At 37.1% G+C, this 144,179-nt stretch overlaps 1 protein-coding gene across 1 annotated transcript; it reads left to right on the forward strand.

Moving 5' to 3' along the window:
• Positions 1-4,325: 4,325 nt before the first annotated feature.
• Positions 4,326-120,532, forward strand: DTWD2 (DTW motif tRNA-uridine aminocarboxypropyltransferase 2). Its single transcript, XM_060636314.3, has 6 exons — positions 4,326-5,158; positions 30,073-30,163; positions 37,440-37,534; positions 39,677-39,869; positions 106,366-106,494; positions 112,156-120,532. Exons 1-6 carry the CDS (start codon positions 4,941-4,943, stop codon positions 112,324-112,326), a joined length of 897 nt encoding a protein of 298 aa, XP_060492297.1. The 5' UTR covers positions 4,326-4,940; the 3' UTR covers positions 112,327-120,532.
• The last annotated feature ends 23,647 nt before the right edge of the window (positions 120,533-144,179 follow it).

A 144,179-nucleotide genomic window follows, 5' to 3' on the forward strand; every position in this document is an offset into this window, starting at 1 on the left:
GGACAGAAACAAGGGCTGGGGCTTAGAACTTACTGGGGACTGTCTGAGAGAAGGCACAGAGCACACCACTAGCAATTTCCAGCAAGGACTATACCAGCAGACTCCACTAATGGACACTACTGACTGGAAATGGGGAGAGGGATAAACCAGCAAACCCCAGTAAATCGGGACAGTCGATTGGAACTGGGGAAGGGATTCCAATGTGGAACTGCAGGCTGAACCAGGTGGTCAGGACTGGTGTTCTAGGATAGCCTCCTGTTAGCCTAAGCTGACCCAGTAACGGATGCTGCACTGGAAAACCAACCAGGAGCTCAAACACAGAGTGAAACTCCAGTCAAGAGGGACCAAGAGGGACTTACCAAGGGCCCTTAGAAATAGCAAGAAAGACAGTGAACTCAAAGGTTCACAGGCATCATGCCTGTCTCTTGTTTCCCTGAATGCCGTCCAAAGTTCACTTCAGACTCCAAGTCTGCTGCTGCGTCTGTTAAATAACAAAAATGTACTGAGTAAATTTGAAGATATAATTGTCTTTATTGATTGATTCATGGATCACTCAGCACCCCATGTAGCAAGTCGAGTGGAACTCTAAAGGGCTGCAGAGAAGGAAAGGTTCTTAACGGCAGGATCAGGAAATCATAAACAGAAAAAAGGATTATTTCAGGGGACGTCATCTTCATTTGGGGACAAATGGGTTCTTTTATGTGGATGGGTGGACAGGTTACTTCATTGGTGCAGATCAGAAAATTCCTGACTGACCAGGTAGGACTACATTTCTGGGGGAGGCTATAACAGCAATGTAATACTGTTAGGTATTACACCCCAGTTTGGTTGACCTGGCTTCAGTGACACCATTTGGGCCTGTGGTTTTCTTTTTAACGCTACGGAAGAAAAGAGCTGGAGAGATTTGAATTAGAACAGCGACAACATGCCATTACAGTCTTAGAAATTCAGTACATGCCACCCCAAAACATATTGAACTTTGGCATATTGACTATTTTGAGTGAAAGGCACTTGAAAGACAGCAAATACGAGAAAAACACTGACTTTTCTTTCTTTAAAGATGAAATTCCTATGTGAACTATGTCCTTTCTACACCAGAAAGTAAACACATTCTAATCATCAAGGGCAGGAAGTTTAGATCAAGAGAATTCTGTACAAACAGATCTTGTTAAAATAATTCTGATCTTGCCTTAGTCTGCCCACATAGTTGAGTCAATTTTCCACCATTGCCCCTCTTTGTTCAACCTAACATAAAAGCAAATTGGTTTCAGAACTTCTTTGGATCCTCATCCCTTATGAAGGCTCCCAGGTCAAGAAAAACTTCCATTAAATAAATCTGTGTGCTTTCTGTTGCATCCACACGACTCCTGAAACAGAATGCTACGGGCACCAGTGACAGTCACGACAAAATTTATTGCAATGAGAGGCAAGGCCAACCGATCGGGACCGACACTCTTGACCAGAGTGCGGTCCCGAACAGCCGGGGTACAGAGTTTTTATAGCCGACCATATCATCTTATCATCACCTGGGAACAGAGCAAAGAAACAGTTCCCAGATGGGGATGGAAACAGTTCAGACATGCTCTTGCCCCAATCCAATCAAACACTAATCCAGTTGATTTTCCTTGAACTTTTGTTCCCTTGATTGATAAGACAAGGCTGTTATCTCTTAATCTGTTATTTCCTAAGGCTACAGGTTAGCCCTACACTACAATTTAACCCTTACACTTTTCTCCTGTTAATCTGTTTTATGTCAATTTCATTCTAGGGCCAAAAAGAACCCTAAGAGATTTAGTAAAGGTAACAGTTTGCTTCTACAAGTCAAAGGACATCAGTGACCTCTAGAAGCTGGGAATAGCCCTCAGCTGATAGCCAGGAAGAAAATGACAACCACAAGGAACTGAATTCTGCCAAGAACCTGAATGATGAGCAAAGAAAGGGATTCTTCTTTAGGGCTTCCAAAGGATTGCAGCCTGCCACCACTTAGATTTTAGCTCTATGACATCTATGGCAGATTTCTAACACACAAGTATAAGATAATACATGTGTGTTGTTTTAAGCCACAAAATTTGTGATAATTTTCTTACAACATCGATAGAAAGTGAATACAGCAGGAAATGTTGTATCTTTATTTCATTTAAATCAAAGTTTATCCAATTTTGAATCTTCATTCTGCTGAGCTGACAGGGTGTTCAATCCCAGACATTATTGAGGACATTTTCCTTACCAGTGACATTCAGGGTCTCAAGGATCTAACCAGGTGTTGAAACCTCAGGGAGGCTCCTGGAACTGTCTGTCATCATTTGCCACAGTCAGATGCCATTGTCTTTGACTATCTGGTCCCATGGATTCTGGTGGTAGTATTAGGATCTTTACAAGGCTGGAATCGGTTCATCCCCTCTATAGAGGCACATGAAATCATTCCCTCATTTGTCCTATTTGGATGTTAAATCATCTCTGGGGAACATGGTGGGAGTGGGGATGTGACTTTGGTTGCTTTCTGTCCCACTCCCAGTTAGGACAAATCTTTCCCATAGGAGTTTTTGCTTTTACCCAAGGGCACTTACCCATCGGCACCCTAACACACACATACAGACATACACCCACACAGTGGCCTGATATTGTGATGTCTCTAATCAGTTTTTACCATTCACACTCTCCTGAGGCAAAGAAGACAGGTTACCTACTAGGATTTGGGAGATAAAACAAATTAGCATTTTAATAGATTATCTTGCAACATTCCTGCACTCATAAATTGATAGTGTTGCTTAAAGGAACTTTCGCGCTCCTTCTTGGTGTCTAGGCATTTCCCAGATATTGGGTCACTGATGGTCTTCATTCTGACATGAGTCTATTCCAGGAGGGCAACCTCACATAAAGTAGCAGCTGCTGGGTAGGTGATACATATCCTTGGGCTTCTCAAGGCCAGGGTTAACGAACTTGAATATTGGGCGAATTTCTTGCTTTCCAGAGGGCTGAATGACTCTTTTCTCCTAACTGTGGCTGCATCCCTGCTGCATGGGAGTTTTCTTTGATTCTGGTTAACCTCTGGGAGAACAGATTTATAGAGAAGCAAGGGTGGAGCAAGAGACCATTTATGTACCTATGACAATATTCTAAGCAAGAGATGATGGGGGCTTGAACCAGGGCAGAAGTAATACAAGAGGTAAATGACTGGATTTTGGTTACTTTGAAAGGTAAAGCCAGACATCTGATTGGGTTAAAGGGAAAGCCAAATAGAAGTAGGCTTGTCAGGACTGATTTGCCCTCACATATCTCACAGCTGGGAGGAATTTTAAATGACTTAAGAGAACATTTCACATCTTGAAACCAGAGAAAAGTTGTCTAAAGGTTGTCACACAAGAATTTAGTTTTGGCAGTTAAAGAATTGGTTTTCCAACCTAAATCTGCAGCCAATATTTCATTATTTTCTGATTCACCTCTCTTTCTACAGTCTCTGGGTTTTCATTATCTCACAATTTTGGATGGCATTAAGCGTCAGTTCTTTCTCCCTTCCTACATCCATCACCAGGTGAGTCTGTCAGCTTTTTTCTCTTTCTTAGAGTACTCCAAAAAGAGATGAGAGGTACTGTTTCCAGGGGGAAAGAATGCAGAATAATTAAAAATAATAGCCCTGTATTCCATTCATCAGCTTGGTTTTAAGATGACTGAAAACCTCACACTGAAATAAACACCCTAAGAAATACACAATACTCCTCTATTACTGTTAGTGGTAAATCTACTTTGTTTTATATTTAATTCCTTCATAGCTCTAGAATCAAATAATTGTGATTGCAAAACTTGAAGAACTGATGAAAACTAAGTTTAATTTTTAATTTTTTTTTTAATGTTTAGTTTTTGAGACACAGAGAGAGACAGAGAGACAGAAACAGAGACACAGAAAGAGACAGTGCAAGCGGGAAAGGGGCAGAGAGAGAGGCAGACACAGAATCTGAAGCAGGCTCCAGGCTCTGAGCTGTGACACAGAGCTGGAGGCAGGCCGGAACCCACTAACTGTGAGATCATGACCTGAGCCAAAGTCCCACGCTTAACTGACTGAGCCACCCAGGTGCCCCTAATTTTTTGTTTAAACGTTGAATACTGGTAGAAGTCACATAAAATTTTAATAAATCAGCACCCATTTTGGGCAAGTAGTACTTCTGCTTTCATTCTATGGTGGACTTCATTTTTGCTTTTAACAAACTGCAGGCTACATTGCTGTTATTCAGAAGCTGTAAATAACTTGGGAAAGGTAGTTATCATTCTATGGTTTTTTCCCCCCTCATCCAGAAAATCTCAGCCCTCTGTTTCCTATTTTAGGGGCCCCAGATAACTTAAAAGCCTCATTGAACATTTGGTGTCTAGTGCAAAATAGTATGCTTGATGCCGAGGAGGAATACCAAGATGTACATGACACAGAGCCCTGCCCTTCTAGAGCAAGAATTTGGATGAAGCGGACCAGCGGAAAAACCAACCGTCAGTCGGCACAACCTCTCCTTTTTTGGCCTTTCGCTATCAAGTACATCCAATGTGTATCAAGTGTGGTGTGCACTCAACTAGTTTAGTTCCCAAACTGCCATCCTAAGGTGGGAAATGCAGAATTCTATTTAATTTTCACTTTTAAAGGAGTGATTATGGGTTTGCAGTCTTAGGTGTTTGCGAAGGGATTTCCTTTTTCCTGGAGAGGCGTACCTAATTCCCACCTGCTTCCTAAGACAACCCACACTCCCCTTCCTGGTCTAAGAGCTCACTGAGCACTGACCAATAGGTTCGGCCCGATTTCTCTGAGGGGCGGGACCTCGTGCCTGGGCTTCGGAGACCCGCCCCCCGTACGTGGCCTGCGTGCGTGACGCCGTGCGGCGCGAGGCGGTTTCTCCAGAGTGTGGCGCCCCCCGGCGGCAGCGAGAACTCAATGTGACAACCGGACCTGAGCGCCTGCCATGGAGCCGCAGAAACAGGCGCGAACACCCGGGGACCCCGTCGCGTGGCCGCGTGGGCCCTCGAGGTCTCAGACGCCGGACGACGAGGAGGGGCCGGAGGGCAACACAGCGCCCGCGGCGGCTTTTCTGGGCGCGGAGGCGGACGACGCCTGTGCGGACGCGCTGTGGGAGCTGCCGGTGGAGCCCGCCGAGCGGAGGCCCGAGTGCAGCCGCTGCAGGTGACCGCAGAGCGGGGGGGGGGGCGGGGACCGTGGCCGGCGGCGGCTTTCGGGGGAGGCTGCAGCGCCCCCTGCCGGGAAGGCGGCTACTCAGGCTCCACCCAGGGGGGCGCTGCCTCTGGCATCTCCGCGCGTGTGTCCGCTGGTGACCTTGGAATCACTCTGTGAAATTGCCCTTAGTAAGAAGCCGTTTACTCAGGTTCATGAGCGTTTAGCCTCACTTCCTGCAGGACACTGAACGTGTCATGGAATGAGAGTTCTGCTGTTGACAAACAAGAGTATGATACGGGAAGTGAGAGGTAATGACAGTAATGCTTACATTAATGAACACTTTCCTGCTCGAGTGACATAGTCATCTCACGGTAAAAAAAGCAAAAGTAATTAGAGGAGACAGTCAAGGTGGCTAGGAGAATAGTTAAGATTGTTTTTTCTGAATTCTGAATTCATTTATTGAGCACCTGTTGTGTGCCAGGCACTGTGCTAGATCTGGGGAATTCAGGCGCGGAGAACACAGACATGGTCTCTGCCCTGATTGGGGCACTTACAGGCTAATGAAGAGACAATTTATTAAACAGGTAACGATAACTAGCCCTGAATGCTCACAGTATGCCCAGTTGTTTCAGTGATACCTCATTGTGGTGGTGTCCTTCAGGATTGCTTTCCCTGCTTGTTTGCGTTTCATGCTGTTCAGATACACGATTCTCTTTAACTTGTGGGTGTTCAGGATCTTTTCGCTTGGTTACTGAAGGTCTCCATCTATCACCTGTCTTTCTGTTGCCTTCCACAATCTTAACGGTTAGATGGTGCCTCTGCTTCCTCACCTGGGAATGAATAGCTCAGCAGTTTGTCATCACGTCCTGCACAGCCCTGACAAGGCTCTCGTTAAAGTCACCAGTAATCTCCCTCAGATGAAATCCACTGTATCTTTTTCTCTTTTATACTAGATCTCTTGGTGGCATTCTGAAGTTGAATGCCGACTTCTTGAAACACTATTTCTTTGGTTTCCCTGTGGTTTATCTGCTTTGTCTGCCCTCGTCGTCTTTGCCTATTCTGAAAATCTAAATGTTGGGCTTCCTCAGCTCTTGATTCTAGATTCTCTTATCTTATAACCCCACACATTTTCTGCAGGTGATCTTACCAGTTTTCATGGTAAGATCGATACCCAAATACTTCTAGCTCAGACTTTTGTCCTGAGCTCCAGACCTATGCATTCATTTAACCAGTGTTGACGGAATGCTTTGCAGATTCTTGGTAATATGGTGCATTCTGTGCCCTCATGGGTTGTTCAGACTGTTATTGGATACAGATAAGAAACCAGCAACCAAATATGTAATTATGGAACAGAAAAGCAAAAGCAAACAAACAATGAAGCAAAGGAATGGGATGCTGTGACATAAAATAGGATGGTATCAGGAAATACTTCTGAGGAAATAGCATTTATACTAAAATTTGAAAGATGAGAAGAATCCAGGGAAGAGAAAAGAATTCAAAGAAGGAGAACAGAAAGCCAGACTGTTTTCATGTCTTTACTACTTGATTGCTTGGAGTATCTTATGGTGGACTTTTTGGGCTTTTCCCAGGATTGGGTTGTAAGACCCCAGAGGAAGGGATCTTGAGTGTAGGGATCTGTTTATATCTCCTAAATGTACTATCGAGAGTAAGACATTCAATATAGACTTTTGAGGAGGATGAATAATTTGTGTCTAGAAGGGACTGCATGTTTGATTGGAAGGGGTGTATGAATACAATTTATTTAAACAAGCTCCCTAAAGGTGTTAGGAGATAACACTTAACAGTGCTGCAAAGGGGTCACTAGGATGCTAAAAGACAAGTATTACAGATATAAACCCAAGGCTAAATTATCATGCTAGCTTTATCATCTAGTTTTTGCTCTATTTAGAACTGCTGATTATAAATGCTATAGTTTTTTTTGTTTTTTTTTTTTAAGAAAATTAGTCTCCTACATTTAGCAAAGATTTATAGTTTTTCCAGTCCACTCCCTGCTCCACTTAATAGATTTTATTTTTTAGGGAAGTCTTAGATTCACAACAAAATTGAGTGGAAGGAGTAGAGACCTATCTTCTGCCTCCACCCTGGTATCTTCCCTCATTAGCAGCGTCCCCTGCCAGAGCAGTACATTTGTTAAAATGGATGAACATCATCATAATTCAATGTGCATAGTTTTACATTGGGGTCCACTCTTGGAGTTGTACATATTTTGATTTTGGAAAAGTTCATAATAATATGTATCCACTATTATAGTATACTATAGAGTATTTTTACTGTCCTAAAATTTTCTTTGCTCTGCCTTTTCATCCATCCCTACACCCTAACGTAATCTCCTTTTTAGAAAATAAGAATGACTTTGATTTTAGTTTATTTCCAGTTACATTTAGTTAATATTTTAGGATTATGATTCATTCCAACATTTGTGCACTTTGCTTCTCCTACTGAAATTTTGTACCTTTTAAAAGTTCTTCTCCCCTTTGGCACAGTATGCATTTTATTTTAATTGGCTTAACTAATTTTATTATTATTATTTTTTTACATTTTTTAAAATGTTTGTTGTTTTGAGAGCGACAGAGAGACAGAACATGAGCACAGGATGGGGAGGGGCAGAGAGAGAGGGAGACACAGAATCCGAAGCAGGCTCCAGGATCTGAGCTGTCAGCACAGACTCTGATGCAGTGCTTGAACTCACAAACTGCGAGATCACGACCTGAGCCAAAGTCAGACACTTAACTGACTGAGCCACCCAGTGCCCTGTTCAACTAATTTTAATTGGTTAGATTATCATTCTAGAAGTCTGGAGAATATTTAGGTGTTATCAGGAGAATATAAGCTAATTGATGGCTCTTTATATTTTATTTTATTAAGCTGTTAGGGTTATACTAGTTTCCTGAATGAACTTACCTACATTTATGCTTATAATAGTTCTTAAAACCAAAATGCATTCTTAGATTTGAGTGATCAGCAAGTCACAATTATTTGGCCATTTACTTTAAGCAGTATTCATTTCTCTAAACGTATTACTGTAATTGTCATAGTCTTGGAGTTCCAAAAATTGGTTTTATTCAGAAAGTACAAACTCATTTTAACTTCACAGCAGAATCTTGCTAATTGGAAATACAAGTTCTCTGAAACATGAATGGGATATTCTTTCAAAGATCCCAAACTAATTTGTTATTGCTGGATACATATTAAGAGTGTGTTCCTCTTGAGGGAACAGGATGTACAGGAGTACAGTGTATGGAGAATAGTGTATTTGGACAGCTTGGTGGAAAGGAGGGAGTGGAAAGAGGCAAACCTGTAGAGATTAGCAGTGGTTGCTCTCGGAAGGACCAGGTAAGCAGTTAGGGAGGTTAAGAAAAATTGTGCTGAATGTACTAGGAACCAACAAACCAAGCACTGGAGTATTTTTTATTTTTTAATTTTTTAAATGTTTATTTATATTTAAGAGGGAGAGAGAGACAGAGTGCAAGTGGCAGAGGGACAGAGAGAAAGGGAGACAGAATCCGAAGCAGGCTCCAGGCTCCAGGCTCCAGGTTGTCAGCATAGAGCCTGACGTGGGGCTCGCACACACCAGCTGTGAAATCATGACCTGAGCCGAAGTTGGACGTTTAACCAACTGAGTCACCCAGGTGCCCCTGGAGTATTTTTATATTTAGATGATTGTCACAAGTTCAACTTCATTAAGTGGCTTTTAGCTGTTATAATTTATATTCTATTTTATTAAAAAAATGCAAACTGGTTGGTAATATGGTGGTAAAAGTCTTGACTGGGAAGAGTTAAGTCCTCATTCTAGTAAAGATGCTAGGCATCTTAATTATACTTATACATCTTCTATAGATAAGGCCATGGGTATGAGGATAAGACTTAGAAACCACTTGCAAATCATTGGTCCTAAGAATAATGGAATAATGTCAAAATATGCAGTATTTTTTAATTTGTCTGAGGGAGGGAAACAGTGGCAAGGGCATGCACACAGAGTGACACAGGCCCTGAGGCAGAAATTTTTCTTTCTCCAGTGCTTTCTTCCCCCAAAAGTAAAAAATTATAACGATTATAATATACCACACAAGTATATTTAGTATGTATGTATGTATTTATTTAGTGCCCATATGTGTGCATGAGCAGGGTAGAGGGGCAGAGGGAAAGAGAATATTAAGCAGGCTCCACAGGACTGTGAGATCATGACCTGAGCCAAAATCAAGAGTCAGATGCTTAACAGACTGAGCTACCCAGGTGCCCCTAGCACACATTATTTGAGCACTGACCACATGAAGGTTACCTATCAGGCCTAGGTATTTTACATGCAATATTTTATTTATTTCTCATAACAGCATTCTAGAGTTGGTGATATTGTTAGCTTTTAAATAACGAGAAGGTACAACACCAAAAAAATAAATAATTGGATTAAAAATGGGCAGAGAACCTAAACACATATTTTTCCACAGAAGACATACAGTTGGCCAACAGACACATGACAAGATGATCAACATCACCCATCATCGGGGAAATATGAATCAAAAACCGCAATGAGATATCACTTTACACCCAACAGAATAGCTAGAATCAAAAATTCAAGAAATAACAATTATTGATGAGGATGTCGAGAAAAGGGGACTCTTGTGCATGCTGGTGGCAGTGTAAATTGGTGAAGCCACTGTAGAAAACAGGATGGAGTTTCCTCAAAAAGTTGAAAATAGAACTACCATATGATCCATTAATTCCACTACTGGGTGTTTACCCAAAGGAAATGAAAACACTAATTTGAAAAGATACATGCACCCCTGTGTGTTTTGCAGCTTTATTTTTAATAGCCAATATATGGAAACAACCCAAGGTTCTATCTATAAATAGATAGATAACGGATATGTTATGTGTGTATACATATATGTGTGTGTGTGTGTGTATTATTTGTAATATTATAACGTGATATATTTTTTGTACATATGTAAAATGGAATATTTCTCTGCCAAAAAAAGAGAGATCTTGTCATTTGCAACTACATGCATGGACCTAGAGGGTGAAATAAATCAGACACAAATATCATCTGATTTCACTTATATGTGGAATCTAAAAAAAACCAAATGGAAAAGAGACAAACAAAAAACCCCCTAGACTCTTAAATACGGAAAATAAACTGGTGGTTGCCAGAGGGGAGGTGAAGGGTGGGTGGTGGTGAAATAGGTGAAGGGGATTAAGAGGTGCAGACTTGCAGTTATAAAATAAATAAGTCATAGAGTTGAAAAGTGCAGCATATATTGAAATATATAGTCAATAACATTTTAATAACATCGCACGGTGACAGATATGACTACACTTCTCATAGTGAGCCCTTAGTAATGCGTAGAATTGTCAAATCATTATGTTGTAGTCCTGAAGCCAGGATAACACTGTAGGCTATTTATAATTCAGTAAAATTTAAAGATAAATGATGAGGAGAAAGGAGTAATAATTAGGTAACAGAATTCAGTCTCTGCTCCAGTCCATCTGGCTCCTGAGCTCAGCCAGCACTTGACCTGGCTCTTTGTTTGCTGAAGAAGCCTTATGATTTTGTTGGTAGAGTAGGTGTAGTCACTAGTTGAAGTGGAGCCACCAAGGCTGCAAGATTTTCATATTTTTTATTTATTTATTTATTTATTTATTATTTATTTATTTATTTTTAAATGTCAGTGGGGGAGAAGCAGAGAGAGAGGGAAAGAGACAAGCAAGCTCCTTGCTGTCATCACAGAACCTCACATGGGGCTCGATCTAATGAATCTGGGAGATCATGACCTGATCTGCAACCAGGAGTCAGATGCTTAACTGACTGAGCCACCCAGGTGCCCCTTATTTATTTATCTTTAGAGTAGGCTTCACACCCAATGTGAGGCTTAAACTCATGGCCCTGAGGACTAAAGTGTCATGCACTATGGACAAAGCCAGCCAGGCATCCCTGATTTTCTTATTTTTTAAATTGAAGTGTGTTCAGAGGTGCCTGGGTGGCTCAGTGGGTTAAGCGTCCGACTTTGGCTCAGGTCATGATCTGGCAGTTGAGTTTGAGCCCCGTGTTGGACTCTGTGCTGACAGCTCAGAGCCTGGAGCCTGCCTCTGATTCTGTCTCCCTGTCTCTCTGCCCCTCCCCCACTTGTGCTCTGTCTGTCTCTGTCTCTCTCAAAAATGAATAAAAACATTAAAAAAACTTTAAACTGAAGTATTTTTACTTCAAGCTTAGTAAAAAGATGCCTGTGCTTTAGTATTCTCTAACTCCTTTTTTTTAAATTGAGATATTATTGACATAACATTATGTAAGATTTGATACATTTATATAATGCAGTATGATTAGCACTGGTAGTGTTAGCTTTGATTACATAATTATTATATCTTTTTTTTCTGGTGAGAAAAAAGAAGATTTAAGATCTAGTCTCAGAAAATTTGAAGTATAGTCCCTGACTTATGATGGTTCAACATAGGATTTTTCAACTTGTCAATGGTCTGGGAGCAATACGCATTTAGTAGAATCTGTACTTTGAATTCTTAATTTTTACTTTTTCCTGGTCTGACGATATGTGGTACGATATTCTCATGATGCTGGATGGCAGCAGGGAGCTGTAGCTCCCAATCAGCTGTGTGGTCATGAGAGTAACAACCAATGCATTTGCAACCATTCTGTGCCCATATAGCCATTCTGTCTTTCGCTTTCAGTACAGTAATCCATAAATTATGTGAGATATTCAACATTACTAAAAATAGTCTTTGTTAGATGATTTTGCCCAACAGTAGATAAGTGTTCTAAGCACATTTAAGGTTGGCCTGGCTAAGCTATGGTATTTGGTAGGTTGGGTGTATTAAATGCATTTTGACTCAGGTTATTTTCAGCTTTGATGTGTTTATGAGAATGTAACCCTGTTGTAAGTTGAGGGAGATCTGCATATCGTACATTACTGTTGACTCTAATCACTATACTGTGTATTTGATTTGTAGAACTTCATCTTCTAGTTCCAAGTTTATACCTTTTAACAACATCTAGCTCCTTTATTGAAATTTTTAACCTTTCCTTATTCTTTAGGTTTGGATATTCTGGAGAAAAAAAGTGGTGGGGATAAAATCATGAGAGAGGGATGGAGGGGAGACTGCAGGTGTTTAAGAAGAATGCAAGAACCACACATTGGCAGCCAACAGATGTTTTGCTTCGAATTGGTATTTTACCAGCTTTTAAATTAGTTCTAACAGTTAAAAATCAAGATGGTTTATCTCAAAAATCCAGATTTCTGGCTTCCTTGAGAATACAAAGATCTAGCAGTTCAGGGAGTACCTTTCTGAGCAGTATTGGTTGAGCTGAGTATTGGTCATGACCTCGGGTTGGGCGAGATCTGTCCAGGGCACCATAGCTCCTTAGCTATTACTGCTTGATTTATTTTATTAACTAGTAGGGATTTGCTTTTTGATTCTGGGTCTCATGTACACTATTGTGACTGGTCTGCTTAAGCAGTGGGGTGAATCAGACTGCAAGTTTGGTAGGTACAAGTGAAAAATGGTGATTCCTAAGGGAATTATTTTAGAATATACTAAGAGTATTGAATTGGTATCAGCACTTAGGTTTAGAAAACAAACTATTTTGGTAAATTTAAAATCAACTAGATTAAAAAAATTTTTTTTAATGTTTTTTTTTTAATTAAAAAAATTTTTAATGTTTATTTATTATTGAGAGACAGAGAGACACAGAGTGTGAGCGGGGGAGGGGTAGAGACAGGGGGAGACACAGAATCTCAAGTAGCTCCAGGCTCTGAGCTGTCAGCACAGAGCCCGACGCGGGGCTTGAACTCATGGTCTGTGAGATCATGACCTGAGCCGAAGTCGGTCGCCTAATCAACTAAGCCACCCAGGAGTCCTTTAATGTTTATTCTTGAGAGAGAGAGAGACAAAGACAGAGACAGACAGAGAGAGACAGAGTATGAATGGGGGAGGGACAGAGAGAGAGAGACACACACACATACACAGAGTCCGAAGCAGGCTCCAGTCTCTGAGCTGTCAGCACAGAGCCCGACGTGGGGCTTGAACTCACGAGCTGTGAGATCATAACCTGAGCCGAAGTTAGACGCTTAACCAACTGAGCCACCCAGGAGTCCCTAAAATCAACTAGATTCTTGATGATGATTTTTAGAGTAAAAAATTAGATAATTTCAAAATTTAATTCTTTGTTCATATCAAAAGTATCATATTCCTAAGAGAAAAGTATGAAGTTAATTTGTTCTTTCCTATTGGTATAGAAAATATGTTTATTCTTTGAAGTAGTTCATTTGTAATATATGTGGAAAGCTAACTGATTCACAAATTACTGTGCAAACTAATCATATGTTCAAAGTTGAGCAAAGATGATATATGTTAAGAGGGAATTTTTTTTCTTAATCTTAATTAAGTCTCCAAAGAGGAGTGACCAATTTTAAAAACCACGTTAGAGCTTTCTAAATGTTTGATTTATTTTCCCCAAGAAAAATAAGAATTCTATCATTACCCTCTGATGGATAGAAGTTTTCTTCAAAGAACATCAAAGCACATTAATTTTTAAAGTACATTTGCCCAAAATTAATAATTCATCATTCTGTTCGTGCTTATATAGTGAGAAAAAATATTCAGAAGTAGTCTAGTCGAAAATTTGGTATCATTTAAAAAGGGTTCACAGGTTACAAAGTGCTTTACCTGTGCATTTTAATTTAATACATAAGACAACTTTGATTTAAAGTTATTCCTTTTTAGACTCTCAGGGTCAGGTGACTAGTGAGGGGCTTTCATACTTTTATTCCTACACCATATAGTAAAAGATTATATTGAAGCGAGCAGTATGACTACTCTTGTTTTCCTGCTGCATATAATAAATATTTCCAGTGAGCTGTTTCTTCGTGGTCTTTGAATCTGTAGATTCTTTTCCTGTTCCCTGGCTGTTTTTAGTTATTTTGGAATGAGAGCTTTTTAATTACTGTCTTTTTTAAGATTGAGCCTTTATTTCTTGAATCCTTTACCTGCCTAAGGTCAGTTTCTTATTTGTCAGTAGGTCCTCATTTTTCAGTCAGAAAGGCAAATTAGAAGATATTACTGATTAGGAATTTATTTTGTTTTCCCCTGTTCACTTATTTGCTTGCTTCTCTCTGTCTCTCTCCTCTCTCTCTCTCTTTTTTTTTTTTTTTTTTTTTTTTTTTTTTTTTTTTTTGGCTTTCTCTACTGGAAGCCTCATGAGAAGGCTGTGGGAAAAAAGATAGCAGTGAAATGAAGTAAGTAGAAGTCTTCCAGAGTTCCGTGGAGGAAAAAAATGAAGCTATAGAATGAGTCTCTGGACTTTGCAAAGGGCGAGAGGGGTTAACCTCTTGGAGAAATACCTGACTCTTTGCCTATGTAGACGTGTTACCTGGCAGGCTACTTTTTTTTTTTTTAAATTGTGCTAAAATGTACATGTATAATACTTATCATTTTAACTATTTTTTTAAAAAAATTTTAACGTTTATTTATTATTGAGAGACAGAGCATGAGCAGGGGAGGGGGGAGACACAGAATCTGAAGCGTCAGCACAGAGCTTGACGCGGGGCTCGAACTCACAAACTGCGAGATCATGACCTGAGCCGACGTTGGATGCTTAACTGACTGAGCCACCCAGGCACCCCTCATTTTAATTATTTTTAACTGTATAACTCAGTGTCATTGATACATTCGTAATATTCTGTAACCATCACTAGTATCTGTACGCAACACTTTTTTCATCATCGTCAATGTTGACTCCGTACCCATCAAATAATCACTTCCCATACCTTCCCCCCACCCGGCTCAGCCAGTGGTAACTTCTATTTTATTTTGTATTTCTATGAATTTGCTTATTCTAGATTCTTCATGTAACATACAATACTTATCCTTCTGTGTCTGACATTTCACTTAGAATGTTTTCAAGTTCTCTCCATGTTGTAGCATATCAAAATTTCTTTCCTTTTTATGGCTAAATTATATGTATATACCACTTTTGTTTATCCATCATTCATTTTTTTTTCTTATTTGTTAAAATAACAATGGTTTGTTGATGAACACTTGGTTTGTTTCTACCTTTTGGCTATTGTGAATAGTGCTGCTGTGAACCTTGGCACACAAATATCTGTTTTTGTTCCAATAATTTTGGGTATATACCTAGGAATGGAATTGCGGGGTCATGTGGTAGTTCTGTGTTTGACTTTCTGAGGAGTCGCCAAACTGTTTTCCAGTTCCGTTTCAAACAGAGGTCATTAGATTAAAAAAAATGTTTATTGATTTATTTTGAGAGACAGGGTGTGTGTGCGCACACGTGTGTGAGCCAGGAGGAGGGGCAGAGAGAGAATCCCAAGCAGGCTACGCACTGTCAGCACAGAGCCTGATGCAGGGCTCAATTTGCAGACGGTGAGATCATGACCTGAGCTGAAATGAACAGTCAGACCCTTAACCAACTGAGCCACCCAGGTGCCCCGAGGTCATTAGATTTTTAACATCTGGGTCTGCTCATTTTATTCCTTTCCTGGAGACCTTCCATGCTTGTATTTCAGGTACACAGTGGAGTCGAGGCTCTAGTGTGTCATCCAAAGCCTTTGCATCTCTTCCTCCACCGTACCCTTCCCATACCCTCTCTTCTAACCACCTGGAACGCGTCCCTCGAACAGGTGTTTTTCATGTTCTGCTTTATGCCTTTGTTCTCTTATTTCCTCTGTACCAAATGCTCTTCTCTCATCCCTTCTTTCTGAAATGCTACACTGTTTCAATGTCCAGCTCAAGTACCCTGTCTTGCCAGGACCCATTTCCATAAGTTTTGCTGCCTTCTAAGTTTGAATCGTTTGTTCTTTTGACTTCTGTTTTCTCCATGACACCAGTAGCTGTCTGTGGCTTCCTTCTTGGTCGTCTCTTTCAGACTCAGGTTTATTTACCACCAAATGTTTTAATGCTAGCATTAGGCCTTCTGAGGCCTAGGGAAGCGAGGTACAATTACATGGTAAAACTTTTCACTGATTGTTAAATGCTCATATACATAATCCACAAAATGGATTGCTTCAATGGTGTGCGTTTTGGAATCAGAACTGAGTTCTAGCCCCAGCTCTCCTTTCTTGAGAAAGCTACTTAACCTCTCTAAGCCTTGCTTTCTTCATCTGTAAGTTAGGACAGTAATACTACCTGTCTTTGACAGTTTTTTTGAGATTAAATGAAGGGGAAGTATTTATGATAGTGCCTGTAACATAAAAGTGTATGGCTAGCATTAAACTCTTCCTCTTGACCTTTTCCTCCTCGTTCTTTTCTTTCTTTTTCTTTCTCCTTACCCCCTTTCCCTCTTCTTCCCGTTTTCTCCCTCTTTTTTTGCCTCTTCCCTGAAATATCAGAATTGTTATTTATGAAATTGGTCTATTTTACATTTAGTTAGCTTTTTCTATGTTAGAGTAGCTCTTTTTCTAGGTTCAGAGATTAAGGGCAAGTAAATAATTTTGCATGTGTTGAGCTATAGGTCACCACAAATAAATTGCCTCTTGATAGAGATTTTGTCATTCTTGGGCTTTCAAAAGTACTCACTTTGCAGCTACAAATAAATGTTATATTGATGACAAACACTTTCTTAGGGCATCAAAATCAGTGTTTTATCTTGTAGTATTACTATATTCTCTTTTTTTAATGATTTAAGTACTTATAAGTCCTTTTTATTTTTTTATTTTTGTTTTTTATTATATATATAATTTATTGTCAAATTGGTTTCCGTACAACACCCAGTGCTCATCCCAACAGGTGTCCTCCTCAATGCCCATCACCCACTTTCCCCCTCCCCCACCCCCATCAACCCTCAGTTTGTTCTCAGTATTTAAGAGTCTCTTATGGTTTGCCTCCTTCCCTCTCTGTAACTTCTTTTTTCCCCCTCCCCCTCTCCCATGGTCTTCTGTTAAGTTTCTCAGGATCCACATATGAGTGAAAACGTATGGTATGTGTCTTTCTCTGCCTGACTTATTTCACTTAGCATAATACTCTCCAGTTCCATCCATGTTGCTACAAATGGCCAGATTTCATTCTTTCTTATTGCCAGTAGTATTCCATTGTATATATAAACCACATCCTCTTTATCCATTTGTCAGTTGATGGACATTTAGGCTCTTTCCATAATTTGGCTATTGTTGAAAGTGCTGCTATAAACATTGGGGTACAAGTGCCCCTATGCATCAGCACTCCTGTATGCCTTGGGTAAATTCCTAGCAATGCTATTGTTGGATCTATTATATTCTCTCAAAGTACTTAAGTAACACATTTTCTCTCTTCTATCAAAGAAACTTCTCAGTTCTGTTTTGAGAATTTATGCAAAATTACATATAAATTAAAATTAGGAAGAATACTTCCTTAATGAAGCAGGTATATAAAATCTGTACTTTAAATAATATTTATTTATTTATTTATTTATTTTAACGTTTATTCATTTTTGAGAGACAGAGTGAGAGTGTGCGAGTGGGGCAGGGGCTGAGAGAAAGGGAGAGACAGAATCCAAAGCAGGCTTCACTCTCTGAGCTGTCAACACAGAACCTGATGCAGGGCTCAAACCTGTGAACTGTGAGATCATGAGCTGAGCTGAAGTCGTATGCTCAACCAACTGAGCCATCCAGGCTCCCCTAAAGGTTTTTTTTTTAAAGTTTGTTTATTTTTGAGAGAGATTCCCAAGCAGGCTCCATGCCATCAGCACAGAGCCCAACGTAGGGCTCGATCCAGTGAACCATAAGATCATGACCTGAGCTAAAAGAAATCAAGAGTCAGATGCCTAACCCACTGAGCTACCTAGATGCCCCTAAAGTCTGTACTATTCTTTGTAAGATATCTCTAATGAAGATAGCTGGTCCTTGGGACCACTTTAGTGTGAATTCTTGCTTGTCAGAATGGACATTCATGCAGTTCCCTTTCCTTCGCCAGTGGATAAGAAACAAAATTCTATTACACACGGACCTGGAAACTCAGTTTTAGATGTTCTTTATTCATTCAGTCATTATTTATTCAATATCCAGTGTCCAATAAATGCGTAGCTTAGGTCATAGAAAATGATTGAGAGATTGTTTCCTCTAAAATTGGTAGTGAACTGAGTGCAAGAGAAAATATGTCTAAATAATATTTAAGACAAATTATGAAAGTATACAATAAAAGCTTACAGAGGAAAGAGTGATTGACTTAATTTGCTAAGAAAGATGTTTTGCTATTTTTTTTTATAACTGTTCATTTCTACAGAAGAGGATAAAGTATAAAATAAATAATAGGATAACTGAATGTAGGTGATTTTTATGGTAAGAGTCTTCAGTGTTAGTTGATCTGTCACTTTGGCATTGCAGTTTTAGTAGGGGCTTTATATGTCTGCCCTGTATAGTCATTTCTCTGGACACATGGCTTTGTTTTCCAGGGATCTGCCTCCTCATAAGTCTTCTTTAATTGTAATAAAAGTTACTGAAAATTTTCTTAATTGTAAAACCTATAGTTGGAACAAGCTTATTTCTAGGCCAGTGATTCTTAAATTATTTTGATTATATACCACAGTTAGTTAAAACACGTAGGGTGAAATTCTAATAGGTATATATATTTATCTATGATTATGTATATTTATTATATACTAACGTATGATGTGTCCCATAAAACATACACACACACGAAAAGATTTTCAAAAGGAAGAGGCAATGGTGAAATAAACCATTTAAAAATGTCTTGTTTATTGTGATGGAGTCACGCCAGCATTATTATTTATTTTGAAGCATAATATACACGTATGGTGAGGTTCATTGTTAAAGACAGTATGATGTGAGTCTACAGATCAAGTACTTTTTATATTGCTTTTTAAAGTTACTGGCATAAACCATCATAACAGTAGAACAGATCAATGAAACCAGGAGCCGATTTGTTGTAGACTCTGGGTCTGGAGTTCTTTCTTGTCCAACAAGACAGCAGATGCAGATTTAAATGTGAGAGAGGCTAATGTGCAGAAGACAAAAGCCCCAAGTAAGGGTCCTTGCTTCTTTTTTATTAGGATCAGAAGGCTTACAAACATGGTGATGGACGTGCACAAAGAGACAATAAATCTGTGAACATTAACTCATGGACGTGAGGAAAAATGGGTCTTGAAAATATGGGGGGTTAGGCCTTTGGGTTAATACGAAACAAAATCCTGGCGCTGGGCAGCTGGGCGGAAGGTTGTTTACAGTGGACATGAGGCATCACCTCTGTTTGTCTTAGCTAGCCCGGGGATGAGACAGAGCAAATAACCTCAGGGTTAACAAGGTACCTTTTCTGATTAGAGCCCTAATCAGCTCTGCTCTGGGCAGCTTCACCTGCAGCAGTGGTCTACAGTCCAATTCACCTGTTTAGCTAACTTGGTCCTTTCCTCCTGTTAAAGCAGCTTTCTGCTATGGTACTAAATTGGGGGGGCACTTCCGCCCTGAATACCTAATCTTGGTTATTTCATATACATATGTTCTTTATTGGGGACTTTCCTCCGCTCTCTCTATACTGGGGCTTTGGCCCCACCTTCTCTATACTTATTTATCTAATCTTGTTTACCCAAACTTGGGTGTGAACATCCTATGGCTTTCTAATTCTTTATGCCTTGTTAACCCATTGGTGTAAGTCCAGGGAATTTCTAAGCTTATTCCCCACACTGGTTCTTTGAAAAGATCAACAAAGTTGAGAGATCTGTAGCCAAACTCACCAAAAAAAAAAAGAGAGAGAGAGGACTTAAAATCACAAATGATAGAGGAGAAGTAACTGGTAACACCACAGAAATACAAATAATTGTAAGAGAATGTTATGAAAAATTATATGCCAACAAACTGGACAACCTAGAAGTAATGGATAAATTCCTAGAAACATAAAATCTACCAAAAGCTGAAGCAAGAAGAAATAGAAAATTTGAACAGATTGATAACCAGCAATGAAATTGAATCAGTAATCAAAAACCTCCCAATAAATAGAAGTCCAGGACCAGATGGATTCAAAGGCAAATTCTACCAGATATTTAAAGAAGAGTTAATCCTTATTCTCAAACAATTCCAAAAACTAGAAGAGGAGGGAAAACTTCCATATTTGTTTTATGAGGTCAGTGTTACCTAGATACCAAAACCAGGTAAAGACACTACAAAAAAAAAAAAAAAAAAAAAACAAACAAACAAAAAAACAACAACAACGAGCCGGTATCTCTGATGCATTTAGATGCAAAAATCCTCAACAAAATACTTGCAAACTGAATCTAATAATACATTAAAAAAATTGTTCACCATGATCAAGTGGAAAATATTCCCAGGATGCAAGAGTGGTTCAGTATTTGCAAACCAATCAATGTGATACATCCCATCAATAAGAGATCATCTCAATATATGTAGAAAAAGCATTGGACAAAGTAAAACAACATCCATTCATGATAAAACCCCTTGGGACACATGGGTGGCTCAGTTGGTTATGTGTCGACTCTTGATTTTGGCTCAGGTCATGATCTCACAGTTCATGAGATCAAGGTCCGTGTTAGGCTCTGGTACTGACATCATGAGCCTTCTTGGGATTCTCTCTTCCCTCTCTCTTTCTGCCTGTCCCCAGTCAGGTGCATGTGTGCACGCTATCGAAAACAACCCCCAAAAACAAAACAAAACAAAAAATCCCCAAAACCTCAACAAAGTAGATTTAGAGGTAAAATACCTAAACATAACAAAGACCTTACATGAAAAACCCACAGCTAGCATACTCAGTTGGGGAAAACTCAGAGTTTTTCCCCTAAAGTCAGGAACAGGACAAGGGTGTCCATTCTCACCGCTGTTACTAAGCGTAGTAATAGAAGTCCTAGCCACAACAGTTAGACAAGAGAAAGGAATTAAAGGCATCCACACTGGGAAGGAAGAAGTACAATTTTTACTCTTTGCAGATGACATAGTATTATATATAGAAAACTCTAAAGGCTCCACCAGAAATCTGCTAGAAATGGTAAGAAGTGTATTCAGTAAAGTCACATGACACGAACTCAGTGTACAGAAATCTCTTGCATTTATGTGCACTAATAATGAAGCAGCAGAAAGAGAAATTAAGAAAACAATCCCATTTACAGCTGTACCAAAGATAATAAAATACCTAGGAATAAACTTAACTAAAGAGGTGAAAGACCTTTACTCTGAAAACTGTACATCATTGATAAAAGAAATTGAAGACAGCACAAAGAAATGGAAAGACATTCCATTTAACAAATATGTAACAAACATTGTTAAAATGTCTGTACTACCCAAAGCAGTCTATAGATTTAATGAATCCCTATCAAAATACCAACGGCATTTTTTTGCAGAAGTAGAACAAACAATCCTAGAATGTGTATGGAACCACAAAAGACCCTAAATAGGTAAAGCAATCTTAAAAAAGAAAGACAAAACTGGAGGTAGCACAATTCCAGACTTAGAGTTATATTACAAAGCTGTAGTAATCAAAACACTATGGTATGGGCACAGAAATAGACACATAGATCAGTGGAGCAGAGTAGAAAACCCAGAAATAAACCCACAATTATATGGTCAATTAATCTTCAACAAAGTAGGAATGAATATCCAATCAGAAAAAAGACAGGTTCTTCAACAATTGGTGTGGGGGAAAACTGGACAGTTACAAGCATATGAATGAAACTTGACCACTTTCTTATACTATACACAAAAGTAAGCTCAAAAAGGATTAAAAACCTAAATGTGAGACCTGAAACCATAAAGATCCTAGAGGAGAGCACAGGCAGTAATGTCTTGACACTGGCCACTATAGTATTTTTCTGAATGTCTCCTGAGGCAAGGTAAATAAAAGGAAAAATAAACTATTGGGACTACATCAAAATAAAAAGCTCCTGCACAGTGAAGGAAATAATAAAACTAAAAGGCAACCTATGGAATGGGAGAAGATAATTGCAAATGACATATCTGATACAAGGTTAGTATCCAAATATAAAGAACTGTTACAACTCAACACCCAAAAACAATCCAATTAAAGCATAGGCAGAAAACATGAACAAACATTTCTCCAAAGAAGACCTATACTATAGATGGCCAATAGACCCATGAGAAGATGCCCAACGTCAGTCATCATCAGGGAAATGCAAATCAAAACTACAAAGAGATAGCGCTTCACACCTATCAGAATGGCTGAAATCAGAACAACAAATCAGAAAATACAAATCAGAAACAACAAATGTTGGTGAGGGTATGGAGAAAAAGAAACCCTCTCGCACTGTTGGTGGGAATGCAAACTGGTGCAGCCATTGTGGAAAACAGTATGGAGGTTCCTCAAAACATTAAAAATAGAACTACTCTACCATCCAGTAATTGCACTAATGGTATTTACCCCCCTCCCCCCAAAACAAAAACACTTAATTAAAGAGATACCTGTGTTTATTGCAGCATTATCTACAATAGCCAAATTATATAAAGAAGATGTGTGTGTATGTGTACATGCACACACGTACATACAATGGAATATTATTCAGCCATAAAAAGAATGAAAGCTTGCCATTTGCAACAACATGGGTGGAGCTAGAGAGTATTATGCTAAACAAAAGAAGTCAGAGAAAGACAAATACCATATGATTTCACTCATATGTGGAATTTAAGAAACAGAACAAATGAGCAAAGGGAAAAAGAAAGAGAGGCAAACCGAGAAACAGACCCTTATCTATAGAGAACAAGTTGATAGTTACCAGATGGGAGGTGGCTGGAGGGTTAGAAATAGATGAAGGGGATTAAAGAGTATACTTATCATAATGAACACTGAGTAATGTGTAGAGTTGTTGAATCACTATCTTGTACACCTGAAACTAATATAATACTGTATGTTAACAACAGTGGAATTACAATAAAAAACTTAATTAAAAAGATAGTTATTGTCCTGTCAGATTCAATTTTGTACCTCTAATGAAGCATTTGAACTAGGAATAGGTAAGAAACAGCTCTGCCATAAACTTATTCATTTGTGATTTTGTAACTAGAACAGTATAGATTCAGTATGGATTCTTCAGTATAGATTCTTTACAAGTGTGTATGATTTCTTTGTGGGTGCCATTGTGAACCCTACCTGTTATGGAATGCCTCTTTTTATTTCAGGATACCACTTATCCTAACATATTACCGTATGACATAGCACCTAAGGAGGGAATGTTATTCTATATGCTAAATACTAGTAATGTTTAATTCAAAGTGAAAGTGGTAATGTTTTCTTTTGGCATTCCTTTGGGTCATTTTACTTAATCTGCTTTGGAAACCACTGCTCTAGACATGCCGTCTGGGGCACAGGTCTCTGAAAGTCTCATCTAAAGATATTCTCTTCATGGCGTTACTTCCTCTATCAGTGTTTTTCTTTTCTTTCTACACCTATCCTTCCTCTACTCCTAGAAGAAGTTATAAAATAATGTAGTGATGAAAACAACTTTGGTGGGTATGAGAATATTATTGTTATTTATACTGGAAGCAGAGCATCTTAACAACTGATAAGATGTTACATGTTTTTATTACCTTTATGACATGAAAATTTATTTAATACTGTATTTATTATACTAAATTTTTATTATAATATGTTAATAATGAAAATGTGTTTCTTCTTTCATTGGTTATGCTGAATATTGTTTTCAGAAATTTAAAAAGTATTTTATAGATTATTTAAGTTTCTTTAAAGGGACGGTAGAGGGCACTGTGGTATTTACTTTTTCAAAACCTATTTTAACATTAGAAAGTTTGGCATTTTTATGTGTAATGCAGTGTATCTCTTCAGCTAATCTATTGAAAAGCTATAAAACTCTTTGTTCTTTGCCTTTTCAGTCCGTTGGGACGATAAAAATTTTGTTGAGTACTGGAAACTTTGAGGTGCACTATTTTTCTGGGTTCTACATTTGCTTTTGTTTAGTAGATAAAAGAAATCCTTTAAAAATAATAATTCTTGTAAATCTATTCACTAATTTTTAAAGTTTGCCTTTGTGAGATTTTCTTGATTAAAATCAGTCCTATGAGAAAAATAGCTTTCAGTGAATATTATATAAGAATTTAATTAAACTTTGGAAAGATGTTTTTTCTAAGTCCTAGCATCGCTAGTCATATGTCAGATACGATTTTATTTGCCTACAGCCTGTCAGAGATACCACGCCCGGAGTGACAGAGTACCCTTGTATTATAGCATGCACTGAGGAAGCCAGTCAATCTTAGTCTGACAGGAAACCTACATATTTATTCCTACATCTTTAATGAGAAAAGAAGAAAAAGCTTATTTCATAAAATTTCCTCAGGGAAATTATTTGAAAATTTCATTTATATTTTAAGAATGTAATAAACCTTAATTGGGTTGTATAGATTTTAAAGAAGATGAATCTTAATGATGGAAAACAGTATTTATAATACATTGCAATGCATTGTAAAATTTTCTCTCTTCTGCTTTTACAAGGCATTGAAAATGTAGAAGAAAGAAAAATCTCAACTCCTCCTTTGGTCATTCTATTATAAATTAGCTGAAAAATACTAGTCATAAATGATTATGTTTTTTATAAGCTTTGCCTGCGATTTGGGAGTTATTCCCCAGAACTTCCTTGGTGTGTGACCAGCTTTGTGAAGGAGGACACTGAAAACCTCTGATGTACTTAAGATCACCTAGCAAGATAATGAATGACCTTGTCAGTGACATATCTTAATAGTTATTCCCCAAACCTGTACCCATTTGGCCAGTTGATATTTCTTCAGACATTAACATTTCTTCTCCAGATTTACAAAAATTCTGGAAGTAGCTTGATTTTTATTTTAAAATGAATGTTTACTATTATAAATAATCACTTTTGATGTGTAGTTATTTGGTATTTATTTTCCTGTCAACTGTAATAGTTCATAGGAAGCGAGGAACTTGTAAAAAATTCCTTCTGGCATAGATAGATAGAATAGGCTCCATGAGGGCAGGAATCTTTGTCTGTTACATTGACCCAAGTGCCTAATTCTGTCACAGAGTTAGGTATACAATAAATATTTGAATAAAAATTTGTTGAATTTATATTTAATCCATTATCAACTTGAAATATTTAAACCTTCAGGAGTTAAGTTTGGATGTAGGGAAGCTTGTTTGTTCTTCAGAGAAGGTTTTAGAATGAGGAGAACAATTTCTCTGCTACTTATCCAGTAGTTTGGTAAGAGATGGTTTAGCACTTGAGCAGCTAGTCACCAGCGCAGTGCATGCAAACCACTGTGGAGGAGGAAATTATGAGCGAACTTGCTGTTAAAGTAACAAGCAAGCCCAAATTTATATTGTAAAGTAACTTGCTAAACATAAACTTGATCAGTTGGAATGCAAAATGTTTTAAAGAACTATAGTTTTATTAGAGCTTATTAGAACTAGAATTAGGTTAATAGAGGGGACATGCTTTAAAATAAATAGGTAATGATGTTTTATGAGCCTGTCAAAGTAGAAACCAAAAGAATTAATTTTAGCTTAAATCATCATTATGGTTTTTACACATAAAATGGTGTTTTTCTTTTTTGCTTTTGGTAAGTATTTCCTTCGGTAAATCTTTTTGTCTCAGGTGTTATTGCTTACCAGGATGGTCACAAATTACAGCAAAGGGAGATCTGAGACTCTGAATTTCATTTGTAATACAAACTAATTGCTTAAATATTAGAGAGGAAAGGAAGGAGAGATCAATATGTGATATGTTAGCAAAGGGAGGGGTAGGATGAGGAATTGTGTAGGAGGAGAATGGTGTCCCAAGGTGGAGGCAGGAGGGAATGCAGAGGGATCCCATCATGTATTCTGCAGTATTCATTGGTAGCTTGTTATGCTAGGTGATGGGGTGAAAAGTGGAAAGGCCACGTCTTTGCCCTCCTGCAGCCTACATTGTAGGAAAGGAAGCCCCCCCTTCACGTAACATAATGCCGTCTAGTAGCAAAATGCCTGTCTCTTACTTAATTTAGGTTGAACATTATTTTTCCACCACATTTTCACATTTTTAAAAACAACAGCCTTATTAAGATATGATTCACATATCGTGGCATTCATTCTTTTAAGGTATACAACGCAGAGGTTTTTATTAAAGAAGGCCACTATCGCAGTAGTTTTACCAGGGTTCTCTTTGAAGGTCTCTTTTCTAGATCTTTCCCTTAAGATGCCTTCTTCTTTTGGTAAAACATCCTGCTTGTTAGGCTCCACTAATTACCGGCTGATTGTCCTATCCTTTCTATCCATTGCCCTAGGCTATACATATCTCAACGGTCTGATCCACTTACATGCAGGCAGGGGTAGTTTTTGAGGCCACTCTTTGAGGTTTGCTCGGGACTGCAGGTGGGTTCTTCTTAAGCTGTCTCTTTCCATGGTTCTTTCTGATCCCCTGTCTGGCTTATGATACAGCTTGTTGGTCTCTATTAAGAGGAGTTATTGTCTTTGAGAGCACCCTTAGGCTTGAACTTGCTCACACTCTGTTTCAAATGAAGTCAGTCCCTTTGGGGAGAGCTTCAGAGCTCTCTTTTCTTACAGTCTGCCTCTCCTGGGCAGACTCTCCTAGCCAGTGTTCTGGGTGCAGGGCTGAGCAAGCCTGTGGCTTGCTGCTTCTGGTGTCAAACTTAAGTTCTGTGAGCAGACTAGGTTGAGGGCGCTTGGAGCTCTAGCATCGCCAGCATCCTGCACTACGGTAAAGCTTGTTTTATAGGAGGAAGGCTGTGTGGAGGAAGGCAGCCTCTGCTCTCTTGACCACACTTGCCAGGAATTTAGCCTGCTTGGAGTGAAGGGGGTGAGAAATGCTGGTGGCCTGCCTTGTTTGTGACATAAGGGATAAGCCTTGATTAAGAACTGGGAGGGAGTGGGGCGCCTGCGTGGCTCAACCAGTTAAGCGTCCTAATTGTCCCATCTTGGCTCGGGTCATGATCTCACGGTTCATAAGTTCAAGCCCCACGTTGGGCTCTGTGCTGACAGCTCAGAGCCTGGAGCCTGCTTTGAAGTCTATGTCTCCCTCTCTCTCAAAAATAAATAAATATTAAAAAAAAAAAAAAAAGAACTGAGAGGGAGGTTGGTTCTCTTGGTCACACCTACATGGAGTGGAGTTTGTCAGCTTGACCTGGGGCAGGGTAGGAAATTGGTTATGGCTCAGATGCCACAAATGGTCCCAATACCAAGTTTTAGTAGATTTTCTTGAGTAATGTTTCTTTGTTTGAATATGCCCTAGAAAATTGCAAGGGACTTACAGTGATTGTTTTTTGTTCTTAACTTTATATTTTAATTCCACTTAAGTTAGCATAGTGTTATATTAGTTTCAGGTGTACGATAAGGTGATCCAAACATCCATGCATGACCCAATGCTCATCACGACAAGTGCACTCCTTAATCCCCATCATCTATTTCATCCATCCCTCCACCCATCTCCCCTCTGGTAACCATCAGTTTTCTAAAGTTAAGAGTCTGTTTTTTACTTTGTCTCTTACTCCTTTTTTCCCCCTTTGCCTGTTTGTTTCTTAAATTCCCCGTATGAGTGAAATCATACGGCATTTGTCTTTCCTGACTGACTTATTTTGCTTAGCGTTTTATTCTTTAGCTCCATCCATGTTGTTGCAAATGGCAACATTTAATTCTTTTTTATGGCTGAATAATGTTCCACTATATGTATGGATATACACACCCCACACCTTCCATCATTCGATGGACACTTGGGTTGTGTCCATATGTTGGCTACTGTAAATAATTCTTCTATGAACATAGTACATGTGTTCCTTTGAATTAGTGTTTTTGTATTCTTTGGATAAATACCCAGTATGCTGGGTTATAGGGTGTTTCTATTTTTCAGTGATCGTTTTTTAAAATAGTTTTGGTCAGCTTTGCTTATTTCACTGGACTTTTGGTCTGTGAAGCAGCTTTTCCTGTCCTCCTGGAAGTGGAACTCTCCAAACTACTTAATTCTAAATCCTCCTAAAGTTCAAAGATGTGTTCCTAGGAAGGAAACTACCATTTCAAGTAACTGAATTTTTTTTTTCTTTTTCTTTTATGAACAAAGGTTTTGGTCAGACATGAAAAGCAGAGCAGTTCTCTGCAGTGTCTCAAGTGTCATGCTGAGGACTTTTATAATCACTATATGTGTGATAAGCTAAAGATGTTATTTTCAGGGTTTATTTTACCTAGTGTTGTAATGCCCACAGAAATCTATAGCTTCTACCCAGGTTGTTTACTTGACTGGATTTTTCAATTTTTTGAGTTTACTGATACGTGAATGTTTCCTATATAGGATATTTGATTTTTTTTGTTTTTGTTTTTGTTTTTGTTTTGCATTCTTTCATAGTCTAAGTGTCAAACAGCTTACAGGTATTTAAGGTGATATCCATTTAAATTCTGAATTTTTAAATTGCTTTCGTTTGATATTAAATTACATTTTACAAAAGAATTTTAGTGACATCGGATTGTGCATTTTACTTATGTAGAGTTTCATATAAAAAGTCAGCAACTTAAAATTTTAGAATTTGGATGTATTTCATCCTCCTGCTCAGTGAGGAGTCTTTTCTAATTGCAGCCTTTGACCTCTTTGTCAATATACCTAGTTCTGTCAACCATCTTTGCTCCTCTCTGTATTTACTTGGTTTACTCTTCTTATGACCACTGAAAGATGCTCTCCATCCCTATAACTCTGCTCCCATTCTTAACAGGGAATCCATTGTAGGGCAGAGTAATCATACTGAATCATGTCAGCTATCACTGGAAAGTGGATTATGATGGTTTTCCTTGGATTGACCATCCATTCCAGGTTCCTTGGTGGAGAGGGGAGGCGTGGTCATGTTGTGCAATATGTTTCTCCATTTAAGATATCATCTAGATAATTTCTTCAGCAGGAGCATAGGTTTGACACTTTCTTACAGAATGAGGTGGTAGATTTAATTGAACCAATTTACTCACACTCTGGTTTATTAATGTAATCATTTCTTACTTCAGGCTGTAATTCTACATAAGTTAAACTGAAGAAGGAATTGATAACAGTTTTGTAGTAGTAATAGTATGCTGTTGGGAATTTCTTTTAAGATTCACTGTGTACTGTTGTAATGGCATGTAACATTTGCCTGTAAGAGTGACCTGTCATGAAAATGTACTCCCATGATATACTGTATCTGGCTGTTTGATGAATTTTATATTGGAAACACACACATCAAATATAGGTTTTAATGGTAAAAGATCCATGTATATTCCTATAATACATTTGGAAGGACACACAAGAAACTGATCCCCTAGGTTGGAGGACCGAGATGGAAATGTATACTTTTATCTCATTTGAATTTTGTCATGAGTATAAGTGTTACTAAAACAATAGTACATCACTAAGAGGTAAGTAAAACAAAAATGACAAACAATAACAAAAGGGAAAATAAATGGATAAGGCAGACATTCTGTGGATATAATTCTAGCTAAATGTAATCTGGTGGCCCATTTGGGTTTCTTCTTACAATTGGTAAGCTCTTTGTGTCGATTGATGGCAAGTTTGATTAGAACTCTTTTCGAGGTGGTAATTGTATTCCTATTTTTTATCATCATATTGTTCCCTCCAATATCAGATGATTTAGAAGAGTTGCCGAATTTCTCTTTGACATCAGATCTTTTCTTGATTTGGAATGCAAGTTAGAAGTGTTGCCTCAGGAATAGAAAGACCATGTTGATGGCTTATGAGTATTCTTCGCTAATAACTCAGGCCAGATTTTTTTGAGTTACTTTGATCTATATAGATGGTAAAGAATTTACTTGAATCTTTTTCCAAATGCTCATATCTAAAGTCTAATTGATTGAATCACTCTTGGTGTTTCATTTTAAAAGAATGCAGCTTTGGCAAATGTCTTTACATAGAGAAGAGGGATTATGTTCAAGTTTTGGGTTATTGTTCTTTCATTGTATTTTAAGCATTTACAGGTTTTCTTTTTCTTTCTGCCCTTTAGCCGGCCTCAGAAAGTATGTTTGTGTCCATTTCTACCATTGCATCCTCTGCATATCTCTACTCATTTGTACATAATTCAGCATCCAGCAGAGGTAAGATTTTATAAAATACATAATTGCAAATAGAATATTAATACATAAGAGAAAACACACCAATGAATATCCTCATACTTCCCAGCTCTTTAACATTTCTGAAAATAAATTGATGACAAATGCTTTGTCTTTGGGAAAAAATAGTTTCTTTTGTATGTTATATCATAGTATAGTGTCATATGCTTTAGAGACAGATAAAAATGGTTATTTCATAAAACATTATTGTTTCACAAAAAACTGTAATTGAATAGTATAGAAATTGAGAACCCCAACCATTTTGCATGAAGAAAAAATGAGATTTTTGTGATTGAAGAACTAAGAAACTCGTTGCTTTTTAAATTTTGATCATAGTTTATATTTCTTAATGTTTCTTGATAAGTAGAAATAATGTCAGCATTTTAGTGTTAGAAAATGAATATATAAAGTTTTATTTCTTTAAATGACTAGAACAAATATGTATATATTATAGCATATGTGTTGTATATAAAGACTTTTTAATTAATATTTTCTTAGAAGCATTTTTTTTTTTTTTAACGTTTATTTATTTTTGAGACAGAGAGAGACAGAGCATGAACAGGGGAGGGTCAGAGAGAGGGAGACACAGAATCTGAAACAGGCTCCAGGCTCTGAGCTGTAAGCACAGAGCCTGACGCGGGGTTCGAACTCACGGGCTGCGAGATCATGACCTGAGCCAAAGTCGGCCGCTTAACCGACTGAGCCACCCAGGCGCCCCTTAATTAATATTTTCTTATATACGTGAGAATTATGCATGTGCTGGTGTTTGTAACTCTTGATTAGCTGCAGTAATGAAGAATGGAGGGAAGGATTTGATTGATAACCATAAAAGAGAATCATTATAAAATTAGTTGATGCATGGTACAAAATGGGTTTAGATTAACTGAAGTTAAAATTCTTCTAACATTTGGGAACTCAGGATATCATCTATTGAATTAGGCTTTTGAAGAAGGGATTTTTTTTTTTCTTAAATTTCTGAAGTATATGCTATTTTAAATCTTTAACAAAGTCTTTAAAGATATCAGTCTTTTTCCTTTTCCAAATGATGAAAACACTTATTCTTTTATTGTAAATTATTAAATATTCCATTTATTGAGCAGCCCTTTTTTCAGTGTTAACAACATGCTTTTGTTAGGATTTGAACAGTTTGGTCACTATAATTATTTATGCTGTAATTATTTATTTATTTATTTATTTTTATAAAAAGTTTTTATTTTTTATTTTGAGAGAGAGAGAATCCGAGGCAGGCTTTGAGCTATCACTATAGAGCCTGCTGTGGGGCTCGATTTCACGAATGTGAGATCAGGACCTGATCTGGAATCAAGAGTTGGACACTTCACTGACTGAGCAAGGTGCCCCATTTTGCTGCATTTAAACTTGCAACACTCTGCAACTCAAATTTATAACAAAAATGAGTTTATCAGCAGTAATGGTTTTGGATAAAACTTCACTTTTGATGGTGAATGCTTTTTTCATTTTGCAGTGTACGTAGTATCATGTCGTTTCATTATTTTGTGGTTCCGGACATAATATGGCATTTAAAATATAGGTGTTTTCATTGATGTGTGGCAATTTTAATGTTTTCAAAGCCTTCCACATTGGTAAGAAAGAAGTGAAACTGTCATTATTTGAGATTACATTGTACTACAGAAAACCCTAAAGACTCCACCAAAAAATTACAAGAACTAATAAATGAATTCAGTAAAGTTGCATGATACGCTAGTATATAGAAATCTGTTATGTTTCTGTACATTAACAATGAAGTATCAGAAAGATAAACAAAGAAATCAATTTCAATTATAATTGTACCAAAAAGAATAGAATACTTAGCAACAAATTTAACCAAGGAGGTGAAAGACCTTTAGCATGAAAACTAACTATTAAGATGTTGATGAATGAAATTGATGAGGACACAAACAAATGAAAGGTATATCATGCTCATGGATTGGAAGAATTAACATTTTTAAAATGTCTGTAATGCCCATAGCGTTCTACTGATTCAGCGCAATACCTTTTAAAATACCAGTAGGGGTACCTGGGTGGCTCAGTTGGTTAAGTGTCTGACTCTTGATTTTGGTTCAGGTTATGATATCACAGTGGTGAGAATGAGCCTTGCATCAGGCTCTGTGCTGGGTGTGTAGTCTGTTTAAGATTCTCTCTCTCCCTCTCCCTCTGCCCCTCCCCTGCTCTTGTTCACATTCTCTCTCTCTCTCTAAAGTAAAGTAAAGTAAAGTAAAGTAAATAAAATAAAAAAAGAGACACATATATCAATAGAACAGGATAGAGAGCCCAGAAGGAAACCCACACTTCCATGGTTAGTTAATCTACAAACAAATGAGGCAAGAATATGCAATGGGGAAAAGATAGTTTCTTCTACAAATGGTGTTAGAAAAACTGGACAGCTACATTCAAAACAGTGAAATTGGACCACTTTCTTATGCCATACACAGAAATAAATCCCAAATGTTTAAAGTCCTAAATGTGAGACCTGAAACCATGAAACTCCAGAAAGAACACATTGACAGTAAAGTCTTGGACGTTGGCCTTAACAGCATTTTTATGGATATGTCTCCTCAAGCAAGGGAAACAAAATAAAAAATATAGTGTAAAAAATAGTGCTGGTAATGCACCAAAATTAAAGGTTTCTGCGCAGTGAAGGAAACAATAAACAAAATGAATATGGGAAGGTGTTTGAAAATGATAAATCTGATAAAGGGTTAATATCCAAAATACATAGAGAATTTATTCAACTTAACATCCAAAAACAAATAATCCAATTAAAAATGGGTATAGAACCTGAATAGAAATTTCTCCAATAAAGAAATACAGATGTCCAACAGACACACAAAAAGATGCTCAACATCACTTATCAGGGAAATGCAGAGCAAAACCACAATGAGATATTACCCCATACACCTGTCAGAATGACTGGTATCAAGAAGACAAGAAATAACATGTTGAGAATATGAAGAAAAAGGATGCCTTGTGCACTTTTGGTGGGAATGTAAATTGGTACATCCAGTATGAAAAGTATGGAGGTTCATCAAAAAATTAAGAATAGAGGGGCATCTGGGTGGCTCAGTCGGTTAAGTGGTTGACTCTTGATCTCAGCTCAAGTCATGATCTCATGGTTTGTGGGATTGAACCCCACATCGGGCTCTATGCTGACAGCACGGAGCCTGCTTGGGATTTTCTCTCTCCCTCTCTCTTTTTCCCTGCCCATCTTGTGTGCACTGTCTCTGTCTCATTCTCAAAAATAAATAAACATTAAAAAAATTAAAATGGAAATACCATGTGACCAGTAATTCCATCTGTGAGTATTTACCCACAGAAAATGAAAACACTAATTTGAGTAGATATATGCACCTCTATGTTTATTGGAGCATCATTTACAATAGCCAAGATATGGAGGCAACCTAAGTGTCCATCAGTAGATGAATGGATAAAGAAGAGGTGGTGTGTACACACACACACACACACACACACACACACACACACACACACACTTACACACAATGGAATATGATTCACCTGTAAAATAAGGATGAGGTCTTGCCGTTTGTGTGGCAACGTGGGTAGACATGGAGAGTATATTATGCTAAGTGTAATAAGTCTGACAGAGAAAGACAAATACCATATGATTTCACTTACACATGGAATCTAAAAAACAAAACAAATGAACAAATAAAGAACACAAACAGACTCATAAATACAGAGAACAAACTGGTGGTTGCCAGAGGAGAGGGGTGTAGGGGGATGGGTGAAATCGGTAAAGGGCATTAAGAGGTACACATTTCCAGTTATAAAGTAAATAATCATGGAAATGAAAATTGCAGCATAGGGAATATAGTTATTAATATTGTAATAATGTGCAGTGACAGATGGTAACTACATTTATTGTGGTGAGCATTGTGTAATGTATAGAATTGTCAAGTTGCTGTATTGTATACCTGAAACTAATATAACATTGTGTGTCAACTATGCTTCAATAATAAAAATTAAAATAAAAAGTGAAAGTTCAGAAAAGTAGGTGTTTTCATTGATTTGTGGCAATTTAAATGCTTTCAAATATTTTATTCATTCCTTTATTCCTTCATTTATTCATTCTTCCTCACCTTTTTTGCTTCCTTCCCTTCTTTCTTTCATGGTTAGTTCATGGTGTAGGTGGTCCATCTACAGTTGTGTGTGTTTTGTACAGTTCTATGCAAGTACATCCATATTGTTTTCCTTATCATCCAAGGAGCTTTCTAGTTTTAATCTAACTCAATAATACTGGGTTGCCTTGTGCTTAATGTCAGCACACTTTTTTTTAAAAAATAAAAATGTTTTCAAAATTAAAAGTGATCAAGACCACTTGGGTAGGCTTTAGGAGGGGGGCTGTGGAAAAAAAAGATTTGGTGGAGCGGATGATATGGAGGTGATATGACGGAGCATTTCAAAGAGTAGATATATGTATGTAGAAAATTACTTAAGGATAAAATAAAACCCTTACTTCAAAATAACAAAAATATTTACAAGGAGGACATGTTCTGTGAAACCACATGACCTTTTGTGAACAGTGTATATGTAACCATAGTGATGTAAGCACTGTTGATTGATTTAACTAAAAATATTAGATGATATGAGAGTAAGGAGTGATGGAAGAAAGGTAAATCCTCATTTATTCTAAGGGGCTGTTGTGACACAGTGCATTAATTAAGAGGAAGGGCTCAGGAGCCAGATTGCTTGAGTTTAAAGCCTTAATAGCTCTGTAAATTGTAACCCTGGGCAAGTTAATTAACCTCTCTGTGCTTTCGTTTCATCATTAGTAAAATGGACATGATAAAAGATATACTTCTTTATTGGTTTATTGTGAGCATTACATGTATCAGTCAGTGTATTATTATGTACATTTAAGTCAGCTATTATGATAATAAATGGTAGTTTGTAGATAGTATTTAAATTTGATAAATCAAAAATTAGTAAGACACATTATATAGAAATATGGAGATAACTACCAAAGGAAATAGCTGAAAGAGTTAAAGTGATTGCTTCTGGGAAGTGGTATTGGGAAGTGTATCTGGGAACATTATAGATCTTTTGGCACTATTTAATTTGACATTTATCTGTATGTTGATAGAAGTTCGGAGAGTGGTTTAAGAATGTATCGTAGTCTCAGAGGTTGTAAGGAGGGAAGAAAACAGTAGGACACGCTGGAAAATGTCCTAAACCTCTCCTCCCCCCTCCTCCCGTCCCTTTTCTCGTAGGAGCTACTCCACATTAGTTTCAGGCTCCCTCACAGCTCTGGCTTGCTGCATTTTCTTTTTAGTTACAGTCCCAGCAAATTCTGACTCTCCTATTTCGTTTGCCAACTTTTAGGTTGATGAATTTAACTGTCCCCAGTCTCCTAGGTTGGAGAGAGAGGGGGACAGAGGGTCCGAAGTGGGTTCTGTCCTGACAGCGGTCAGCCCCATGTGGGACTCGAACTCGTGAACTGTGAGATTATGACCTGACCCATTGTCAGATGCTCAAATGACTGAGCCACCCACATGCCCTAAAGGATAGGATTCTTGTGACAAAAAGGTGGTTTTTAGTGCTAGAAGCTAGGACATTGGAAAAAAATCACTGATGATAGTTAATGGAGCTTATAGGAATGGTCACCCTATTTCCCTACTCTAAAGTTTTTATATTTTTCCTCTTTCTATACCCTTTATTATTTGGAAGTAGGCCATACTCAGCATCTTAGATTTTTTGTATTATTGTAATCAACACTTCAGAGACTTAGGGGCAAAAGAGGTTGACACAAAAATGTCCCTGAAGGGTGTATGTGTGTGTGAGTGGTTGATGAATACTGTTACTAGCCATACTTTTTGTTTTTGTTACCAACATATGTAATGTAATTACAAAGTTATTTTTAATTACTTTAGTAAATTCTGTATAACATTACTGTTTTGTGTATTAATATGCTGTGTGTATTGTGCTATCATGGTGAAATAATTTACTTTGAAGATATATGAAGCAGTGTTATATAAATTGATAAAGGTAACGGGGGCTGTATGTAGGTGAACTGGTTAGAGAGGGACTCCATCACTTACCTGATCAGGCTTGACATTCCTAGTTGGGCTGGTGGAGAAGAGCCAGACAGTGACTGACCACTGTAGATCAAAATAACCAGAGAAAGGAGGCTTAGGCAAAATAGTGAATCAGTTGGGTGGGTATACTAGGATAAAGGAGAGGATTCTTTTTTGTTAAATGTTATTTATTATTTTTGAGAAAGAGAGAGAGAGAGAGCTCGCTCAATCAGTGGAGGGTTGGAGAGAGAGGGGGACAGAGGGTCCGAAGTGGGTTCTGTCCTGACAGCGGTCAGCCCCATGTGGGACTCGAACTCGTGAACTGTGAGATCATGACCTGACCCATTGTCAGATGCTCAAATGACTGAGCCACCCACATGCCCTAAAGGATAGGATTCTTGTGACAAAAAGGTGGTTTTTAGTGCTAGAAGCTAGGACATTGGAAAAAAATCACTGATGATAGTTAATGGAGTTTATAGGAATGGTCACCATATTTCCCTACTCTAAAGTTTTTATATTTTTCCTCTTTCTATACCCTTTATTATTTGGAAGTAGGCCATAAATCCAGTCTGCATTCAGGTGGCTAGGAGAGATTAAGCAAGCTCCACCTGCTGTATTATGGAGTACTTATGTTTATTACTTGGAATTCTTCTGTAAGGAAGATTTGTCTCTCCTCTCCTATTTATTTTGCATTTTGGGTCATAATCCAAATAGTTTGCTACTTACTTTGTTACTCACATTGTTCCATTTTGGTCATTGAGAGCTCTTTAAATTAAGATTGGTTTCTGTGTCCCTTTGATATGACCCATTATTTTTTTTTTTTTCAGCACTTTTTTTCTGGACATAAAGATTTAGGCAGTTATCTTCAATTGGTGTACTATAAAATATAATTACTACTGAAATGTAGAATAAATTATTCAATTTAGTTAAACACAAATTTCGTTTTTCATAATCTTAACCAATAGTTAGCTTAATGTTATCTTATTTGATTAGTAAACCTCGAAACACACCCAAGTAGAGGAAAATGTGCACTTGTATTCTATTAATACTGATAACTCAGAGAAACTAGCTCTTTTTATTCAGCTGTGGTCTGTAATACAAGTTTTGTGAAAGTTATCTATCACGTAATGAATCAGATGTTCATCATGAAAGTTTTAAAAGTGTGTTTGTCTACGTGCAAATCTATGTTTTGATTAATTTTTTAATTAAAGGAAAACAAAGTGTTGCGGACAGTTCCCCTTTTAGCAGCATGCCTCCCCCAGGACAAGTGTAAAGTCAAGATTGGTCGTCGCTTCAGTGAAGAAAGGTAAATTACTTTTTAGGGCACTTTAGCATGACTCTTAGCTACACAGAGCTTTAAAAATGATTTCCTTTACCTTATCCTTCAGACCCAGAACATGGTACATTGGCAGAGGTAAAAAAATATATATATAAGACAATCAAAACAAACAAAAAGACCCTCAAAAAACACGAGCCAGAGTGCAATAGACAAAGGGATTATCTGAATTCCATAGTAATATATGTTGAGCCTTTTAAAGGCATATTTTCCTGTTTATTTCATTTTGGTTAAAACTGCCTTTGGGATGATAGAGTACTTGTATTAGATTTAGTTTTGTTTTTTCTTTTTTTAATTAACAATTATATATGATATACATTTATGTAAATAAACACATATTTATCCATTTTTAGACCATTAAAGCTTTCTAAGGCAGAGCGACTAGTACTATATTTAGTATTTTTGTTACAGCATGTCATGTTTTTTTAAAGGATAGAATGCCTTCTCCTGTCACATTTAAAATATTCTTTTTGATGAAGACCAGTATTTTTTATAGACAGTAGCCCATTAGTTGATAACTTCACTGACACTTCTATAATGTGCTTGGATCTTATTTCATACTCTATTATATAACCCATTATCAAAATATAAATTATATATTATATATTTAAATTTTTCTACAAGTCTTTTTTTAACTTTGAAGCATTTTTTTTTTTTTTTTTTTTTTTTTTGCTTTTCTGCCCTTTCACAAAGCCTTCACAAATTATTCTGATCCTATCTAACACAGTTAAATCTACTTTCATACAAAATTTAACTTTCGAAAATATGAAGATTTCAAAAGAGTAAGTAAGACTCATACTGGCTCCAGGCTCAGGGAAGGAAGACTTTTTCCTTCCTTTATTGTTTTGGGTTCCTTTATTATTTGGCTTCATATTATGAAAATAACATTTTGTGTTTTCCCTTCTCTGAAACTATTGTTTAAGAACACTTTCTTATATAATATTTTCTTATGCAAACTTTTCATTGCCTTGCCCTCAGAGGTGAGATTTGCTCTGAGCTTGGTGCTGCTGTTGGGAATTTTGCCATTTGGTTGGGAATGGAAGTGAAAACCAGAACTCTTCACATGGGGGAGTGTCCACATCATTTACATTGTGACACTTCTTTCATATAGAGACTCTTTATAATGAATGATAGTTTGTTTCTCTATAATTCTTGGGTGAATATAGATCTATCCCAACTTGATCCAACTGCAGCTTGGATCTAATTAATCGCAAAAGTGGTGAGCATTTATAGTGGTAGAAATAGCAACTATTTGGGTCATCCTTGACATTTGGCCGTCTAACCTGTCCACAAATTTGTTTCTGGATGAGAAACTTGACCCTTTTTCAGATAGCTCATCCATTTTGAACCATATTAAGTGCGTGATGTAGTGCTTATTCAGGAAATTATTATTTGCTGATGGTTTTTAAATGAAAGCCAATTAAGATTATTGATTTAATATTAATCTGGCAATGGAATGATTAATTTAAGCTTTTGTTAGAGTACATGATGTAACCATGAGGAATCGTTCAGAGACCTACTGCTTTTGGTGTCCTTTGTAAATGGAATTTAAAAATGCTGGTCTTCAGTTTTTGGCCTCTAGTATATTGGAAAACAGGTGGGTTTTATGTATCAACCCCCAGTGACTTTCTAAATTCATTTGGTATTTATTGAAATTGTTCTGTAGCTTACCCCTAGAACTTTGTGTGGAGATAGCATATCTAGAGATAAGGTCATTTTTGACCTTTATGCCTGTTACTTCTTTTTCTTGCTTTATTGCAGTAACTGGAAGCTTTAGTACAATATGTATTAGGAGTGGTGAAAGCCAGCGTTTTTACCTTGATCCCAGTCTCAGGGGACGTTGTTAAATATGATGTTGGCTGTACATTTTTGTGGATGCCATTTATCAGTTGAAGAAGATGCCATTAATTATCTTTAATTGACTCTTCAACTTGTTTCCTTCCCTTCGAGGATGTTTTCTTACTTTCAGACAGTGGCTGTCTCTTTCCTTATTACATCTCCAGTACCAAAATGCTTTGGTGTATATTTTTGAAGGAAGCACACTAAGACTAATAAAACTTCTTTCCCTTCACAAACTACTAATGATTTTTTTTTTTTTTTTTTAATTTTTAGAGATCCTGAACTTTCAACTGTTTGTCGGAAGTCTGATACATTAATATTATATCCAGGGGCTGAAGCTGCTAATTTGGAAGAATTTATATTAGATTCTCCTATTTATCCTTCCACAATCATCATCATTGATGGTACATGGAGCCAGGCTAAGGACATTTTCTATAAGAATTCTTTGTTCCGCCTGCCCAAACAGGTAACCTAGTATTTTAACATAGAACAAATGCAATTGTATAATTTTGTATGTTGTATATGCTTTCTGTGAGGGGTCACACTTAGATTTTTATATATGTATTTGGTAGTATTTATGTGCGTGAATGCATGTACATAGATATGTATATGCTTGTGTGTGTTTGATATATATATATGTGGAAAATTTGAAATTTGTTCATCTTTCTCAATTCTTACCACCAAACTTCACCATAGTTAAGGTATTTGACTATATTAAGAGTATCTCAGACATTTAATCAGTGAAGTGTCAGGACTAATTATTTCTATGTGAATTAATGTTTTTGTTAAGTGTTATGTTTAAATACTTCTATTTGGTAACTAAATACCCTCTTCTTGTTAGGAATGACTGAATTTTCATTTATTATTTTAATTAGTTTATCCCTCAATTTGTTGATGATGATACATAGCTTGTATTGAGCCATTCTTTTGTTCTTGGAATGAAGTCCACTTGATCATATATATTATCCTTTTGATAGACGGCCAAATCTTATATTTTATTAAATGCCATTTGGACTGCCTGGGTGGCTCAGTCAGTTAAGTGTCTGACTTCCGCTTAGGTCATGATCTTGCAGTTCTTGAGCTCGAGCCCTGCATCCGGCTCTGTACTGACAGCTTAGAGCCTGGAGCCTGCTTCAGATTCTGTGTCTCCCTCTCTCTTTGCCCCTCCCCTGATGGTGCTCTGTCTCTCCCTCTCTCTAAAAAATAAACATTAAAAAAAGTAAAAAAAAAAAAATATAACATTGGATTATAATTTGTATATTTTTTGTACTTTTATTATCAGATTTGGTTATGAAGATAATCTTAACTTTACCAAATGAATAGGAGAGATTTTAATATTCTTCCATGGCCTAGAATAGTTTGAATAATATTGGAATGCCTTGCTTCTTAAAAATTAGATGGAACTTGGGGCGCCTGGGTGGCTCAGCCGGTTGAGCGTCCGACTTCGGCTCGGGTCATGATCTCACGGTCTGTGAGTTCGAGCCCCGCGTCGGGCTCTGTGCTGACAGCTCAGAGCCTGGAGCCCGTTTCAGATTCTGTGTCTCCCTCTCTCTGCCCCTTCCCTGTTCATTCTCTGTCTCTCTCTGTCTCAAAGATCAATAAACATTAAAAAAAAAAAAAATTAAAAAAAAAATTAGATGGAACTTATAGGTGAAACCCCCTGGTCCTGGTCTTTTTAAACATAATAACTTTTAAACTCTTCTTTCAAACTCTTATGGAAATTATTCAAACTTTCTTCTTCTATTTGGTTCACTTTTTAAATAACTTTTATCTTTTTTGGGGGAATTATTTCTTTTTCACCTGAGTTAACAAATTGCCTGATATATACCTGAATGTATTCTTAAATACTTATTTTAATTTATTCTGAATATGTCCTTTCTCCTTTCTAATCATATACTCTCACTTTTTCTCCCCATGAACATGTTCAAAAGATGTTTCTACCTTTTTATTTAGCTTTTAAAAGTATTAGCCTTTAGACTATTTTGATGGCTGTTATACTTCATTCTTATTTCCTTCATTTGTACTTTTATCTTGATCACTTTCTTTCATCTTTTCCAGCTTGTTCTGTTTTTGTAAGGTTTTACTGTGTACTATGTTCCTTTACTAAGGTGAGTCCCTTCTTTAATAATAAAGGGAGAGAAGGCTGCCATATTTCTTCTTAGTGTAACATTCATTGTATCCTATAGTTTGGGGTTGATGTATGTTTGTATTTATAGCATTGATATAATTTGTAATTTGTGTTGATTTCTTTCTACCCATGGATTATCAATGACTTCTTAATTCTCATGCATTAACAACACTTTTGTCCCTATTTTATTTTTATTTCTTATTTTGTTAGATTGTGATAAAAGAAGGCTGCCTGCAATATTTTGAATATGTTTATGATTTCTATGTGGGTTAGTACATGGCAATTTTTTGTATCTTTTCTGTGATGATAAAAAATTAACGTTTTCAAATGATGAAAATATTTCCCTTTTTAAGGTTTGTTATTTGCATTTTTCTTTATACTTTTGTTTTTGTCATCTATGGGGTGTTTGATACTGAAAAAGGTGTATGAGAAGCTTCCGTTCAGTCTTTTAAATGAAGTTATCTCTACCTTTCCTGTAGTTTTGTGTATTTATCTGCTCCGTTGTATACATAACAAGACATGCACTTAGTGAAAAATAATATAGATTTTAATAGATTATTCTAAGATAATAATAATAGATGCTGACAATCTAATCTCAAATTCTTTGTAGTTTTCATTCCCTTTGGTTAAAATGCAGATATGGTTTTTAAATGAGACTCAACTATGCAAAAGTAGTTCAAAAAAATAGCTAATGTGTTGAGTGCTTTGAATGGGCCAGTCCCAATTCCAGGTGTTTTCCATGTATTAACTTGTTTAAATCTTCCTCAAAGGATTGTTACTGTCTTAGGTAACATGTAAGGAAACTGAGGTGCAGATGTCTTAAATAGTTTGCATTAGATCACATAACTGTTTCACAGCAGAGCAATTTCAACCCATCTAGTTTCGAGTCAAAGACTGTGGTCTTACCCAAAGTGGCATGATGCTTCTAAAAGGGAAGCTTCCATCGAGGATACTTACCTAGGATAGCTTCTGTAGGTTTATCTGGTTTCTTAAGTGTTCTGTGTTCCACAAGAACCAGCTCCTAAAGGCATGGTTGCTGTTAGGTTGTGTCACATTTTAGCAAAATTTGTGTTCATATTACAATTAGATATTGCCCAATATACAAGGAAAGTTTAATGAAAGTCTTGTATCTGTAAAATGTCTTAGTGAAAATATTTGAATTGTTTTTCCTTTTCTGCATGCTTATGCTATGTCTGTGTCTCTCATCTTTCATTTTGTGGTAGCTACGTGAATGCCATAGAAATAAACTACAAAGTCACCGTAAAAAGATTAAAAGATATTTTAAAATTTATTATTTACCAAACCTGTTTTCTTCTTTAAATTGAGTAGCGGATAAGGAAATAGGTAAATTAAATCGTTTCCTCAGTCTGACTGTGCTGTATGTTCTTTATCACTTTTTCCTTTTCATGTTTTCCCAAACCAGAAGCAAATATAGTTGGATATTTGTTTACCCTTGAAAAGGATATATTACAACCATCAGATAAAATAAAATGCTTAAAAGAAACATTAAATAGATTTGAGTACACGGGGGAGAATACCACCTTAAACTAAAGTGAAAGGCAGATGGTTTTCTGGAAAAATGTGAATCCAATAAAAGCTTCATAAGCTTAGATTTCTTACAAATGAATAAGGTGAAGGTGAAAATCTTAAAAAAAAAAAAAAGGGCCATACATATGAAAACAAAGTTCACAAAAGAGAAAATAAATGTATTTATAAAAATCATAATTTAACCTTTATGTTGAAAGAGGTTTCAGACGTCCAGAAAACATCCTGTATTATCCAGGAATAATACAGACATCCCTCAAATGCCCTTAAGTTTTAACATTATGCATTATTTGCCTTATCAGTCTCTCTCTGTGTATTTTATACTTTTCTGAGCCCTTTGAGAGTAAGGAATAGATATCTAAATTTACTTTTTGAAATTGAAATGTTGCTAGTTCTAGCAAGAATGTCTTTTCCTAAATATTTTTTTTTGGCCCGAAATAAAAAAAAATAGTAATTTAAAGCCCAACACAATTTACAAAAATGTGTATATTTTGAGATAGTTTCATCTTAATATACATGGGAAATGTGGGTCATTTTAGGAATAATAATACATATGGCTTTTTAGAGTGTCATACAATACCCAGCCCAAACATGAGTGTGGGTTGGTTTGACAAAATATGTTTCTGGAAGTTGTTGCAAAAACCAGTGAAATATGTACATTTACTCTTTCTGAAAAAAAAAAAAAAAAAGATTTTTATCTGTATACATACACATACATACACACAGATGGATAGGTAAGTTGAGATGAAAAAGGGATTGACTTAAAAAAAATTTTTTTTTAACGTTTATTCATTTCTGAGAGACAGAGAGCGGCAGAGCATGAGCGGGGAAGGGGCAGAGAGAGGGAGACACAGAATCTGAAACAGGCTCCAGGCTCTGAGCTGTCAGCTGTCAGCACAGAGCCCAACATGGGGCTTGAACTCACGGACTGTGAGATCATGATCTGAGCTGAAGTTGGACGCTCAACCGACTGAGCCACCCAGGTGTCCCAATGGGATTGATTTTTTAAAATGGAAGTATCTTTAGACATCTATAAAATGATACTGATAATTATAGTGGTTTGGTAATAAGTTCTGAACTACCTTCTGTAACACTAAATTGCTTATTTTTAATATATTTTCCCATTCTTGAAAAATTTCCCATTCATATGTAATGATTTTTATTTAATTAGTAACTGTTCCCCAGCTTTTCTAGAAAACAATTTTATTACACAATAGACTTTCCCAGTGGCCCTGCTTTAATAAGTGAATACACTTAAGCTATAGGTAACATGCATCGTTCATGAGTAATTAATGACAGAAGTCCATCTCTAACTCAAACGAAAAAGCAAAGTATACAGGTCATGTAATGGGGAAGTTCAGAATGGGTAGTTGCAGCTTCAGACTTGCCTAGATCTGGTTCTCAAGCAGCTCTCTGTTTTGGAGGTTTGTTTCCTTTTGTGTTAGCTTGAATTATCTCTTACACAGAATGGACTTCCTCCCTGCTGCTGAAAGACGTCTGTGGAAAGTAGCAGATTGGTCTCCCCTTGGCTTTATTTATCTTAGCAGAGAGGTGATTTCTCTTCCCCAGAGCAGAATCCCCCTACTGTTGACGTAGGGGTGAATGGTGGTACCACTGTTGACAGCAGGACCACATGAATCTGGAAATTTCTTCAAGGACTTGGGATGTTGTTATCAGGACTATTTAAAGGCATGGATGGGCAGACAAAAAATTTATAGATAACCAGACTATTATACATCAGTTGTTTACTTATGAAAGTATGTTTGTTTATAGATATTTCTTGATTCATTCAAAATTAGTACTGTATAGAAATATTTTCATAATTCTTTCTTGTGGTCTTGTTCGGCAAGGGAAAAACAAAAATGTAAAATATGACATGAAACTTTAGTTCTTGCCTAGGTTTCCCAATCTATAAATAACGTAAGTTGATTAGATTTTATTTCTAAATGTAATTTGTCAAATTTTTTTTTTTTTTTTTTTTTTTTTTTTAACCACACCATCAGTACACTTATTTCCACTTACCTGCTTTTTGGATAAATTTGTCTTCACAGTTACTCTTAGTTTAGCTGATCCATTCAGTTTCTATAGTAGCATAAAAATTTTGCTGTAAGTGCATAAGAAAAAATGGCAGAAAGAAAAAAAATAGAATTAAAGTCCAAAGTATTGCTTTCTTTACAGAAAAAATACACAGTTATTTCCTCCCAAATAAAATAACCATATGTAAACTTCATAGTTACCTATTTGAGGACTGAAAGAATTGTAATATTCTGCCATTAAATTAGTCTCTTAATTTTAATCTGTGTTTCTAATATATCCAGACCATTTGGCAGTGAATCTCTTCCCTCAGAGGAATTGTACACAGGAGATTCTTGACATTGGCTAGGAATAAATCCAAGGTGAATATGGAAATATTTGCAGAGGCTCCCAGCCTTTTTCATAAACTTATTTCTAGTGAGTTATTTGCATATTCTTGCTCTCCAGCCTTAAGACTTCACTAGTGCTGAATTTCTCATTTGATAAGCAGAGCACTGTTGGGACCACTCAGGGACTAAAACATTTTCATGAAAACTGTTTCTTGTGTCTACATGGACCTATTATAAACTGGTTTATGTTATATATCTAATCTGTTGCCAAATTCAGAGTCATCATTATCCTGTTATTTTTTTACTGAGATATAATTGATAACGTAATATTATATTAGTTTCAGCTGTACAACATAAGGCTTTAATATTTGTATTTATTGTAAAATGATCTAAGTCTAGTTAACATCTGTCAACATAAATAGTTACAAAATTTTTTTTCTTGTAATGAGAACTTTTAAGATGTATTCTCTTAGCAACTTTCAAATGTACAATACAGTATTATAAAGTGTAGCTGCCATCACCGTGACTTACTTATTTTATAACTGGAAGCTTGTACCTTTTGATCCCACTCGCCCATTTCATCTCCCCTCCACCCTTCACCTCTGGCAACCCCAGATCTCTTCTCTGTGTCTGGAGCTCATTTTTTAAAATGAATTTATTTTAGATTCCACATATAAGTGAGGTTATTGTCTTTATTTGCCTGACTTATTTCACTTAGCCTCATGCCCTCAAGGTCCATCTGTGTTGTTTCAAAGGATGAGATTTTCTTAAAAAAAAATAAAAAAAATTTTTTTTTCAATGTTTATTTTTGAGAGAGAAAGACAGAGTGTGAGCCGGGGAGGGGCAGAGAGAGAGAGGGAGACACAGAATGCAAAGCAGGCTCCACGCTGTCAAGCACAGAGCCTTAGAAGGAGCTTGAACGCACCAAACCACAAGATCATGACCTAGCTGAAGTTGGACACTTAATGACTGATCTCCCAGGTGCTCCAAGATTTCTTTTTTTTAATGGCTGAATGATATCCATTGTGTGCGTGTATGTGTGTGCGTGTATGTGTGTGTGTGTGTGTGTGTGTGTGTATATATGTATATGTATATATATGTATATATATGTATACGTGTATGTGTGTATATATATGTGTGCATGTATATGTACATACCGTATTTTCCTTATGCATTTATTCATCTATAGACACTGAAGTTGTTTCCCTATCATGGTTATTGTAAATATGCTGCAGGGAACATGGGCTTGCAGATACTTTTAAAATTTTTGGGTCTTTGTTTTCTTCAGATTATCTTAAAAATTTTTTTTTAAGTTTATTTGTTTATTTTGAGAGAGACAGAGACAGTACGAGTGAGAGAGGGGCCGAGAGAGATGGAGAGACAGAATCCTAAGCAGGCTCCACACTGTCAGCACAGAGTCTTGACACGGGGCTTGAACTCATGAAACCCTGAGATCATGACGTGAGCTGAAACCAAGAATCCGGCGCTTAACCAACCAAGCCACCCAGGCACCCCTGCAGGTTATCTTTTTAATTTTATCCAAAATTTCAGTTTTCTTTACTTCTGTCACCAGCACCAGCATTGGGAGTAGGCTTACTTTTTAATACCCTTTTCCTTTTCAAAAGAAATAGCCTTTTTTTTTTTTTTTTAATTTCACAGAGTAATGTGTAAAAGATTCTCAAAAACTAGGGCACATGACAGCCTCCTTGAGACCTAGATTCTGAATAGTCTGTTTTACTTACTGTTTGTTAAGTGACTTTTGTACCGTATCTTCCAATAAATGTGCTTTAAATTAGTGCCATAGCGCAGTAAGTATTTCATGTCATGAAACTTCAGTATCCTTGGGGCATAGTAAGAAGAGTTGAATGTTAAATGCAGAATGCCGGAGGTTTATTATGTCAGTGATTAATTTTTTTGATCTTTGCATATCATTCGTAATTTTGATGACAGACTATATCCATACCTCTGGGTCTCTTCTGGCTCGTGTTTTGGGGTGTTTGGGTACACATGAACCCTGAGGCTTGTCTCCAGCATTGTAAATGGCATTATATTTATATACAGAACTTGAGTTAACATGCTTCTATTGGTTGTGTGATTCCAGGTAATGGAATGTGAATTCCCAGGAACTGTGATCTTGCTATATGTAAAAGGGTAATTTAAAGAAAATTATCAGAGGGGCTCCTGGGTAGCTTAGTCTGTTACGTGTCTGACTCTTGATTTTATCTCAGGTCATGATCTCATTGTTCGTGAGTTTGAGCCCTGCATTGGGCTCTGTGCTGACAGCGTGGAGCCTGCTTGGGATTCCCCAGCGTGGCTTAGCTGGTACAGCATGCAACTCTTGATCTTGGGGTCATGAGTTTAAGCCCCATGTTGAGCTTAGAGCTTGCTTAAAAAAAGAAAACAAATTAAAAAAAAAAAAGAAATCTCTGCATGAAATTCCTTGCCTCCCTGCTTCTGTCTGTTCCTCATTAAGTTCTTAACTGTGAACTTACTTGTCTTCCTGGGAGAAATTCTCAAATCCCTTGGCAGCTAATAATGTAAATTTGGAACCGGAAGGAATCTTAAAGATTTGTAAATCTTTAAGTGTTTCAGAAAGGAGGAAGCTACAAGCCAGTCAAAAAATGAGTCCTTGGAAGTTGCGGCCAGTTATGGGGAAGAACCAGGCGTGTGATCTGCTTCTCCTGCACTGTAACTCAGTATATCAGGCTAGCCCTAGAATATGCTAATTAAGAAAAATTTGGATTGCATTTCTTTTAAAATTGACCTAAATTTATGATTTTGTGTCACAGATCATTTGGTCTGACTTGGTGCCTAACTAAATTGAAGACCTTGCAGTTCTCAGGTAAACTAAGTCAGGTAGACATGTACAGCAGCAGATGGTGCAAGGTGTGCTCCTCCTTCCTTGTCACAGTGCACTTCATGGGCCAGCAGCACGGGCGTCAGTGGGGATTTGTGGGAAATGCAGAATAGAAGCTCCCACTTGCGCATGACTCAGAATCCTCATTTTAATAAGCTACCCAGATAATTCTGGTGCACGTTAAAGTTTGAGAAGCACTGCTGTACTAGGTATTTTTCCACCGAGATAATTCACAGCCTTTAAACTTAGCCCTTCAAAGCGTACAATCCAGTGGATTTTAGTACACATTCAGAGTTGTACACCTGTCACCACTGTCATACTCCACAGTGTTTTCATGTTCTGGGGTTCCTTCCCCCGACAAGCTCTGTGTCCCTTAGCAGTCACTTTCCCATTTCCCCTGTTCCCCAATGCAGGCAACTCACTGCTCTATTTGTTGTCTCCGTAGATTTAAAAAATTTTTTTATTAAAATTGTTTTTTAAATTTTATTTTTTATTTTTTAAAATTTATATCCAAATCAGTTAGCATATAGTGCAACAATGATTTCAGGAGTAGATTCCTTAGTGCCCCTTACCCATTTAGCCCATCCCCCCTCCCAGAGCCCCTCCCATAACCCTCAGTTTGTTCTCCATATTTATGAGTCTCTTCTGTTTTGTCCCCCTCCCTGTTTTTATATTATTTTTGTTTCCCTTCCCTTATGTTCATCTGTTTTGTCTCTTTTTTTTAAATTTTTTTTTTCAACGTTTTTTATTTATTTTTGGGACAGAGAGAGACAGAGCATGAACGGGGGAGGGGCAGAGAGAGAGAGGGAGACACAGAATCGGAAACAGGCTCCAGGCTCCGAGCCATCAGCCCAGAGCCTGACGCGGGGCTCGAACTCACAGACCGCGAGATCGTGACCTGGCTGAAGTCGGACACTTAACCGACTGCGCCACCCAGGCGCCCCTGTTTTGTCTCTTAAAGTCCTCATCTGAGTGAAGTCATATGATTTTTGTCTTTCTCTGACTAATTTCACTTAGCATCATACCCTCTGGTTCCATCCACGTGGTTGCAAATGGCAAGATTTCATTCTTTCTGATTGCCGAGTAATACTTCATTGTATGTATATATATATATATGTATATATATATACACATACACACACCACATCTTTTTTATCCATTCATCCATCAATGGACATTTGGGCTCTTTCCATACTTTGGCTATCGTTGATAGTGCTGCTATAAACATGGGGGTGCATGTGTCCCTTCGCAACAGCACACCTGTATCCCCTGGATAAATGCCTAGTACTACAGTTGCTGGGTTGTAGGGTAGCTGTATTTTTAGTTTTTTGAGGAACCTCCATACTGTTTTCCAGACTGGCTGCACCCAGCTTGCATTCCCGTGCAAAAAGTCTTAATGTCCCTAGGAGCAGTATCTTAAAACTTGGTTTATGGGTTTGGGGATTAAGAAAAATTGAAGCAGGGTTATTACCATTCTTCATAAAATGTTATTACACTGAAGATAGTTTAGTTGATAATTTGGACATTTGAGTACGTAAGATACAGTATGTGGTATAGGATGGAAGTCATTAGAAGAAGCAAATGCCCTTAAAAATGTGTATCTAACTTAGAAAACTTCTTATTTGAAATGAATATATGATGAGACTCCATTGAAGATTATACTAAGTCTCAATTTATTTTGCATTAATGGAAAAACATCATTGCCTGGGGTTACCTGAAAACTAAAAATAACAGGTTATATGAAATCTTAAATATTTATAGTTGTAAACACAATAGATACATTTTCCTTATGAATTCTTACATTGACAATGAGAATTTTTATTGTAAAGTCATTTATCAGGAATGGGAAAAACAGTCATTCAGTAATAACAGAAATTGGAATTTTTATTCCTCAGGAGTTTCTTGTTGATCTTTTAGAAATACATATAAAGCAATGGGTGCTTGGGTGGCTCAGTTGGTTTAGCATCTGACTCTTGATTTTGACTCAGGTCTTGTCAGGGTTGTGGGATTGAGCCCTGTATTGGGCTCCTTGCTGACAGTGTGGAGCCTACTTAGCATTCTCTCTCTCTTGTACTCTCTCTCTCTGCCTCTCTTACCCCCCCCCTCTACTCCCCAACTCTAAAAATAAAACATGTAAAAACATTAGAAATATGTATAGCAAGACAACTTTCTGTGAAGATTTGTTATGGTATCTTCTGTAGATACCAAAGGAGAGCATGCTGTGGAAGTTCACTTTCCATCTCCCTGTCCTTGATTTTCCTTTTCACATTCTCTTTTTGTGCTCTGTCAGAGTACAGTAGGTACATAATCTGCAATGGTAGTTTTTTGAATTGTCCTTTATCATTTGCATTATCCTGCCTTCAGCATAGTGCATTGGTCTATTCTGGTACCTTTTACTTGTCCTTAGCAGCTCAGTAAACCCATCATCACTACAGGTTCCTTGTTGGGATCCTTGTGGTGAATAGATGCCTCTAAGAACAGTCAGCACATAGTTACCTTTCTTTCCATGAAGCCTCTTAACAATTTCATGTATCATTGCCTTGTATTTATTTTGCGAATGTATAATCCTCTTTCCCCTTTAAATTTTATTTTGTAACTCTCATGCAATAAACTGCCCATGTTTAAAGTGTCCAGTTTGCTAAATTTTGGCATAGTATGCACCTGTGAAATCATCACAATGAAGGTAATAAACATATATCCATCACCTACCGAATTTTCTCAAGCTTTGTCTTCCTTTATCTCCCTCTGCCCCCATTCCCAGACAGCCAGTGATCTTTCTGCCACTGTCAGTTTGCATTTCCTAGTAATTTATACAAATAAAATTATACATTCATAATCATTTTTTTGGTATGACATCTTTCACTTGGCATAACCATTTCGCCACTCATTCTTTTTGGCGCCTACCAGAGCTCCATTCTTTTTTATCATGTGGATACGTTACACTTTGTTTATGCAGGCATCTGTTGATAGGCCGTTTTCAGGTTTGGGGCTGTTACAAGTAAAGTGGTTGTGCACATTCATTACAGATCTTTGTATGGATGTATGGTTTTTTTTTGTTGTTGTTGTTCACCTAGTAATGGAATGCTTGGATTCATATGATAGGTGATGTTAAACTTAAAAAAATTTTTTTTGGCAACTTTGGAAAACTGCCAGACTGTTTTCTAAAATGGTTGTATCGGGGCGCCTGGGTGGCTCAGTCGGTTAAGCATCTCACTTGAGCTCAGGTCATGATCTCACGGTCTGTGAGTTCGAGCCCCGCATCTGGAGCCTGCTTCAGATTCTGTGTCTCCTTCTCCCTTTGCCTCTCCCCAGCTCATGCCCTTTCAAAAATAAATAAAACTTGGCAGTCTTTATTTATTTCTTAAAAATTTTTTTAATGTTTATTTTTTTTGGGGGGGGGGGGCGCGTGAGTGGGGGAGGGGCAGAGAGCTAGGGAGGCACAGAATCCGAAGCAGGCTCCAGACTCCAAGCTGTCAGCACAGAGCCTGATGTGGGGCTCGAACTCACCAGTCGTGAGGTCATGACCTAAGCTGAAAGTCGGGCCCTTAACCACGTGAACCTCCCAGGCACCCCGACAAAGGCAGTCTTTTAAATTTTAGCCATTATACTAATTGTATAGGGATATCTTCCCTAAATTGGCTAAATTCGCATTTACCTAATTATTGCTGATGCTAGGCGTCTTTTCACGTGCTTGTTTGCCATCTGGCTTCTTTGGTAAAGTGTACTTCAGATCTTCTGCCCATTTTAAAATTGGCTTCTTTGTTTTCTTATTAATGAGTCTGAGAGTTCTTTTTTCTTACCCCATCCCGCTGCAGGTCCTCGAGTCTGACAGTTCTTCTTTTTTTTTTTTTTTTTAATTGTTTTTAAATGTTTTTTAAAATTATTTTTGACAAAGAGAGAGACAGAGCATGAGCAGGGGGAGGGGCAGAGAGAGAGATGGAAACACAGAACCTGAAGCAGGCTTCAGGCTCTGAGCTGTCACCACAGAGCCCGCACGGGGCTCAAACTCGTGAAATGTGAGACCATGACCTGAGCTGAAGTTGGACGCTCAACCGACTGAGCTACCCAGGTGCCCCTGAGTCTGGCAGTTCTTTATGTATTCTGGGTACCCGTCCCAGAATATGTAATTTGAAAATATTTCCTCCTAGTCTGTGACAAGTCTTTTTATCCTCTTAGTATAGACTCTCTTTGGAAGTACAAAATTTCTTAATTTTGATGAAATACAAGTAATACATTTTAAAATACATGTACATGATTTTAAAGATAAAAAAATCTACCAGATAAGTTAGCTTATGTTACCTTTATGCATGGTGGATGGAAAGAGATAAAGTTTCAGATTGTTTGTGGTTAACAAAACTATGTTATACAAGTATATAAATCTTCAGAAATAGAAATGAGAGTTAAAAATTCTTTTACCAGGCCAATCACTTATCAAGCAAGGCAACCAATTAAAAAAACAGATTTGTTAGATAAAGGCTAGAGTCACAGGACATGCTAGGATTCTTCGAATCCAGATGACTTGAGACTCTTTTGTTACAAGTAAACATTTGTAAGGATGGTTTTATCATAGAAAATAGAGCAGCATGATTACAGTTGTAACTTAACAGACATCCTGTGTACTAGACCTGTGTTCTTGTGAATGCTTTCGTTCTGCGTGTTATTGGGACAGACCCTCTGACTCAGAAAGTTCTGCCCCCTGCAGCTATGCGATAAAGAGCCTTAGCATCTCTTCTTATCTTTCTGAGATTCCTTTCACTAGCAGTTGCTAATTAGGAGGGCTCCTGTTCTCAAAGATAAACCAGAAATTGCAGTAGTTACTGTCCCTTGGAGGAAAGAGCAAGGCTGAGAAACTGAAATATTAATAGTGTGAGATAAAAAAGAAAATTTAACAAATCAAATAGGGATAACTAATGTTTTATATACATAAATATATAACATACATTCATAGACACATATAAACATACACACACACAAGTATATAATGTAGGTATTAATAGAGGATATTTTGTCTTTTGAAGTTTAAGTAAAATTGTCTCATGTTCCATATCAAATATGCTGCGGAAGTTTTCTGCAAAAATGTTATAATCACCTCTTGTGCTGTATTCCTACTGTTATATTCTGTGGATGTTGTCTCTTCTGAGCCTTGTGTCTATCCAGATGGGGAAGGTTATGCCTTTCCTACTAGTTACCCCACATCATTCAAACAGAACATTCATGTGTGTGTAGAATAGACTCTAACGAATGTTGCATTAGATGAAGTCATGGGGCTTACAGAAGGTTGTGATGAGGTGAACTATTCAAAATTGGTTGTTTAAGGGCGCCTGGCTGGCTCAGTCAGTAGAGCATTTGATTCTTGATCTCTGGGTTGTGAGTTCAGTTACCATGTTGGGTGTGGAGATTACTTAAAAAGAAAATATTAAAAAAAAAAAACAAAGGGTGCCTGGGTGGCTGAATCAGTTGAGTGTCTGACTCGATTTTGACCCAGGTTCTGATCTAATGGATCATGGGATCAAGCCCTGCATCAGGCTCTGTGCTGGCAGCAGGATACCTGCTTGGTATTCTTTCTCTCTGCCTCTCCCCTGCATACGTGTGCATGAACTCTGTCTCTCACAATGAATAAACATTAAAAAAAATTAAGTAAAATTGAATGTTCAGTAATTCTGTTCTTTCTACGCATACTTCTAGTTCTTTTGACATAGTTCTTTCTCCCTCTGTCTCTCTCTTTTTTTGTGCATGTCTGCATGTCTGTCTGTTCTGTTTTCGCTTCTCTTTTTTTTCAACTTGCCACTGCTTACAAATTCGGTGGAGATTTAGGTATGTCTTTAAATCACTATTTCTTTATATATCTCATTTTGTGGAGAGAATTTTTCTGAACCCAGGCAGAAACCTTAATGTTACCTGGTTAAAAAAACAAAAACAAAAAAAAATGCTTATTCCTAACACAATTATACACATTATCCTGGAATTGGTGTTTTTTTTTTTTTTTTTTCCTGTATGTGACATATTGTGGGTCTTTTTCTGTGTCAATACGTACATAAGTATGATGATTCATGTAACCATTCCTTTTACTGGACATTTAGGGTGTGATTACTATATTTTACTGAACATCTGAACAAATTAGCTTTCTGAACATGTGAGAATTTTTATTAGGTTCCTAGAAGTGGATTTTGGGTCAAGAAGTATGCGCATTTTATATCTTGAAAGATACTGCCAGGTCAGTCTCCAGTAACAGTTTATGAAATTGTCTCTGGTCCTATTCTCTCAACAGCCCTGGGTATTATGTTATTTTAACTTTTGCTGACATGATGAAGTGGTATCTATTGTTTCACATGTCTTTTTAATTGAATCACCTGTTCTTGCCATAACTCCAAATTTAAAAATAGATGCCAATGCTGTGCATTAAAAGATGTTGATTATAGGGGCACCTGGGTGGCTCAGTCGGTTAAGCGGCCGACTTCAGCTCAGGTCACGATCTCGCGGTCCGTGAGTTCGAGCCCCGCGTCGGGCTCTGGGCTGATGGCTCGGAGCCTGTAGCCTGCTTCCGATTCTGTGTCTCCCTCTCTCTCTGCCCCTCCCCCGTTCATGCTCTGTCTCTCTCTGTCTCAAAAATAAATAAACGTTAAAAAAAAAAAAAAAGATGTTGATTATAGTCCTCAATAAGGAAATAAATTTTGATCCTGTATTCTTTGTGACATATTTTTTCATACTAATATGTATGCAAAATTATCTAAATATAAATGTTGCATTTTAAGGCAAAAGTTATTTCTGTTTAGCTCTTTCACTTCATTTGATTGAATAACAAATATGCATTAATAGATGAGATTATGGTGATGCTAAAGATGGTAGAGATTCTACTATCATTATTATTATTATTGATTTATTTAAACATTTTTGGTACATAACTCTTTTTACATTTCTGGGGAGCTCAGTTTTATTTTTAATGGGATTTTGTCTTCATAATGACAGTACATAATGTTTATAATACTCAACTTTTTTTTAATTAAAAAAATGTTTTTATTTTGTCTACTTATTTTGAGAGAGAGACAGAGACTGCAAGCAGGGGAGGGCCAGAGAGAGAGGGAGACAGAATCTTAAGCAGACTCCGGGCTCTGAGCTGTCAGCACAGGGCCAGATGCAGGGCTGGAACCCACAAGCCATGAGATCATGACCTGAACCCGAAGCTGGACGCTTAACTGACTGAGCCACTATCGCACCTCTATAATACTCAGCTTTTAAAGAACATGTAAGACTGCTAAAAATCTCCTTTAGATAGTCAGCTAGAGATTTGGAGGTCCTAACGCTTTCCGTGAAAATTCTGATAGGCTTCAAAGGACCAGATCATACTTGTGTTCTCAAAATATTTTAAAGCCAGCCTCAAGTGTTACTGGGTTTTTACTGGGTAGAATTGGAATCCTTTTAATCTCTTAACAATGATTATTATTCCCATTAGATTATAGTTTATAACTAATGTTTTTAGGAGGCTGTTTATTTTTAGTTACTATGATGTACAATGTCCATTTCTCTCTCATAATTTCTGTCTTTATCTTTTGAAAAGAAATATTGTCGACATTCTTTGTACTTATGAAAACACATTTAAAATCATTACTATTTATGTAGCAATTAGTTTTCAAAGCTATATAAAATTTCTCTCCTATGTTTTCTAGAAAAACCTTTTAGGCAGTATTGTTGCCACTGTGTTGTAAGAATACTGACTTCAGTTTATATCATTTTGGACAGTGAATATTAGTAACCAAATTTTTGCTGAAAAAGTGGGAGTTTTACGATGTATTATTTTCACGGTAATAATTTAATGACTAAAAATGAAGATCAATTAGTAATAAGACCTGGTTTCCATTATGATGTGATACAATGTATAGATGCACCCAAAGAATGTAATTTAATTTCAAGTACATAGAACAATCACAGAGTAATACAAACATTTATTTATATGGCATAAAAGGATATAAACAACTTTTTGACGATTTATAAGCCTAACGCATCTGGTCCTTTGATATTCATTAACATCTTTGCATGCAGTTCAAATCTTGAGATCCATACGGCAATCAATTGTGTATACATGAAAGAAGATATCTCAAGAATTATTACAGGCTTATGAGTTCTAGGAGGTTTTAAGTCTACTGTGAATAATATGCTGATTACCATATAAAGTAACAGGTTAACTTTTCCCAAATGGATGCTTGTAGAGGTGATTGTGGTTGAAAAAACTGTAGTTCTTGTTTTTACCCTCTACATTGATCAGAAACGTTTTAAATATAAACAGTATGTTCTCTAAGTATGAATAAGATCCATTGAGATAATTATGCTGAAAAAAATTATGATAAATGTTTGGATATAACTATAAATTTAACTGTGAGTATTCAGTCTTATCTGGAAATGTGATTTTTTGGTTTATGGAAGTCTGAGTACTCTTAGCAGTTTACGATATATGATTTGATTTTTGTTTGAGTATAAATGGATTATAGTTGTCATATATGCATGTGCTTTATAATTTTAGCTATACATTCCCACAGATGTATCTACATCTTGTAAATATTTATTGAGGTCCTACTGTGTTTTAGGTACTATTCAATACAAAGGACACATTTAAAAAAATCTTTTTGCCTTTGGACATTTGATAACTGATATTTCAAGTCTCACATTTGCAGCTTTCCACTATTCAATACTTCATAAAGTCAAATTATTATCTTTTCAAGAATTATTTTGTTTCTCAGAGGATCGCTGCATACAGTGATATGTATTGATATAGCATAAGGTAAGAAAAGGTATTGTAAGTAGTCATGTAGACAATTTCTTAGAATATGTTTCATGGTAAATTGCCCAAAACATAGAATCAATAAAAGGGAAATAAGTATGAATCATTAGTAAGAATATAGGAGTATAGTGAACCATCTAATTTAATTTTGAGTGTAGCTTATGTTAAAAATAAATATTCCTAATGAAGTCATTTTGCTCTCTTGATGATCTGAATTGATAATTTACTTTATGGATAATATTTACTTTATTATCTTAAAGCACTTATAGCACTTAAAGCACTTGTCTAGTTTATGTTGACAGGTCTCAGACACAACTTGCAACCCATTGTCATGCTTAATCAGATACCATATATCATTTCTGTTTAGACTCACATAGTGTACCCCAATATATGCATTCCAGTTTATATAGTATTTCCTTCAATTATGTGAAAAGTGTGATTTAGGCAAGATAATAAGCATTACAGAAAGAATCATCACACCCATTTTGGTCTCTGTTTTAACTTGATTCTCAGTAAAAGTCAAATCGTTCAGTTCAAAAACTGAACTGGTCACGATTGTGAAGCCATTTGGTGTCTGGTTTTCTCCAAATTTGATTGTTTTCTCTTGCTTCACTATTTATGTATTTAAACATAGCTTAACATTTGGCAATGTTAGATTGTCAGGCACACTTATGGTGCAGTGTATTTACTTACATGGATTTGGAATCCTCACCCCCTGTTTTTTCAGTGTTTGGAATTGTGCACTTTAAATTTTTTTTTTTTTTTTTTTTTTTTTAATGTTTATTTATTTTTGAGACAGAGACAGAGCATGAACAGGGGAGGAGCAGAAAGAGAGGGAGACACAGAATCTGAAACAGGCTCCAGGCTCTGAGCTGTCAGCACAGAGCCCGACGCGGGGCTCGAACTCACAGACCGTGAGATCATGACCTGAGCCGAAGTCGGACGCTTAACCGACCAAGCCACCCAGGTGCCCCGGAATTGTGCACTTTAGAGAGAGACCATAGGTTGTTGATAATACCGTGGTTATCAAAATATACACATAGTATCTTGGAAAATATATAAACTGGTACTACAAGTTTTAATAGTCTTTAATATAACTAATTATAAATTTAATTTTATTTGCATATTATATTTTACAATACAGTTATATCCTGAGGGAATATAAAATATATGTGAATAAATACTAGAGTAGTGATAATGATTTTGAGACCCTCTGAGAATTTTTTAATTATTGGTTTTTGTTTGATCTATTAACTCTGTTGTCCAGTCTATCTTAAGGCAAAATGCTTCATCTTTTTTATATGTCAGGATTGTGACTATGCTTCCTGGGTGGTTAAAAGACTTTCTTTTCTGCAAACTGAGGTAGCCTTTATTCAGTTCATTGGTACAATTTTGCCCTCATTATCTTCAGAGTAATACCATATCTGCTAAACTTGCTCAAAGTTTTATAGCATTATTCTGTTTACAGTTACTCATTTAGGGATGTTTACATGACAATAAGTAACTTATATTTGCATTTAATATAATTTATTTAAAAAAAAATTTTTTTTTTCAACGTTTTTTATTTATTTTTGGGACAGAGAGAGACAGAGCATGAACGGGGGAGGGGCAGAGAGAGAGGGAGACACAGAATCGGAAACAGGCTCCAGGCTCCGAGCCATCAGCCCAGAGCCTGACGTGGGGCTCGAACTCACGGACCGCGAGATCGTGACCTGGCTGAAGTCGGACGCTTAACCGACTGCGCCACCCAGGCGCCCCTAATATAATTTTTTTTTTATTAAAAAAATTTTTTTTAACATTTATTCATTTTTGAGACAGAGAGAAACAGAGCATGAATGGAGGAAGGTCAGAGAGAGAGGGAGACATAGAATCTGAAACAGGCTCCAGGCTCTGAGCTGTCAGCTGTCAGCACAGAGCCCGATGCGGGGCTCAGCTCATGGACTGCGAGATCATGACTTGAGCCGAAGTCGGACGCCCAACCGACTGAGCCACCCAGGCGCCCCGCATTTAATATAATTTAAATGGAGCGGCACCTGGGTGCCCGAGTCACTGAAGCATCTGACTCTTGATTTCGGCTCAGGTCATGATGTCATGGTTCGTGGGATCGAGCCCCACATCAGGCTCCGCACTGACAGTGTGAAGCCCTGCTTGTGATTCTCTCTCTCCCTCGCTCTCTGCCCTTCCCCTGCTTGTGCTTGTGCTCTCTCTGTCAAAAATAAATAAACATTAAAAAGTAGAATTTAAGTGGAAACGTGTGAAGTCAGTAGGCTAGAAAGTAAGAATATTTATATTAACAGTATTACAGTAGCCTCAATTCTCATCAACAATAGAATAGATAAATTGTAGCATATTCATTGGAGTATTCCACAATGATAAAAATTAAACTATGGGTAACAACATGAATGAGTCTTATAAACATAATATTGTTACAAGAAACAAGACTTTCTGATTCCATTTATATAATGTTTAAAACTGGAAAAACTATGGTTTTAAAGGTCAAGATACAGATCAGTTTCTTTTGAGGGAGTGGGAGGGTGAAATGAAAGGGGCATGTGAGGTTTTTTTGGTTTCTGGTTATATTCTGTTTCTTGATTTGGGTAGTGGTTACAGAGGCATGTTCACTTTGTGAAGATTCATGGAGTTGCACGTTTATGGTTAGGACCAACTTCTCTCTCTATATATTAAACTTGAAGAAGTTTATATGCACAGTTGATTCTTGATACCTGTGATAGTTAGGTTTTATAAAATTACCGTAAACACTGGATTATCACTAGGCCATTGGCCCTAGGGGAAATACAGGATTCATTTCCTACAAAGCTCTGGTCACAGAAGTTTTGTCAGTCAGTCAGTGCACAACCTTGTTTTCTGTGTGTTTTTGTTTACAGACACTTTATTTAATACATACCATTGATTGATGAACTGAACTCACGGCCAACAGCACCACATAACTCATGCCAGAACGAAGCTTATCTAGCACACGTATCACAGCCTTCTTGTGCTTAGGAACGCGAGGCAGCACTTTCGTACGATGCTGGGGGCCGTTTTCAAACAGTGAAATCACCAACTAAAAGCACAAAAATACACAAAAATCTGGCACTCAATACACTGAGAAAAGAATATGTGAACAGTATGAGAGTGGAAAACATGAAGGAAGGGCATCACTGTGTTCTCCCTCAACTGGGATAATATGTGCTTTGGGCAACACACATTTTTCACTCTTCTGTGCCTGAGAACATTTACAAATGACTGTGAAACCTAGCATACTGATTTTGGACTTAAAAATTAATTTTAGCAAGTAGATGAATTTTCCAAGTACAGAATCTGCAAATAATAAGGATTGCCTGTTTATACGTGATTCCTGTACCTGAGTAAATATTTTTAGGTCAAGTATGCAAGAGGGCTAAAGATAATTTTTTGCCTCTTTGAACTAAATGTTTAAAAAAAAATTTTTTTTTAATGTTTATTTATTTTTGAGAGACAGAAAGAGACAGAACATGAGTAGGGGAGAGACAGAGAGAGAGGGAGACCTGGAATCCAAAGCAGGCTCCAGGCTTTGAGCTGTCAGCACAGAGCCCAACGTGGGGCTTGAACTCACAAACAGTGAGGTCATGACTGGACGCTCAACCGACTGAGCCACCCAGGCGCCCCTGAACTAAATGTTTTTAATAAAAATTTATGTAATTAAGATTGGAGCAATTCTGTTTTTTTTTATCAGACGACCAGTTTTCATAATAATTTTTGATGACAAGGTTCGTGAGATTTAAAATATTATCTTCCGATTCTTTACTAATTAGGAATTCATTGTAACATTTACATTTATTTGTTTTTGCCCAGTAGCAACTGACCATTAAATTATTAATTTTCAAATGGTGTAATATATATTTTTCAGAGTAAATTCTTATCTAAGTCAATCTTTAGGAGACTTGAAATGTACCACTGTAAAAGACTGAGTTTAAGAATTAATTTTCAAGTAGCAATTTTACTCTGAAGTTATTTGCAGTGATGCATATTTCAAAAAGAAATATTTTTTAGTACATTTAGTTTTATACCCTGAACCCTTTTAACCTCTTTTTAAGTTTTTCATAGAAAAAGAAGATGTGCCGTTTTGGATTAGGTCTGGCTGGTGGTTTGTACAACTGGTGTACTGTTTTTGACAGTGATGTGAGGCTCTTGTTCCAGTCATCTTTGCTGTATGTACAGAAAGCAATTCACTTAGTAGGCTTAAGACTGCTGTTCTTAGAAACGTGCTTCCAAGAGTGGTTGGCACCTGGGAACGTGAATGGTAAATAGTTTCCTACACAGAGATAAAAGTTTCCCTAAATGACAGTGGCTTGCTGTGCTTAAACTCTTTGTGCAAACCATGGTATATAGTGAACACCTGCTTTTCTCTGGGAGTCTGGAATTTAGTCTGAGCCAGGCACAGGGCGCCTACGTGACTGACCTCCAGTAAAGGCCTCGGCACCGTGTCTGTAATGAGCTGCTCTCGCGGATGACACTTCACACAGGTTGCCACAGTTCGCTGCTGGAGGACTTAAGTGCGTCCTGTGTGACCACCGGGAGAGGTGTCTTGGAAGCTTGTGGTCGGTTTCCTCTGTCCTGTGCCACGTGTGTCTTTTCTTTCACTTTGCTGATTTTGCTTTATGTTCTTTTGCTGTAATAAATCTCAGCCATTAAGTTCAACTATAAGCTGAGTTCTGTGAGTCCTAGTGAGTACTGAACCTGTGGGTGGTTTTGGGGACATCTGACACACTGCTTAACAGAATTTCACAGAATTTAGTATCTTAAAGCACCCACCATTGTACTGTACCTCACAGTTTTGTTGGTGAAGAATTCAATCATGGTTTGACTTGGTGTTGGCAGAGGTCACTTGGTGGTTTTCATCTCATATGCGGTCTGGACTGGAGGATCATGAGCTTTATGCACATATCTGGCACTTTGGCAGTGATGGACAGGAAACAGTTGGAACTGTCTCCTGGTGTGCCTATGTGTGGCCTCTACCAGTGGAATCCTGAAATGCCAATTAAGAAATCACAGTATCCTGAACAGATCATTCATTTATTTTATATTTCTGAAATAGCCTATATTTTTATTCTTAGCTAGAATAATTGGAATAATGCGTTCCATATATCACCACATATTTTATAAAGCTGTTAATTCCTTTTATGGGTCCCAGACCACCTTCTACAAGTTAAAGAAGTTCTTTTTGTTCTGCTAAATCATTCTTTGTTCATGTTAGCCATACTGTATGTGATTTTATTAACATGTAATATCTTTTCTTGGCTTTCATCTTTCTAAGGAGTATAATTTTTTATTATATCCACTTTAGAGAGAGACTGTTTTAGTTGATTTTATCATACTCATTTCCAGGTTCTTTTTTTTTTTTTTTTCATTTGAAAATGAAAAATCTGACCTGCATGCAGTGTGATGGACTCAGATGCACCAGAATGTTTGTTTTCCAGAAGAACTATGGAAGCATGAATTCCCTTCGCAGAAAATATTATTGCTTTTTATGCTAGAAATTATTCTTACTTAATATGGAAGATTTTCCAACCTGTGATGAGAAATGTTTACTTGTTTACCCGGAGGTTTGTTGTTTCTAGAGAACTCTTGAAGCCTTTTTTTCATGGATAACGTGAAACATTCTTGAGTGCTTTCTGTGCCTATTTTGTGTTTTAGCTCATAGTTTGATATTTTCACATTTGAGTTCCTTTGGAACTCCTGAGTTAATGTTATTCAATTCTAATTTATTTATTTTCAGTAATCATATTTATTCTTCAGCATTAACAATAAATGGCATCTCTATCGGATATTACTGCAAGTTAGAAAATAATTTAGCTTGTATTCTATAATTTATTTTAGCAGACCATTAAAGTGGTTTGAATGAGTTTTATTAATGGTCCCATGTCATAGACAAGGAACCTGAGGCTCAGGGTGTTTTACCAAGCTTGAAAATGTAGGTCAGAACTGGAATGAGAATAGAGGTTTCATTCTTGTCTTTGCTATCCATGAGCATCCACTCAGTTTTAGGGGCACCTAAAACTTCCATCAGTAGTCTTGGTGTTTGAGTTTTGTTTTTTTTTTTTTTTTTTTGTTGGGGGTTGGGTAGTTATTCTTGCTCAGAGTATGGTAGGATATAAGGCACTCCACTTGCATCAGCTTTGGACAGTTGATGCTTTGATTTGAGCTTGATATTTGGGTATTCAGGGTGAATACTAAAACCCATGGTCACACGTAGGGTGCTTTTGCTCATTTAGAGTGCTCAGTGTACATGACTGAATTTCAGCCTTGATTTCTTTTTCTTTTCTTTTTTTTTTCCAGTCTTGATTTCTGATTTAGGTTTCCATTTTCTGCAGTGGGACTGAACTCTGAAATCCCTACCTTCCTGATTCTTGCTTTTAGAAATTGAATTACAAAAGTTCCACCCACTGGCTGGAATCTTGTTCCGAAGAAAGAATCATGATGGTGCCCATCTGATTCTTCTGACCTTGTCCTGCTGAGTAGTTGGAGTACTTCTGGAGTACTATCAACCATTTCAGTGCCACTAAAGACACCGTAATTTACACTGTAGGTCACACTCTTTTGGGGCTTGCTCATACCACCTTCTTTTTTTTTTTTTTTTACTCATTAGCATATATTGTAATTGATGTCATAGTGAAGACTTTCAAATTGTTTCCATACAGGTATGCTAGTTTCTTAGAAAAATCCTAAGCTATTAATTAGATGTAGAATCTTTGCACTTAACCATGTTTTCATAGTGTCCTCTGAACTGTTCTCATTAAAATGAAATTGAGAATTCAGAATCTCTTTAAGGTAATAATTTTCAATCTGGAATTTAAAGCAGTGGTTAGAGCCTGAGATATGCCTTTTTAGGTCATTTCCAGGTGGGAACTAAGTGGAACCAGGCTATGGATGATGTTATCTAGAATGAGAAAATAAGGTGAAAAGAGTAAGGTTGAGCCTTGAGGAGCTCAAGTAGTTAATGGCCAGGGGAGAAGGTTAGAACCACAAAAGAGACAGAGAATGTGTACCCAGATAATAGGAAAAACAGGGGATTCTGGTGTCTTGGGGGAACGAAAGAAGAGTGTTTCTACGAAATCGTTTAAGATCAGAACTGAGAAGTATGCATTAGTTTTAGTGACATGGTGCGCATTATTTATTGAAAAAAATTTTTTTAATGTTTATTTATTTTTGAGAGACAGTGTGAGCCAGAGAGGGGCAGAGAGAGAGAGGGTGATACAGAATCGGAAACAGTCTCCATCCAGGCTGTGAGCCGTCAACACAGAGCCCGAAGTGGGGCCAGAACTCACAAACCATGAGAACATGACTTGAGCCGAGGTCAGACACCCAACTGACTGAGGTGCCCCTCATTATTGGTTTTAATAAGAGTGTTTACTCTTGGTAAGAGTGATGGGTGGAAATTAGGTAGCATACCTTAAGGGACAAGTGGAGGTGAAGAAATGAATCCTGTTAGTGTAGAAAACTATCTTAAGTAGTTTGGGAGGAAGAGAAATGAGATGGAAACTGGATGGAATTAGATGTTTTGTTTATTATTTTTTTCAATAGGAGAGACTTAAGAATAATTACAAGCCAGTAGGAAGAATTAGGTTGAGGCAGAGGTCAAGTGTGTCCTAGAGAGAAAGAATGTTTGGTATTTGATAGTACCTGTTTCCAAGGAGGCAAAAGGGATGAATAATCAAGCTGGTTTGAGCAATCTTTTACAAGTTTGTTTTTTTTTTTTGTTTTTTTTGTTTTTTTTTTTGTTTTTTTTTGGTATGCTTTCATCTCTCTTGGGTAAATACCTAGGAGTGGAATTTCTGTCTTTTGTTTAACTTTATAAGTAAAGACCAAACACTTATCCAGAGTGGTTATACTATTTTATTTCATCAACATTGTATGAGAGTTTCAGCTGTTCTACATCCTTGCCAATACTTGTGTTTTCAACTTTAGCCAATCTAATGGCAGAGTAGTGGTATCCCACTGTGGTTTTGATTTGCATTTCTCTGAGATTAATGATTTTAAGCATCTTTTCATGTTCTCATTTGCCACCTGTATTTCTTATTTCATGTAGTGTCTATTCCTATTTTGGGGGGATTATTTGTTTTAATATTGAGTTGCAGTAGTTTTAAATATATTAGGCAGAAAGGCCCTTTCTCAGACTTGTATGTTGCAGAGGTTTTCTCTTGATCTGTGTTTTGGTTTTGCGTTTCTTAATGTTGATTTTGAAGAGGGCAGAAGCTTTTAATTTTTTTTTTTTCAGTTTATTTTTTGAGAGAGTGGGAGAGGGAGGGAGAGCACAAGCAGGGGAGGGGCAGATAGAGAGAGGAAGAGAGAGAATTCCAAGTAGGCTCTGCACTGTGAGCGTAGCACCTCATGTGGGGCTCAGAGTCATGAACCATGAGATCATGGCCTGAGCCAAAATCAAGAGTTGGACGCTTAACTGACTGAGCCATCCAGGCACCCCTAGAAATTTTTAGTTTTAATCAAATCCAGTGTACCAGTCTTTTTTCCCCCCATGGTTTGTGTGTTTTATATACTAAAGAAATCTTTTTCTCACTAGAGTTGACAAAGATTTTCTCTAATTTTTTCTTATAGAAGTTATATTTTTTTAGCTGAGTGATAAATTTTGAGCTGGTATTTATGATCTGAGTTATTTTGTGTGTGTGTATGGTATAAATAGTTTTTATTAAAAAATATGATACCTGGGGGCGCCTGGGTGGCGCAGTCGGTTAAGCGTCCGACTTCAGCCAGGTCACGATCTTGCGGTCCGTGAGTTCGAGCCCCGCGTCAGGCTCTGGGCTGATGGCTCGGAGCCTGGAGCCTGTTTCCGATTCTGTGTCTCCCTCTCTCTCTGCCCCTCCCCCGTTCATGCTCTGTCTCTCTCTGTCCCAAAAATAAATAAAAAACGTTGAAAAAAAAATTAAAAAAAAAAAATATGATACCTAGTTCTTCTAGCATCTATTTGTGGAAAAGCTTTGTCCTTCTGTTGAATTACTGTTACTCATTTGTTGAAAATACTTGGACCACATGTATATTAGTCTGTTTCTGGACTGTCTGTTTTGTTCTATTTATGTATGTGTCTGTCATTAATGTTAACACCATACTACCTTGATTATTGTGGTTTTGTAGAAAGTCTTGAAATCAGAGATTATGAGCCTTTCAACTCTTCCTTTCCTTTTCTTTCTTTCTTTCTTTCTTTCTTTCTTTCTTAAAATTGTTTTGGATTTCCTTTGTATTTCTGTGTACATTTTCAAATCTATTTTTTATTGTCTAACAAAAACCTGCTGGGTTTGGATTAGAATTTTATAGAGTCCCAAGTGGCAATGGGTAGAAAAAGTGAAATGGCCTTTTCCAATCACATTTTCATTTTGGAAAGCTCACTCTTCTGACAGAGTGCTAGAGAGTGTTGGAAGACAGCAGGATTGAAGGCAGAACAATTTATAGTCCAGCTGGTAGATTATGAAGACTAGAAGAAAGGCAGTGGGGGTGCACTGTAGACAAGTAAATACTTTTGAAACCTATATCAGTTTTTAATTGTTGCCCTGGAAAATTACTACAAATTTAGTGGCTGGAAACAATACATAATTATTGTTTTACAGCTGACAGTCAGAAATCTGATACAGTTCCTGGACAAAAATCAAGGTGTAGGTCTACTGTGTTTCTTTCTCCTGTGTTGCTTTCTGGAGGTGCTTTCTTTATAACATCTGTCATTTTGCCTTTATAATTGATGTTCAGTTTTGAGTTAATTTTTGTATAAGGGTGACATAAGGGTTGAGGTTCATTTTCTTTTTCCATGTGAATATCCATTGTTTGTGCTGGCACCATTTGTTGAAAAGATTATCTTTTATTCATTCAGTTACCTTAGTGTCTTTAAAAAAAAGTCAATGAAATCTGTATGTGTAGGTCAATTTCTGATGCTATATTCAGTTCCATTGATCTGTAGCTTCCCATACCCTGATGATACACCATCCTGAATATTGTAGCTTAATGCAGTAAGTCTGGTATTGTAGGTCATTCAGTTTTTGTTCTTTTTAAAAACTGATTTGGCTAATATTCTTATCATTTGTACTTTCATGCAAATTTTAGAATGTTCTTGTCAATTTACACCTGCTCTCACTTTGATTTGGATTACGTTAAATCTATAGATCAATTTTGAGAGCATTGACCTCTAAGAAAATTGAGATTTCTAATCCATGAACATGAACACGGTATATCTTATTACTTTTTTTTCTTTCTTAATATGTTTTAGCAAATTTGTGGTTTTTGTGTTTAGGTCTTGCACATATGTTGCTGTATCTATGTCTAAATAATTCCTTGTTTTGATGCTACTATAATGACACTGTATTTGTTGATTTAGTTTTCAAATTGTTGCTCATGTATAAAAATATAATTCAATTTAGTATATTGACCTTGTTTCTCACAGACCTTTCTAAATTTAATTATTATTGGCAGTAGGTTTTTAATAAATTTCTTGGATTTTTAAAAACTAACATGATCACATGGAAGTCATTTTTAATGGTGAGAGGATAGAATAAACTGTTATTTTTTTGTTGTGGAAATTTTGTTAGAAAATTATGAGAAAAATAATAAAAAAAATTTTCCCCAAAAAGGAAACATTTTCAGTTAAGTCTCCATATAATTGCTCATAGATAACTTTCTGTAACATCAAACATCATTTGGTTCCAATTTTGATAAATTGCAGATATTTTTATTTATCTTTAGATTTCATGTGATAAAGAAGACATAGCCCAGGGGCACCTGGGTGGCTCAGTCAGTTAAGCGTCTAACTTGGCTCAGATCATGATCTCACGGTTTGTGAGTTTGAGCCCCACATCAGGCTCAGTTCTGACAGTTCAGAGCCTGGAGCCTACTTTGAGTTCTGTGTCTCCCTCTCTCTCTGTCCCTCTCCTGTTCATATCTGTCTGTCTGTCTGTCTCTCTCAAAAATAAATAAACATTAAGAAAAAAAAAAAAGAAGACATAGCCCAATTAATAACACTGGGTAAAAAAATACTTTGAGTTAAGCTCAAATGTAGAAAGATTATCAATTTGTAACCTAAAAATTGAACTCAGAGCATAGATATTTTTGGATCCAAAATCCATCAAGAATTTCAGCTAAATATGAAAAAAAAATTTCATATGCACATTGCTCCAGCTATTGATGGTAAAGATTTCAGTTTTTTAAAGAATTTTCAAGCAAGAGGGGCACATGGGTGGCTCAGGTGGTTAAGCGTCTGACTTTGGCTCAGGTCATGATCTCATGGTTCGTGAGTTTGATTCCCGCATTGGGCTCTGCTGTCAGCTGAGAGCCTGGAGCCTGTTTCCGATTCTGTGTCTCCCTCTCTCTCTGCCCCTCCCCCACTCATGCTCTATCTCTCTCTGTCTCTCAAAAATAAATAAACATTAAAAAAATTAAAAAAAAAAGAATTTTCAAGCAAGAAATTGTTATCTTTATTGCTTCATTTCATCATATTATACATATTGAAAATATTTGTACCTTGGTTTTTTAAAGTAGTCTTTCTAAAAAGTGTCATGGATACAACTGTTAAATATATGTGTATATACATATATATGTGTGTGTGTATACACACACACACACACACACACACACACACATGCTGTGAATTATCACTGGCTTATGGAACTATTGAAAGAAGTAGAGGACAATGAATTTAGTCATTTTGTGTTACTTGCCAACATTTGTTGGTTATGTGGTAGAAGGGTTTTACAAAGACTTTTCTGTATTCTTAACTCCAAGTTAAAATGTTTGCCACATGTTCCAAAATCAAAAAAACAAAAAAAAAATGACATTACACTTGAAGTTTTTATATCATTATAATAGTTTCTATGAGTTAGGTAAATTTGAAGCTCAAGGAAAGGAAACAAGAAAAAATTGAAGAGTGCTTTGTTGATATTATAAATTTAAAGTTACTTTTCAATTTATGCAATACCCCCTTGCATTTGACATTAATAAACTGAGTTAACACAAGATTTAGTGACTTTACTCACTAGACAGTCATATTTTTTAAATTGATACGCTTTTGCTTCTGAGTTAAAGCTAAGATTTAAAAAAGGTGGTCGGTTTTGTCAATGTGGTTACATATGTTGAAGGAATGTATTTATGTGGCACATGATTATGTTATTCGAAAATTTTAAAGTGTGTTTGGAAAAAGTTATGTGAACTGCTTTTTAAATTCTATTTGATAAATCTACCAATTATATTCATAATTAAAATTTAGCTTCCTAATTAAGATGTTCTGTATATTGAAGTACACAACAAATTTCAAATTGGACTTAGTTTTAGGAAGAGAATATAAAATCTCTTAATTTTATAGTGATTACATGTTAAAATAATATTTTACTTTGGATCCTTGTGGGTAGATACATCATTAAAATTAATTTCACCCTTTAAATGTTGCTTTTTAAAATGTGACTGTTAGAAAATTTAACGTTGCGTATGTAGGTTGCAGTATATTCTCATTAGCAGTGAGCTAGATTATTGTGTTATATTGCTTGCAGGAAGGTTTGTGGGTGTTTCCTGGATGCTTGAGGTTTAGAGAAGTTTGAGTTAAGGGCAGTTTTGTCTTAATTCAGTCACTCCTAATTTCTTGATTATCCTGGTTATGTCTGCCACTCTGTTAGTACTGCATTTTATTAATGAATAATGCATTTTATCGATTAAATATGAATGTTGTGATCCAGTGAATCAAACTGGGTTGCTGGCACATGAGAGAGTATGTAGTAACACGAGATGAATTTGTGTGTGTGTATATTAATCACTGTAACTTCCAGTGAGCCGTATTAAGATACTGGTGGTGTTTAAGCCTCTGGATGGCTTGCATCCTTTCAGAGGAGTACATTATTCAGAGATCTTTTGCATTGCCACAATTGAGAGTTGGCTGTGAGCGGCGGCCTATGCACTGTAGACTTTCTTGCAACAGCTGTCACCATTGGCAAAGGTAATGCTGGAGAAGCACTGCATTAAATTGGCCCAGTGGACGTAATTAATTCAGAGAAAGAAGAGTTGTTTGCATAGCAGGCATGCTTGGCATAGTTTGGCAGCTGGTACGATTATGTGCCTCAATTATAGGGCATGGTGGGTAGAACTGCTTCTGTTTATGGAGTGATGTGGATTGTGTAGTGGGAACAGATGGCTAAAAAATACTTGACCTTCTGATACCTTGCCATGCTAATAATGAAGATAAGTTTTTTTTTTTTAAGAATCGGAAGAAATTTTTATAAATTTGGAAAACATCCTGAATACAAATGAAAAATTCAGCCAGATTAGTCAGAAGAAAGGGGTGTGTTAAAAAAAAAAATCCCTTTTATGTAACGGTTGCTAATGAAACCTCATTATTGAGAAAAATTGTTATATAAATACATAAATATATAAAATTGTTATATAAATACATAAGAAAAATTGTTTGATTCTGCAAAATCTTACATTGAGCCCACCGCGCATTTTTGCTCCATTCATTTACCTGCTTAATAATGATCTGTACACATTTTTAAAAACCACTTTTTACCTGTGCATTTATTTGACTTTTGAATTAAAGAGAGTAATTAGGCCACAAACCTTGTGAAATTAGGATTTTTGTACTTTGGTGACTTGCTTTATGTCTTTAGGATTGCATGCTGTCTAACAGTAAAGTCCACCAATTTTCAAAGATATGTATAATGAATGTATAATTAAATGAATTAATTCAAAATCGAAGAACTTGATAGTTTACAAAATGTGAATTACTGAAGAATATATACAAGACTGTCTTCTTAAAACTTTATTGTACGTAGTGCAATGAAATGTGTGGGACAAGCCATAAGGCACACTGCGTATGAGTCTGGGCCCTGCTGTTGGGTTGTCTGGCTTTATTTCTGGCTCCATAACTTACTTGCTGTTTGACATGGCCAGTTGTGTCTCTGCTCTTAGATTCCTCATATGGAAAATGGAAGTAATGATAACATTTATTTGGTGGTTGGTTTTAATATTTAAATGAAATAATAAATGTAAAGCATTGAGCAAATCTCCTACCTTGTAGTGAGTACCATAAGCTCAAGTATTATTTATTGCTCATGTATATAATGAAATTTAATTACTAAACTGAATAAAATCATTTTAATCCCTTTTTTAAATTAATAGATTGTACTTTACCTTACATTATTACCAAATAATAACAGAATGAAGAGTATATTCCTGAAGCTTAGAGGTCTTGAATTTCAGTAGAAAGCTCAGTAAAGTTTTCCATTCTTCCCTGAAAAATTGTATTTCTTAAGGAATACGTTTTAGTCTTTTTTTTTTTTTTTAATTTTTTTTTTTTAATGTTTATTTATTTTTGGGACAAAGAGAGACAGAGCATGAATGGGGAAGGGGCAGAGAGAGAGGAAGACACAGAATCAGAAGCAGGCTCCAGGCTCTGAGCCATCAGCCCAGAGCCTGACGCGGGGCTCGAACTCACGGACCGCGAGATCGTGACCCGAGCTGAAGTCGGACGCTTAACCGACTGAGCCACCCAGGCGCCCCGAGATACGTTTTAGTCTTAAAAACCAATGACTTAATCACTTTCTTGCAGCACAATAATTAAATACTTCTTGAAAAGACTATAATTATCCAAATTTTTGGAATTTAATTTTTAAAAATGTTTATTTATTTTTGAGAGTAAAAAACAGAGAGAGAGAGAGAGATCGATCGATCAATCGATCGATCCAGAAAAGGGCAGAAAGAGATGAGGTCAGTGTCCGAAGTGGGCTCTGTGCTGACAGCAGCGAGTTCGAGTGGGGCTCGAATTCACAAACCCGTGTGATCATGACCTGAGCCGTAGTTGGACACTTAACCTACTGAGCCACCCAGGCACCCCTGTAATTTAATTTTTTATAAAAGTAACATATTGATATGGCTGAAAATACAAAAGATACGGAAGAGCATACAGTGAGAAGTTTTCCTCCCACTTTTGTGCTCTGTTGACCCAGTTCCCTTTCCCAGAGGTGACCAATAATTAAGATTCTTGTGTGTTCTTCCACATTTATTCTATTCGTGTAGAACTAAATATAATACATATATCCCCCTGCTTTTAGATATGTGGTAAGTACCTATTGATGTATTCCTTGCCTTTTTCCTTTAGTAATGTGTTTTAGGATCTGTTCTGTATCTGTATCTAAAGAGCTTTCACATTCATTTTTAACTGCCTTGTAACTCATGTATGGATGTACTGTAATTTATTGTTTGATGTTAAATTAATCTTCCTTTGCCATTTGCAGTTTTCTGGTAATAGCCTTGTATAGATCCTGTGCTGGTTCCTTTTTTCGTTCTTTTTTCTTGTTTACTCATTTTTTTTTTTTTAATTTTTTTTTTTTAACATTTATTTATTTTTGAGACAGAGAGAGACAGAGCATGAACGGGGGAGGGTCAGAGAGAGAGGGAGACACAGAATCTGAAACAGGCTCCAGGCTCTGAGCGGTCAGCACAGAGCCCGACGCGGGGCTCGAACTCACATACCGCGAGATCGTGACCTGAGCCAAAGTCGGACGCTTAACCGACTGAGCCACCCAGGCGCCCCTTGTTTACTCATCTTTATAGGAACTGAATTTTTCTTGGCCTGTTACTTACAGGAGGCACCTGTGAGGGAAGGGCCAGAGCCCTGGGAGGTTTTTTTGTTAGTTTGTTTTGTTTTGTTTTGTTATCTTGGGTTTGTCCAAGATTTCACCAAAAGCACCATTTATAGAACAAATTGTCTTGGACGTACATCAAAATTAAAAACTTGTGTGCGTCAAAGACACTATTAGGAGAATGAAAAGACAAGCCACTGAATGAGAGAGGATATATGCAATGAATAGATTTGAGAAAGGAGTTGTATTTGGAATATATAAAGAACTTTTAAAACTGAATAATAACAAAGACCAAACATCTCAATTATAAAATTGGCAAATGTTTTTGAACACTTTATCAAAGAAGATAGCTGAATAGCAAATATGCACATGAAAAGATGCTTAGCATCATTAGTCACTAAAGAAATGAAAATAAAACCAGAATGAGATACTATTACACACCTATTAGAAAAGCTGAAATTCAACACCATGACTGGCAAAGCTGTAGAGTAACTGAAACTCTCAGACACTCCTAGTGGCCATATGAAATGATGCAGCCATTTTAGAAAATAGTGGGTCAGTTTCTTAAAAACCGAAACATACATCTAATATATGTTCTAGTCATTCCAGTCCTAGGTATTTACCCATGAGAAATGAAAATAAATGTCCATATAAAAATTATACATGAATGTTCATAGCTATTAGGAATAGCCCCAAACTAGGAGGAACCCAAATGTCTCTCAGCAGGCGCATGGATTAACAGTGTGTGGCATGTCCGTATCATGGAAAACTCCTGAGCAGTAAAGAGCAGTAAATTACCCATATACACTGCTACTTGGTTGGATCTGAAATCAGTTACTATTAAAAAAATGTTTTTTAATGTTTATTTTTGTGAGAGAAAGAGACAGAGCGTGAGTGGGAGGAGGTGCAGAGAGAGAGAGGGAGACAGAATCTGAAGCAGGCTCCGAGCTGTTAGCAGAGCCTGATGTAGGGCTCGAACCTTTGAACCATGGAATCGTGACCTGAGCTGAAGTCAGATGCTTAACCGACTGAGCCACCCAGGCGCCCCTGAAGTTAATTATTCTTTTTTTTTTTTCCATTAGTTTTTTATTCTTTTTATTATTAATTTTATTTTTTTAATTTACATTCAAATTAGTTAGCATATAGCTAACTATATAGCTCAACGCCTCCATAACCCTCTGTTCTCCATATTTAAGAGTCTCCTCTGTTTTGTCCCCCTCCCTGTTTTTATATTATTTTTGCTTCCCTTCCCTGATGTTCATCTGTTCTGTGTCTTAAAGTCTTCATATGAGTGAAGTCATATATTTGTCTTTCTCTGACTTTGCTTAGCAAATACCCTCTAGTTCCATCCACGTAGTTGCAAGTGGCAAGATTTCATTCTTTTTGATATATACTCCATTGTGTGTGTGTGTGTGTGTGTGTGTGTGTGTGTGTGTGTGTGTGTATGTATATATACTACGTAGTATATACTACATAGTATATACTACGTAGTATATATATGTGTGTGTGTATATATATATATACACACACACATATATATACTACATCTTCTTTATCCATTCATCCATCGATGGACATTTGTGCTCTTTCCATACTTTGGCTGTTGTGAATAGTGTTGCTATAAACATTGGGGTGCCTGTGCCCCTTCGAAATAGCATACCTGTATCCCTTGGATAAATACCTAGTGCAATTGCTGGGTTGTAGGGTAGTTCTATTTTTAATTTTTTGAGGAACCTCCATACTGTTTTCCAGAGTGGCTGCACCAGTTTGCATTCCCACCAGCAGTGCAAAAGAGATCCTCTTTCCCCGCATCCTTGCCAACATCTGTTGTTGCCTGAGTTGTTCATGTTAGCCATTCTGACAGGTGTAAAGTGGTATCTCATTGTGGTTTTGATTTGTATTTCCCTGATGATGAGTGATGTTGAGCATTTTTTCATGTGTCGGTTGGCTATCTGGATGTCTTCTTTGGAGAATTGTCTATTCATGTCCTTTGCCCATTTCTTCACTGGATCATTTGTTTTTTGGGTGTTGAGTGTGATAAGTTCTTTATAGATTTTGGATACTAACTCTTTATCTGATATGTCGTTTGCAAAAATCTCCCATTCTGTCGGTTGCCTTTTAGTTTTGCTGATTGTTTCCATTGCTGTGTAGAAACTTTTTATTTTCATAGGTCCCAATATTTCATTTTTGCTTTTGTTTCCCTTGCCTCTGGAGATGTGTTGAGTAAGAAGTTGCTGCAGCCAAGATCAAATCCTCTGCTTTCTCCTCGAGGATTTTGATGCCTTCCTGTCTTATATTGGGGTCTGTCATCCATTTTGAGTTTATTTTTGTGTATGGTATAAGAAAGTGGTCCAGGTTCATTTCTCTGCATGTCGCTGTCCAGTTTTCCCAGCCCACTTGCTGAAGAGACTGTCTTTATTCCACTGGATATTCTTTCCTGCTTTGTCAAAGATTAGTTGGGCATACGTTTGTGGGTCCATTTCTGGGTTTTCTATTGTGTTCCATTGATCTGAGTGTCTGTTTTTGTGCCAAGAAGTTAATTATTCTTAACGAAAGAAGGCAGATAAATATGAGCACATAGTATATGATTCCATTTATATAAAGTTCTAGGATATTCAGATTAATGTATACTGTCATAAAGGAGACCATTGCGTGTCTGGATGGGATGGGGTGGGAAGTGGGGGAGGGACAAGAAGAGATTTGCAAAGTCTTAACTGGGTGGTGGTTTTTAGTTCATGATCTTGATTGTAGAGATGATTTCACAGATAAATACATATAAACTTATGTCAAAGCTTATTAAATTGTATAATTTCAATATATTGTAGTTTGTCCTATGTCAACTTAACCTCCAATTAAAAAAAAGTGAAATGAACACAAGTCCATATTGTGACAGGGATCAGTGTCACAGTCCCAGACCTCAAAATTCTTGCCATTGTGTGTTTAGTTGCAGATGATAATGTCAAGAGGGTCACATTAATAAAACGTCTACAAGTTCTGCTTTTCTCCTTTGGCCCAGTCTTTTATATGCAAAAGGCTAGAGCAGTATACTGATGTGGATGTGTGCAGCGAACCATCTCACGTGTCTGGGTGTACTCCGTCTGTCTTGTTGTTGAGCAGTATGTACTGTGATAGTATAGATCTGTATACTTGGATGTGAACACAGTCTTAATTGATCATCCTCAGCCTTCCCAGAGAGTCAAAACCTGGTCCCAGCACATGGCTGCAATTAGTGCCAGGTACCCAGAACAGGAGTCAAATTAACTGGAAATCTCTGTGAATCATTTTATGGGCCCTTGGATTAGCTTTATTAATGTTCACGCCTGTATCTCATATTCTTACACAAACTTCTAAAAGGTCAAATGTTGTCACAAATTTTAAGTTAAAAAACCACCTAGGAGGTTGACAGATCCGGGATTTGAAACTTTCCACCATACCATCAAGCCACTCATACTCACTTTCCCTAACTTCTTCCTTTTGGAAGAACATTCACAATAGATCACTACTTTTTAAAAATAGAGAAACATTGTATTTTTCCTGTTGTTGATTTGTACTTTTTGATTAATACCAACTTCTTACCTAAATTTCACACCCTTATAAAATTATTAGAATCAGGAAATCAAAGGATTATATTTTCTTACTGATACTGTGCTCCAAAATTTAATTCAAAAAAAATCCTTAACTAGCTTTTATGTGTGTTCCTTAATGCCTTTACAAAATTATTATTCCTTTTTTCCTTATGCCTTTTATTCCTGTAATTTAAATATGTCATAACTGGAATCCTGTGTCTAGCTTTTTAAAATTAAACTTTTATTTTATTTTTTAATTTTTTTAATGTTTATTCATTTTTGAGAGACAGAGAGAGCATGAGCGGGGAAGGGCCAGAGAGAGGGAGACACAGAATCTGAAGCGGGCTCCAGGCTCTGAGCTGTCAGCACAGAGTCCAACGCAGGGCTCGAACTCACAAACTGTGAGATCATGATCTGAGCCAAATTTTGGACGCCCAACCGACTGAGCCACCCAGGCGCCCCAATTAAACTTTTATTTTTAACAGGGTAGATTCACATATAGTTGTAAGAAATACTTTAGAGAAATGTACAGGTTTTTAAAACTTATAATTTCAGTATAAACCGAATATAGCTGATGGGGTACCTGGATGGCTCAGTCGGTTAAGTGTCCGACTTTGGCTCAGGTCATGATCTCACGGTTCGTGAGTTCAAGCCCCACGTCGGGCTCTGTGCTGACATCTCTGAGCCTGGAGCCTACTTCAGATTCTGTCTCCCTCCCTCTCTGCCCCTCCCCTGCACATTCTCTGTCTCTCTCTCCCTCTCTCTCTCTCGCAAAAATAAATAAACATTAAAAAAAAATTTAAACTGAATATAGCTGAAAAAATAGTGGATAGATACAGAACTTGGAGTACACAGTATCATCTCTTTCCGCTAGCCCTCTGAACTCTCTGTCTACTAAATAGTTTCTTTGTGGTTCCTTGACTCCTTCATGAATTTTCTCATCTCTTGGTTTTACATGACATTTCCTGTGTCTAGAGGCCTCATTCCCCATACATTCCTCTAATTAACTTATACTTGTCCTATAGGTCCGGCTCTCAACTCTTTTTTTCTCTAATTGACTCCCTTGATGCACCTCTGCAAGGTTAGGCTTTTCTTCCTGGTATTTCCATAGCAACCTGTAGTAAGATCTACAAGTTCTCCTGTCACAGGGACCTAATACATGCTGTAATAATTGCCCACTTATTTGCCCTTGTTTTTCTACACTGCATGATAATTGAGAAGTGGATAGTCTGTTATTCATCCTTGTATCCCCAGTGACTGTTAACTCCTTAAAGACATATACTTGTTTTCTCTAGAGTGCAGGACAATGCCTGTCACATACAGGAGCTGAGTAAATATTAAAGGATGCATGAGAAATTATGGAGCAGAGATGAATAGGCAATGATATTTTAGCTGAATAGTAATTCCACCGAATAAACACAGTCTATAATAAAATACAACAGAAACCACACTAGACTGTATCGTGGTTGCTGTGTGGATCTGGCTTATTAGGATTTTAACTTAGTTTTTAAAATGTTATTTTAACTGCCCAGAGAGAAATGGTATAGAAGGTGTTAGAGGATATTTGAAGAAATAATTTTTGTGAAAGGAAAAACCTGTGCACATGATTTTTTAAAACTTTTAATTGACTAGAGTTTAGCGGTGAGATATTTTCAAGAACCAAGCTTTTTTTGGTTAGCTAAAATAATAGAGTACCCTGTTAGGTAAATTAATAGAATGCTCTATACTATGATATATTTAAATATGTATTTGAGAGGATCCCCACTGTTACCATTTGATTAAGATAAGTGTTTTTGAGCTCATTAATTTTTAACACAGGTTGTTGCTGATGACGGGGAATCTAAAATTCTATTTATAAGAAGACATGTCTTAATTTTAGAGATATTAAATGTGGGGAGAAAATGTGTTTCTAAGAATCAGTAAAATACGAGATTATTGTTCACCAGCGAAGAAGGTCAAAGAACTTGTCCAAAATTATAAAAAGTGATTAACATTCTCGATGTGAATTGAGCTGTAGTGTGGCTTTAGAATTTTGTGTCTTAACCAGTAGAATATAGGGCCTCACCTGTAGACATCTTTGTAGATCAGTGCATATGATAAACAACAACAACAATATAACCTCCCGTGTCATGGCATTCCAGTGAATAAACGTACTGTCTAGCATTTCCCTTTAGCTTTATATTTAATTTGTGTCCGTCTCTTTGCTATTATAGAAGCAGTGCTCCTGTAAACCTCCTAACGCATGTGTATACATGAGTATTTATCTGTGGTAGGTAAGGAGCAGTGAAATGGCCAATCAAAGAGTATTCATAATCTGAAATCTGATAGAAACTACAAAGCTTCTGTATCAAGGCTGTGCTAATACAGTGGAGGATCTGTTTTTCCACATCCACTAAAATAATGGTGTTATTTTACCTAAACTTATGGTGGAAAATAACCTCCTGCTGTTTGAATTTGCATTTTCCAATTTAATTTGGAGAATGAGTATCATTTTGTGTTTATTATTATTATTATTGTCATTATTAAAAAAAATTTTTTTTAACGTTTATTTATTTTTTGAGAGACAGAGACAGAGCATGAACTGGGAAGGGGACAGAGAGAGAGGAGTTACAGATTACGAAGCAGGCTCCAGGCTCTGAGCTGACAGCACAGAGCCCGACGCAGGGCTGGAACCCGTGAACTATGAGATCATGACCTGAGCTGAAGTCGGCCGCCCAACTGACTGAGCCACCCAGGAGCCCTTGTCATTATTTTTAAAAGAGGGGCACTCCTGGGTTTTAGGTTGCAGACCTAATGGCTCCACTGCTGAGAGGTGAGGGTGTGGAGGGGGCTCTAGTGTGGGTCTGAGTGGCGTAGGCTCATCAGCATTGATGGATTACCCTAAAGATTGCTCTAAATCTAGATCCCCATTGACCTTTGTGGTACTTCTGATTACTTCTGAGTTTAGAGTCTCTGTGGATCTGCAGTAGTTTTCTCCAGCAGGTCTGGGATGTGGTTGACTTCATTCTTATCAGTCAGCCCATCCACTTTTTAGCTATTGTCTGTCCAAACAATTTCTGATCAACTGATAGCTTTTTTTTTTTTTCTTCTGGTTTTTATTTTATTAAAAAAAAATTTTTTTTAACGTTTATTTATTTTTGAGACAGAGAGAGACAGAGCATGAACGGGGGAGGGTCAGAGAGAGAGAGGGAGACACAGAATCTGAAACAGGCTCCAGGCTCTGAGCTGCCAGCACAGAGCCCGAAGCGGAGCTCGAACTCATGGACCACGAGATCACGACCTAAGCCGAAGTCGGCTGCCCAACCGACTGAGCCACCCAGGCGCCCCTTTTCTTCTGGTTTTAAAAAGAGTTCTATTCCATGCAAAATTGAAACTCTGTACCCATTAAACAGTAGATTCTCATTCCCCATCTCCCTCAACCCTAGGCAGCTCACATTCTACTTTCTGTCTCTATGAATTTGACCACTCTAAGTACCTCATAAAAGTAGAATCATACAATACTTGTCTTTTGGTGACTGGCTCACTTCACTTAGCATCATATCTCCAGGGTTCATCCGTATTGTAGCATCCCTCTGCGAGATTTTCCTTCCTTTTTAAGGCTACCCCTTTATAAATATACCTTTTTAAACTACCCCACATATATATACCACATTTTTTCTCTTAATGGACACTTCAGGTTGCTTCCCCCTTGTGGCTTTTTGAATAATGCTGCTGTGAACATGAGTGTAAAAATAGCTCAAAACCTGCTTTCAGTTCTTTTGGGTTTATACTCACACGTGGAATTGTTAGATCATACGGTATTAAAACTTGGGTGTGGAATTACTGCCCTCACATACATTCCTCACAGAGTCATGAATGTAAAAACAATGCTAAGTCCCTTTCCACAAAACAGGTTCTCTACCATACAAAACCTCAATGGATAGTATTTTGCATTTTCTTACCATCTTCTGTATAGAGCTTTATAATTAGAATGCAATGAGACCAAATAGAGCCTTTGTCTTTGCTTCAAATGCTAAAATATGGCTAGATTCAGTTACATATTTTTTTCCACATCATGCTAGTGTAAAATTTTTAATTTAGCCAAAGCATGGAGATGTATTTGTGTTTTCCAAGTTTTCTTTACTGTATTTCTAAAGTGTTTACACATACACACCCGTACACACCTTGTTAGCAAATGTATTTTCATCACCCAATTTCTTTGCTTTTTAACTAGATAAACTGGAAAAGCCTGTTATTTTTGAATATGCTCCTAGTATATGATTTGTGACCTAACTGTGGAGAAAAATCTATTTATGTCTGTCTTTGAAGATTCAAATACTTGTAAATTCTGGTCCTTGGCAGTAAGCAAGTCTGTATTTTATTAATCCAAAAACATTTACCATTTGCCTTCTTGCTTTGTAAGGTTCATGGAAATATTTATTGCCTCTAACTGGTGATGTTTTCTTTGTAACTTAAAAGGTATAAGGCACCTTTTCCCCACATTTAACAATGTTGAAAAAGTAGCAGAAGCATCACATTAAATTTGAATATTTTTGTTTTAGTCTTTATATTTTAAACTAACGTTTATGGAACTCTTTGTTTTTGTGAACGTATAATTAATTTTTTGCATAAAGAAATTATTCCTCATCCCCAGGTCTTTTTGTCTATTTTCATAGCACAATTCATTTTGAAGAATTTCTTCATCATTTTATACAGCTGATAGTAAAAGCTGTACAATTATCCCTAAGTTATATATATATGTATATATATGTGTGTGTGTATATATATATATATTTTTAATTTTTTTTAATTTTAGAGAATGAGAGAGCATGAGTTTGGGGAGAGGGGCAAAGGGAGAGAGGTAGAGAAGCTTAAGCCAAGTGTGGAGCCCAGTGCAGGGCTCAATCCCACGACCCTGGGATCATACCTGAGCTGAAATCAAGAGTGAGATGCTCACTGACTGAGCCACCCAGGCGCCCCTCCCCCCCCGCCCCCAGCTGTATTTATTTTAAGTAGGAAAAACAACCCTCCAAAAACAAACTCAAAGAACAGTGTCTAGTATGGTATCGTTCATGTAAGAATGGAGTTAGGTGAGAAGGGGACCCTATGGAAGAGAGCATCTATACATTTGCTTTAAGCACAGAATATCTCAGGATGCATTGTCAAATTAAATATAAAGTTAACGTTAAAAGAAAGCCAGCGTAGTGTCGCCTGGGTGGCTCAGTCGATTGAACATCCAACTTTGGCTCAGGTTGTGATCTCGTGGTTTGTGGGTTTGAGCCCTGTGTTTGGCTCTGTGCTGACAGCTCAGAGCCTGGAGTCTGCGTCAGATTCTGTGTCTCCCTGTCTTTCTGCCTCTCCCCTCCTTGCACTTTCTCTCTTTCTGTCTCTCAAAAATAGACATTAAAACAAAAAATATTAAAAAAAAAAAAGAAAAAAGAAAGCCAGCATAGGGGAAGGTGGAACCAATTCTTAAGCTTCAGAGAATGGTGCCAATACATAGGTTTCCTTTTTGGTGTTAAAATAGTTCATTTTCCTTCTGAATTTTAAAGTTTTGTGGCATGACAGCATATATAATTACATTAAAAAAACTCTATGACTTTCTTTATTCTTACTTCTTTCACGAATTTTGATATCATCTTTTTTTTAAACTTCTTTTTTGGAATAATTTACAGGAAATTTGCAAAGAAAGTACCGAGAATTTCCATTCACCCTTCACCCAGCATTCCCTAGTGTTAACGTCTTACATAATCATGGTGCGTTTGTAAAAACTAACAAGTTAATAACATTGGTAGAGTATTGTTAACTAGAGCGCAGACTTTGTTCACGTATCACCAGTTTTTCCGCCCATGCCCTTTCGCGGTTTCTGGATCCAGCCTGGCCTGCCCTGTTGTGTGGAGCCACCATCTCCGCAAGCTCTGACAGTTTTGTAGCCACTGCTTTTTGTTGTTGCCATTTTTTCCGTAGTCTTTGTTTCCATGGCTTTGACTCTTTTCAGGAGTACTGGTCAAGTGTGTTGTGCTCGATGAGGGCTTATCTGATGTCTTCTCATGGTTACACCATGGTCATGGATTTTGATAAAGAATACAACAAAAGTGGAGTATCTTTCCGTCTTCTCTCGGGGCGTACTTGTCCGTGATGGGGTTAACTTTGATCATTTGCTTGTTGATGGTGGTGTCTGCCATCTTTCTCTCATGTGGAGTGACTATTTTTCCATTTCTGTTCCCTTTTCATTGGAAGTCAGTCGCTGAGTTCAGTTGATGTTCAAGGAGAGGCAAATTAAGGTCCATCTCCTTGAAGAAGTATCTAAATATGTTATTTGGAATTTTCTGTAAGGCAATATCTACCAGTGTTCCCTTCTCCCTCATTTTGCAGTTCTTGCTTAGTCATTTATTTATATCAGTATTGACTCATGATATTTGTTTTATATTTTGGGTTAAAATCCATTTCTGTCCTTATTTCTTTGTTGATCACAGCGTTTCAGCTTTGGCCATTGGGAGTTCTTTCTTTTTGGTTCATGTGTCCTTTTGAAATGGCTTATCTCTTTCTTTTCCTCCTTTTCATTTCTTTTCTTTCATTTCTTTTCATTTCATTTCTTTCCTTTTCATTTCTTTTTTTAATTTTTAAATTTTATTTTAGAGATAGAGTGATTGGGGGAGAGGGTCAGAGGGAAAGAAAGAACAAGAGAGTTTGAGAGAGAATCTTAAGCAGGCTCCACGTTCAGCTTGGTGCCTAACATGGGGCTTGATCCCACGACGCTGGGATCATGGCCTGAGCTGAAATCAAGAGTTGGATGCTCAACTGACTGAGCCACCTAGGCGCCCCATCGCTCTCTGTCTTTTCTTAAGTACTTCCTTAATTTCTGTCACTAAAAGGTGCTTTCCTGCCCCAGTCTTAAAATTTTTCCAGCTCAGCTATTTCTCCTAGTATCCCTGGTTCTTGTTGTTGACAAATTGTGTTTAGCAACCAAGCTGTGGGCTGTAGGTGTACTTGCTGCTACTGGGGTGTTAGTTTTCTAGACCCTGTCGGTTGCCAGCCTTTTTAAAAAAAGATACTCATGTATACTAACTCACGGATATACACATCTCTAATTATTTCCGTATGTAGATGTTTCCATATGTAATAAAGCAAGTGAGTTCACAGTGCAGTCTCCAACTGTAATCCAGCACCATGGGATTCATTCCAGGCTTTTTCTCTTGCTTGTTTGTAAATACTTTCTCAGACCTTGAGAAACCTGGCTCCCATTATCTACACTTCATTTGTCTGTTCAAAAAGTACACCTGCAAATGAGTTCCATGATTTTTTTTTTAATTTAATTTTTTATTTTTTAAAATTTACATCCAAATTAGTTAGCATATAATGAAACAGTGATTTCAGGAGTAGATTCCTTATTGCCCCTTACCCATTTAGCCCATCCCCCCTCCCACATCCCCTCCAGTAACCCTCAGTTTGTTCTCCACATTTATGAGTCTCTTTTCTTTTGTCCCCTTCCCTGTTATATTATTTTTGTTTCCCTTCCCTTGTGTTCATCTCTTTTGTCTCTTAAAGTCCTCATAGAGTGAAGTCATATGATTTTTGTCTTTCTCTGACTAATTTTACTTAGCATTATACCCTCCAGTTCCATCCACGTAGTTGCAAATGGCAAGATTTCATTCTTTTTGATTGCGAGTAATACTCCATTGTATATACATACCACATCTTTTTTTTTTTTTTTTTTTAACATTTATTTATTTTTGAGACAGAGAGCATGAACAGGGGAGGGTCAGAGAAAGAGGGAGACACAGAATCTGAAGCAGGCTCCAGGCTCTGAGCTGTCAGCACAGAGCCCGTCGCGGGGCTTGAACCCACGGATCGCGGTATCATGACCTGAGCCGAAGTCGGACGCTTAACCGACTGAGCCTCCCAGGTGCCCCCATACCACAGCTTTTTTATCCATTCATCCGTCGATGGACATTTGGGCTCTTTCCATACTTTGGCTATCGTTGATAGTGCTGCTATAAACATGGGGGTGCATGTGTCCCTTCGCAACAGCACACCTGTATCCCCTGGATAAATGCCTAGTAGTGCAATTGCTGGGTCTTAGGGTAGTTCTATTTTTAGTTTTTTGAGGAACCTCCATACTGTTCTCCAGAGTGGCTGCACCAGCTTGCATTCCCATGAGTTCCATGATTATTAACTCTTTTCCTCATAAGAAATATAGATACCAACCAGAGTCCAGTGTTTATAAACAGTTCTTTTTGTCTTCAGCCTAACAGTATCAAGTTAAAATACCATTTTCCAAACTTACTTAGGTCAGGTCCATTTTCTTCCCCCGTTATCTTCAGGGAGATTATTTTATATCACTTCTAAACATTAATTATTAAAAATATGGTGCTGCATAAAATAATGACATATGCATGATAATTTCAAATATTTGCAGAAAAATAGGTAAGAAACCTTTTGTCACTTTTATTTAAAGTAATATTTTAACATGGATCCATTATAAGATTTCCAGGAAATACAGATACTTGTTTTGTTTTTCTGAGTAGTTCTCTTTAATTAGGAATTATTTTCTTATATGTCCCATGTTTACTACATTTAAAAGTCAAGATAAAACCCAAAGTTTGAAAGATATTATGAACTAATTATTATTTTTTCTAAAATAGGAAAACAGTGGTATTCTCAGATACAGTTATTCTTTCCTAGATTTGTAGAACATTAAAGACAAAGAAAATGAGTTAGGAGAATAATGAAGACAAAGAGCGTTCCGTTTGTACAGGTCTTTAATTAATGGGAAGTCATTTCCTAAGTCAGCTAGGGAATTTTATTTACCTTCATTGTTCTATAGTTTTGAACGTCTTGCAGTTCTCCTGTTAAAGATTCATTTAAAAAAGATGAGCCAAATGTGATTAAGTCACAGGAGTTGCCATTTCATCACCCCCTTAACCAAATTCAAATGATTTTTTTTCTACTTCATGTATTTCTGTTCTTACAAAGTGGCCTTTTCAACAACAAGTAAGAATTTGGACATAAAATATAAACTCTAGTATATCACTGAATATAGCATCACTGTGGGAAGCAGTTCTGTCTTTTCTTGAAATTGTTTTTAGCACTTTTACTTAAATTCTTTTTACCATTATGCTAAATTGTCGATAAGGAAATCTCCTCACTGGTGTTACATTTTAGTGTTTTCTGCGTGGTCTGCTTACGGGTCCAGATTCCTTGGCCTTTTCTTACTTTTTTTTTTTTTTTTTTTAATGTTTACTTGTTTTTGAGAGAGAGAGACAGAATACAAGCGGGAAGGGGCAGAGACAGAGGGAGACACAGAACCTGAAGCAGTCTCCAGGCTCTCAGCTGTCAGCACAGAGCTTGATGCGGGGCTCGAACTCACGAGCTGTGAGATTGTGACCTAAGTGAAGTCGGACGCTCAACTGACGGAGCCACCCAGGTGCCCCGGCCTTTTCTTACTTTTAATAGTAAGCCCCATAACAGACAAAAAATTTATTTGGAGCCATGTGGTATTGTGTGATTCAGAGCACTTATTAAAAAAAATTTTTTTTTAATTATTTATTTTTGAGAGAGAGAGAAAGACACACACAGAGTGTGAGTGGGGGAGAGCAGGGAGAGAGAGACACAGAATCTGAAGCAGGCTTCAGGCTCTGAGCTGTCAGCACAGAGCCCAATGTGGGGCTTGAACTCACAAATAGTGAGATCATGACCTGAACTGAAGTTGGCTGCTCAACCGACTGAGCCCTCCAGGTGCCCCGATTCAGAGCACTTCTGAAGAGCTCTACTATTGTATAAATTAAAAAAAAAAAAAAAAAAAAAAAAAAAAAATTTTTTTAACGTTTATTTATTTTTGAGACAGAGAGAGAGCATGAACGGGGGAGGGTCAGAGAGAGGGAGACACAGAATCTGAAACAGGCTCCAGGCTCTGAGCTGTCAGCACAGAGCCTGACGCGGGGCTCGAACTCATGGACCGCCAGGTCATGACCCGAGCCGAAGTCTGCCGCTCAACCGACCGAGGCACCCAGGCGCCCCTGTATAAATTTTTTTCATAACTGTCACTAAGTATCTTCGTTTAGAAACTACTTCTCGGGGCGCCTGGGTGGCTCGGTTGGGTAAGCGTCTGACCTCGGCTCGGGTCATGATCTCACGGTCCGTGAGTTCGAGCCCCGCGTCAGGCTCTGTGCTGACAGCTCAGAGCCTGGAGCCTGTTTCAGATTCTCTGTCTCCCTCTCTCTCTGCTCCTCCCCTGTTCATGCTCTGTCTCTCTCTCTGTCTCAAAAATAAATAAACGTTAAAAAAAAAAAATTAAAAAAAAAGAAACTACTTCTCTACTTGCTACCTTCTTAAATCGAAGGCATTTTTCTATCAGTTAGTGAGCTCCTTCTCCAGGGTGCTTTCCTCATTGGTGAGGAAAAAGTATAGAAAAAACTAGAAAGCAGAGCTCCTGTCTGTCTTGGGAAGAGAATGTGACGGGTTGGCTTGTATGTTTATTTGCTTATAGGTGTATTTATAAAACAAAAGTTCATTCAACACTTTTTATGTGTCGGGTCCTTAGGTATCATGAACATAAGATGAGCAGACAGCAAGTTATCGTTTCTTGAGGAGCACCGCTGAGTTGGGAGAGGCAAGCACATAAATTTAACTATAGTACAGTGCTCCAAGAACAATGGTAGTAGGTATTTTGGGAGAATAGAAATATCATGTATCCCAGTAGGGGCAGCGATGGAAGGTTTACTGTAGGAGTGGTATTACCCACCTAAAGAATGTGTCAGGAGTTACCCATGGGAGAGCAGTAGAAGGAAGCATGCCTCTGTGAAGAGGGGAAAGTGGGAAAAGAACATCAGAGAGCAGAAACAGCAGCATGTATGTAAGGAGCTATAGGTAGATCACGGTCTTTAGAAAATGGTGTACAGGTAATGAAATGGTAAGAAAAGATGCCAGAGAATAGGAGAGGGCCTGGATTGGGGACTTTTTAATGCCATCATTGGATTAAAGCCTGGCATTATGTACTGGAAAGATCCTTTCCATTTTTTATTGGGTTAGAATACACAACAGCATTTACTATCTTTATCGTTTTTAAGTGTACATTTTTAAGTGTTTAGCCTTAATGTTTATTTATTTTTGAGAGAGAGATAGAGAACGTGAGTCGGGGAGGGGCAGAGAGAGAAGGAGACACAGAATCTGAAGCAGGTTCCAGTCTCTGAGCTGTCAGCACAGAGCCTGACGCAGGGCTTGAACTCACAGACTGTGAGATCATGACCCCTACCGAAGTCAGACACCTAACCGACTGAGCCTTCTTAATTTTAGATGGCAGTAGACAATTTGATATTGAAATACTGCAAAGCTCTGTGGTCACCGTAGGACCCAAAATCTTCTTTATGGTAGGAATGTGTATATATACTGCCACAATAAGTCTGTGAAACAAACAACCACACGTATTTTAATAACATGTAAAAGTAAGTTTGTTGGTCACAGGGTGAGCTGTGTATGCAAGGCAGCTCTGCTGGTCTTGGCTGGGCTCGCTCTTATAGCTGGTGTAGACTGGCTCTTGGATAGATAGATCCCTGAATGTGGTTAGCCTTTTCTCCACTTGTTTCTCATCCTGTAAACTATTCCAGGTATATTTTCATGATGATGGTGGCAGATGCATAAAAGGAAACAAGCAAGTACTCACGTGCTCAGTCTAGTGCTATTTATTCCCTATTATGGAGGAAAGGCCCTTCCGTGTACTCTGTTCAGTACCCTGTGGGTCATGAGATTTCCTCTTCTGGCTGGAGTGAGCAGACACATATCCAGCCCAGTGTGTCAGCCAGGAGCCATTATCACTCATCCTTTTAGGTGACTTTGGTGTTTAAGATTCCTTAAACATAGTATGGAAAGCAGTAACCATAAAGTAAAAGGTTGATAAATTTTACTTCATTAAAATAACTTGTAGCCATCAAAAGAAATTAGGAGACTGAACATGCAATGGATAGAAAGTATTTGTGATATATGTTATAAAGTATCCTATGAATCAGTAAGAAAGAGGAAGAGCACCCAATATTATAAAAATGGGAGTGCACATATATACATGCACACACACTGCAGGTTATCAACGAGTAAAAGAAAAAGAAAGAAAAAACAAAGCTTACGCATATAAACACATAAATATAAAGTAGGAACAGTCACCGAATTAGGGACAGAATATTGACTACTGTTGAGATCTCTTAAAAATTTTTAAACTTTTCTATTTTAATTGCAGCTTTAATCAACTTTCTGACTTCTAAAATTATAAATTTTATAACATAGATATACAGGTTTGAACATGATCAGCATTAACAGTATCACTAATTTTTTATGTTAGTAAAGCAGTTTACATTTTACAGAATGCGTTGCCATACTCATTTTCATTTGGTCTTTCTCTAATCCTGCCATGCACAGCAGATGAAGGAAACGGACACAGAAGTTACATGGCTTGGTCTGGGTCATAAAGATGTATTTGGTGATCCTAGGGTTGCCCAATCCCAGTCCCAGTCCCAATCCCTTTTCTACTTCACCTGGATATCTTTCTAAAAACATTCACAAACCCATTATTTCAAGATAATGTCAGATGGCAAGTATGCTAAGAGGTACAATACAGCCCATCTTCATTGTGCAACAAGCAAGTAAGTGGTAAACCAAGATTCCTCTGCTATCCTGGGCTTGGGTCCAAAATGAGGTCCTTGTTAGTAATAATCACCTTTGTTTCACTGGTTCCTGCTTCTGCCTAATAAGGTCTGACCACAGTCACCAGCAAATCATTCACCATTGCTGTTTCCTAAAAATCCCTAAATGGTGCCCTACCTGAGCTCCCCAGTTTGGTCAGCTTCCCAGAATTATTCCTTTCTTATAACTCTCAAGTTCTGTTTCTGAATCAAGCTTGTGGCTTTTTTTCCACCTCTCCCCCCCCACCCCCCGTTAAAAGGTGTGTGTGTATCTCTAAGCCTCTTATCCATATGTGTTTCTTTTTAAAAAATTTTTTTTCGGGGTGCCTGGGCGGCTCAGTCGGTTGAGCGTCTGACTTCGGCTCAGGTCATGATCTTGCGGTCTGTGAGTTCGAGCCCTGCATCGGGCTCTGTGCTGACAGCTCAGAGCCTGGAGCCTGCTTCAGATTCTGTGTCTCCCTCTCTCTCTGCTCCTCCCCTGCTCATGCTTAATCTCTCTCTGTCTCTCAATAATAAATAAACGTTAAGAAAAAAAAAATTAAAAAAAAATTTTTTTTTCCCAATGTTTATTTTTGAGAGACAGAGACAGAGCGTGAGTAGGGGAGGGGCAGAGAGAGAGGGAGACAGAGTCCAATGCAGGCTCCAGGCTCTGAGCTGTCAGCACAGAGCCCGATGCGTGGCTCGAACCCATGAACCATGAGATCATGACCTGAGCTGAAGTTGGTTGCTTAACCGACTGAGCCACCCAGGCGCCCTTACAATCTATTTCTGTTGGGATTTTTTAAAACTTTCTTTAAATAACAACAAAAAATGCATACATCTGCTTTTCTTCATTTGTAAAATGGATAATAAAATTCTCAGCCTTATTGCAATGAAAGTGAAGGATATAGGGGAGCTTTTTGAACTGATGAATTGAGTAGAAGAAAGAAAAAATACAAAATGCCCTGAGAAACTATTTTCTACCCACTAGACTGGCAAACATTTAAAAAAATCTGATGACCTCAGATGTTGGAGTTGATATGGAGCAAATGGAATTCTTACTACTGAAGAGTGTATAAAATGTAACTACTTTGGAACAGTCTGTCATTGTTTCAAGAGGAAAGTATAACCCGGTACTTTGATACTGGTTTCACTTCTATCTGTGTACTCTGGTGAAGCTTGTGCACTTCTATACTAGGACACATGAACTCCTATTATTTTGTTCATAATAGCAGATAACTTTAAAGATCACATGTTTCAATGAATACATAAATTGTGACAGATTTGCAAACAGAGGTATTGTCAGACAGTAATGAAAATGAATGGACTAAAGCTATAGGAATCAATATGAATAAATCTCTGAAATATTCTGAGAAAGACAAGTCACAGAAGAAAAATTACCTTTTCTATAAAGCCTGAAAATAGAGAAAGTTGAGCAGTGTCTTATTTAGGGTACCTAAAAATAAGAGAATTATAAAAACTTTACAGTAGTGGACATCTCAGAGGAGGTCAAGTTGTTTAGGAGAACTTGTGCTGTTTTACTATGAACATTCTTAAGTGAACTTGGATGTATGGATCTTTCTGTCTGTCTCTCTATCAGTTGGTCTGTCTATATTTTTGTGCCTGTGTGGAGCATACAGAGAAGAGTCTCCTGGGAGCGTCAGTCATTTTGGTTATATTCTGTTTCTTAAAAAGTTATTAAAAGATTCAGGGCTGTCAGTTTTAGTCTTCTATTTGATAACTCAAATATTATGTATTTTTATAGATATTAAAAATTCCACAATTACATGTTAAAATTAAGGTGTGGAAGAATAAATGCTATATGGTACATAGTCATTGTCTAGGTCGTGAAATTACCGAGTACTTTCACTTTTTATATTATGCATTTCTAAATCTTATAGGTCTTTTATAATGAACATGTAATTTCTTTAATCCACAATATTTTAATTTAATGTTTTTAAAATTTACATCCAGTTAGTTAGCATATAGTGCATGTTTTCCATATTTAAAAGTCTCTTACGTTTTGTTCCCCTTCCTGTTTTTATATTATTTTTGCTTCCCTTCCCTTGTATGAACATGTAATTTTTTATATTTAGAAAAGACATTAATGATTATAGAAAGTAAGCACAAATGCAAAATTTTTCTAATATGTTGCTAATATAGTGACCTTGAGTTATATGCTTTCATGTATTAATCGGTCATGTCAGAGTTAATACTAAAGATTCTTGTTTCTGAAAATCACTAGACCAGTAATTATTTTCATTTCAGACTTTCAGATAAACATCATTATCTTTCCCCAGAATTTTGATAAGTCCAAATTTAGGATGATGTTTTCTATACTGGTATAACATATAGCTAAATTTAGAAATAATGATGACCTCTGAGTAGTCAAAAGACTGTTAATGTATGCTATGTTGTTACAGATACTTTAGTATCCACTCATATATAATATTATTAAACAATTCCAAAAACCGCTCACACTAAATATAAGTTTCTAAGTTGTGCAACAAATATCCTCTGTCTTCATGACATGATCATTTTTAGGATTTTTTAAAATAACCTTTAACCAAATGTAAATGTGTTATTATGAAAAGTTAGGGTAAGAGATTATAAATATTGTAATTTTAAAGGAACAAAATGTAAATTCTGTGGTTATTAAATGAGAGTCTTTATGATTATTTAAAACATATATTAAAAAAATTCTAACTTATGTAAGAATGTTTGATGTCTTAGAAACGTCTGAATGATATAATCACGAAACACTAACTTTCCCTGTTACTGACTTGAACATACTTCTTGGGTTGGCAGTTTAGAAGCTTTTGGTTTTTTCATTTTTATGGTAGAAAATAAATATGTGTGTGTGTACATATATATGTGATTAGACAAATATAACAGTTGTAAAAAAGGTTTTTTTCTGACATCTGTTTTCCTTATATGACTATACAGTTAAAAAAATTGCATGACATTTATTCCCTTTAGTATTTTTTTCCTCCCAAGTGAGTGCTCTAAAAATGTCACTTTGAATTAAAGCATAATGTTTGGAAGAGATAATTTATTTATGTTCTTAATGTAGATTTCAGTAACATGCTGAGTTTACTCTGGTTGAATTTTTCCTTTATCCCAAAAAGAAATTGCTGAAAAGACAGATTTTCCATTGTAGAAAAGTGTTAAAATTGCATAGAATAAAGGAAACTGATCCTTTTCATATTCCTAGAGAAGGATTGGATAAGCACACACATATTTTATAATTAAACATGGTTCATATTTGGTTTATAAAGTCTAAGTGCTTTCTATAGATTTCTCAGCTTAAATGGAGTGTATTCCTTTTTCTACAGTATGAACAATTGGCTAGATTTCTAGTTCTTGTAGGATTTATGTGTCATCAGTGGGCTTTCTCTGCATTATAAACAGTAAATTCCCTCAAGAGATAAATTATGATTAATATTTGTTTCCCAATTTCAACTTTTCTGTGTAAAAATTAATAATTGGCTAAAGCATTTGTTTATCAGCTTTATAAGCTTAAGTCAGACACAAATCCCTAATCTCTGTATATAGATTTATTTTCCCCTTCTCATTTCTGCATCTACTTCATTAGTAATGTCACAACCCCCCCCTAAATGTATGTGTTTACTGCTGGGTTTGAATGCATAGCTATGGTTGTTTATTTTCTAATGATGATAATCAGTGTTCACTAATTCAACCAATATTAATTGAACACCAGCCACTGTGATTGTCACTGTTCTTGAAATTAGATAGAATATAATGGTAAGTAAAATAGACAGTGTATGTCCTAATGGAGTTTACATTGTGTAGAAAGAAATAGCAACTTAGATCAGTATGTGATTACAAATTAAATTCTGTGAATGGAATATAAGGAGTACTTCAAAATGGAGGTTTGATTGAAGCTGGAGACTCATGAAGACGTCTGTAGCATTTGAGAACTGAAGGAGCTCAGCCAAAGCTGAACTTGGCTGTAGTTAGCCAAGCAAAGTGAAGAGTGAAGACATTTCCATACTTAGTGTGGCTGGTATGTAGTGACAGAGGGAGTGGGAAGGGTGGTGTTATGTAATAGGTGATTTACAGACTGTGTGAAGGATTTTGCTTTGTGTCAAGTTGAGGATTTTCATCTGAGTAATAATGTGATCTTTTTTTTTTTTTTTTTAAAAGAATCACTTGGCTGACACATAGAGAATGATTTACAAGAAGACTACAGTAGACACAGGATGTCCAGATAGGCATTTGCAGGGATTCAGGCTAGAAATGATGGTGTATTGGAATTGAGTACGGTCTTTGGAGAAAAAGTTATTCAGACATAGAAATCATACTAACAGTTACAAAGATTTTGTGTCTATGTCTCTGGCTTAGAATGTTGACCTTGTCTAGTAGAAAAGGAACTAATTAATATAGATAGAGTTAGGTTCTCTAGATATTGTCAATAAATTAAATATATACAAATAGCTTTTCTAGGGATTAAGCAAGTGATGGGAATCTTAATAAGATGATAGTAAGTTAAACTACAGGAGAAGCTTTCATTAAGCAGATGGTGAAAAACAACATAACAATAAACCACAATTTGTTAAATATTGCATATCGTCATAGTTGATGCTTTCATTGTAACTAATGCTTTCCACAAAGAAGTGTGGAATTAACATGCCACTGTTTTGATTAACCATCTAATAGAATTTTCACTTAAATCGCTTGAAAAGATGAATGATAAGTTTTGGGAAAATTCAGTTTTGATTTCAAATGATAATTGTTTTTCTTACTGAGTAGAAAAGAAATCCCTGTAATTTGATGAGAACTCTCCACTTCATATTCCTTTTTCCATAGTCTTCTCATTCTCCCTTGCAGTTAACATTGTTTCACTCCTTTTTGGGGTACAGATTCATCAGCCTTATATGTGTCACTAAAAATGCATTCATTTATTTTCTTAAGTTTATTTATTTATTGAGAGAGAGAGAGAGAAAAATAGAGACAGTGTGAGTGGGGGAGGGGCAGAGAGAGAGGGAGAAAGAGAATCCCAAGCAGGCTCCACATTGTCCACGTAGAGCCTGAAGTGGGGCTCAAACCCACGAAACCGTGAAATCATGACCTGAACCAAAACCAAGAGTCAGACACTTAATTGATGGAGCCACCCAGGAGCCCCAAAATGAATTCATTTCTTAAGGTCCATATCTGACATTTATGTACATATTTTTCACGCTACAAAGTTGACAGAATTATGCTCTCTCTGAGGGGAACGTATTGTATCAATGACGATTACGCAGGGCTTTTATGTCACCCAAATTGTGTTTGAATGAATTCATTTAAGAAATACCGGTTCACTTTTTGGATTTCACTAGCATTCTTAAATAGTCTGAGAAAATGAACAGAGCAAGTATAGGCATTAGCCAACATCTCAGTATGTTGACTACACTTGAATGGACAGTGGTCTTAATAAAGTTAAATTCCATAACACCACAAAATATAATGCATGTTGTATTTCTCTTAGCACCTTTTCAGCTGTCAGACAGAGTGATCATTGCATATTTGAGTTTTAAAAACTTATTTATCAGTCAGCAGCTATTTACATTCCTAGCACTCTTTTAGGCTGACAAGAAAGTAGAGATCACGGTCACAGTTTGGCTGATTATTGTTCTTTACATAATAGTGAAATAATACTATGTTTGCACATACATGTATTTGATATTGCATATGCAACTTTTTCCACTTTGCCGTACAATGAAGAGTGGAGAGAATAAACATGAGATTTAATCAGGGCCCTGATAGTGTTTACCTAAGTGATGGGAGATAATGAGAAGCCAAGAATTTTAGTGCTTGAAAGAATCTCAGAGATAGATTTAAATCAATTATTTTATTTAGTAGTACAGTGAGACCCTGTAACCGAAGTAGCCTACCCAAGGTCACACAGCTAATTACTAACAACTATCCTCTGTTTTCTGTTGATTTTAGTGTTTTGTATAGCAGAGAAAACTTCTAGTGATAAAGAAGGAGTATTTATGCAGCTAATGCTCATCATGAGAATTTTTAACAGCGTGTTTTATTTTAAGATGTGCATACACCATGTTTAGAGGCAAGAAATACATAATCCTATTGTAACTGCCATTCAAGTCAAGAAATAGAACATTGTTGGCACCCCAAAAGGCTCAGACCCACTTTCCACCACATGTCCGTACCTCTTTCACTACCTTCTTTCTTACGGCCAAAGGTAACAGTATCTTGACCCCTATCATAATTATCTCTTTGTTTTTTATTTATAGATATATGTATTCCCAAATGATCCACTTTTGCCCAGGTTTTGAACCATACTGTGCATTCTTTTTTTTTTTTTTTTTTAAAGTTTATTTATTTATTTTTGAGAGAGGGAGAGAGAACACAAGTGAGGGAGGGGCAGAGAGAGAGGGAGACACAGAATTTGAAGCAGGCTCCAGGCTCTGAGCTGTCCGCACAGAGCCCGACACGGGACTCGAACTTGGAACTGTGAGATCATGACCTGAACTGAAGTTGGACACTTAACCGACTGAGCCATCCAGGTGCTCCTATCACTGTGCATTCTATTGTTGATAAACATTGGGGTTGTTTTCAGCTTGGAGCTATTATGATAAGTGATGCTCTGAATGTTGTTGTGCATATGACTTGATGTACCTATGCAAAAGTTCCTGTCAGTGTATACCTAGAAATGAAATATATGGGTCATGGGTTAAGCATAATTTCTGTTTTACTAGATTTAACCAAAGTGTTATAAAGTGATTGTAACTGTTTACATTCCCACCAGCGATGTCTGGCATTTGCTCTCTCTAACATTTTGGTGATATCAATGTTACAGATTTTCTGCCAATCTGATGAGTGTGTAGTATCTTCTCATTTTGTTTTAATTTTTTCATGATTATTAATGTGATTTAACACCTTTTTATATGTGTATTAGCCACTTAGATGTACTCTTTGTTGAAGTGCTTGCTTATTTTTTAAAATATATTTTTATTTTTTAATTTTTAATTTATTTTAATTTATTTTATTATCATTACTATTTTTAAAAATTTTTAATTCAAGTTAATTAACCTATAGTGTAGTATTGGTTTCAGGAGTAAAATTTAGTGATTCATCACTTACATATAACACCCAGTGCCCATCCCAACAAGTGCCCTTCTCAGTGCTCCTCGCCCATGTAGCCCATCCCTGCACCCAACACCCTGCCAGCACCCCTCAGTTTGTTCTCTGTATTTAAGAGTCTCTTATGGTTTGTTCCCTCTCTGTTTATATCTTAGTTTTGCTTTGTTGAAGTGCTTCTTACATCTTTTAACCATTTTTCTTTTGGGTTTTTGCGTTTCACTCTTGTTTGTTTCCAGGAGTTCTTTATATATTTTGTATCTCAGCCATCATTTGGTAGTTGTATATATTGCAAATATATTGTTTTTCCACTCTTTTTATACTGTGTTCTTGTAAATGGAATTTTAGATTTTAATGCCATTGAATTTCTCAGTTTTCTTTTTTTTCAAGTTAGCGTCTTTTGTGTCACAGCATTCATTCTTCCCTCTCATATTCTCATCTTCTAAAAATTTGGAATTTTATCTTTTATGTTTGTATTTAATCTACCTGTAATTGATTTTTGTGTTTGGTGTGAGCTGTGAGTCTAATTTCACTTTTTCCACTCCCATTTGGCTGTCTGGATTTTTGCACATTTATTTTCCCAGCACCATTCACTGAAAATGCCAGTACAAAACTCACTGTGTTGGAGTGCCACCTCTGTCATGTATCACTTGTGCACTCATGTGAGAGTATATTTCTCTGCTTTAAATTCTTTTCTGTTGCTTTGTAGGTTTCTGCCAGTTCCACACTGCCTTAATTAATGTTGCTTTACACTAGGTCTTACTGGTAGAACAAGTTCTTCTGCTGGGTTCTTCTAGAATATCTTCGTATTTTTTCCGCTTTGCATTAACACGTAATTTCAGAATCAGTTTCATGAAACTACACTAACACCTCTTCAGATTTTTATTGAAATTTAATTGACTTGTAAGTCAAATTTTGAGAATTAACACCTGTATAATATTTCGTTTTCCATGGTATGAACATAGTGTATGTCTCCTCTTATTTTGGTTTTTTGCAATGTTGCTCAATAAAATACAGAATGTATTTGGTTCAGTTGTACACAAAAAGTCGAATTATTATGTATAAATCAAGTCAGGTCTTAGCAGTTATGATACTCTGCAACCTGTAATTTTTTACTGTTTAGGTGTCCTGAACTCTGTATTGTTCAAAGAAACAATCCTGTTGTTGACTAAGTCTTTTTTATGTATGTCTGCGCTGTTGTAAAATCACTTAAACATCACAGATAAGTCACGCATGTGAAGAGGAAGAGGAAGATAAGAAAATATGTTGAAAGCATTGGGCAGATAGAATACTCATGCAAGATCATGCAAGAAATGGAAATTTTTTCTTTTAAAAGTGATTTTCAAAAACTCTAACAGATTTCTGGTTTGTCTTTTCTGTTATATAGGGTTGTGTGGGAATGTTTTAAAGAAATATGTAAAGATTTGGTACAAGATCTAATAACTTCAGTGATGATTGCACTTTTTTATTGAAGCTCAGCTCACATACTTAAAAGATGAAAGAGTAAAAACCTAATATATTCCTTGTCTGCAAGTATATTTTTAGTGAAAATATTTCTGCATTTCTTTTTTTACAGGCTTGTAACTCTAGGAATATTTTATTTATCTGCCCAGATAACTTGTTCTTCTCCAGGATTCAGTAAAACCTCTCTTATCTCTCCTGCTTCCGAGTCTGCTTTTTCTCTACCTGTTCTGTAGGTTTCCTCCTTCCATCCTGTGAAAGTTGACTTCTGGCTGTGTCCTAAATTCCATCTCATCCCTCACCCTTGGCCAGGCTCCTCATGTGGCTTTATTGTGGTAAAGCTGAGAGCTTCGCCCTTAGTCGTTAAATTAGGAAGGAAACATTGGATATCGTCAGTGCTGCCAACCTAATTCCCATGACACCACCCTTATCCACACCTTACCTGTGTTGAGTGCTTATTGTATGCAGCTGTTGCTCAACACTTTGTATATGGCAGCTCCTTAAAGCTGTTAATGTTTTAGGCTCTGAGAGTTCAAGAAACTTGCTGGAGGTCATACCACTCTTCTGTAGATTTAAATGTAGGTGTGTGTCGCTTCCCATCTCATGCTTTTAGTGGTGCTTCCCTGCCTCCCAGTCCACACACATTATTTCGGTTTGAAGTTACAGAAGAGACAAATGTTTTTAATCAATAAAATATCATACAATTTAACACAGAGTAAATTTTAAAATAAAAATCTTAGGTGGCAAACGAACTTATGAAGTAATAGTATAATGTGTGCTTTATTTCACACCCGGCCTAATTGATGATTCATTTTTCTAGAGTCATTTATGAAGCCATGACAGCTTTTGAAACAGATAGAACTGCTAGTTATTTTTCTCTAAATGTTTGTTTATTTTTGAGAGAGATAGTGCAAGCAGTGGAAGGGCAGAGAGAGAGAGAGAGAGAGAGAGAGAGAGAGAGGGAGAGAATGAATCCCAAGCAGGCTCTGCACTGTCAGCACAGAGCCCTATGCAGGGCTCAAACCCATGAACCATGAGATAATGACCTGAGCTGAAATCAAGAGTCGGATGCTCAACTGACTGAGCCACCCAGGTGCCCCAGAGCTGCTAATTCTTAAATGAAATTTATCTTTGGTGAGAAATGTTTGACTAGCAAGACATTAGAAAGTTGACTATTATTATTTAGATAAGACTAGTTCGTTCATCAATTTCTCATATCCTAAATAAGTTTCTAATTTAAGTTTCTTGATAAAGGATATAAACTGATATAAACCTAATATGAAAGAATGCATATCTGTAAGCATATTTAAGTTGGACAATTTTTTTTAATGTTTATTTTTGAGAGAGAGAGCAGGGAGGGGTGGTGAGAGAGAGACGGACAGAAGGTCTGAAGTATCTGTACTGACAGCAGTAAGCCTGATGTGGGTCTTGAACTCACAGCTTGAGGTCATGACCCGAGCTGAAGTTGGACGCTCAATTGACTGAGCCACCCAGGTGCCCTACTCTTTTTACTGTAAACTGCCATTTCCATCACTGCTTTAGAGAAATCTGAGAAAAGATAGGAAACTTTATTCAACCCTTGACCCTAAGACAAATATCTTTTAGAACCCTGTAGGCCTAAATTTTAATAAGCTCCGCTAGAGGGCAGTTCTCCAGGTTAACATGAAAGTTTTTGTATGTTGGAGAATTAGCACGTAACTTTATTTCTCATTTTGATGTATAAGAAAGTGCTAAGTTTTAAACCAAATCTATTCTATAAGTTTTTTGTTGTTGTTGTTTTGGAAACAGATTTTCCCATAGAAGTTCTGTTGTAAGATGAAGTTCCTCAAGCCATCCTAGAAAAAGACAAATAATCATGTATTTTAGGAAGTAGCACTAATATTACCATTTTATCTATAACTAATGCCTATTTTAATTTTATTTTTATCAGTTTTCCTGAGTTTCAACTTTAATCCTGAAATCTCTACCCTATGAAAAAGTTTTGCAGGCTTCAGAGTGCAGCAGGGCTGGAGTAAGACATGGACACTGATGTTTATGAGTACTTTTCACTCTTGGGTAGAGGACGCTTCCTCCTATATCAGTGTTGTTAAAACGATGTTCAGAAGAACCCTAAAATTCTTGAGGGGGTGCCTTAGTCTTGCTTTACAGAATAGCTTTGTTGTTTTTGTTTCACGTGTTGAGGTTCACCTAGCCTTTAATTATTAGCCTGGTGATAAGAGTTCCACTCCTGAATAAGGTTTTATAGATTCACGTATCTGCTTCACCACGACTGATTTTAGAACTTTGACTTACTTAACTTCACCCTCTGCACTTCAGTTTCCTCTTCTGTACAATGGAGATCATAGTAGTACTTACTTCACAGGGTGTTTGTGAGTCTTAAAAGAGACAATATGAGTACATTATCTGGAAGGGCACTTAGTGTCCAGTAAGCGCGTAAAACTTTGAACGTACGTGGGTCAGTCTGTGTCAGATCTGGCAACTGTCTGATGCCAAAGTTGGGCTCCTCCAACTGTTAGATCGTATTGTTGAATTAAACTAAGGGAATGAAAGGAATGAAAGGGATTGAAAGATTGAGGCTAGGAGAAAAGATGTTCTGCCTCTCAGAGGTTTGCTCATAGGCTCAGATGATGAATCTTGCTTGTGGAAAGTCGTAGTAGAAGAAAGGCTGCTGCAGAAAGGAGGGTTTTTATGTGTGTCTTCCAGTGGTGAAGACTTCAGGATGCTATTGAAAGGGAGTTTATTTCAGCCTTTTCCAGACTAGAGTTGTTTCAGAATGCCTGGGAAGTAGATTGCTTTTCCTAGAAACCTGTAAGAAAGCTGATCAAGTGATTAGAAAGTTTTGTGACTCTTAATAATTGAGAAGCACAATAGTTTTATGGAGTAATGACGCTTGCCTTAAAATCGCCTGAGCACAGATAACAAATAATTGCCATCAAATTATAAAAATATAACATTTGTGGGGATGGGAGGTATGAATTAAAATTTAATTTTGAGGTCTTATTTTAGTGTGTTTTGTTTGATAAAAGAATTAACTAATATAATAGTAAGTTATTTTAAAAATGCATATGTTTTAATATTCAGAGATGCCATGGCATGTTATTTCCTTGGATAACGTACTGACTTATTTTGTGCCCTAAAAGCAATGACTAAACCACTGCACATGCTATGTCACCCAGACTTTTAATGATATAAGACATTTATATCAAGCTAAAGGTGTACTTAGGAAGGAGACATTTGAAAAAGCCCTTTTTGAAGGCATCTGAACAGTGATCATAGCCATCAAACTATTATCTTGCATTTCTTTTTTGTTTCTTTTATTTTTAAATTTATTTATTTTGACAGAGAGAGAGAGAGAGAGAGAGAGAGAGAAAGGGAGGGGTGTGGGGCTGAGAGAAAAGGAGACAGAGAGTCCCAAGCAGGTTCTGTGTTGTCAGTGCAGACCCCGATGCAGGGTTTGGTCTCACGAACCATGAGATCATGACCTGCGCCTATAAATCAAGAGCTGGATGCTTAACTTACTATCCAGGTGCTCCTGTTATCTGCTATTCCTTTATTTTTTTTTATTTTTTAAATTTTATTAAATTTTATTTTTTAAATTTACATCCATTTACTTAGCATATAGTGCAAAAATGATTTCAGGAGTAGATTCCTTAATGCCCTTTACCCATTTAGCCCACCCCCACCCACAAACCCTCCAGTAACCCTCTGTTTGTTCTCCATATTTATGAGTCTCTTATGTTTTGTCCCCCTCCCTGTTTTTATATTATTTTTGCTTCCCTTCCCCCGTGTTCATCTGTTCCGTGTCTTAAAGCCCTCATATGAGTGAAGTCTTATTATATTTGTCTTTCTCTGACTAATTTAACTTAGCATAATATCCTCCAGTTCTGTCCACGTAGTTGCAAGTGGCAAGATTTCATTCTTTTTGATTGCCGAGTAATACTCCATTGTATATATATACAAATCTTCTTTATCCATTCATACATCGGTGGACATGTGGGCTCTTTCCATACTTTGGCTATTGTCGATGGTGCTGCTATAAACATGGGGGTGGATGTGTCCCTTCGAAACAGCACACCTGTAGCCCGTGGATAAATGCCTAGTAGTGCAATTGCTGGGTTGTAGGATAGTTCTATTTTTAATTTTTTGAGAATCCTCCATACTGTTTTCCAGAGTGGCTGCACCAGTTTGCACTCCCACCAGCAGTGTAAAAGAGATTTTCTTTCTCCACATCCTCATCAACATCTCTTGTTGCTTGAGTTGTTAATGTTAGCTATTCTGACAGGTGTGAGTTGGTATCTCATTGTGGTTTTGATTTGTATTTCCCTGATGATGAGTGATGTTGAGCATTTTTTTCATGTGTTGATTGGCCATCTGGATGTCTTCTTTGGAGAAGTGTCTATTCATTTCTTTTGCCCATTTCTTCACTGGATCATTTGTTTTTTGGGTGTTGAGTTTGATCAGTTCTTTATAGATTTTAGATACTAACCCTTTATCTGATATGTCGTTTGCAAATATCTTCTCCCATTCTGTTGGTTGCCTTTTAGTTTTGCTGATTGTTCCCTTCGCTGTGCAGAAGCTTTTTATTTTGATGAAGTCCCAACAGTTCATTTTTGCTTTTGTTTCCCTTGCCTCTGGAGATGTGTTGAGTAAGAAGTTGCTGTGGCCAAGATCAAAGAGGTTTTTGCCTACTTTCTCCTCGAGGATTTTGATGCTTCCTGTCTTACATTGATGTCTTTCATCCATTTTGAGTTCAGTTTTTGTGTATGATGTAAGAAAGTGGTCCAGGTTCATTTTTCTGCATGTCTCTGTCCGGTTTTCCCAGCATCATTTGCTGAAGAGACTGTGTTTATTCCATTGGATATTCTTTCCTGCTTTTTCAGAGATTAGTTGGCCATGCATTTGTGGGTCCATTTCTGGGTTCTCTATTCTGTTCCATTGATTATCTGTTCTTGTGCCAGTACCATACTGTCTTGATGATTACAGCTTTGTAGTATAGCTTGAAGTCCGGGATTGTGATGTCTCCTGCTTTGGTTTTCTTTTTCAAGATTGCTTTGGCTATTCGGAGTCTTTTCTGATTCCATACAAATTTTAGGATTGTTTGTTCTAGTTCTGTGAAGAATGCTGGTGTTATTTTGATAGGTACTGCATTGAATATGTAGATTGCTTTGGGTAGTATTGACATTTTAACTATTTGTTCTTCTTATCCAGGAGCATGGAATCTTTTTCCATTTTTTTGTGTCTTCTTCAGTTTATAAGATTTCTATAGTTTTCAGTGTATAGATTTTTCACCTCTTTGGTTAGATTTATTCCTAGGTATGTTATCTGGTATTCTTATATATTAAATATATATTTAAGATTTAATGTTAGAAAAGAAAGGAAGGCATTATAACAACAAGTGTTTCCAGGAATTCCAATTTTAGGCAATTCAGAGAATCATTGGCAAAGACTGAATGCAGGATCTAGAACTGGAAGAGTTGGGTGTTTCTAAAATGGGAGTTATAGTATAGGCTTAGAATCCATACCAGTAGAATTCTAAACCCGGCACTGATTTTCCTGTTCCTCAAGAAGAAGTTACAGCAAGAGTACTCAAACAGTCTAAACCCTTGGAGAACCAAGTTCCAAAAAGATCAAAATTACTGAAGTGTTCTTTGAATCAGCATGGCTTCTAATATTTGGAAATTAAGTTTTATGTAATATGATATATCAATATTACAACAATCATATTAATTATATTATAACTTGAAATTATTAATATATAATTAATTGTATTGTGATATGTAATTAATATATAATTATAGTTAATAATATATATTATATGTAATCTTAGGATTAGGTTTTACACCCTCAGGTCCATGTATCTGATTTTTGTCGATGAAGAGGAACTGAGAAGCAAAATTACCTTATTGAAACTAATTGGTTAGCTATTGTCAGGTTTGATATAAAAATCCTGGTCTTTCCATAGAGCCTCATACTTTCATCAAATTTTAATTTTTTCTTTTCTGAGAATTGTAAATTTTACCTCGGATTTCCTTGAACTTTTAAGAAGACAAGTCACTTTCTGGGGCACCTGTGTGGTTCAGTTCGTTGAGCGTCCAGCTTCAGCTCAGGTCATGATCTCACGGACTGTGGGTTTGAGCCCTGCAATGGGCTCTGTGCTAACAGTTCAGAGCCTGGAGCCTGCTTCAGATTCTGTGTCTCTCTCTGCTCCTCCCCTGCTCATGGTCTGTCTCTCTGTCTCTCAAAAATAAAGAATAAAAAAAAGTTAAGGAAAAAAAAAAAAGGCAAGTCACTTTCTGACAAATTATTATTGTGCCTATGACTTCTCAAGAAGATGGATTGACAGGATTTCTTTTTGTTCCCACTCATCATATCAAATGTGATGAAGGTGATACAGCACATGTGCATAATAGACATTGTGAGAAGATCCCATTAACGTGCTATATAACATGTCTGTTAATCATAGTACAGACTTTAGTTATTTACTCTTAATATATCCGGTTACTGGATAATTCCTGGAGAGATAATTTGTGAAGGACATTTTGAAGTCTTCTAACACTTGATAAATTTCAGATTCTGAATTTTCATGCAGTCATGTGGGCCGTGGTAAGAAGTAAAGCTACTCACTGAAATAAAAAACTTCTTCTTAATTTATTTTTATATTTTTTAATTTCGGTTTTTCCAAACTTATTTTTTAAAAATCAAATTTGTTCCAATAAACAAAAATCACTGTGGATTTTTCATGTTTCCCAACGATTTTGTTGTAATCAGATGTTTATTATAAATTTCTCCAGTGGTGGAACTGAATATTGAAAGCAGTAGTTGGCTGTGCTCGGTTTTCTAGTTGACCTGATGACATATCAAAGCAGTTGGTAATTATAGTTAATCAGCATTATGAATTATTCTTACAGTTATTTAATCATGGGCTTTCTTTGATCATTGCAGTTTCTCAACCATTTTTCTCCATCTCTTCCCTCCCTCCGTTTTCCATCTTTTTACGTTGGTAGAAATGCAGAGTGATTTTAACTAAAATGTTATTAAATATGTTTTAAAGAATGTATTCCAAAATTAAACACATTCTGTAGTGAATCTTTTATTATTTACTATGTATGTATGTAAATTTATTTTTTGAGAGAAAGAGAGCATGTGAGCGAGCAGGGCAGGGGAAAGAGAGGAGAACAGAGGATCCATAGTGGGCTCTTCACTGACAGCAGAGAGTCTGATGTGGGGCTCGAATTCATGAACCATGAGATCATGACCTGAGCTGAAGTCGGACACTTCACCACTTAACTGAGTGAAGCACCCAGGTTCCCCTGTAATGAATCTTTTATGATGCCCACTTTACTTCTCTCTCTCTCCCTTCCCTTCCCCTTCTCTTCCTGTCCTCCTTATCTTCCACCTTCTGAGGAGAGAAAGGATACAAGTTGTAGAGAATTCTTGGGACAAAATGCATTCAGAGAAACAAGGGAGGAAGAGGACTGAGGGACAAGGGTCCAGAGACGGGACAGTTTTAATGCTGTAAAGGAATGAGAGACTGTTAGAACTTCAGAGATACCAGAAAATGAGAGACAACACCTGATTTTATTAAGTGACTACGTGGTAAGAGTTGGACACCGCCACCTCATTCCACATGTTTACATATTTAGTGAGTAAAAACTTAAATTCTTATCTACTCACACATCCTTAAGTGTGATTCTTTTCACAGTGTGGGCTAGGAATACGGTTTTATGAGTGTGAGATTACTTGAGTTTCATTTAATTAAAATAGGAATCAAAAGGCCAGAATGTTGACATTTGGTTTTCTATTGCTTTTCCCATTTCTGACTGTCAGTCATCAGGTGTCAGTCAACTATGTGTGTGTGTGTGTGTGTGTGGGCACACACATCTCTTTATACACACTCACCCCCATACAGGCATACCCCTGTCAGTCTATATTAAGAAACAATGGAAGACTAAATCATACAATAAAAAACCCAGTTGTCAATTCTCCAAAGTGATTAAATCGTTTTCACTTCTACCACAGTGCATGAGGGTTTCATTTGTTCCATATTCTCCCCATTTGGTGGTGGTAGTCGTTTTGATTTTAACTGTTCTAGCAAGTGTGTAAAGTTATCTCATTGTGATTTTAATTTGCATTTAGTCGTGTTGAGCACTTAAAAAAATTTTTTTTTAATGTTAATTTATTATTGAGAGACACAGAGAGAGCATGAGCATGAGAATGGGAGGGGCAGAGAGCATGAGAACACAGAATCTGAAGTAGGCTCCAGGCTGTGAGCTGTCAGCACCAAGCGAACATGGGGCTTGAATTCATAAACCGTGAGATTATGACCTGAGCTGAAGTCGGCTGCTCAACCGACTGAGCCACCCAGGTGCTCTGTGTTGAGTGCTTTTATATCCTATTTGCCTTTCTTATATTTTCTTTTGTGCAGTGTCTTCACACTTGTGCCTCCTGGGAAAGGGTTATTAGTCTTTTAATTTATGATTTGTAGTAATTTGCATATATTCTGGTTATATTTTCATTGTGAGATATATGTGTAACTGTCCTCTGAATATTTAACAATAACAATAACTAGAGGATATTATGTATAGAAGATATTAATACATTTAATATTTTTAAACTGGCGATTTTGGAAGGAAGTGAACTAGTATTTAAAACACAGACTTTATAATTTTTTTTAAGTTTATTTATTTATGAGAGAGAGAGACAGCATAAGCAGGGGAGGGGCAGAGAGAGGGGGAGACACAGAATCTGAAGCAGGCTCCAGGCTCTGAGCTATCAGCACAGAGCCCGATGCGGGGCTTGAACTCTTGAACTGCGAGTCGTGACCCAAGCTGAAGTCGGACGCTCAACCGACTGAGACATCCAGGCACCCCCCACAGACTGTATAATTTTAAATTTAAAACAAAACTTACATTCTGTTTTTCTGTGTTTTGGTTTCAGGTGCAGTTAAAAACTAGTGTTTCTAGTCAGTATGTAATTCGGACACAACCGACTAATAGGTGCCTTTCTACCCTGGAATGTGCAGCTGCTGCTCTTTCCATTTTGGAGAAAAATGATTACATACAGGAGGTATGTCTTTGGAAGGTTATATTGTTTTTGAAAGTAAGCAGTTTGGTTAGATTTTATCTAGAAATTTAGAAACGCATAACCTATGAAATTTGCAGCTCCAGTGTCAAATAGAGTGTATCTGTAATAGAAATTTGTGTACTGTTATAACCTTCTTTCCCCCTCTGGTGTTTTTCTGTGTTAGTTCAGCATCCAGATTGCGTTATTTAAATATTCATTCTAAGCTGTGCAAACAGCATTTATAATAAGCTAAATTGCTTTTAAGTAGCACAACATTAAATACAGTTTTTTTGTTAGATTTTTCTTTTATTATTTTGTATTTCTCTTTTAGGATTTTGTGTTTTCTTGTACACAACTTTTTTTCTTTTTAATTAAAAGAACGTTTTACAGCAACTTTTTTTTTGCATTGGTGCTTTTGAGAATGTACCAACTTTCTGTGTATCTTATTAACTACTTGCTGAGAGCATAAAAAAGACAAGTTTTTGAGAAAAAACACCTGCAGAATATGAAAAGGTTATAACCTGCAATCATCATTTTATTTAATTTCCATGAAAGCCTGATGATTTCATATATAATTAATCATCAGTAAAGAATAACGTTCAATGAGCCCACAAACGTCTCAGTCTTTTGGAGTGTGTAGGAAACTGCACTTAAGGCCAAAGAAGAAAGAATAGCAAAATAAAAAATTGTTAGGGTTTTTTAATCACCGAAGGAAGGTTTTTGATAAATACAACTCAAGAAGATAAGTCGGAGGATAATGAGCGTAACTAAATGGAGTTTTATAACTCTCCCTTCTGACGAGCACACACACACACAGTACTTATTCCTGCCTTCTTTCTCCCTCTCTCATTATACACTATGGTTACTATTATTATAAGAATGTGCCTTACTCATTGAGGAAATTTCATTGATGGATAAAAGCTCAGGTCAGAGTAACTGAATTGGTTACCAAGAAAAAGAACAAAAGACCCCCAGAACACAGAGCGTGAAAGAATGCCAGAAGCAAGCCTTGAATTGCTTTTTCCCTCTTCCCTACCCTCAGCTATGGAAAATGCTCTGCAGAGTTGGAGGCTTTCCTTCTTTTGAAAGAAGTAGGCTTTCTTGAGTAGGTTTTTTTCCTATGTGTATCTGTGTAAGTAGACTTTGTACTGGGTCTAGGCAATTTCTCTTTCACTGTTCTCTCTCCTTTGAGAAAAAAAAAAAATCATGAGGGGCCCTAGATCTTTATTCCAAATGAGCAGAGAGTGTTCCCTGACTTTCTCCCTCCATTGTAACCTTGCCATCTGCTCCCATGTACCTAACCATTGACATAGCGTTTAATACACCTCTATAGTCCTTTCACTTTTTTGTTTATACCTTCTTGAACACAGATAATATACTGTTTCTAGGTATCTTATTTTATAGCTTATTTTACACTATTGTTTAAACTTGCTTTCTGCACAATAAACTTGCACTATTGTTTAAACTTGCTTTCTGCACAATCTTTGTAGTTTCCTTTTTGTCGATGTAAAACTCTAGATCAGCCGACATCAGACCAAGGACCCATTAAAAGCTCAAATCTTGAGAGGAAAAATGTAATATTCTTTGGCTTTGGATTTGAAACTTTATCCCCTCTCCTTCTCCGGGTTCTGAAAAGAATTGTCTGTGGATTTGTATGTCTTATTTCTACAATTGGTATCAGATCTTTACTTAAGTTCTAAACAAGCTTTAATGTTCTTAGTGGTGGTGGATTTCCTAACATTGTAATACAGTAGGGCTAGGGTTTGGATGGCGATTGTCCTGCTACTGCTCCGCCCTTCCCAATTTCATAAGATACATGATTCTGGTATTAGTCAGTGTACCGTTGCAGCAAGGAAGCTTATCTTATGTTCTGAGTATAATGTCTGATAACAGGCAAAGTTCAAGATACAGAAGGACGACAGGATCTGTCGTCTCTTCAGCTTTTGTTATTGTTGTCTGTGGATCAAGCTGAATGTGAAATCCCAAAGTCACGGTGAGGTCCTGAAGTTCACATTCTGTTTGCTTTGGTCACCAGGAGTAGTCATACTTTAGTGACCAGGAGTAGAAAAAGGATGTTTGGCAATCATACGTGGGATTTGGAAGGTGCTGATAAGATTATTGGCTGGAGCATGAGCTGAAGAAATGCATAATGGACCATCCCACACTGTTTATTATTCCAGCTGACCAAAAATTAGCTTTCTCGGTGGAGAATCCCAAGTCAAGCCTGTTCACATCTAGCTACAATTTAAACAAAATACCGTTTCATTCCCCTGGGAAATACAATTACCAGCTGTTCTGAACTTAGGTGTTTTCTCTCCTTTCTGGGGAGGAAAGCTATGACACACGTTTTTTTCCTTGATAACCTTTTTTTAAGGGGTCTCCTAAAGAAACACCAATACAGTGGGGGAGAGTGGTAATTCTTCAGCTAGCTTTATTCTATGGAGGTAGGTAGGGCTCCTCAAAATAAAGAGCTTGGCATGGAATAGCCTTCTTAGTCTGCTGATTCATCCTTGTCCTTTATTCCTGAGCAGTTTTTCACACACTCTGAGTAGCACAGTGTGAGCTTTGAAGCAGGTTTGAATTAAACCTTCATCACTTACCATCACCACTTTGTGCCAGTGGGCAGTTCATATAATCTCCTGTGCTTGTTTACTTATCTATAATACACCAGAAAGAGTTACCTCTTACTTATTGGTGTGAGAATTGGATGGAGTAATTTTTGTTAATCGCCTGACACCAGGCACTCCAGAAGAATTAACCCCTTTGTTCTTTCTTGCCCGCCCCCCCCACCACACCCCTGTTCTTCCCCATAAATTGACAAATTTGAATTAAATTTGACATATTCCCCATAAATTGACAAATTTGAATTGAATTTAAAATTGACAAATTTGAATTAAAGATTGGTGATTTTCATTCAGTTACTATAAAATTTACCAGGGCTTTTCAGACCTTGGAAAGCTCAAGCTTGGGTATTTTTTGAATAATAGAACCGTTTCTGCTTATGAACCTGTATAGCTAGATGTGGTAAAAGCTTTGTGCACAGTCTAAGTGCCAGTAGTTGGTAATCATGGGCTGTTCAGAACTGTCACTTTATACCTGCAGACAAAAGGGTTTAAAAAACACTGATTTCGCCCCAAATAAATTTTTAGAAACAAACTTATTTCTTTGTTCCTCTGAACAAATATATAGCTTCACGTTGCCTCAGATATAATGTTGTTAGTTTATACAGAAGCAGTATCACTTATTATCACACAGTGTGCTGAACATGTTAAATGCATCCTCTTAGTCCTCTTAGTGTAACCTAATAATGATGTCGTAAGGTTGACAATGTTTTCCTCATTTTATAGATGAAGAAAATGAGGCAAGGAGAGGTTTATGTGGCTTATCCGGGAACACCTAGCTAGCAAGTGATTACGTCAGTCAAGACAGGCCAGATGCAGCTGCAGTAACCTAACACTCCAAAATCAGAATGGCACAACACAACAGTGGTTTGTGCCTCTCTCTCACTGTCTTTGGGAGATTAGCGGGATGACTTGTGCTCGCTGCAGTTGCTTAGGGGCCCAGGCTGATGGAGGCACTGTGTAGATAGGTCATTCTCCTTTCATCAAGGAAAGCATAAAGGGAGGTGGTGAATTGTACGTGCTTTTCGAGCTACTGCCCAGAGGTGACACATGTTATTCGTGCTCGCGTTTCCTTAACCAGAGCAAGTCATAATGGCCATACCTAACATCAAAGGGCGTTTGGAAAATGTAGTCTGACTGTGTAGCAAGAAGGAGCATCAGTCTATTTGTGAACAGATGTATTGACGATCACACAGATGGAGTACGGGTCTAATCCAGATCTGTCTCCAAAAATGATTCTCTTAATTACCTCAGAGAATTGGTAGAGTCTTATCTTCAGGAGATAAAAGTTGGAGGCCCTTAACAATAGGAATATTAGCATTCTGTCCATTAAGAATCTAACGAATGTCTTAAATAGCAATAGAACCTTCCTTCAGTTGTCTCCATCTGTATAATGTCCTAGGTATGTTTTCTAGGGATGATGTTTCAGAATCCAGTCAGTCCACTGTGTTTACTCAGGAAGGAAATATATAGTCATTTCCACATTCCCTGTCTTATTTGAAGAAATGAAGACATTAAAGGAAATTATGATAACATACAGATGGGGCTTTCCAAGATAATGTCCTGCACAACTTTTCCACGATGTTTATCTCTTACCTATTGGGGTATGTCAGTTTGATTGCACGTAACAGAGCCTTTATTGTGGGGATTGAACCATGTATATAGAGGCTTCTTTTTCTCCTGTAAATAAGTAATGTGAGGTGAGCAGTCCAGGGCTGGGGATTTCTTCTCTCTTTCTGCCCATCATCATATGTATTTGACTTTAATCTTTGTCTTTATTGCATTGTAGTCACATGATGGTTATCCCACCTCTAACAGTCCTGTTCCAGGCAAGAAGAAAGCACAAAAGCCCCTGCCTGCTGAGTCTGTCCCATTTTAAAGAGTGTTTCTGGAAGTCCCACCCAAGGACCTCAACTTACCTTTCCTTATATGGACTGTGTCATTAGCCAGTTAGTATTACTAGCTGGATGCATTGGCACCTTGAATGACATTTGGAATGATAAAAAGAATGAGTGTGGAGAAGCAACCACCAGTGACTGCCACGATGTCTGAGTTCATTGTAAAATTAAAACCTTTAAGTTCTTTGCTGCCACTTACATTGTATGTGAAAGGGAATAGATTTTCACATAGACATTGTGACATTTTTGCAATTAAATCTATCAGTTTTTTTCATTGTTCCTTTTATTTCTAAAAAACAAACAAACAAACAAACAAACAAAACAGTTTCCTTAGTCATGTTTGCTATTGTTGTTTGGAAGATTTAAATCAGGGGTCTCAGGCCCCAGGAAAGCATCTGACTCAGAATGTTTTAAATGCATGACATAGTGGGTTTTTTGTTGTTGTTGTTGTGTGTGTGTGTTTTTTTAAAAAATTATTTTTATTTTTGACCTTGAAAAACTTTAGGTAGGGCATTTGCTCTAGTTGTTTTTTAACTTCTACCATATTTGTTATCGTATGGGTCCACCCGGCTTAAATGTTTATGTTATATGGCTGGCTCTGTAGGTATTTGAATGTAGACAAGTACAGATACAGTCAGAAAAACCCCAGGTTTGGGTATCTAACTTGTGTGTAGTCCTTGGACCATTGTGAGAGAATTCGTAAACCTGTTAACCTTCATCTGATTGTTACAGGTAACAGGAAGCTTGCATCAGTCTGTGATTGAAACCACATTAACTAATTTGTGTCTAAAGGTCTCTTTTACTCTATTTGTTACAGATTTAAATGTTATAATGGCAACAGTTTCTTGAGGTGTTTGAATGTATTAATGTATAAATGTAGATTTGGACTTTAGTATCTGTATGGGAAATTAACTATTTGTGTCTTTTTACCGGAACTCCTTAGCAGTATGTAAGGTATGAGTTAAAAGAAATTGTATATTTGGATGTCATATATTTATATTTAGTAGAGTGCCTGTTACTTTTCATGGTTAAAAGCCAATAATAATAAAAATAAACATAATAATCCCTGTTTCTGAAGAAAAAGTTAAATAGAATATGATGATTTGTTACAGACCCTATTTTAGTATCTTTTTTTATCTTCACAGACTTTGCTTCGCCCTCTTCAAGCTTTGTGCTCTTTCCAGCTGCAGCATGGTGCTCAAATTCGCCTCAGCAAGGAACACCTTCTGAAAAATGGATTATATCCTAAGCCAATGCCAAAGAACAAACGCAAGCTCAGGAAAATGGAACTGTTAATGAACAGTGTTAAAATTTAGTACTGTTGTTCCATGGTGCTAGTTATGGTGTCTTCTGCTGATAAAACCAGGTGAAGTTTTCAGAAAATTTAAGTTTGTGGGTTTTTGACTGTCTAGAGTGAGAGTTGCATGCTCAACTTGCCCAGCAGAAGGAAGTCAACCAAATAGCCATAAAAAAGCAAACAAAAAAAAATTTCGCTGACCCAGTAAAAACCAAGGTTTCATACTGAGTTTGTTTAAAAAAAAAAAATGTGCCTCTAATACATTTTTCCAGATCCATAGTTTGGAATGTGTTTGAAATTAGTTGTTGAGCGAGGTTAGAAGGTTTTTTTGTTTTTTTTTTGTTTTTTTGTTTTTTTATGTAAAATGGAAAGAAATTATTGTACCTGATTGGGACAGTATTGTTTTCATGAATGTTAGTAGATAATTAGGTGTATATAATAGAGGATACTTATGTCAATATGCAATATTGTACATAAGCTTTATAGTTTGAAGTAATAATGATCACCAAGTAGTTTAGATTGAATTTATTTTTTTCATAGAATAATATAGCAGAATAAGGGAACTAAATAAATTACTTAGGTACTAAACTTGAACTCAGCTATTATGATTTAAGTGTTACTATTAATTGCCCCAGTTTTGTTGTATTAGGGTATACTTGGAACGTAAGATTATATTAGTTTCAGGTGTTCACCATAATGATTTGATATTTATATACATTGCAAAAATAATCACTGTATGATAAGTCTACCTAACATCCCTCATACGTACTTAAAAGATTTTTTCTTCTGATAAGAACTTTTAAGATAAACTTTCTTAGCAACTTTCTAATGTATGGTATTTGTAATTTTGCAGAATTATTAACTACAGTCACCATGCTTTATAGTACATCTCCATGAGGTATTTATTTTATAACTGGAAGTTTGTTCCTTTTGACCCCATTCACCCATTTTGCCCACCCCACAGCCACCAGCCTGTTCTCTGTATCTGTGAGCTTGTGGTTTTTTTTTTTTTTTTTTCTTTCCTTTTCTTTTTTTTAAGATTCCACATAAGTGATATCAAATGATAATTACCTTTCTCTGTGTGACTTATTTCACTTACCATTATGCCCTCCAGGTCCATCCCTGTTGTTGCAAATAGCAAGATTTCATTCTTTTTTGTGGCTGAATGATATTCCACTGTCTATATACACACCACATTTTCTTTATTCATCCGTCGATGTCTATTTAGGTTATTTCCATGTCTTAGCTATTGTAGATAATGCTGCAGTTAACACAGGTGCGTCTTTTGAAGTTAGTCTTTTTGTTTTCTTTGGATAAATATTCAGAAATGGAATTACTGGATCTTAATGGTATTCTATTTTTTACTTTTTGAGGAACCTCTATACCTTTTTTCATTGTGGCTGCACCAATTTACATTCCCACCAACAGTGCATGATAGTTCCCTTTTCTCCATATCTGTGTCCTTTTTATTTCTTGTCTTTTTCATTATAGCCGTTCAAACAGGTGTGAAGAGGCAGTTCTTTGGGGTTTTGATTTGCATTTCCTAATGATGAATGATATTGAGCATCTTCTCATATGCCTGATGGCCCATCTGTATGTCTTCTTTAGAAAAGAGTCTGTTCACTTCCTCTGCCCATTTTTTTTGCCCCCTTTTTATTCAAATTGTGTGTGTGTGTGTGTGTGTGTGTGTGTGTGTGTTTGCTGTTGAATTGTAGGAGTCCTTTATTTTTGTTATTAACTTCTTATCAATATCTGACATACAAATATTTTCTCACATCCTGGGGGTTGCCTTTTCACTTTATTGATGCTTTTTTTTTGTTGTGCAGAAACTTTTTAGTTTGATGTGGCCTCACTTGTTTAGTTTTGCTTTTTTTGTATTTGCCTTTGGTGCCTGATTTAAAAAATCATTGCCAAGGCTGATGTCAAGGAGCTTACCACCTTTGTTTTCTTTCTAGTTTTATGGATTTCACATTTTACACTCGTCTTTAATCCATGTTGAATTAATTTTGTGAGTGGCATAAGATAGCAGTCCAGTTTCATTCTTTTGCGTGTGGCTCTTCAGTTTTCCCAACATCATTTATTGAAGACTGTCCTTTTGCCATTAAATGTTCTTGCCTCCTTTGTTATAGATTAATTGAGCATACATGTGCGGGTTTATTTCTGGACTCTATTCTGTTTGATGGATCTCTGTGTCTTTTTTTTTTATGCCAATACCATACTATTTTGATAACTATAGCTTTGTAGTACAGTTTGAAATCAGGGAGTATGATGCTTCCCCCTTTGTTTTTCTTTCTCAGGATTGCTTTGGCTTTTGGGGTCTTTTGTGGCTCCTTACGAATTTCAGGATTGTTTGTTCTATATCTTTGAAAAATGCCTCTGGAATTTTAATATGGATTGCAATGAATCTGTAGATTGCTTTGTGTAGTAGCCCTAATTTTGAAAAAGGTGCATGGAATTTTGACACAGCACACATTTTTATTTTATTCATCAAGAAGGCTTATTGAGTGTGATAAACTAGTCATATGGAAACAACTGAAATAGAATATAACTATAATTTCAACAACATATTTTTCTAACTGGGGCTGTTTAAATATTTTTTCGTGAACAAAAACTTTCAATTTCAGAGAGCAAATTTTCCCCACCCTTTTGGGAAAAATATTTACTGACATTTTATATACTAGTAGAGACATGTATGTAATATATATTTGTATCTAACTTAAATCTACTGCAGTCGTATACCCATATTGGCAAGGAGAGGGGACTTTGTTTTCTTTATTTATGACTTCTAGAGTTTTTTGTATCCAGTATCAAGTTGTAAGGAAAAACTAAATGTGCGACCTAAAAGTAATCTTGTTATAAATACATGTGCATGTGTGATATATGAATGGTTATTTCTGACCATTTTCATTCTTATTTATTTATTTTTATTGTTGGCCTAGATTAAGCCCTTCTTAAAAGCTTTAATGCTAGTCAGAATGATAGTAAATGTTTGGGGAAACTATGTAGAAAATATTTTAAAATATTAAACAAAAGTTAGATTTCTATCCTGTATTATTGACTTTTTAAAAAATTAAAACACAGTTTGGCTCATTTAAAAAAATGTTTATTTATTTTGAGAGAGTGGGGGAGGGGCAGAGGGAGGTGGAGAAAGAGAATCCTCAGCAGGCTCCATCCATGATAAGCTCGATGTGGAACTTGATCTCACGACTTAGATCATGACCTAAGCCAAAATCAAGACTTGGTTGCTTAACCAACTGAGCTACCCACTACTATCAAATGACTATCTAGGTATAATAGAAAAGCAATAGTAATAATAATGTATAATGGTCTCCTAACAAATGGGTTAAAATAGTCTTACAGTAATTGTTTTCAGATTAAAATTAAATTTTGCAAATTTCTTTTATCCACTATTATTGCCTTTAAAAAAAAGATATTCCTGTATATGACCCATATAAGTCTTTAAATTGTATTTTAATTTATATTGATTTTTAGAATAATTACTACCTTTATCTTTTAACTACAGAATTAGGGTAATTTTTGAACACTTACAAAAGCTTAAAATTTAGTATTTTTGGAAATGTATAAGCATTTTTAAAATAAGTTTATATAGTTTTCCAAATTATTTTACTGACTTCTTAAATTACTTAATTAATTTTTTATTTCTTACTGATCTCCTGACAAGATTATTTCATTTACTCCTCTCTGGTATTCAATGCTTCTTTAGTCACTTGCTCTCATCAGGCAGTTTTAGATAACATTTAAAACCATTGGAGTGCCCCGGTAGCTCAGTCGGTTGAGTGTCCCAACTTCAGCTCAGGTCACGATCTCACAGTTGGTGAGTTCGAGCCCCATATCAGTCTCATTGCTGTCAGCTTGCACTCTCTTTCTCTCTCAAAAATAAATAAAACATTAAAAAAACAACTATCACTAGTAGGTTTAGTTATTAAAAATACTTATAATGTGTAGTATTATGTGAAGATTTTAACTGAAAATTTAACCTGGCTTTTAAAAGTTGTTACTTTTTTGGGGGCACTTGGGTGGCTCAGTCAGTTGAGTGTAGGCTCCTCATTTTGGCTCAGGTCATGATCTCGTGGTTGGTGAGACTGAGTCCCACGCAGGGCTCTGCACTGCAGTGCAGACTCCACTTTGGATTCTCTCTCTCCCTCTCTCTCTGCCTGTTCCTCAGCTCGTGCATATGTGCTCTCAAAATAAATAAGCATTTAAAAAATAAAAAAATAAATAAAAGTTACTTTTTTATTGTGTTAGTTGGCTTTTAAGTTCAGATGCTTTTTATTTGTTTGATTTGCCTGGACTAGTTCCATTTTTTTGGGGATTTATAGCTGATAGTAGTCTTTACATACAAACTTGAACTACACTTTGATGTTGGGTAGATTGTTTTGTGAATTGTTACTTGAACCACGTAATTTAGAATGTATTTCTTTATACACAAGGTGATTGATTATGCATTTAACACAGTACGTTGTTGAAAATCACCATATAATGAGTGGTGTTATTTTCATTTTCTTGTACTTGAGTATGAAGGTTTGAGAGCTATACTGAATGAAGCAAGTCATAGTACTTGGCAGATTTCCCTAGGTTAGCTTGCAAGATTTCTCAGGTGAAAACATGAGAGTTATATTAAAAATTATGTTCTGGGGTGTCTGGGTGGCTCAGTCGGTTAGTGTCAATCTGTTAGTGTTAGTGTTAGTGTTAGTTTGGTGTCAGTCGGGGCGTCCTGCTTCGGCTCAGGTCATGATCTCAAGGTTTGTGGGTTTGAACCACGCATTGGGCTCTGTGCTGACAGCTCAGAGCCTGGAGCCTGCTTCCGATCCTGTGTCTCCCTCTCTCTCTCTGCCTTTCCTCTGTTCACGCTCTGCCTCTCTCTGTATTTCAGAAATGAATAAACATTAAAAAAAAAAAAGAAAGAAAGAAAAATTATGTTCCCCCTATTTTAAGACTTCAAACCCAACTTTCTTTAGCCGTGACTACTGTAGCATTAGATTTTAGAAGGAGCAAGCTCTTCACTACCACCTTAATGAGTTATATAGAAGAGTACTTCTTCATAACTTCTTCAGTTTCTTCATCACATATTCCCACTTGCCCTAAATTGGCTATTTAAAAAATGTGATTGTGTTATTAAAGAATCCTTTCCATTGAATATTGATGAATTTCAGGAAAGTAAATTGTTGACCCTTGGATACAGTTGTCATTGGTATAGAAGTAAATGTTGATGCCCTAAGTAAAAAAACTAGATTTGACTAGGTGAACTCAAAAGTTTTATCTAATGGGCCTTTTATTATGTAGATTTAGTCCTCAAAAATAAGTGTGAGTGGATTTTTTTATAGGTAAATAATACTATGGTTTAGATGTAATGAAACTTTGCATTTAATTGTGTCCCATAGCATAGAATGAATCACAACCTCTTAACATTTTTCAATCAAATTTTTATTTACTGGATTTGCTTAATATATTCTCTTTCCTTTTTCTTTTTTTTTTTTTTTTTTAGCTTTATTAAGGAATCATTGACAAATAAAATTGTGAGGTGTTTAAAATGTACAACATGATGATACGATATACATATTCATTGTAAAAGGAGTCTCTCCATCAAGTTAACACATCCATCACCTCACATAGAAATGTTTTCTCGTGTGTGTGATAACATTTAAGTTCTACTGTTGTGGCAGATTTCAGTTATACGGTCCAGTGTTATCGACTACAGCTGCCATGTTCCCCCTCCTTTCTCCTCATACTTTCTTCTTCCCAGATTCCTCCTCTCCCTTCTCCTCACTCTCCCTGTCCTCTTTCCTTTTCTAGTATCCTTATCCTGTCTACTGTTGTGTTTTTTTTAAATGTGTACAAATTATTTGTGTATCCTTGCATAAGTGGTTTTTTTAAAAAGATCATGTAGTAGTCTTCACAGCTTACAATTTTATTTTTGAAATTTGTGCAGAAAATCAGGCACTTACTCTGTGCTGCTGACTTGTCTCCCTTACTCTACTCCCTTACTCCCTTACTCTCCCTTTCTCTGCACTAGAGAAACATGTAATCACTTACTAGTCTTCAATAATTGTTCACGTGAATCAACAACATAAGAATTTTTTAAAGAAACTTTTTAATGTAAGAATTTTTAAAAAACCGAGGTAGGTAGCCTTTGAATAAGAAATTATAGTTTACTCTTATTTAAAGGTATGTTAAGAAATGAAAACATTCTTCTTCATTCCCTTATTTTAATTGAAGTATAATTGACATAAAACATTAATTAGTTTCACGTGTTTTTAGTGATTTGAGTGATATTTGTATACACCATGAGATGATGACAGTAAGCCTAGTTATCATTTATCGTATGAAATTATAAACTTTTTTTCTTGTGATGAGAACTTTACGATATACTCTCTTGATAACATTCAAATATGCAATACAGTATTGACTATAGTCACTATGCTGTACATTACATTCCCATGACTTACTTATTTTATAACTGGAAGTTTGTATCTCTTGAACACAGCTACCCATTTTGCCTACTTCCCAAGCCCCCTCTCCTCTGGCAACCACCATTCTTTTCTCTTTGTGTTTTGTTTTGTTTGCTTTTTAGATTCCATAGGTAAGTGATATCATATGGTATTTGTCTTTTGTTGTTTGGCTTATTTCATTTAGTATAATATCTTCAAGGTCCATTTATGTTGTTGTTGCAAATGGCAACAGTTCATTCTTTTTTATGACTTAAATAGTACTCCATTATATAATTCCACATCTTCTTTATCCATTCATCCATTGATGGACCCTTGGGCTGCTTCTGTAATTTGGCTATTGCAAATAATGCTGCAGTGAACATAGGGGTGCATGTATCTTTTCAAATTAGTGTTGTTGCTTTCTGCAGTTAAATACCCAGAACTGGAATTTCTGGATTGTATGGTAGTTCGACTTTTAATTTTTTAAAGAAACCTTGAAACATTTTTAAAAGTATGTCTGCCTCAGGATTTTTGTCATTACCCCATACTCCTCACTGATTTTGCATACTAATAGCATTTAGTCATCTCTCTCCACATATGTTACTTACAAGGTGAAAAATCGCTTATTACATTTTTTATATGTAATTTTATGGGAAACATTAGTTGATATGAAAATGGCAATAATTTACAATATGGTCATCAGATTTTATAAACATAACTGCCTATCATTTTGTATTTATTAAATAGTTTTACTTCTAAAGTTGCCTTTTCTTAATAAAATCAGTGAAGAAATTTTTAAAATGTACATGAAAAACCTGGATCTAAAATGTAAGCTTACCTTTTTCCTGTTTCTGGAATATCTGATATTATGGAAATGAAAGAAATGTTTTAACAGCATATTTTAATACTTATTTTGTTAGTAACTCTCAGAACTCTCATACGTTCAAATTCTTTGTGGCAAATTCCATGTGGCAGGTACTTTCACCTGTGACATATATAGTCTCATATAAAAGAAAAATATTCATTTAATGAATAAGGTAAAAGTAAAGATTAGTTGAAATAAGGAATGTTTTAAAGGTAAAATGCATTAACAAATTGATTGTTCCTTTAATTTGTGAAGTGTTTATTCAGTAACTTAAAGTAGGAAAAATGGTTTATGATGTCACTTTGATTTTTCATTTGTGCTAATTGATTTTATTATTTTTAAGAGTATTAGTACTTATTTTAGCTTGAGAGTTTGTTAATGTCTTTACTCTTGGTACATGATAATAGTGTTTATTTAGAACTAGACGTGTGATTTATAATACCTAATATTCACTTAATTATTAATGCAATGTTAAATTTAATTTCCACTTTAAAAGAAATAGTTAAGTTCCTAATGACTCAATAGTTGTTTTGCATAATGGCTTTACTATTTTTTGTTGATAGCAAACATTATTTGAAATGTTTTTGAAAATATAATTGCTATGTTTTATTTTCTTGGTGATCCTCAATAACATCATTATTAAAATATCATAAATATTTAATTTGAAATGTATGAATTATTCCTAGCATTAAAGAACAGGGTCTGTTGGGTAATACATCTCTGCATGCACCTACCATTATTTTGAATAATGGACGTGATGATATTAGTAGCAAAATAGGCTTGGGCATCCATAAGAGGTTTTAATAGTATATAGTAAAAGTATCTGTAATCTGTGTCTTTTATGTGTATTCGTAGATCTTTGTTTACTTCTTATTTCTCACTAATCAGTCCAATAAACTATTTATTTAGTAGATATTTTTGTTTAGCTTTTACTCTGTGTCAGGCACTGTGTTGGGTGCTAGAGTGATGTGGATGACAGAGTCCCTGTGTCTGAGAAGTTGAAGTTGTGGCTGTTGGAGACATATCATGATAACATAATTTTAGATATTGATAACTGCTGTGGAAGAGCATCCTAGAATAGAGTATGATGAGACTTTAGTCACAGTTGGGGAAGGCCTTGCTAGAGGAAATGAAATTCAGGTCTGTGCTAAATGATGAGAAGGAAGCAGCACATAAATAATTCTTCAGGTAGCTTTTTTTTTTTTTTTTTAAATTAATTCCAGTATCATTAGCATACAGTGTTATATTGGTTTCAAGTCTATAATTTCGTGATTCAACAATTCTATACATTACTCAGTGCTCAGCAGGGTAAGTGTACTCTTAATCCCAATCACCTATTTTACCCATCCCTTCACCCACCTCCCCTCTGGTAATCATCTGTTTGTTCTCTGTAGTTAAGAATCTGTTTTTTGGCTTGTTTCTTTTTTGTTTGTTTTGTTTCTTAAATTTCAGATATGAGTGAAATCATATGATATTTGTTTTTTTCTGACTGACTTATTTTACTTAGCATTATACTCTTTAGCTCCATCCATGTTGTTGCACATGGCAAGATTTCATTCTTTTTTATGGCTGAATAATATTCCATACACACACACACACACACACACACACACACACACACACACACACCACCTCTTCTTTATTCATCATTCGTTGGGCACTTGGACTGCTTCCATAATTTGGGTATTGTAAATAATGCTGCAGTAAACATAATGGTGCATATATCTTTTCGAATTAGTGTTTTCTTATTCTTTGGTTATATACCAAAGAATGATGGTATGATTACTGGATCATAGATAGTTCTGTTTTTAACTTTTTGAGGAATCTTCACACTGTTTTCTCCAGTGACTGCATCAGTTTCTGTTCCCACCAGGAGTGCATGAGTGTTCCTTTTTCTCTACATCCTCACGAACACCTGTTGATTCTTGTGTGTTTTTTAAATGTTTTATTTAAGAGACAGAGAGAGAGAGAGAGCATGAGCACATGCATGAGTAGGGGAGGGAGAGAGGGAGAGAGAGGAGAGAGAGGGGAAGGAGGGACAGGGAGAGAGAGAGAGAGACAGAGGGAGGGAGGGAGGGAGAGAGAAAGAATGAATCCTAAGGAGGTTCTGTCATTTCAGGGTAGAGCCAAATGTGAGGCTCGATTTCATCAACAGTGAGATCGTGACCTGAGCTGAAATCAGGAGTCAGACACTTAACCAACTGAGCCACATAGACACTCCAGACTCTTGAGTTTTTGACTTTAGCCATTCTGACAGGTGTGAGGTGATATCTCATTATGGTTTTCACTTGCCTTTCTTTGATGATGAGTGATTTTGAGCATCTTTTTGTGTGACTGTTGACCATATAGATATCTTCTTTGGATAAATGTCTGTTCCTATCTTCCGCCCATTTTTTAATTGGATTATTTCTTGGTGTTGAGTTGTATAAATTCTTTATATATTTTGGATACTAACCTCCTAAGGGATTTTTTAAAAAGGCATTATTTTTTTAAAAGAAATCTCTACACCCAATGTGGTGGGGCTTGAACTCACAACCCCGAGATCAAGAGTTGTGTGCTTTACCAACTGAGCCAGCCAGGCACCCAAGGAATTTTTCAGAAAACTAATAGTTCATAGGGATTAAAGGAGAAGAATTTTTAAAGACATATGGGTTATTAACGACAGCTGTCTTGGTAGACTGGTAGACTTGTTTGAAGGAAAAAGACAATTTTTATCTAATTGCATTTTTTATAGTGAGGAAAGTGGCAAAGTTCTCAAGGAGGCATGAAGAGGGATACTGAGATGTATGTATGGAGAGAGAAGACATGAAATATTTATCTAGAGAGTGGATTTACCAGAGGAGGCAGTAGGATTGTTTGGCATTGTGGTGTGCCCCTTTCAGATACGTGAGTATGAATTTGAAGTAGATCTGGTCACGATGGTTATGTGATTTATGTATGTGTGCACGTGCCGTGTTCTGCTGTGGTATGTAGTTCCCGAGTAAGCACCCCATTGGATTGGGGTGTTGTTAGATAAGCACAGGGGAAGGAGAGAAAGTAAGGTAGTGTGTCAAAATGCTAGACCATAGATTCTAGGCTGGATAAGGAAGGAAGAAGAACATCTGGACCATGGATACTGAAACACTGGTGTGGTCATTGATTGGAGGTCTTAATGAGGTAAAGAATCAAGAAGCTATAGAATTGGATGGAAAACTTTTCGGATATGGACGTCTCCAAGGATAAAACTAGTGGTGGAATGTAGGTATTGAATTCATCAATGAGTGAGGGGAAGCAAGTGGAGGTTAATAGATGATGTCAATGAGGAAGCTAAGAGGTAATAAAGTCAAATAATACATTGCAGATGGGTAGAGGTTTTTAATGAAAAAGGAGGAGGGAGCAAGAGAGTTGGATGGAAAGTGACAGTGGCCATCAAAGAGGAAACTGTGACAGGAAAAGCAGCCTCCCCTTGAGAGGGCTACCATTGAAGCAGTGTCCCAAAGGGACAGCAGGTTGTAGTTATGGTGAGGGAAACCTTCAGAAGGTGGGAGAGTTAATGAATAATTGGGTTGATCATCTAATTTATTATATAAATGAAGATCATTCCATCTGTTGGACGGGATACTGGAAAAACAGTAAAGAGACACAGTAATGTGCAAAGTGTAACACAGTCACCCTGTTGATGACTGACCATGAATTTTAAAAGATAGAGTGCAAGGGTTTGTTCATTGTGTGTGTGTGTGCCTTCCGCACTGCCAAGCAATTAAGTCAGTTCTCTGTGGACACTGATCTGGTGTTCCACCAAATTTAACTCAGTTTTGATACTACCTGGAGTTGGTGTAACGTGATCCCACACATTAAGGTCTCAGTCCTACAGGACCTCCGCCTGTACCCGCTGCCTCAGACACCAATCTCAAGTCCAAGTTGCCACCTGTGCTTCTGACCAACCAGCTGTAGATTGGAATTTCCAACGATCCTTTCCTTAGGTTTGATTCATTTCCTAGAGCTGCTCACAGAACTCAGAGAAACATTTTACTTACTAGATTACCACCTAGATGGAAGAGATGCCTAGGGCAGGGTATGTGACAAAAGGCTTGAAGCTTCCTTACTCTCTGAGTGCACCACTCTCCCTGTATCTCCAAACTTGGGAGCTCTCTGAACCCTGTCCTTTTGGATTTTTATGGTGACTTCATTACATAGGTATGATTGATTAATTCAGTGGCGATTGGTTATTGATGTAACTTCCATCCCTTCTCCCTTCTCTGGTCTTTCTCTTTCTGGCTTATTTCACATAACCTAATGTTCTCTGGGTTTATTCATGTTGTTTGTAAATGGCAGGATTTCCTTTTTTATGACTAAGTTATATTTCATTGCAGGTATGTATATGTATACATACACATAAGGACACATGTACACGTATGGACACATGTATATGTATACATACACACACATACCACATTTGCTTTATCTAGGTTGTTTCCATATCTTGGCTGTTGTGAATAATGCTGCAGTGACATGGGGTGCAGCTATCTCTTTGACATTCCAATTTTAATTCTTTGGATATATACGCAGGAGTGGGATTGCTGGGTCATGTGTTAGTTTTTTTGAGGAATTTCCATACTGTTTTCTATAATGGCTGTACCATTTTACATTGCTACCTACTGTGTAGAAGGGTTCCCTTTTCTCAACATCCTCAACAACACTTCTCTCTTGTCCCCTTGATGATAGCCATTCTAGCAAGTGTGACATGGTATTTCATTGTGGCTTTGATGTGCATTTCCTTAACCATTAGTGATCACTAGTAAAGCTAGACCCAACTGTATGCATTTTATAAGAAGCACCAGTCATGACAAAGACAAGGTTAAAATTAAAAGGATGGAAAAAGATATACCATGCAGACCTTGACTTTCTTCATTTTTTAATTCACCTTATCATTCATTCAACAAATACACAGTTATCACCTAGCTGGTGTCAGGCACTGTCTTAAGTATATTGATGCACATAAAAAAATCTATTTGAGTTTTCCAATATTTTGGATTTTAGATGGGAAAATTTGATACTGATAGGACATTTATAGGATCTAAATGCTTATTTCTAAAAAACAAGTCATGTTCTTAAAAAAGCCAGCTTGTACACCAGTTCATTCTCCAGTTAATTCTCTTTTTATAGTTATAAATGTCTACTGGACCAAAAAAAACCCAGAATACTCTTAATCACAGTGGTGGGCATCAGTAGTTTTTAGCAAATTCTTTAATCCTGTCTGGATCTTTATAAGGAAGGCTACCACAATAGTAATATTTTAAATACCTTGTTTGATTAAAATATTTGCTTCAATTCTTGTGATCTGGTCGTTAATTCTTTAATTTATCATTTTAGAAACCATATCACATCCACTTCCTCTTTGGGGAATAGAATCTGATTTTTCCTCCCGAGCCCAGGATGTTGCTCTCCACATGTGGTGCATCTCTGTCAGGAGTGAATAAAAGCTCCATTAGATGTTTCTTATAAAGAAAATTAATTTTCTTTTCTTAACGTCCTTCACTTTATTATCATCAGAGTAGAATTCAGAAAAAGGACTGTAATATATGTTGACAGGGCCTTCCTGTAGAGAGGCTGTTCCAGTTAACTTGCTGATTTCTACAGGAAAATGCCTTGCCTAGTGCATAATTCAGGGAAGATAGAAGCAAGGGATTGGACTGACCAATGATTTCAGTGAGGAAAACATGTTGGAACCAAAATATTCTATGTAAAATGTATGATGTTCTTAATGCTCACATTTAATATTTAATAGCTCCAGTCCTGCAGGGTAGTCTTTAAACTGCAAGTTCAGCTACCTGACTGGCATTTCTGTATGCCACAATTAGAGCTGTCAAAACAATCTCTTTTAAAATAGAATCAGAAGGAGCTTGAGTGCTTGTTATCTGGAGTTGTTGCAGCATTACTTGATGTGAATACAGAGTTTTCCCCAAAAGGTGAGGCTAGAAAAATATTTTCTGGTTAGAAGTACTTCTTCTATACATAACACACACCAAAGGAAGCGACGCATCTTTCCAGGCTAATGGTGAGATCTTTTTCTTTAATTATTTAGATATTTATGAATAGGCAGGCATAAAAAAATCTATGAAGAAACACGTAGGCAAACATTTCTCAAATATATTGTTATAATATGGAAAAGAAAACAGGGCGATGTAGGAAGAATCCTAAAATAATTGTTCAGTAATGAGCATCATATGTCTAACAGAAATGCTTTTAATCTTTTATATTAGACTGCATAGAGTAAGTAAGCGAAGTTAGGTAAGAAATGGCTCATAGATCTCTGATCTCTTCTTTCTGCAAAACATTTTCTCAAATGATTAAAATATGAGTCTGGGTTTCCTAATTCACAAATACAATTCTCATTGTGACTAGCAAGGATCTCCCCAATCAACCATACAAAATTGCAGTATTTCAGACGATACACTTCTTGCATCACCTTCCTGTTCCTCTTTGAACTTATTTGCCCATATATTTGAAAAAAATGTAGAAAAGTTCTCTCTCTCCTTCTCTCTTTTTTATTCTGAGAGTGACTTTACCTCGTTGCATTATAAACCAGGCTTATTATTGTCAGACTTTAAAATTCCCAGTAGAAATTCTGCAACAGATTCCATGTCATCACCTCAAACATCATGTCAACGGTGGATCTTCTCCCATTAAGGAGGAAATGAATGACAAAACCTATATTATAATATTGGGAATTGTGCTCTCAAAGTGTCGGACTTGCTCAAGAGTCAGGATGCACAAAGTGAAACAGTGCTCCCTGCATTATGTGGAATTTAAGAATGTGTGTGCTGCCTTTTGAAGGAGAAAGGCTAAATTTGTTATTTAAGGGTTTTTTTGCTTAAAACCTTGCTGTCCACTCCCCAGTTACTCCCCCTTGGCTTTATACTGTGACTATTTCCAGTTGAGTGCCAAAGATGGACCGGCTAATAGTTGGCCATTGGGTTAGGATACAAGGGTCAACCCCGCCTGAGGAGAGCTGTTAGAGTGAAGCTCTCAGGACTAGGAGAGGAGGAGCCCTTAGGAGCATCTGACAGGTACATTAGCGGTTACAGCACACAAAGGAAGCCCTGTGGAGCCCAGAGCAGGCCGACTCATACGCACATCCTCTTCACACACAAAGTGTGCTCTGGATGTGGAGACGCTGCCTGGGGTCACAACAGTCCTGTGGGCTGTATCAGGGTTGCCTTTCTAGATGGGGTTTTTTCCTTATTGTGTCTCCGGAGCTCCTGATGCGAGAGAGATGTGCTCTCTCAAAAAGGCCAAACACACGTGGTGAAGAAAATAAAAATAGATATTCCCTAATGTATAAAGACCCTCCTAGGCTGGAGGTAGGAGCGAAGCGGGGAATGGAAGGTAGTTCAGAGGAGGGAGACTTTAAGCCCCCGAAATGCTATCCTCGTAGCCGTCAGTCTTGAGAATATTAAGCCCCTCCTTGCGTCACACAGATTCTTTTATGTATTAATTACTCATGATAGAAAAGTTTTTTAAAATTACTGATGTGATGTCTTTAAAAACGCCTCCCTATATATACACCCCAAGGTCCCCATCATAATAATCAGGTCAGGAGATTACATATATATTCTTCAATATTTTAGAAATCTTTCTGGAATATTCTTAAAGATGAGAAAATTATTTGTTGATTTATTAAGGTACCCCAAAATTTTAGCCCAGAATAGTAGAAAATGGAACTCAACCTACTTTTACTGTGAAACTACAGTGAGTAAATTATAGTTTGTTGCTTTTGAGTTAACAAGAAAACCCAAGTACTTCACCATTTCTATACATCAAGCCTAATTGCCCATGTAGCGTGAACTCCTCATGAAGGATTCCAGCGATTTGAAAAAGCCAACATTTACATTACTTATGAGTCAGGCACTTCAACCTTGTAAGGCTTCAGAGAATTGGGGATTTATTCTGATGTGTTTGATTACTAACCTTTAATATTTTCTGTAACATTCAGTTTTTTTTGGCCAGGAAAAAAAAAAAATCAAGTCTTCATGTTTTGCTCAACGTCTGTGACAAAATAATTGCTAAACCTTTTTTATGTTAATTTTATTTCACAGTTATCTGTTCTTTTCATCTAAATTCAACTCCTCAATAATGCACTCTGTCTTAATGAACTCAGTAAGTCTTACCTTTTCAGCATTTTCATGAGTCCTGCAGGTAATTAGACAACTTACCATTTCATTTATAATTGTGGTTATCTTTTCTTCTTACTTGAAAACTTCAGAAGAGCCCAGAGACCTCTCTCTCCCTTACCAAAGGAAGGTGAAACTTTTAACAGGTCAAAATATCTTTCTAGAAAAACTTACTCTTTTCTGACCAGTATTATTACCAGCTACTTTTCTGCTGACCTGGGACAGCAGGAATGTATAAAACAATAGCAAGACTCCACTAACTGGTCTTGGGTGATCTTGAAGGTTTAGCTGCAAATTGTAATGTTTCAACATTCCTTGCTTTTTTTTTTTTTTTTTTTTAAGTTTATTTTGAGGGAGCAAGAGAGAGCAGAGGAGGGGCAGAGAGAGGAGAGAAAGAGACAATTCCAAGCAGGCTCTGCAGTGTCAGTGCAGAGCCTGATGCAGGGCTTGATCTAATGAACCATGAGATGACGGCCTGAGCCAAGGTTGGGAGTTGGATGCTTAACCACCTGTGCCTTCCAGGCGCCCCTCAACATTCTTTGGTGTGATCAGTCCTTCCTGTAACAGAAATGCTTATCTTCCCATTCTTACTTGTGAATCTGAGTTCACTTTCCTTCACTGGATCCTGTCCTGTCACTGATTACCAGAGTTCTGACCCAGGGAAGTTGCTAGTGATGCATTTGTGGCTAGATTTCTGCCTTCTCTATACCCCCATTTTACCTTCAGCCCTAGGGAGCTGGGCTTGACCATATTTAAACCTCAGAGACTCTCTTAATCCACCTTATCTGAAGCCTAGACCTTGCTTTCTCCCTAAAACCTCAGCTAGGTCCACTGAAACACCTCACAGGAGTGGCTGACCAGAGCACCCCCAGGCCTGTAATGATGTGTATTGGAGAAAACCTGGAGGAGGGGAGGAGCAGAAGGAGAAGTGAATTTCTCATTGTTCTTCATCTTCTGGAGCAGAGCACAGAAATGTAAGAGTACTGAGTGGCAGGCTCTGGGCTAGGAGCCTAGACAAGGGCACGTAGGAGTTCGTAGATAAATAATTGAGGGAAGAATCAGTCCTTCCCTCAGTGTGATCAGGAGCTGGGATCCAAGCTGTTAGGGTTCCAGCTGTATATTGTGGTAAGATATACTCCAGCCTTTTTCCCTCCCCATAGCATTCTGTGCAGGTGTCTACAGAAGGCCAGACACTTTTCTATAAAGCCTGTCTGCGTTCTTAACCTAGTTCGCCTTGATCTCTCACACACTGGGGATGCCATAGATAGATACAGTAGTCCTATCAAAGGTGGTCAATGGGGCACAATTTTGTGGGACTTCTTTAGGTTTTGTCACAGATGCATTCAAGGGAATTGCTCCCTGATGGTAGAGGTGGAGGGGCTATGATGAATGATTTTTAGATATGTTGATATGACAGACTGGTGGCTCATGAAATAACATGCTTTTTACAACCTGCACACTGTTTAATTAAAAAAAAAAAAAAGCTGCTAACACTTCACATGGGGAATCTTTTTAAAAAACCCAAATTTCTGGCTTCTTTAAAAAAATTAAAAGATTTCGCCTCATTGAGCCTATATTCCTTCACAGCAACAGTTGGATGGTCATTGTGGTCTGCCCTCTTTATGTAGGCTGGTGTCTCCTTCTCCTTGGCCTATTGGTCACTTGTGTGACCTTACCTCTCTGGCTCCTGGTATCCTTTGAGCCTACAGATTTTGTTTTAAAATCCACCGAGTACTTACATAGAACTCCTTATAGGCAAAGAGGATACCAAGAGAAGTGTTTTCATATTCCCGGTGGTATTGTTAGATTATTTATTATTGTATGTATAGCTGCTGACATATTGCCCTTACCATGTCTACCAAAACAGTACAGAAAATAGATTAACAGTCATAAGAGTATTGTTTCTAAGTTTTTTTGTTTTTTTTTTTTTTAGTATTCACTGTGGGCATGGAAGGTTGCTAGATGTGTTAGTGTAAGTTTGTGGTGGAAAAAAACCTTCTGTTTCAATATGAACGGAGTTGCTCATCTCAGATTCTTTGCTCCTGGGAGCCAAGGCAGGGCCAGTGTGGACATAGTCTGTTGCTTCTGTCTGTACTTGAAACGTTTTACACAATTTTGATTCCAACTAGAGTCCTTGTGGAAAAATTTCATTGTATAAGAATGATGAACTGAGTGCCCCGAAGGAAGAGTGTCTGTCTGGAAGAGACACCAAGGAACGTATAGTAACCTGGTTAAGAATAAACAAACCCTTTAAGGGTTCATGAGTTGTATCATAAGGGACAACGGGAAGAAGCAGTGGAATGGAGGAGGCCTCCAAAGCCCTGGATCGGACTCACCTCAGATTCAGAAGCTTCTCACTTTGGGTTGTTCTTTACACCTTCCTAGAATTGTTTACATCTGGGTGAGAGTAGGGGCTAATGAAGATGCATGCCAGAGACAAAAGCAAAAGTGGTTACGTTTCTGTTGCTTTCCTGTAAATCTGCAAAGGTTTCATGTGAGATCTTGGTGCTTTATTTTTTTTTTTTTTTTTCAACGTTTATTTATTTTTGGGACAGAGAGAGACAGAGCATGAACGGGGGAGGGACAGAGAGAGAGGGAGACACAGAATCGGAAACAGGCTCCAGGCTCTGAGCCATCAGCCCAGAGCCTGACGCGGGGCTCGAACTCACGGACCGTGAGATCGTGACCTGGCTGAAGTCGGACGCTTAACCGACTGCGCCACCCAGGCGCCCCGTTGGTGCTTTATTTTTATTTTTACTCCTATATTCAGACAAGGTGTTAAAAGCAGATGCTACAGAGGAAGCATGTGAACTATTCTACATTAGAAGTATTGTAATTCTGGAAGATGAATGTAAGAGAGTTGAAGTGGTTAGTTTCTCTGGAGAGAATCAAGAGTAGGGGGTTTGTGGTGCAGTGTTTGAGGGAGGGAGAATATGGGGGAAGGAAAGGTTGGGAGAGACGAGGAACAGGAGGGGAGGGGAGGAAGGGAGAGAATGGGTGTGTGTGTGTGTGTGTGTGTTTGAGTGTGAAGGATTTCAGAGAAGAATTCAGACTGAATTGGAAATAACTCCTGTTGCCTGTGAGTTGTAGCTGAGTATAGTTGAAATGCCAAAGCCTTCTCCTGTCTCCTTTTCTACACATCTGCTGTCCTGGCTGCTGCTGACATTTCCATTTGTTCTTTTCTTTTCTTTTCTTTTCTTTTCTTTTCTTTTCTTTTCTTTTCTTTTCTTTTTTCTTTTTAAAATTTTTTTAGTCTTTCACGGAATTTCGAGGTAGAGTTAATTGATCGGATCAGTAAGAATCACTCAAAAGATGGGCCAAATAACAGTTTCGTTGACTTTTTGAAACTGTTTATCTAAATTTGAAGTAGCGTCTAACAGGCAAGCAGGGCAGAGCTGCTGACAGATTGTAGAGCATTCATTTCCAAGGCTATCTGTTTATTTCAGAGAAGTCTGCAAACACTGCACAGAAGTACCCATTTCCTTTTTGTTTGCAACTTCTACCAAACCGTTAAGTTGCACTATGTTTTAGAATCACTTGTCATTCATGATCTCAAAGGGATAGAAGTTGAGCTCTTAAATATGCAGACTTTATAAAATAGTTTTATAGGATTATATTCTTGCAAAACATCCCCTCCCCCCATTTGAAGATATAAAAATGTACTGATGAGCTTATTTGGTTAGTTACAAAACGATCTAAAATAATGACAACACATTAATGATAAATAGTGTAATACAATGTGTCACCATGGTCCTTGTATTTTGTACTAAATGTTAAGGGGGTTCGAGACTTGGTTAGAATGTTTAAAAGCTGATGTTTAATTGAGATCGTTGTTCATCTAAATGTGGTTGCTTAAAGGGAAATAATAATGAAACAGAGGAAACCTTCTAGGTGCTAGATCTTTTTTTTTTTTTTTTTTTTTTTTTTTTTTTTTTTTTGTGCTACATCATCTTAATGGAACCCTGAAGCCTGAGAGGTGAATCATCTAATGTTCTGGTCAAAGGAATGCTTTTGAAACCCTATAACTGATATAGAAATCATCATGGTTATGAGCCCATATTCAATTATAAGGACACATTTTCTTTTTTCTTTTTTTAATGTTTATTTATTTTTTGAGAGAGAGAGAGAGAGAGACAGAGCATGAGCAGAGCAGGGGCGGAGAGAGAGACACACACACAGAATCTGAAGCAGGCTCCAGTTTCTGAACCGTCAGCTTAGAGCCCGACACGGGGCTCGAACCCACTGACCGTGAGATCATGACCTGAGCTGAAGTCAGACATTTAACCAACTGAGCCACCCAGGCACCCCAATAAGGACCCGTTTTCTAAACCAGCTTCTGGTGTAATGATGTAATCTCATTAACCTATGCATCCTCTATTGTCACACTGTAAATATTCTTCTGTTTATTTATTTTAGAGAGAGAGCATGAGGTTGGGGGGAGAGGGGCACAGGGAGAGAGTGAATTTTTGTTTTAAGTTTATTTATTTGAGAAGGACAGAGACAGCATGAGTGGGGGAAGGACAGAGAGAGAAGAGAGAGAGAATCCCAAGCAGGCTCTGTGTGCCCCCCACCCCCCCATGTGGGCTCGAACTCATAAAACTGTGAGATCATGACCTGAGCTGAAACCAAGAGTCAGATGCTTAACTGACTGAGCCACCAGGCACCCCAAGAGAGAGAGAATCTTAAGTAGGCTCCATGCTCAGTGTGAAGCCTGATGAGGGGCTTGATCCCATGACCCTGGGTGGAAATCAAGAGTGGATGCTCAACCGACTGAGCCACCCACATGCTCCAAATATTATTAAATGAATGACAAGAACAATAAGTGATTTATTTAGATGCTAAGGTTCTGGTTCAGTGGGATGGCCGTTAATAATTCAAAGAAATTTACAATTTAAACTGTGTTAGTGGATGCCCAAAACTCTGACTTACGTAACCAAAAATTTTGTATGATTAAGAAGACAAGGGGTGCTTGGGTGGCTCAGTTTTTAAGCATCTGGCCAGCTCAGGTCATCATCTCACGGTTTGTGAGTTCAAGTCCCACGTTGGGTGAGCCCAAGCCCCACTTCCGGTGATCAGTAGCCCCACATTGGGTGAACCCTGCTTCCTTCTCTCTCTCTCTCTCTCTTTCTGCCCCTTGTGGGATTTTTCTCTCTCTGCACCTCGCTCACTTGTGCCCTTGCTTACTCTCAAAAAAAAAACAACCCAATTTAAAAGCCCTGTGGAAGCCTGATTTTTCTGAAAGGAGTCCTAATCAGAGAAGGAAAGGAGACTTTGAGGAAGCCACGCTATATACTTTCCCTTTCCCACCTGGTATTTTTTTTTAATTTTGTTTAAAAAAAATTGTTTTTTTAATGTTTATTTAAAAAAAATTTTTTTTTAATGTTTATTTTTATTTTTGACAGAGACAGAGACAGAACATGAGCGGGGGAGGGGCAGAGAGAGAGGGAGACACAGAATCTGAAGCAGGCTCCAGGTTCTGAGCTGTCAGGACAGAGCCCGATGCGGGGCTCGAACTCACAGACTGTGAGATCATGACCTGAGCCGAAGTCGGACACTCAACCAACTGAGCCACCCAGGCGCCCCAGTGTTTATTTATTTTTGAGAGAGAGACAGAATGCAAGTGGGTTAGGGGCAGAGAGAGAGGGAGGCACAGAATCGGATGTGGGGCTCTTACTGACGAGCCATGAGATCATGACCTGAGCTAAAGTCGGACACTCAACCCACTGAGCCACCCAGACGCTCCTCCCACCTGGTATTTTTATTTGGGTGCAATCAGATGAATATCATCATCAAACAAGTCCCGAAAGAATGGGGTAAGACTATAGGCAATGAGAGGAAGTCGTCAGTCATTGTGCCTAATAGAATACATGTGGAGGGGAGGCAGTGCCTGTTTTGCTCAGCCCGCTTTGTTTGTAATAGGGCTTTTACGATTGATGTCAAATCACAGAACTTTTCGAATGCTGGTTTCTGGAGCTTCCTTCTCCCGGTGCACTCCCCTCGAGAACTTCTGCTCACTCAGCGGTTGTGGAGTGCCCGAGAGCAGAGGTCAGTAAAACTACTGCTCAAGGGCCCCACCAGGCCTCCCACCTGGTTTTGTAAGGCCCTGGAATTAAGGAATGGTTTTTACATTTTAAGTGGTTGGGAAAAAAACTCAAAAGAGGAAGAATATTCAGTAACATGTCAAAATCGTATAAAATCCAAATTTCAGTGTTGACAACCACTTTTTTTATTGGCACATAGCCACATTCATTCATTTACATACTATCTGAGCCTGCTTTTGTGCTACGACCATGGAGATGAGTACGCTCACTGTAGAGACTGAATGGTTGGTGAAGCCTAAAATACTAACCACCTGGCACTGTACAGAAAAGGTGTGCCAACTCCTACCCTTAAAGCATGGGACTCAGGAAGAACACCTTGAGGTTCTTTCTCAAAATCTGGGCACCAGTGGTATAAAATCACTTGTGGCAGTTGTCAAAATGCAGATTTCCCTGTCCTGATGTCATACTTTGTACTAATCAGAAATCCACAGAGCCATGCGGACTATGGAGTGCATTTTTTTAATGTTTGTTTTTAAGAGAGAGAGTGGGGACAGGTGCAGAGAGAGAGGGAGACACAGAATCCAAAGCAGGCCCTGAGTTCTCAGCATAGAGCCCCGTGCAGGGCTCGAAGTCATGAACTATGAGAGCATGACATGAGCTGAAGCTGGATACTCAACCGACTGAGCCACCCAGGCACCCCTGGAAAATACGTTTTTTTCTTTTTCTAATAGATATATAATGTAATATTTTATTATTTTAATTTGCATTTCACCAAAATTGTATAACATTGAACATCTTTTCATATGCTATTTGCCACATTTATGTTGTTTTTGGTAAGGTATCTGGTTCAAATCTTTTGCTTATTTTTATTTTTATTTTTTAATTTTTATTTTTTTTCAATATATGAAATTTATTGTCAAATTGGTTTCCATACAACACCCAGTGCTCATCCCAAAAGGTGCCCTCCTCAATACCCATCACCCACCCTCCCCTCCCTCCCACCCCCCATCAACCCTCAGTTTGTTCTCAGTTTTTAAGAGTCTCTTATGCTTTGGCTCTCTCCCACTCTAACCTCTTTTTTTTTTCCTTCCCCTCCCCCATGGGTTTCTGTTAAGTTTCTCAGGATCCACATAAGAGTGAAAGCATATGGTATCTGTCTTTCTCTGTATGGCTTATTTCACTTAGCATCACACTCTCCAGTTCCATCCACGTTGCTACAAAGGGCCATATTTCGTTCTTTCTCATTGCCCTGTAGTACTCCATTGTGTATATAAACCACAATTTCTTTATCCATTCATCAGTTGATGGACATTTAGGCTCTTTCCATAATTTGGTTATTGTTGAGAGTGCTGCTATAAACATTGGGGTACAAGTGCCCCTATGCATCAGTGGAAAATACATTTTTAACTTGTGTTCTGAGTGGTTTTTCCGAGCACTTTGGAATCAGAATGATTGCTTTGTATGGGGAAATGAAAGTGGGTTTCTGGATGCCTAGAACTGATTTAGTCTAGGCAGACCTTCTGGTTCTATATGAAATGTCATTTATGGATTGAGATAGGCTGGAGGGTTCTCTCCGAATTCTACATTATTCTGTGTTTCCTCACTTGCAGAGCTCTTAGGAATTTTGCTATTGAAATAAGATCGTTTGTCTTATTGTACAAAATGATGGTCTCCAAGGGGACTGTGCATATGCAAAGTCCATAATCTTACTTCCAGGAAGAAAATATTAGAATAATTAATTTCCTCTGTAACTTATTTTTTTAATTTTTTAAAAAATATTTGTTTATTTTTGAGAGAGAGAGAGAGATACAGAGCATGAGCAGGGAAAGGGCAGAGAGAGAGATAGGTAGACACAGAATCCGAAGCAGGCTTCAGGCTTTGAGCTGTCAGCACAGAGCCCGATGTGGTGCTTGAACCACAAACTGTGAGATCATGATCTGAGCCAAAGTCAAATGCTCAACCGACAGAGCCACCCAGGCACCCCTGTAACTTTTTATGTGAATGAAACACATAAAGCTTAAAAATTAAAAAGTTTCTGATAGAAACATAGTGTTTTCAAGTTACACCCGTTGCCACTCTCATTCCTTTTCTCCAGGGGCTGTTTCCTTTGCCATTTACTTCCTTATCTCTGAATGGTGAGCCCAGACTGCTCTTTCTGTTTTTCAGCTGTAGACGTTATCTGTTGACTTCTACTATGAAAGACAAGAATTTCGCATTCTGCTTACTCATGCTCTTGCCTTCCTTCCATTGTCCCAGTATGATTATATGTAAACGTTTGTGTGATAGTCACTGTTTAGATTATTATGGCAGTGGATTGTTTTCTAGATCTGCTGCCTGCCCTTCATCTTGGAATTGCCTTTGCCTCTTTTTGTTGCTATATCTTAGACCTTCCTTTTTCTGACTTTTGTCTCTCATTTTGGTGGGTCCCCTTCTCCAATTGCTTCCTGATGGAAGGCACGGGGCGAAAAGCTTTTCAGGAACTTGCATGTCTGAAAATGCCTTGAGTGATAGTTTTGATGAGTATACTATGGTTAAGAAATATGTGTGTGTGTGTGTGTGTGTGTGTGCGTGTGTGTGTGTGTGTGTGTGTGTGTATTTTTTTTTCCCTCATTAAGGAATTGTTTCATCCACTTGTAACTTCCTCAGTTCCTATCAGGAAAGCTAATGCCATGTTGATTTCTGACCCTTTGTTTTTCTTCTGGAAACTTTTATAAATGTTCCTTTTCCCTCCAGGGATCTGAGATTTCAGGATGATATGCCTTATTGTAGACACTCGTATCCTTCAGTTTTGAAGACTTTTTTTCTTGTATCATTTTTGTTTTAGTTCTCTCTCTTTATTCTCTGTTTTTGGAACTCTTATTCATTAGATATGGGAACTTCTATATTATTTTAATTTTCTATTTTTTCCCCTTTTTTCCATCTCTTTATTTTTTAATTCTACTTTCTGGTGTATTTTGTCACCTTTTTCTTATAGTCCTGTATGGAACTATTTTTTGGCTAACATTTTTGTCTCCAAGATATCTTTCTTTCTTACTTAATATTCTTTGCTTATAGCATACTATTCTTGTTTCATGGATGTAATATATTCCCTTAAACTCTGATTACTGTTTAATTTTTTTTTTTTTTTTTGCGAGAGAGAGAGAGAGAGAGAGAGAGAGAGGGCACACAAGTAGGGGAGGGGCAGAGGGGGGGCGCTGAGTATCTGAAGCAGGCTGTGTGCTGAGAGCAGATAGTGTGATGTGGGGCTTGAACTCATGAACTTGTGAGATCATGACTTGAGCTGAAGTTGGACACTTCAGTGACTGAGCCACCTAGGTGCCCCCCTCCCCACTCCTTGTATGGAATTTATTTTTTTCATTTTTTAAATGTTTATTTATTTTGGGGAGAGAGAGAGACAGAGAGTGAGCAGGGGAGGGGCAGAGAGAGAGGGAGACACAGAATCCGAAGCAGGCTCCAGGCTCTGAGCTGTCAGCACAGAACCTGATGTGGGGCTCAAACTCACGGAATGTGATATCATGACCTGAGCCCAAGTTGGACGCTTAACAGACTGAGCCACCCAGGTGCCCCTGGAACTATATTTTAGTTAACCTTTTAATCTCCAAGATATATTTTTCTGTTTATATTCTTTGATTATAACTTATTATTTTTGTTTCAAGGGTATGATACATTCCCTTAAACTCTGATTACTGTTTACCTTTTGTTGTTGTTTTTTGTTGTTGTTTGCCTTTTATTTATTTATATTTTAACCTGTGTTGTGTTGGTTCTGAGAGCCTTTTTTTCTGTTAAGGGTTTGATCTCTGTTTTTCTTGTCTGAGATCTTTCTGAAATTTCTGATGGTTTTCGTTCTTTGTTTATAGTCAAGAATGAGATACTAACAAGCTTAATGAAATTTCTGTGTGTATGATTGAGGTTTAATCAATCTGCTGGTGAGCTTCATAATGGGATAATAAGGCAATGGGCAGGTTTTTTCACTCTGGAATTGCCAAACAGTGTACCTATTCCATTTTTTTTTCTTTAAAGCTTATTTATTTTTATTTTGAGAGAGAGCAAGTGAGGGAGAGGCAGAGAGAGGGAGAGAGAGAGTCCTAAGCAGGCTCCCCGCTCTGAGTGCAGAGCAAGATGGGGGGCTCAATCCCAGGGAACTGTGAGATCATGACCTGAGCACAGATGAAGAATCAGATGCTCAACTGACTGAACCATCCAGGCACCCTTCCTGTACCTTTTCTTCGAGCAGTTCTGTTTCTTCACAGGAACCTCCAGTTTCATGCATGGTTGGATCTTGATGTCTAGTATTCCAGTAGCTGAGTAAAGTCAGGGGTATGGAGGTCTCCCCTTTTTGTATGTAGAATTTAACTTAATCATCCCCAGTAGAGTGCCTCACCCAACCACACAATACTTTCTAGAAAGTATTTTCTTTTGCTAGAATGTGTAGCTTGGGATGAGGCATGAGGGGAATCATTTAGCTACATAGAGTGGCAATGTTTATTGTGTGGTATAGCACTCTTTATTTTTTCTAAATGATCTTATCAAAAGTTGACATTAACATAGGTCTTGTACAGTGGCAAAAAACTATACATGTGTATAATTTATAACTTTTCAAGTTGTGAAGGTATGCTTAAAGACAGTTACTAATGGAGGTATTAGACAAAACACATATAGAAACTACTCATTTTAAGGATATATAGTGAAAGTTTTGAAAAATATTTGTGTATAAAGATAGAAATTAAATCAGAAGTACTAAAAATTTTGCTAGAGCAAAACATAACAAAGTACAGTTATATGGCTTTGTTTGCACACAAAAACAAATGTGTGGGATTAATCACACGAATTTCTAAAAGTGTCATTGGGTGGAAACTTCAAGAATCATATTCAGCCCCAATTTATGGGAGAATTTTCTTACACTTAGAGCTATTCAAATATGAAATATGCTGCTTTGAGATTTTATTTTTTACTTTAATAATTTGCTTTTTGCCTTTTTCCTTTCATCATGCATTATGTCCAATCTCCAGGGATAGTGTACGTGAGGTTTCTCTTTGGGGTGATTTATTAGTCTAGAAAAGTTCTCAAGTCCTTCCTAAGTCTAATATTCTATGATTTAAACTCAGATCTAAAGTTATAAAATACTAGAGTCAGTTTGGAATAAACAAAACAGAATTCAGAGTAACAGTTATATGTTTAGTGTATTTTGTGGTTATAACTTCATCTTTACTGTTTATAGCTGCAAGTTTATCTGGCCCACGTGACTTACAGAAGGTGTTCCTCAGTGGAGCTTACCCAGAGCCCCTTGACACTTTCACAGCAAAGGCTTGTGTTGGTGGAAAAGGCATCCGTCCATTTCATTGGGCTCTTTTTCATGTGGAATGAAAGTAATTAGATGTCTGGCTTTAGTAGTATAGTATTAACTCTTATCTGGAGGACACCTAAGGTTTATATAATACCCAGGCATCAGTCAATTAGACCAAGAAAAAACAGGTCAATTTTATGAGTCTACATGAGTCAGGCATTTGATTATCCTGAGAAAACAGGGGTCTGGCTCCTTTCACTGAAGCTTTCCTTCTGCAATCGATTAACTGCTGACTCTTGTTCTATTGACCCTCACTAATTTTGTGGCATGGGCTGTCATTCCTTATCTGGAGCGCAAGGGAGACTCCTCTGTAAATATCAACAGCTGATGAGGTTAAGGGGGGCTCCTTCTATTCTGCAGCCAGGGTTCACGATCTGTGTTGATGTGGAGGACCGGGTCTGGAGCTTGTTGCCTAGTCCATTTTCCAAGACCAAATTACAAGTTATAGCTCTCTCTTTTCTACACCCAACAAATTGTTGGATGGCCAACACCAGTATAGGTTATTTACAAATTAAGATTTGATTTCGTCTTGACTTTGTTCTTTCATTTTTTATATCATATTCTCACCAAAGTAAAATCCTGCCTTTATGTGAAAATGGAATTTAGTGACTCGATAAATAAATTACTCTTGCCAGCTAAGGATTAGCTGGTGCTGTTTCATTCTCCGCTCTATTTCTTCATATCAAAAAATTTAGTGTCTTGTTTGGTGGTTTGCAATCCCTTAATTAGTATAAACAATTAGTACATTCACAGAAAATATGCTGCTGGTTTTATGTTACTTGTTGGCTATCACTCAGATCCCTATATCCATTCCTCAGATCATCTAAAAATTTTGTTTGTTGGGTTAAGTCATATCTTATTCCTATTGATAACTTTAAGAAAATATTTCTAAGATCTAGCTGAATTATATGGCAAGACACAGAATGATGAATCCTTTGGAATGAACTAGTTGCCGAAAAAGGTGTCCAAAGAGGGATGTGTTCCAATACTGCAGCATACTGCTCCCCACCTGGATACTTTACCTCTAAGGTCAAGCTGAAATATGACATTTATAAACCAGGATGCATTTAGATCCAGATACATGGACGTTCTAGAAAGGCAGAGTGGTGTAAGCTTAAGAGCATACTCACTTCTATCCTTACTTTCCCACATCATGTCTGTAAAATGGAGATGCTGAGAATTTATGTAGTCCTTATCAGAGTCTGAAGAACTTTAATTCTGCTTTTCTCTTGCTTGCCCTTGTATTGGAGAAAATCATGTGCAGGTTCCTGAACATCCTCTTTTGTTTCTCATCTGTACACCATCGTTGTTTCCTCCAGCCTGTAGAATCTTTTTCTTCATAGTCTGCCTGGTCGTGTTTTTTAAGGCAGAGTTCATGTGAAATTTCTGACTAACCAAAGTAGAGTAGAGAACGCCTTCCTTTGTGCCTCCACCGATCAAATATTACAGCCATTGTCACACTGTATAGGTTTTGTGTTTGTTTTGTTTTGTTTTTGTTTTTTGTTTTCAATTAACACATGAATCTCTCCTTTAGGGCCGTAGGATACTACTCTAAGTGCTCAGTAAATGTTGAAGGAATGCTGTTTTTTATGCCTAGAATGTGCTGGATCAGTTGTCAGTTGCTGTGTAACACATTCCCTAGATTGATGGATGAAGGCAACACTGATTTATCTGCACGGTTTTTCTGTTGGTCTTACTTATGTTTTACCTGTGACTGTGGTCGTTTGGCAACTTGACTGGGGTTAGGGGCTCCACTATTGCCTTACACATGTGTCTGGGGCCTTAGTTGGATTAGTTGGGATGACTGATCTTCTCTATCTTTGTGATCTTTTTTTTTTTTTTTTTAAGTTTATTTAGAGAGTGCGTACACAAACGGGAGGGGCAGAGGGAGAGGGAGACAGAATCGTAATCAGGCTCTGTGCTGTCACTGCAGAGCCTGATGTGGGGCTTGAACTTATGAACCACAAGATCATGACCTGAGTGGAGATTAAGAGGACGCTTAACTGACTGAGCCACCCAGGCGCCCCTCTGTTTGTGATGTTTCATTTGAACTTGTGTGAGGGTGGGCAAGTCCTAATGGGCAGTTGCCTGGAGAGCCTCCCCGGTGTCCTATTTGCTGATATTCCCTTGGCCCAAGCAGGTCACATGGCCCAGCTCAGAGTCAGCATGGGAAAGGACTGTACAGGGTCTGCATACCATGATGTGTGGTGTGTTGGGGGCCACTAATGTAACAGTCTTGCATGTGCACTTATCGTCATTGTCTAACTGTTGAAGCACTTTTGTTCAAAGCTTTTGATCACTTTTCTCCTCTAAAAAGCCTTCCATGTCCTCTCCAGGGCTTTTCTTACATTTTCTTATTGTACATGGGGTTGTCTTCAGTTATTTCCCCTGGGAGCAGCAGTGAGGTTGCTCCTCTAGAACTTAGCGAGACTATATTCATTTATACTTCACCTTGTTACCAAAAACATGTGAGGCATCAACTTGGAAATAGAGGACATGGGGTCACCTAGGAAACTTTGTGTGACATATAAGATTTAATGCATATTATCTCCCAGGTCAAGTCAGTCTTACTGAAGGTGTTAATATAGCCAAAAGAAATATATTGTTTTTTAAATTTCAATTTTGAAAAGATAAAAACAAAAAACCCCAATACCCTGTGCTGTGGAATTGAAATTGCAATTGTTTTGTGAAGCAGTTTGGAGGTCTGTGCTGAGACCTTAAGAAGTTCATGTTCAAGTCCAATGATTCCACTTGCTGAAAATAATTCTAAAGGAATAATCAGAGGTGATTTTGTGCAAAGATGTTTACTGATGCATTATTTATGCAGAGACAAGGGAAACATCCAAATTGGGAAATGATGAAATTATGGAGCAGTTGTGTAATGGAATATTAGGCAACCAGTAACAAGGGTCTGCAGGAAGAAATTGTTATGATTGGGAAATTGGTCCCAATGTAAAATGCAAGTGATTCAAAGGTATATGAGGATTGATTCAATTCTGTTAAAACCGTGTGTGTGTGTGTGTGTGTGTGTGTGTGTGTGTGTGTTTTCATTGATCAACAAATGTTTTAAACACACTGTGCTTGGTACTGGGGCCCTGTTGGAAAGAAGAAAAGACATGTTCACTTCCTTCACTGTGCTTCCAGATTAGTGGGGAAAGTTGATGCTGATTGGTGCTGATGCTGATGGGGAATAGCCAGATTCACACTGCAAAAGGACCAAGAAGAAGACAGAGCAAGTAAGAAAGTTTATTGGTTTGAAAAAACCAAGTGAGTTTTGAAGGGAATAAATTTTTGGGGGGTGGGAGAGAATTGTAGGGGTGAGACACTGAGACAATCAATCAAATGAGGTAAGAGGGTTTTTAAGAATTTCTGCTAAATATGTTCCTATTTTGTTTTTTCCTTTTTTAACAGAAGACTATTGGAAATACTTAAGTTACTTGCCAATTATTTTAGATGCTGAGCTGAGATATCTTTGGGTATGACACCATGCTGACGTGAAACATTCCAGAGCCCTTAGCTTACCACGGTACATATGTAAATATATGTAGATGGGTGTATGTGTGCAAATATATACATACATGTATCATCTGTCTGTCTATGCAAATGTTATAAGGATGGAGGGGTGGAAATGCTTCCCAAAATCTAGGAGATCACAGGTAATTTTAGTTTTGTTCTTAATTTATCTGTAGTCAGAGAAATATGTTCCATATAAAAGTTATATACATAAAAGTCACGTATATTTAAACTTTAAAAAGAGTTGGTAAGGAAGTAGGTTGGTCAGCAGGAAAAGCATGCCATTGCCTTAGCTGGGGGGAGGGTGACTATTGTGTTAACCATCCAGGTATTCTCAGCAGGTCTCACCAGTGTGCACATGGATTCCTTATGCCGCCATAGCCTGAAGTCATCAAACGTGTTACATTTGCATACTTTCTCTAGCTTTGACTCTACTTATCTAAACATTCTTATGGGGTGCCTGGGTGGCTCAGTTAGTTGAGCGTCTGACTTTGGCCCAGGTGTTGATCTCATGGCTTGTGGGTTCAAGCCCCACATCGGGCTGCCAGCACTGAGCCTGGAGCCTGCTTTGGATTCTGTGTCTGCGTCTCTCTCTCCCCATCCCCTGCTCACATTCTTTCTCTGTATCTCTTTCAAAAACAAATAAAACATTAAAAAAAAAATAAACACTCTTCTGAATACAATCGAGGTTGAGAATGTGTATGTAGAGCTGTCTTCAGAAGCAGAGTAAGGTGGCTCTTCACCTCCTCAAGCCCTCTGTCCATGATACTCAAGACAATGCAAGTTTCACTGTAAACTTGTTAATTAGAATTAGAATTCCCAGTTAAGCTCAGTTAATAAAACTTAATGTCCCAGAGACAGATTCATGGTCAGTGTGCTGACAAAATCAGATATCTGAGCTTCCCAGGGAGCACGGCAAGCCTCGTACCTGGAGATTTACCAAAGTAGAAAATCTTGAGAAGCTTCTTGGCACTTAGCCATGTGACCTGTTCTGTTAACACTTGTACCTAAATATGTTCATTCTCCTTAATATTCTACACTCTTCAGTTAAACTTTATAGAGTTTTGTCTATTTTCTTGTTTTCCTTACCAGAGGGAGAAACTTTTGAGGGCAGATATTCCTTTTCTATTTTTTTTTTTTTTTTTGTGTGCATGTGTATTTAGTACCTCGCACAGTGACTGACAAAAAAATATGCCATTTAGTTAATATTTACTGAATGAAAACAAATACACCAATTGACAGACATACTTAACCATATATACATAGGCAAATATAGCTAGATTTTGGAACATCCACTCTTTTGGATTATTTATACCTTACTTTACATACATTAGCCTAATAATCCCATAACTGCATTTGTAAACTATTACTCTGTTTTCTTCCCATGTCCTGTGTAGTCCCCTATGTGAACTGTGTTGCCGTGTTATTAGAGGTGGGTGGTATTTAAGGATGTGTTAGGCCATAAAAGTTCTGACAAGGCCTCCCTTGTAAGAAATGACAGGGCTTG

Source organism: Panthera onca, chromosome A1, assembly GCF_046562875.1.
Source record: "Panthera onca isolate mPanOnc1 chromosome A1, mPanOnc1 haplotype 2, whole genome shotgun sequence".
Lineage (NCBI taxonomy): Eukaryota > Metazoa > Chordata > Mammalia > Carnivora > Felidae > Panthera > Panthera onca.

What these genes read in the sequence shown, in the direction of transcription:
- DTWD2 (XM_060636314.3), top strand. Translation starts at nt 4,941, where the DNA reads ATGGAGCCGCAGAAACAGGCGCGAACACCCGGGGACCCCGTCGCGTGG. An exon ending in CCCGAGTGCAGCCGCTGCAG is followed by an intron (nt 5,159 to 30,072) that starts GTGACCGCAGAG and finishes TCTGCCCTTTAG; the next exon opens with CCGGCCTCAGAAAGTATGTT. An exon ending in TGTTCCGCCTGCCCAAACAG is followed by an intron (nt 39,870 to 106,365) that starts GTAACCTAGTAT and finishes TTTTGGTTTCAG; the next exon opens with GTGCAGTTAAAAACTAGTGT.